The following is a 144,179-nucleotide window of genomic DNA, read 5'->3' on the forward strand; positions in this document are numbered from 1 at the left end:
AGAGAAGCATCCCCTCTTCTTAGTCTTGTGCTGCCACGTGTACTGGTTGCTGCAGGAGGATTGGTGGCTGCTGGCTCCAGGGCAGTAATGGAAGGTGGAGGTGTGGGCTGGAGCATGATCCTGTGCTGGGAGTGTTGTGCGCCAGTACCAGGGCTGGTGGGAACACATCCTGTGCCTTTTCAGCTGGTGAGAAGGCAAGCAGAGGAATGAGAATGGGTTTTATCGTGGCCCTGACTGGCAGAAACTGGTGAAATGGTAGTGAGGGCTAGAAGTAGAAACAAGTACTCAACTCTACAAACTGTTGTTAACCCCTGACCAAAACACTATTTCCTGCAAGGCAGTGAGGAATAAGGCTGTGGATGCCGTGGGACAGAGAGAGAGAAATGGCAAGCGTTTCGCAAAGCAGCTTGTGAGAAATTTTAGGGAGCTGGAAAGATGTGATAACCTGTTGACTATAAACAATTTGCAGGTGCTGTTTTTCTACTTTATTTTTCTGTTCCTCTCAAGGACAGTGCACGAGAAAGATGCTTCTGTTAGTTAACCAGTAGAATAGAATCTATCATACCACTCTATAAAAACCGTGTGGTTCTTTTGAATGAAGCCTTCTTGGCCTTTGCTACGGCCCTGCCTCTCGCTGTTCCTGCCCCGACCCCGGCACACGAGTGACATAAGGCTAGAGGGCCAGAGGTCTGTTCATGATCAGAAGGGATCAGTTCCATCAGCTGCTGTTTCCATACTGTTTGGAAATGGCCTATCTCATGGATTCCCATGTTTTGAGGGGATTTTTGTCTGGTTCCATGCATGCACCCATTGTACAGGCATATGTGTGCACATGTGTGTATGGAATGAAACACAGGAGAGCAACTGTGTGGGGGTGTGTGGGTGTGTGAAAAGAAGTTTGGGACTGTGCAAGTGTGGAAATGAAGCAGGCCCAGAGAGACAGCTGCATGACTCCTTCCCCTCCCAGGCAGATCTGTCATTTCTGGCTCTCGGATTGGTTTGTTTATTCTGTTTAATGATGCTGACCTTTGTGTTGGATAAGTTGGCCTGTTGCAAGGCTAGGATTTGTGGCCTTTTGGGACTTCAGTTGTTTGGAAGACTAAGGATATTTTTTACTACATCGGGTCCTAAGAGAATGAATTCTGATGACCCAGCTGCCCTGATAACTCATTTGCCCTTTACCTTTTGACAGACAAAGTGACTTCAGACTTAGTCATATGTTAGAGACTGTCTAAATTTGAAGAACATCCTTGTAATAAATGATGTCCTATGGCAAAGAAAAATTCCGAGTTCTTTTGAGAGTTCCTATTTTTACAATATATTGATATGCTTTCTTGGGGAATACTAATCTTGAATTTTCAGTGTGAGTTTTAGAAAGTACTTATCTGGAAAAGTAGGAAAAGAATTTGGATACACTGTGGGGAATACTGCCTCAGAATGTATTGTCTTCCTAGAGAGATCTTATGCCAATGTTACTTTACTGGTCTCTGTATGAACAACCAGTTTATTCAGAAATTGTCCCCAAATCTTACTTGATTTTGGGCCCCCCCAATCTGATTCCATAATCTATTTTAGCTAAACAAATTCCTCAGGATTAGTACAGAAGTGTTCACACATGAGATGTTTTACAGCACATCAACCAACAGCTTCTTCTGTTTTCCCAGTCCCTAGAATTTTAGTGGTCATCGTCCTGCAATCCTTATGCCTAAGATTAATTTTAAACACATGACTGTCTGTCTCTGTTGAGCCGAGCACATCAGCTGGAAGTGGGAAATCATGTTGTTTTCACTTGCCATCAGTGGCATCAGCTCTGCAAGCTCTGCTGGCGGCTACAGCTTCACTGCCAGCAGCAGGAGGGTCATGCTGGTCACAGCCCAGAGACCCCCAGGCTGCCCAGGTGGCCCTGGAGCTTGGTTGGCTGTCACATAAATGAAAGAGCCAAAAATCCTGACCCGTTTGCTTCCCCCTGGCTCCACTGGTCCTTTTGGGAGGAAAGCAGGGAAGGGGCAAAGAGAGATTGTAGTACTTTTCATGGTAAGTTAAGCAGCACTCTTTCTGACTTCTCACAGGAAAGGGTTCTGCTGAGTAAGAAAGTGCTAATTTCACATCGTTGTTTCTCGCAGTAGAGCTATGCTGTAAGTACCAAGCCCGAGAGGAACAAGAGCATAGTCAAATTAATGAAAAATAGGTTATGATGATAAATTATTCAAGTGGATAAAATTACTTTGGATGTGGAAGACACTGAAACTTAAGGGCCAGGTCCTTTTCTGGTATAAAAAGATTCAGCTTCATCACTTTCAGGGAAACGGAGGAAATTTACATGATTCAGTTCAGGATCTGACTGTGACTGGCAGCATAAGCAGTCATTTAAAACTCAATGGCATATATTTCATCTACTTTGGGTGACAGCCATAAGGTGAATGTTTTAAATTCTGAAATGGCATAGCCTTTCTTTTGAGATCAGTGGTGTGATTTTAAAAGGGATGAGATAAAAGCTGTGCCTCTCCAAAGGCACATTTTCTCTGATGTTAAAGGAAACAATGTAGAAATATTCCCACTAAATAAATCATCAGGGACTTTCAGAATAGATCACATCCTTATGTCTTAAAACTTGTAATACAACTGAAGTTGTTCACCTTAACTCAGTTTCTTTTGTTCAGCAATTTTTCTGTACAAGAAGGCATGTGTAGAGAAGGCAGGTCTGAAGGAGACGCCCCTTCAGAAGAGGTTCCAGTGAACAGAGACAAAGGAGCTCCTCTTTTGGCTTCCGGCATGGCTCTGTCAGAAGTTTAATCTTTCTTAATCCCAGCCAAATTTCTGAGGAGGTGATATTGGAGAACAGATGGAAGGCTGTTATTCTGCTAAAGGTGAACACCAGCAAGCTGTGAGTGTACCTGGCTCTTCAGAATGGCCTCTGTTTTTTTAAGTGCTTTAGCCACTTAAAAAATGTGCTGATTTGGGTTCTACTGCTCTAGGCAGAATTTTCAGTGGCATTTTCCCTCAGTTTACATGCATGTATGCACACAGAGGGGTGGAGAGCACAACCAGCTGTTAGAGGCCATGTCTGAACTTGCAGTCGCTTGCACCTGTAGAAAAAACAGGATGCTCCAAAATCAAGAACTTCTAGTAAGTTCTTTTATCACACTAAACTCGGAGGCTGAATCACATCCTACCAAGCAGCAGACACTGAAGTCATAGCCACGGCCCCCCTAGGCCCCTGCTGTGATAAGTGCAGAGAGAAAGCCACGTCTCCAGAGACTAGTTCATGGCTTAGGCAGGATGAATCACCCCCTCTTGTCTGAGAAGCAAAGGGTGACACCTCTTTTATCTTTCTGAACAGTCTAACGCCCATAGTTATATGAGCTGAGTCTAGGTTTTAAGCATTTGTGGCATATAGCTATAAGACACAAGTGCTCACATTAAGCCAGCATGGCATGGCCTTCTTAACACTTTGCATAGCCATTGCTGTGAGGAGAACGCTTCCTTATCCCCAGATGACTCTTTCAACCATCCCCTTATGTGCAGATGTGAAGAGGACTGACAGTTTCTCCAAAGTGAGAGTATTTTCAAATGTCAAGAAGCTTTATTTTTTAATGTGTTAAACCATATAAATTCCCCAGCTAATATAACTCATAAATGAAATGAGACTAATTAGTAGGAAAGTAATGAGAGAGCATTTACAGAGGTCACATTCTGAGGTCCAGTCACAGCGATGGAAAATGTGGGAAAGGGGTAAAAACTGCAATCTAGTTTGTTCCTGTAGCACTGGCATTCATAGTTGTTAATTAACCCCAGCAAGGGCAACTTTAGAATGGCAAAATAAGGAGGAAAATGTTAAGGGATTATGAACTTTGTCTTTCTCTCCCTTTTGTCTTCTGTCAGTGTCCCTGGGCAGGCACAAGCTCCTTGCTGCCTAGCCAGCCTGCCCTTGCATCCATAGCAGGCCTATGGCTCTGTCCTTCTTTCTCTTTGCTACAGCCACGCTGTAGGAAACTCTGGTTCAAGTGCCTTTTCCAGGAAAAACTCAAGAGCTTCTAGGACACCACAAAGTTCTTTTGGCACAGGTCACCAAAGTCATGTGGCTGCCCAACTCCTTTTTTAAATGAGAGTCTATCACCCATCTGGAAAGGCAGAAAGAAGCACTTCTTGACTTTGGGAATTGGAAGGGTAAGTCTGTTATGGGTGTTTGAGCACACGCATACAAAGGTATGGAGAGTTGTGTGAGGACTTAAAGCAGACCGTGGGATTGGAATACCATCTGTGACAGCAGAAGTGGAAGCTGTTGTACTGACTGCACAGTGAAGGATCCAAATGGCAAATTTATGTTCAGGGTTACTTAAGCTTGAATAGAAGTATAAGGTCTTTTTCTTAACAAATCTGAATCAGTAGGGTCCTTCCCTTGACTTTAATGAGCATCTGTATTGAGCTGAAAGTCGAACCTTGAAATGAAACCTTGGGTTTCTGGTAAACCTTGGGTTTCTGAGATTTTAAAAGCACGAATTTACAGTTTGACAAAACATCAAGGAGATACTGCTGAGGAAACAGCATCTATACTACATGATAAATCATAATGTGCTTAGCAAAACACAGAGGTCTCTAGGAGGAAAACGCCTGTTGAGAGCCATGTTGAATTAGGGTCATCCATTTGCACAGCTTTTAACAGTCACCCACACCTGAACAGCTACAGGCTCTCTCAGAACAAGCCAGAATTCAAAACATTTGAGGCAAGTGCAACTGAAGGAGCAAGCATTCAGTGCTCACTGCAAAAGCAACATCTGTGTCAGCAGAATGATTGAAGGAGCTGGATGGAAAGGGAACAAAATGATGAGAGGAGGAGATGCCATGGCTGAATTAAAACTGCTGAGAAGTCAAAAAAGAAAAAAAAAAAAAAAGAATAGCACTGATGTCAGCTGTCACAAAAAAAAAAAAAAAAAAGAAAATATGAAATAATGAACAAGCAGGCACCATGACAAAACAGGTATGCTGCAAGCAACACAATTTAATCACTGTGCCAATCTGAAGTTTACCAGGTCATTGTGGAGAAAAATCACTCACAGAGTGCCAGAGAGCACTTTCTTCTTTGTTTCCTCTCAAAACTTAAATTTGTTTCCTCTCAACTTTAATGGATGTGTTCTCTTCATCTTTTTATTTTTAGTCCAGCCTTCTTGGATATGTGCATTAATTGCACCTCAGCTACCTTTGAATTTTTCACTAGCCTAATTACTCTTAGAGCTTTGCTCATGTTTAGGCTGAACTTTTTCTTTCTTTGCTTATGGCCATTACTTCTTTTTCTGTTGTCTTCTGAGACTTGGTGTAATTTCCTTCCTTCATTTACATTGTTACCTTGAAGATATTTACAGGGAATGTTCATTTTCTTCTTTAGGTTTCTCTTTTCCCCTGTGTCGATCCCCTCAGTTCCTTTCTTCTTCCTTCTCTCTCCCTAATTTGTATGCTCTCCACCTCTTATTACCAGTACAGCTAACATTTTGACTAATTTTTCATGTGATTTTTTTTTTCTTCATGTATTTAAGATTAATAGCTAAGTAGCAGAACTGACCTTAAAAATCTGTGAGGGACATTTCCATAAAATATACTGGATAGTGTCTCTTCTTCACGCTGCTTCTTTCAATGTCCATCAGCGGCAAGCTTGAATTGTTAAGCCACAGTTACACACACATACACAAATAAATATCTTTAGCCTTCATTTTTTGCAAGTAGGACTTTCTGTTCCCATTTCTTTAACAGTCACTGGTGCATATCTTATATTCAAGCTGCCCAGACCTGCATGAGTTCTGCATAACTCACGTACAAATGTGAGACCGGTGCGTGCATTTGAACAAGCAGAGTCTGTGCTCAGCTAGGAAAGACTGGAATGGCATTCAGTGGGACTGTCCTCCTTCAGATGCTTCTGGGATGCCAGTCCAGCTTTACAGGTTTGCATACTTTCAGTATGTAAGTGTATATAAGACCAGCATGTACACGTCTAACAGGGTTTTCAGAAGTGACTAGGGAGGTTGAGCTCCTCATTTCCTGATTTTACTAGTTTACACCTGAATTCTTTCATATGTTTGCTACCTATAGTTTGCTTAGGGGTGGGAACTGCCATTTTCTCCATGCAGTACTGGGAACAGCAGAGCCCTGTTGCGAGCAGTTCCTCAGCAGCACCAACATGACTGTACCGAACAGCAGCAAAGCAAAACCAAAGCAGGGCCCAGGGTACGTGCAGGGGGAATTAGCATGAACTAGAAGGAGCCAGGTAAAAACACACCACAGAACAGGTTCATCCGATGATGAGAGAGTGAAGAAATGAGGATCAGAAATATCTTAGCACTCTAAGATGAGGTACTGTCTTTCTGTTCTTTGCAAACAAACATTAAAAATACTTCAAACAAAGAAAGGGGTTGGATGCATAAAAAATGTTGGAATGTATTTTTCCTTGAAATCTTTGGCCTCACATTTGTGTATAAAAAATATCTAATAGACAGAGAGATGCAACCTGAGAATGTGTCTGTGCAGGTAATATGGTGCCAAGGAACGGGAATCTCGAGTCTGTCAGAAAAAGAAGTGTGTTTAACAAGGCACAAGCTCAAGAAGATACAGTGAACCCTGTATACCTTTGCCCTGAAGCCCCTGCTGTCACTGGCTGCTGTCAACTGGAGGGTTTGATTTCAATGTTGTAAGAAACCTTAGGCAATCTCACACAGTGCAAGTGAGAAAATGACAGTCCTGTGATGATGCAGCCAGTTTTCCTGATCAGCATGATTGTATGAGAGTGCTGTACTTAGTTATATCGATTTGTCTCTGAGAGCTCTTTCTGCCACATAAATCTCATCGAAAATCTTTAAAGATCTTGCCCCAGAAGGCCACTATGTTATTTTTCTCTGTAAAAAGAAGCAGAGCCAGGAATTCATTTCTCAAAGTTTTAACTAGAGCAGCCCATTTATGAGGAAGGTGTGAATTCATCTGTTTTACATTTTGAAACATCTAAAAACAGCTCTGCATTTCATGATTAACCTTTACTTCTAAGCAATACTACAAAGAGCTGTATTTATCTCCTCTCCCTTTCTTTCTTGGATCAAGAGGTTTGAATAAAAAAAATCACCTTTCTTTTAGATGGGGAATTGGAAAGAGCATTGTGCTTATTGTAGCTCAAGCCTTAAGTACAATAGGCACCACATTAAAAAGATACTATTTGTGCCACTTTAGTTAAAAAGACTGATAGCGCTTCCCTTATGGAAGTTTTCTTTAGAGTGACTAAAATGATTTTGAAAATAAATAACCACTTTAAATAAGGACCAAGTCTTTCAACTCAGCCAGAGCTAAATAAGCTCAAAATACAAATTCACATTAAGTCTCAACAGCATTATCAATATGTCTCAGACATAAAGTGTGTCTTTATGCCTGGCAGACTCATTTCTTCTAATATATATATACAAGTGAATATGAGAAAATATAAGAAGTTTGACCTTTTTTTAACTTGACAAAACCATTTTTTTAAGGAAGTCACTCTTGAGTTTGAATTGTCTGTAACACAGAAAGAACCTGAACACCTACAGGTATGTGAGTTTTAGGCTGTTCAGGTACAGAATAGATTGCATGAAAGGGCTATAAATGTTTCATTAACACTAAATATTTGGTAAAATCAACTTCTCTTTTTTTCTCTTTGAGAGCATATTAAATTATTCCTTGGCTTGTTCTGTTGTTCGGCACAGATGTAGCGATCTGTGCACATACTGTAATAGGAGACCGAGGACTTAATTTCCTTCTTCTCTTTTCTTCTAAATAAACTAACTCCAAGAACTTTTACAGTTCAGATGTGCCGAAGTGTCATTTATTCATTTAAACTGTGCAGCCTAGTGCAACTTAAATATAATTACTGTACATCAGAACAAAGCTAACTTCATAAAGACATGACACGGCAAGTAACATCTGATTAGACAAGCATCCTCCTACAAGTGCAGAATCATTGGCAGCAAAGGATGGCACTGCATTAATCCAGGACAATAATGGCAATTAATGCCATATTTACAAACTTGCTCCATTGGAGGGGACAGCTACAGGGCTCATTTCATTGAAACTGGCTTAATACAAAGTACTGGTGTACCACTCTGCATAAATTACAAAATTATGTTCTTCTTAATTTCCTATTATGTCCTAGAGCATATTCATATTTGTGAGTTCTCTCCAAATCTTTTTGCTCTAGGTATTCTTATTCTGACTTTATAGTAAATGACTTGAAGTTGCTACAGCAAAGAGATGAGAAGTCTGATGCAGTAAAGCAGCAGGGTTTCTGAGGCCTGAAACCAGCAGTGTCTAACAGTACATTTATTACAAGTGTGCATTTAGTCACAAGTACAACTCTCATACCTGAAGCGTATCAGCATATCTTCGCCAGTGTGGAAGTGCTTTTTAAAGTGACAGACTGATTAGAGTTTGAATCCATGTTCCAGACTGGAAGAAAGCAGTGCATGAATCTTGCCCAGACTGATGTACCTTTCTCACTTTATGCACCAGGACTAGTGCCCTTAGTTTCCCTGAACAGACAGACTAAATAATCACCATATGCAAAGAAATTTGAAGTCAGTTTCTGAGCCTCCAGGTTATAGAAGCCAACATCATGTTTTTTGGAGCAGTCTTTAAATCTCTGAGCTCCCCTTGATCCTCCCTTCCCCTGATACTAATGGTTTGGGTTTACGGGAGAGATGTAAATATGGCCACTAACACTTTATGACAATCCAAGTTCTATTTCTGTCAGGAACAGTGTTTCTCTAGCTGCCCCTCAACACTCCTTTAAATTTCCTTCAGGGGCAGCCCTCTTTGTACTTAAGTAAGACGAACAAAGACTTTTGTGTCCCTCTTCCATGGCAGATAGTAAGGGAATGGAGGGATAGGAAGAAAACACTAGCCGGCTGCTGTGTGCATAGGAAAAGGTTTTCATAAAGCTACTTTTTGGGTCTTCCTTTCAGTGTTGGAGGAATGATATTTGTGTCTTTATTTCCTAAATTCAACACCCCTTACACCAAAAAAAAAAATGTGCCCTATTTGCCAAGGAGCATAGAAAGTGTTCTGGTGGCCCCTAACTCACTGCTGTCCCAAAGAGATTGGGCAATGGGAAGGCAGCCTAAATGGGGAAGTGGTTTTTTTCCCTTGAGTAATCAAAACATCATCTGGAGTTAGCATTTTCTCACTTCATCACAATATTAGCACCAGCAATGACAGGAGCAAATCACGCTGACAGTACTGGACATACAGAAAAGGGCTTTTGGAGTTTACCAGTTATTAAAAAGTACTTAGTGAGTGCCCAGAACTGTCTGCATCAATGAAATGTGAATAGTTTATTCACACTTGCAGGGGTAAATCAGAGCATGGGCAAAGAAGCTGTCAGGATTTCAAAAGACAGAGGAAAGTAAGATAAGACAGTGCAACCATTAGCATAACAGATATACATCTATATATATAATATTTATGGTGTAAATGTTTATGGAAGTATGTAGGTTACCCAGAGGATAAAAGAAAGGAGATGCAAGACCAAGAGCTCAGTGAAATAAAAGTTTGAAGTTCAGCTTTGGTCCAGTTGGTCTGGAGGCTGGGTATGCAGGAGGGGTGACCAGAGCTGGCACAAAGCAAGCCCTGCCTCCAGGAAAGACATGACCTTGCAGTGGAGAAGAATTGAGAGAGGAAAGCAGACAGCTGACAGGGTTTGATGATGTTTTAGCTGACAAACAAGGAGAGCTTTGTTTTGGTTTTGCAAGGTAGTGGTTAATGGGCAGTAATAATGGAATTCTGAATGTTTGGCACAATGTTATATATGTCATGACCTTCCTGCCACAGATCTTTGTTCACACATATTTCTTTTATTTCACACTCCTCAGGAACAACATGTATCATCTGAGTCCCCTTTTGTCCTCTGCTGCACTTCGTGCTGGTCATCAAACAGTTAATCTGCATTGCCTTTCAGGAGTCCCATCTCCCTTCTGCCAGGATCAATGATAAAATTTTGACTGTGAAAGTGAGAGAGCCCATGGGCCAGATGGATATTTGGTAGCAAAACATTTGAAAGGCTCTTTTTGCAATAAAGAGCTACACAAAGTACTTTCTCTAAAGACGAACACCAATATCTTGTCTCCACAGTGTTTGTAATCAATATTATATTACAGGTTGATTAAATACCAAGATATTAGAGCAGTGAATCTCAAAAGTATGTTTTTGATTTTTCCTTGTTTCTCAAAAACAACTTTAGAAATTATTTAGAGAAATGTTGACAATACCAGAAAACAACAAAATCAAAATAGCATCATAATCAATATCTCTGAACAGGCAATCTTGGCAGGGGGGAAACACTCATCACTGAATGAGTACCTGGCAGATGCTGTAGGTGGGCAAGAATATTACAACTTCATGGCCTAAATGTTTGGCCCATTTATCCTGTGCTAATAAATAGTATAACATGTGGAATGATTTCTACACATAGGTTCTTAAACTAGTATCCAGTGTGTGCATAAAAGGTAGATGCCACTCAAAAAGGTGATGACATCCCAGGGAAGCCAAATAGTACTGTTTTAATCTGTTGTCCTCACAGATGTGTAATAAAGGATATGTCTGGTGTGCATTTGACACTGGAACATAAAAATGGGCAAGCAATAGAATGAAGGCTGTGTGAAGAGCCATGGCTAACCAAGCCATAACTCATAGCAGGAGCAGGTGGCTTGGCCCTCTTGTCTCTGGATGACTTTTCTCTTTAGGCTGTTTGTCTTTGGCAACAGCCATTGAATCGATGTCTGTTTGAACACGAGTGATAAAGTCTGGGAGCAGTGTGAGGAGGAGGAGGCAGAGAGAGCCTGGCTCTGTACTCAAACAGTTCAAACAAGTGGGAAAATAGAGATGCACCTGCCTCTATTTTTTTGTTCTGACAGCTCCACCTTGGTATGTGGAGATAAAAGTGGGTATAAAAGTCTGTGAAGCAGTGCCAGGCTGAGGAGCGCTCCCTCTGAGAGCTTGCAGAGAACAGAATTAGGGGAATGCTGTGTTGCAGACCAAGCCAGTGAGACCCACACCATCTCCTTACATTCCAGCTTACTCACTTCTTGCTTACCAGAGCTCTTTTATTCAGACCTGTCTTCAATGTTTTGTTACCAAAGTTTAGGTTTGTTCTTCGGGGGCATTTTTTGGGTTTATTTTATTAGAGGAGGTTTGAGAGTTTGTTTGTTCTAATAAGCTGGAGCTGTAATTGGGAAATGGGTTAATCTTGCTTCCAATTAAGATAATTGACATGAAATACCCAATTGCACTCTGAGAGAGAGAGAAATAAGTTCCCCAGCTGAGCTGTAGAAGAGAGCAGCTTTGCTAACAATGAAGGTAGAAGCAGATGTTTAGAAAAACATGTAAAAGCAATCAGTAGGGGATTTATACATTTGGTTATTAATTAAGATGCATGCATGAGCAGCCAGCCAGACGAAGTTCTGAGTTAAGAAAGGCAAAATTCCAACAAGGGTGCAGGGAAAGCCGTATTTAGAAGATTCCTGGATTTTTAGGATTTTTTTATTTGATTAGGTGTGGGGAGGATGTTGGCTTGTGTTTTTTGCGTTTTGGGTGTTTGTTTGTTCTTACCTTCTGTAGAGGAGGAGCAGCCCCAAAGGTTTTTGGAATTTTCAGACTGGCACGTGCCCTTGCATACAGTCTTCCTGACTCTGTTCTCTTGATCATGATAAGTTTGTTTCTCTTTTGCTTAAATAAAGTAGGATATGATTATAAGGCCCTATCAGGCCATAACTGTCTCCACAACTAGTAAAAATATAAATGGTTTTGTGCACTCTGTGGTTTGCCAAGGTCAAAAAATGTGTCATGAATATTGGAGCAATTAGAAATAGAGAGTGACTGAGGATTCTGATGATGCTTATGTTTGCTTCTGTGTGGGGAATAAAGGAAGTGGAATCAGCCTTTCTTGTGGAGATAGACAGCTGCTGAAAAACTGTTGTTGTAGCAGTTTGGAGAAAAACTGAAACAGTCTGGAAAGGGTATTTGCTGGTAACTGTACCACAATCAGGGAAAGATGTACTAGTGTTGGCAAGAAAGAGGAAAAGCTTCTAAGATTTTGGATAAGAATATGTTGTTGTTGTTTTTTTTTTAAATTGTGCCTTATCCAACAAACTCAAATTTCCTTCACAGCATCAAAAAGAATGCTATATGAGAGTAAGATTGGAAGAATCAACTCTGAATTCACTTGGCTGCTTATTTAAGTAATCATTCCTGCAATTTTTATGCAAGATTTAAAGCATCCTAAATGTTTGCTCTTTTCTTGGGTTCTCTTGTTCGAGCTGTCCTTGAAACTTATAGAATCACAGAATAGCGTGGATTGGAAGGGACCTCAAAGATCATCTTTAATGATCTTTAGTTCCAATCCCCTTGCCATGGGCAGGGGGGACACCTTCCACGAGACCAGGTTCTCAGAGCTCTATCCAGCCTGGCCTTGAACACTTCCAGGGAAGGGGCATCACAACTTCTCTGGGACACCAGTGCCAGTTCCCCACCACCCTCACAGTAAAGAATTTCTTCCCAACATTGAACCTAAACCTGCTTTCTTTCAGTTTGAAGCCATTCCCCCTTGTGCTGTCACCAGCTGCTCTTGTAAAAAAAATAATTTTCCATCTTTCTTGCCCTCCAGCTCCCTTCAGGTACTGGAAGGTGGCAATTAGGGGATGTCTTCTCTGTTCCAGGCTGAACAATCCCAATTCTGTCAGCCTTCCCTCCCAGGAGAGAAAGTCCATCCCTCTGGTCATCTTGATGTCCCTTCTCTGAACTCACTCCAAGAGGTCAATGTCCTTCCTGTCCTGGGGATCCCAGAGCTGGATGCAGTGCTCCAGATGGGGTCTCACAAGACTGGAGCAGAGAGCAGGAGGAGGAGGAGACAAATTCAACAAGAACTTTAAAAAAGTAAAAAGGCTGTTGGCTTTAATGGTTTGGCTAGCTGACTTATCTCTGTGATGACTTTGGTAGTATTATTGAATGATGAGTATTTGCAGAGGGTTGTGGTTGGTGTGTTGCTTGTTGTGGGGGGAGTAATTTTACATAGATAAACCTGGTAAATTAATGTTAGAAAACCAAATACATTTTTTTCTGGCTGAAATGCTACCCTTTAGTAGAATTTTCTTTATGACTGAAGTGGTCTTTGATAGAGTAAATCAAAGAAGACAAGAAATATCACAGATTTCTCTATCATGTAGATAAAACAGTTCTGCTCTCAGCACATGTGAGAGTCTGGACCACCTTTCAGCAGGTGGACAGCCAGGATGTCTTTTGCTGTTACTGCCATTATTTAGAAGATGAAAAGCTCAATCTGAGGTTTTGTGAATCCTGCAGGGCTGCTCTGATGCACAAAGTAACACAGGTGGAGTCACTGCAGCCTCTCTGTGCTTGCACCTGCAGATGTGTGTGTGCGTGTGCCCCTGTTGAAGGGAGTGGGTGGGCAGTAGATGCATCCTCCCGTACAGTGCCATGCTTGGCTTCCCTGCTTTGGTGTTCAGACTATGAGGTAATAAAAACTGTGTAGACTTTTGTGTTTATATCCTTGTGATCTCCTATTGTTTTTAAAAGCTGAGGGTTTTTTGGCCATTCATACAGAGGCTTTCTTCTGGAGCATCACCAAAGATTGCAGTTGGATATCTGGGTAATTTCTCATCAGTTACAGAACTTAGTCCTTCCATAAACCCTATATGGGTTTCAGTGCTAAACTGTTTGATTTTGTGGTTCACTCTAATGCTTTTAATGAAATATTACTTTTCTGTGACCTTTCCCACTCTTTCTTTGTCCTTGTCCTTTAAATATGATGGAATTTCTGGAGATATAGACAGCTCTTTTATTAAGGGAGTATTAAAATGAAGAATTTTCTCTGGAGGTTGTTCTTCTTGTGTAAAAAGATACTGCAAATGACATTTGGACTCTCCATAACTGCAATGAGACTAAATTTTTTTAATCTCACATGATGAAAGACAAATAACTGAGCAGTGCTATTATAAATTATGTGATCTTTATATGCTTAAATAAAGGCATTTTACACGCTTTACCTTGACAAAGCTTCTGCTGCTCTCCTGGGGAACCTTAACTAGTCAAAATTAGGATTGTGATCACAGGCTAATATCCTCCTTGTGGATGATTCCTTCTGGAATTACACCACTCTTGGGAGGCCTCAATGATCACAGAATAGTGATCCTACTGCTTTTATAGAATGGTGCACACCAGACACTAAGAATGGAATTTCAAAGACTGAGTCAATTTCGCCCTTTGTCTTAAAGTGATTGGAGAATCTTTTCAAAGGTTCATCTTTATGATAGTGTTGTAAATACATAACATAGATTGAGAGAATTAGAAAAAAAAAAAAAAACAAGTTAGAAAAAACAATTTATTAAGTAATATCATATAAATAACTTGTTACAAAAATCAATTTGCAAAAAGGCAAATTCACTCTGTCTGTGAGAAATTGTTGTTCAAATTGGTTTCTCATCAAATCCTTAAATTTCATCTCCCCCTGCCCTCCCCAACCCCAAAAAAAGAAGCCAGTACAGTGAACAGGAAATATAAGGGAGAGAGTGCACACTTTCCATCTGACAAAAACAAATTACCCATCCACGCTGCAGAAGAGATAATCATTCCAGCATGGGTCCCTCTGCAACACAGGGAAGTTCTAGGTGCAAACCTCTTGGGTGACAAGATTGTCACCCACAAATGTCTCATTGCCCTCTGCTGAGCAATGACAGATCCATCCAATGCTGAGGCTCCCTTGGCAGAACCAGGGGATGACATCATGAGAGACTGTGTGGCTGGAGTGTGCCGGCAAGCAAAGCTTCCCAGGTGCAGGCATCATTTTCAATTTATGCTTGGAAGTATTTTTAATTAAAAGAAATCAATACCAAAAAGCATTTATTTTAAAGGGTTTAAAAAAACCCACAAATCGCAATAGGAGTTTGCCAGATTGATTTCGCTCAGTAACACAGTTAAGATGCACATAGCATTTATTATAAGGCCTTTCTTTAAAGTTTAATTTTTTCAAAGCAATGAAAGTAATCACAGAATTAAAACAGTACAGTGATTCTGAAGTTTTTTATGTGTCAAAATCCAGAACGATTTTGTGTTTGCAATGTTTTTTCTTTGTTGTGTTCACCTGAATGCTTAATAGTTCTATAAGTTTTCATCTTTAACAAACACTAAAGTAATAGATCATAGAAAACTAAAAGCTTATAGAAAGTGTCTCCAAGTATATTTACATAAATAGTGCAGTCTCATAGGAAAAGTCAAAAGCCCATGGGAATGGAAAGGATTTCTCTATATGCTGGACTAATGCCTTATTTGTCAAATCGACTTTGTGGTAGGAGAAATTTAAACATAGCAGCTCCTTTTAATTTTTTCTTTTTTTTTTTCTTTTAAAATTTATTTTTGAAGAAAGCCAAAGATACATGAAGAAAAAAGGATAAGGGCAGGTTCTGTAAAAACTCCTTTGAGATCCAGTAACTTTACACACAAGACGATTTCTTTGTGGCTTTTGAGTGCCATGGGCCTGCCATGCATATGACTGACTGCCTCCCCTCACCCCCCATGCAATCCACCTCCTGCTCTTCTTCCTGAAATGTTCAGTTCTCTGACACTTGTACTTCTTACAACCCCAGCCACAACTCTTGGATACCTACCGCTGAATTTTATGAACTCTTCAGGAAACTGTTTTAGTGTATGACAAACACAAGTCTGGGCTCAAAAGTGTAATATTGCAAAATGATGGGCAGGACCAAGATTGTTTCAGCTGGCTTAAATAAAACTGCTGAGGGCTGAGACTGGTATTAAAGCATTGTGTTGCAGTTCTGTATTTTTCTCTCCTTCTGGAGCAACACATGAGTCTGTGGACATTAAATATGCTTTTGTTCCTCTTTAAGTACAGAAACAATCTCTGAGAAAAGAGCTCTTTCTAAAGACTGAACTGAAAGCAAAAAATATTGTGGATTTGACATTTATTGGATGAGGCTGCTGTTTCAGAGGTGTAGATGGGTTGGAAAAATCCTGCCTTTCACAGCTTATGACACTTCATACTCACTGGAAGCAGCATAATTGTTACTTTGTCAGCTCTCATTTGATGAGGCAGCTCAGACTGCAGAGTTAATTGAAATGCAAATGGGCAGGGATGGCAGCATCCATTTGGGACAGTGGTCTTCTGAAACACTTCAATGCTTCTCATAGCCAAAGGAAACGTGGAGACATCTTTCTAACAGATGGTGGCAGGTAGAACTAACACAGTGGTGCTTGCAGAGAGTTACCTGCTCAAAATCACTGTCAGGAACCACCCTGCAGAAGACCATGAAGATAGTTCTGCTGCAGAAATTTAACATGTGCCTTTCTTTCCAAGAGATCTACAGCCTGGATGGAAACAGCCTGGATTCACATTGTTTGGTGTAAAAGAGATGTCTTTCTCCCTATCCATGCAGATCTCTCTCTGGTGTGTCAGGAAACCTGAAAGTGTTGGAAGTCCACTGCTGGTCCTGCTCAAAATGCATAATTCTGGTTTTCAAACTGTACCTGTGTAGACATACATTTTTAAAGCCATTTCTCTCTGCTATACTTCTCTATGACTGTTCTGGGTTTTATGGTACTGCAGATATTCATTCTCTTGGTTTTGTAGAATTTTTTTGTTGTTGTTTTCATAACAGAGAAATGGAAAAGCTGTAACTTGTAATGTAGACTACTGCTTCCTAAAGCGGATTATTTGAAGGTTGCCTCTTCCATTCACATTTAACAGTAAAGAAACACCTGAAGCAAGACCAGACAAATATCTTTCTTAGGAAAAATTTAGAAAACATTTCTGTTGGTACAGGTGACATATTCTTCTACAACCTATCTTTTCCAGCAGATTTTAAACAGATATAATTGAAAAATACAGACAATTTGGTTTTCTCATGGTTAGACACAATTCCATCTCTGTCAGGTTTGGGAACACATCTCAGACCTGTGGTACTGCTGGTAGTGTCTTGTGCAGAGCTCTCTGCAAGTCTTTGCCTCAGCTCCTTTCCAAGCACAGAGAGATGTCCTGAAACAGCTGCACTGGAGGCACAGGCTGCTGTGTCTCCCTACACTGGTGCTGCTGTGGGATAGAATTGGGTTTAACCTGAAGTAGTTCTCCTGGGGTAAAAACCACCCCAGCGAACACAAAACAAAAACAACTCACCACCAGTTTTCTGGGGTAAAATGACTCTCTTGGGAGCTGAGATGAAATAGTTGCTGGAGAAACCTTATTCTATTTCAAGTGTAGAGATGTTATTGTTCTGGAGTAGCACGGCTGGCATAGCCTACCAGGTCCCTGTTTCATGTTGACTCCACTGAATTCCTTGGCATCTTTTAATATGTTTCCTGTTGTTAGGTCAGATGCTTTCCCAAATTAAAAGCCAACTGCATTTTTATCTCTCTACCTGGCTTAGCTAAGCTGCCTAATAATATTTCTTCTTCTGAAGTAGGTGTGGTTGTAAGAAGAGCAGGCTTAAAACAGCCTTGAAAGCCACTTCAAAGCCTGTAGTCCAACAACTGGTTATCTACAAATGACAATTGTAGCACTGTGTGAAAGCATTGATAAATAGTCATTTCTATCATCTAGCACGCCACCATGCAACAAAGTGCAAAGAAATACTACTGCAAAGGTTTGTATTCACTGCAATATGGCACTTTCAATATTTAGAATGCAGTACTGATTTTATAAATTGCACTTTGTGGTACTGCCAAGCAAGAAGAAAAGAAAGAACTGAACTCTCCTTGCTGTGTGAGAGATGCTAAATCTGTTTAATTTGCAGGAAAAAAAATAGACCTTAAAACCTAGATGCATAAATAATTTGGATGCAAGTTTGCCTCAAATTTTCTTAGAAGAATGCATTTGCTATTCAGGCACCATATTTGTGGTGACATAACATAATTTTTATATATATAATATATTTACATAACAGGCACGAGTAGCCACTCTCTATTATTTACTGTCACTCAATGGACAAGATAAAACCAGCTTTGAATTAAAAGGAAAAAAAAAAAAACCCAAACCAATCTAAAACTTGCGCTTGGACTGCTACTAACAACGACTAAATCACTGTACAAACATAGGAAAATAGTTACAAGGAGTTCGCTGGTCCTGCTGTCTCATTATCCCACCCAAGAAGTGACTAATGCAGGCTGCTAACTTGCAGAGGGGCCCAGCCCCTTCAGGGCACTTCAGCCAAGTGCCACCAACTCCCTCTTCCCAGAGAGCTGGAGGTGGCTGGCAGGGCTGAACACATCACAGCCAGCTCTGCCATCCCCTCCACACACCAATCTGTTTCCTTGAGGCTTAAGGAAGGGAAGGGACAGTTCACTGGGTAACTTTGGGCATCCAGCTGGATTCTGTGCTTGGGGATATTTGCTGGAGGCAACCCCAGAGTGAAGGGAGAGAGAGGGATGTGTTAGGAAGCCACTAGGGAGAGAGATCCCTGGAGGGATGTGCTGGCCCCACTGACACTGTGCGAGGGGAGCAGCCCAAGGTGAGGGACCTGGGGCAGGTGGTGCTGAGCATCTGCTGCTCCACGTGTCTGAAATCCATAAGGTCTCTCCTGTCTGCCAGAGCCAGCTTTCGGACAGATTGCTTCCTAGAAGTTCCAATTTCAAGAAAGTCATGAAGAGCTAGGCTTGTAGCATCTTAAATCACTTAGGGGCCCTGAAGAGGACATAATAAGGCTCTAGCCATGCCATTGCCATCATGATGGGCGCAGCAGCTCAGCATCCCACCAAGTGATGGAGTAGGGAACCATACTCTGTTGCACTTAAACACTCTGAGAGGCTTCCACCAGGGAGGTCTAGGGCTCTGGACCCTTGGAAACTCTGGGCCCCTCTGCTCTGAAAGCATCCAATCTATAGTGCTGGGCATCTGCCAGCCACGATCTGCTGTGCCCTACACCTACAGATGTGCAGTGCTCAATGAGTCCTTTCCTGCCCAGCCAGGGACAGCATCATCCTCTGACTCATCCTCTTCACTCTGAGCTGGTCCACAAAATCTAAAATTCTGGTATTGTGGTTGTAAAAGTCTTATACTTGGGGCTCTTACTGCTCTCTTTAACTCACAAGGAATAATGAATTCCAGGGATTAATTTTTATTTGCCCTTAGTTTTCTGTTTATTAACTTTTTTCTCATCTCTCTTTATTTCTGGGATAAATTGTAACTGTTTAATTTTCAAATTTATTCACTTAAAATTTGGGGGAGGAGGAAAATAGATCCATTCCTGTAATTCTGGTATTAAATATTGTTTCATGAAATGAATTAGAACAGTTACAGGTGAGGTATTTTAAAAATAGTAATTCCTTCTTTCCTTGGCACAGTGCTATGGGCTGGTTCCCTACTTTGGGACACAGGGCAGCGTTTAACTCCTGGAATGGGATATGCCCATGGCAGACCCTTAGGGTTTTCTCCAGAGAGCCTCTCCTAGATGTCTGGGTTTGAAGAGCAGCCACTAAATGTTTGAAAAACCAACTGAAATACTGAGTGGTATGCAAGCTATAAAGAAAACTGTTTTGGCCCAAGATTATGGCAACTTCCCCCACTCCACACCTGGACAAAAATTACTTAGCTTGGCAAACCAGATAAACACACACAGAGAAAACTGTGGTTAAAATTTTACCTTCCATCGAAGTCTTTATCAACCCTTACTGAGTAGTTTATTTAAAAAAAATGAGTTATAATTATAAACCTCCCTTTCAGGCCACTGGAATGACCATTATTTGTTTCTTCAGGGCTTGAGTCTGGAAAAAAATAAAAAGAAACAACTACCCAAAAGCATGAAAAGTTACTTCCTCTGGCAGAATGCCAGTGTTTCCAATTTCTAAAGCATTTTCCAAATGTCTCACATAGTTCTTGCAACATCCTGATGAGGTAGGCATTATTTCCCCATTTGACAGATAGCAAAACTGGGCAGAGAGTCAGTCAGGAATCCACCCCAGACGTCCAGGCAGAGAAGGTGAGGACAAAAAAAAAGCACTTTCCCCCTCTGCAGTTGCTCCTTTTGCCCCAGAGGGTTGCAGTCACCTTGAGGTCACTCCTCCCCACCTGCACATGAGAACAGGCAGGAGTAGCTGGGTATGAACACCCTGACGAAAACGTCCCCAGGACAATGGCCATCACTGAACTGATGTGCAGGTGGAGGCTGACTGAGGAAGTGCAAGCAAAAGCCCAGTTATGATCTGTTCCTTCCTCCAAGTCATGACCTAATCTGGAGCTGGATTGGATGACTTCCCTGTATCACAAAGCAAGCCTGGCTTAGAATGAGGAAACCATCTAAGAATTATATACTGGGGCTACTGACCACACACACGTGCACACACACACATCTCTCCAGCAATGCTAGGTCCAAAGAGTATATACAGAGCAGTCAATGAACTATATATATATGTGTGTGTTAGTATGATTCAGTGCAATGGGGAAATGGTGAGTTCTAGAGAAACACTCAGGTTTAAATGACCATTAAGCCTCTCTACCCTCCTCATGAGTAAAATGCGTGCTTGATGTTCTTTTCTCAGCTTACTCTACTTGTATAATAAACCTTCATTCCATCACCACTACTTTTGACTATAATACATAGGGTAAACTAGGGTACCTCATTACATTGGGATGTGCAATACACAATTGACAGAGCAGTCGTCTGAGCTGAATAGTCTGAATACAAGTAAAAAGCAAGTGAGCTTAAACAGTAATATACTCCAATTTACAATATAAGCAGAACAAGTAAAAATATTGCTCCCCATCTGATCCTTTTTTTCCCTTCACTACTGCTGTGCCTGTAAGATTGGCTTGGTAAACTGGATGCACTCAAAAAATAAGAATTTTGCCTCTTGGAAGCTCATAAAAGGATACTAGAGAATGTTTACTGATGGCTAACCCACACAGACTGCAGTCATTAGACAATTCAAATGGGTAGAATAGAGAACCCTTTCAAACAGCTGTGGAGAAACAGAAAGAAATAGCCACTTCACATATCCCAACGCTGTTTCTGGGAATGAGGAACAGAAAAAGAAGAGAAAAAAAAAAAAAAAAAGACAACATATTAAGAGTCTTTGTCACTGTCCATTGAGCCATACATATCTGCCAGCTTTTTAAACCGAGGTCCCCAGTCACTGAGGTAATCGTAGTCCTGATCTCCGTCTGTAGTCACCGACTCCAAGGAGCTGAGGGACTCGGCCACAGAACCATTACCTTCGTACGCGTAGGTTGCTAATGAGTCATACGGGGGTGCTGTTGGATCTGTATCATTTTCCTTTAACCTTTGGGTAATGAAATCTCTGACATCCGTGTTATCTCGTGCTGCTGCAGTCCGCCGCGGCAGAAAAAGCGTTTCTGGCACAATGTCTCTGCGTAATTTATTATCATCTATGGCTTCGGGATTCCTCAGCGTGCCAATATCAAACGCCTGGGTGTCTTCCTCTCCGCCACCTTCATCATTATAACTGACAATGTTGTCTCTGATGTCTTCTTTGGAAATTATCAAAGGCTCTTTTTTCCGCTGCCGTCTCAGTGCTGCAAACAGCACCACAGTAACTGCAAACAAAAACAACAGCGAAAGAGAAAGGGAAAAAAGGTTAATCCCCAACTCCATTAAAGCCCAGAAGAAATGCTGCGCCTCTGCTTGAGCTTGAAGTTTGAGAAGATGTTTTGAAAAACTGAAAATTTGCACATCAGATTTTCAAGCTGTGCTTGCTCTGCCTTGAGTTCCTTGGGAGATGAAATGGCATGGATGCACAGAAGAAAGGAGATCTCAAGATTGTAGGAAGCCAAGCAGAGTGTCTTTTTGCTGGTAGGCACTTTGTTACCCAGAGCCATATCCTAATTTTGTCACCTTGAGAACAGAACTAGTTTCATGACAGCTGGGAAAGAGGAAACACTTTCTCCAGAATAAGTAGAATCAGATGTTATTTATGATGAACCCCTTGGACAATATACAACTTCTGCTATGGACAAGGATGGCATCTACTGATGTTAGCAAAGCAGAATTTCAAGATAAGTAAATCCATGCTCCTCTGGGAAAAAAGCTTGGAATATGGAACAGATTTTCAGCCAGCACAAAGTCTGAGTTTTATTAACTTCCCTGGAATGTTTTTACAGTGTACATCACCTTGAAAAGTATACAAATTAAATAAGGGACTGATGGGATGTGATAAAAGTATTTTTCAATCTGACAAAGGCAGATTTCTAGAAGATATTTTATGCCTTTCACTTTAAAGTGTGAGTTTGCGTACACATATTTTTCATTTATTTGGAGGGAAGGAATTCTTTCCATGATAGAATTCCATGATCTTGATGCAAATTTTAATGTTTTTATTCAATAATGATTTTCAGTAGTGACAGAGAAGTGGACACAGGGCGTGGAAAGGTATATGGCCAACACTTTCCTGTAGAAGCTAGTTTCCCATTTCTTAGCTGGATTCTACATTAAGATGTAAATGGCTGAATATTGACAAATGAACAGTAGCAAGGAGCAGGGAGGTATTTCTGCTGTCAGTGTTGCTTTGGTAGTCTGAGGTCTGCAGTGCCAAGCACTTCAGCTCTGCTTTGCAAACTCCAAGGAAGGACACATCTTGCTGTCTTTACAGTTTTTTCATAGCAAAGCAAAGCAAAAATGCCTAAACTCATTGATGTGAGATGATAAGGTGGATCACAATGATCCTTCATGTCAGCTTTGCTTCTAAAATGGCGTGTGAGTCAAGCACAGTAACTGTTAAACATTTTTTTTTTCAGTCCTTTCCTCAGTTGTAACCTTTTAAGGCCAACATCGAAGACTAAGGGTGTCCGCAGCCCAAAACTTTATTCCATTGAACCTTATAATTCTTAGTTTCCTTTGACAGACAAATTCTGGAGAGTTTTTTCTTTTGGTCAGGGAAAGTGGTTGTTTTTTGTTTCTTTTTGTTTGTTTGTTTTGGTTGGATTTTTGGTGGGGTTTTTTTGGTCTGGATTTTTTTACTTTGTTTTATGTGATTGCTTGGTTTTTTTAATAATGAGTTCCCCTGCAGGACTGCTTATAGCAAAATGCTGTCTCTAAGTGTGCCCAAGCACCTTGTAGATTGACTGTAGAAGGTCACCATAAATACAGGATAAAGTAGGAAAATGCTGTGTTTTACCACAGGAATACTGTGAATAAGGAAGAACATCTGCAAGTATGAGTTGAAAGGAAATGGATGGCGAAGTTGAAGGATTAGGAGAGGTGGTTTAGATTGCATTAGGACCTCAGCCTAATGATGAGAATTTACTTATGGTGTCAGAGAAGGGTCCTAGTTTGAGTGATGCTTCTTCGTGCTGCTCTGCAAAAATGCAGTGAGAGATGATTGTCTTCCTCAAGAGCAAAAAGCCATGGCACTGTGTGGGAGGACTGGTGAGAGGTGTGTATGAAAGAAGAGAGATATCTGGAGAACATTTTGGGAAAGTGAAAAACACAACATCAGTTTGGAATGGGCTTCTGGAACAGTGACTGGTAGAATGGTCTGAGAAAGCACAGGAATGATAGATTTTACATCAAAGAGTAGCTGAAGTACCACATTACAAAAGCAGTGTTACACAGAACATGCAAGGATGAGACTTTGATAAATACATCACATGTCTTATATGTGGATTTTACTGCTTTGTGCTGAACTTGCAGGGAAAAGACCCCATCATAAGCTACATGTTGAAGTGCATCACCTTTATTTGCATGTCTGTGTTCAGCAGTATCTAAAACCTCCTGATAAGATGATAAACTTACTCAAATTGCATATAAACCTAGCAATTTATAGGCCCTTTTTGTTGCTGCTAAACTTTGAGTTGTGGTTCAGGTCTGCCCAGAGTATTGTTTTTCACTCAGTAGTGGTTGCACATTCAAACCCTGCAACCAACCTGAAAATAGAAAATTATATAGGTGAGTTAATTGAAAATCTGCTTATGGTGCATGGTGGCATGAGCAGTAATTGACATAAAGTGCTGCTTAGCACACAGAATCAATTATTTTCGATTGACATAAAACAGGAAATCGTTTAATGTCAGATTGATATTAATGAGCACAGTTGTACTAACGAGTGCAAGACTACCTACAGCATTACATTACTTTTTCTGGTAAGGAACTTAATACAAAGTGAGCTCAGCCCTTAGGGGCAATGATACCATGTTTTGAAAAATGAATTTAATGGTGAATTAAAGATCAGATTGTTATTGTGGGAATCTTTTCTGAAAATGGGATAGAGCTTATTTGAGCAAGCCATGACTACATTGTTAGAGTCTGAGAACCACAACCTCATCTTAGACTCATTACTGGAGAAGGAAATTTTGTTAAAAGACCAGGATGACTCTGCAGTGGTGAGAAGCATGTCCAAGGAAGATAGGGATATGGTAAAAAGAAGTAGAATCATAAAGGAAACATTCTGTCCCCTGCATGACCCTACTGCTGTAAAATTGGTCTGACTGCCTCCTTTTCTCCTAAGATCCTAATGAAATCTCCCAGAGAACAGCCTATGTTGTATTGTACAGTTGTCCCCAGACGAACAGGTACAGATAATGGCTGAGTGACCAACTACTTCTGTTTGCAGTACAAGAGGGGTGGAACCTGGCAGAGAGATGTTGCAAACTGTCTTTATATATCTCTATATCTATATCTATATCTATATCATCTATATCTATATCTATATCATCTATATCTATCTATATCTATATCTATATCTATATCTATATCTATATCTATATCTATATCTATATCTATATCTCTATATATCTATATCCATCTATGTATCTATATATCTATATTTATTTTGATTTTAATTTTTATATTTATATTTAAAGTTGACCACCTGTAAGTGTCATAGCCAGAGCCCTCTGCACATCCTCAACACTCAGGGTCCAACCTCTTTCTAATGGCGGCTGAAATGGAGGACCCTGCAGCCCTTGAGAGAGTCCCTCAGTCCATATCACTCAGCATCCTTTTCCAACAGAAAAAAAACCACTGAGACTTTTTTCTCCTCAGTTAAGAAATGGAAAGTTAATTCTTCAAAACTAAGTTATCTGCCCTCTTTCTATGGGCAACAGAAAGGGATGGACACCTGCAGAGGGTTATGAGTAATGTGTCTGGTTCTCCTCAGATACCAATAAAGGATGGGATGGGATGGGATAGGATGGGATGGGATGGGATGGGATGGGATGGGATGGGATGGGATGGGATGGGATGGGATGGATGTCTCTCTACAGGTGTCTCTCTCTATTGAACACAGTGTGGAGCCCAGCTATCTCCTCTCCCTAATATATTGCCAACTTTCAGATAACTAAGGTTAGATTGGTTGTGCCCTATGCACCCCATCTGTAGCAGCCTTCAAAAGAAGAAATACAGTAACATATGTACAGGATAATACAATGATGTCTTTACTTTTCCTTTTTCCTAGTCTTGGAATAATGACCATGAAAGGAACAAAATGTCCCTGAGTTTCTTACCAAGTAATATAATGATGCAGAGAAGAATGGCAATGAGAGCCCCAGTGCTAAGACCAGTAGGATGAATCAAGGCTTCTGCATTACAGGACAGCATCTTCCCTCGATGGTCACAAGCACACACTCGAATGGTCACCGTTTCAGTGCTGCTCTGGATGGGATAATCATTGTCTGATATTACCACTGGCAGGAAGTAGGTACTTGTTTCATGCCGGTTATATCTGGTTTTCCGAGTGAAAATCCCTGCTGTGTTGTCTGGAAACACAAAGCATGCATTAAATCTTCGTCTGAAGACTGAAAGCAAGGATAAGATAATAAAGAAAAGTCTTCCTAGAAATTCACCTCTGTTGTCCTGTAGTGTAAAGTTTGAGCTGCTGGCTGCCTCAGGAGCTAAGGAGAATGAAAACTGATGTCCATTGTAAGAGTCATCTTTATCAACAGCACTTAATGTTTGTATCAGCTGAAACAATAAGAACAAAATTATCTCCTAAGTCAGTGAACTTTATATTCATTTACATACTCTAAAAAAAACTGTAAAAGCAATCTTTTGTATTAATTTTTTTATTCTGCTTCAAGGCAGATGATGTTGCTATGGTGAGCTCAAGAAAAGATATCCATATGCTGCTGATGCTGTTTGGGGTCACCATACTATTATATCCTATACCATCAGGGAGTGACATAATGACTTTGAAAGCTGGCAGGAAAATCATGTTGATTTCACCAGAAGGCTTGGGTTAATGCCACTGCAGATGGGTAGGAAACCTTTGCATGAGACAAGAAATAGAGATGAAAGGTGAGACAGTTGAAGCTAAATTTATGTTTATCTACCCAAATCTCATGTCACAGAAATAGTTTGGCTGAATCTTCCAAATCATCTGCAACTTTGAGCTACTTCACAATAGGAGTGGTAGGCGAGAGCTATCTAGCAGGATACTGTTGTATCACAGACAGAACCTGTAACATTTACAGACATGAAATTGTTTTGGAAGGAGACAGTGGAGGTGCCTGGATAAAGCAAAGGATGAAAGAATGAAAATAAATCAGGGGCAACAAGGTGCAGTACAGAAAATAACATTCAAAAACATACCATCATGTCAGCTGGAAAAATACTGAGTGAAATCAGATAATGTGCAGTCACTGTTTAATTTTTCAATTAAGTTTGATGCAATGCAAAGTACACCGCTTGATGAGGTAATGCAAGAGTAGCAGCAAAACTCATTTAAATTGGAATATTTTCTGAGTAGGAGCAGGCAACACACCTGTTCTGCCTTTGCGTTTTCGCAGACGAAGGTCTCGTAAAACATGGCAAACTCCGGAGCGTTGTCATTTACATCCAAGACCTTAATGAACACGGGGACACGGCTGCTTTGTTTGGGGTTGTCTGAAATGGCAAAACCAGAATGGAGATTTTATTTAGCCCAGTTACTAACTCAGTGCAGTGGAAGAAAAGGACAGACTTGGTGGTTCAATTCTTCTCACTCAGAGCACTTCGCTTACATTCTCTTGATTTCTGGTGAGTGTTATGGGATGAATGTAGTATCATTACTCTAATTCTGCGTATAGAGTTATGATGGAGTAGGAGTCCAGGATTTATAAATTCCTTTGATCGTTCCAAGTGTGATTATGAATGTATGTGTGATATATGTAAATATAATACTGGAACTAAATTAAATCTATTTATTAGCCTGATTGATACTGTTTGGTGGCAGTGAAGTATCTAGAACATATTCCCTTCCTTAGCTCTCTAACAGGAAAAGTCATGAGGATGAGATTGAGCGGGTTTTTTCTCCTCCACTTGTTAAATATGATACTCTGTGCCCTACAAATCTTGTGGCACAGTTCCTCAAGCTACCATGATAATCATTATTTTATAGAAATAATATAATAACTGCGGCTGTGATCACAGATGCTTTCTAACCTGTTGTGAATTGTTTTGTCTGATGTTCTAGAGTAAATACTGAAGTGGAACAGCTGAAAAACATAAGCTCTATACAGAACCTGCAGACCCCCCTATGTAAACAATCTGTTTTTAACCTATAAGGACTGCATAGTGCCAAGAGATTGAAATTGACAAAGATATTCCTGAGCACAGAATATTAGTGAAAATACTTTCATCTTTCTGGATAAAAATAAAAACACCAAATAAAGCAAACCATACTATTTAGACCATTCCTTTTCCTGCTGGGAGGAGACAAGCTTAAGTCAAAACGATACACAGAATAAGGAAGAAAAGCAGCGGCAGTAACCTTGCCTAGGGCCATGCATGGTGAAATAGGCAGGATTCTAAGGCAAAAAGTCACACCATAACAACCACTGACTCCTAAAATGTACAAGATCTGGTCCCAAAGAAATTTGTCATCCCTAATTGAAAGAAATCCAAGAGACACTGCCATTGATCTGCATTGTGCTGCATATCACACAACATCCACCTAGGATTATGTGGGTATGGGAATGTGAGAGAGAGAAATATGAGGCAAAGAGTGTGATTGAGATAATTTATTTTAAAATAAATATCTTCCCCTCTCCTACATGAGGGTTCATACTGAATTTCCAATGTTGATCTTCTACCCACATTAATATGGTTTATCAATGCATTTTAACCTATCATTCAAATGAAAAAATAGTGCAATAAAATATAGCAGGTCTAAGACTCTATATTCTTCTACAAGCATTCATTATAGTAGCTTGCTGGTTTTATTATTATATTTATTCATTATAGCAGCTTCTATTTATTCATTATAGTAGCTTGTTGACTTTAATAAAAGTCCTATTAATGTGTTTATCATCCTTTCACAAATGTGAAAATGCCTTCTCCAAAATTGGCATTGCTTATTTGTATTACAGAGCTCAGTCATTTGGACAAAATATTGTGCTTTAAGGCTCCACAGTCCCATTGAAGTTAATATGATTCCATTAGGCATAAACCTCTTTCTAATATCAGCCATTGGGCTAAATTCATTCGATGTATAAAATAACAGTTTATGTATAATATGGAGTGAGCTGAATTCTTTGCTAAAATACATCAATAAAAGAGTTGAATTTTTATAACAGGCAAAAATCAAAGGCATTCATTTGAAGTCACAGGACTATTGGCAAGACTATTTTGTAGGGCACACTTTGCAAACAAATACATTCAAATATATTGATAAACATGTTTCTTTTCCTCTAAAGAAGGAGAATTGTTTTCTTTCCTGCTTTTTAAATCTAAACATACATATTTTCATTTTACTTCTAGGTGCTTAAGGTTCTCACAATTAAAAATCATATTGTAATAAACAGAAGCTTGATATTAACTCTAGGCTCTATTAACATACTCCTCTAATTTAATGGAAAATCTATATACATCTTCAAGTCTTTTTTTTTTTTGATATTTTGTGTCATCATCTTTCAAATTATTTGTGCAAATTAATTAATGTAGGTTCATTTGTTAGCATTATGCCTTAATTACTGCTGGGCTCTATCTCCACAGACTCTACAAACTGCTTAAATCTATTTCTTTGCATAGGGATATGTTTTCTGCTGTGCCAGCAATAAAACTGTTACAGAGGTGATTTTTTTTTTCAGAATACAGCCTCATAGTCCTGCCAATGTTTGACTTACCCATAAGTGTTAAGTAGCAAATATTTAAAAACACTCTGGGAATTGTCTTTGGTAAATCAGCTGTAATTTTGCAGCTGTGGCTCACTAGCCCTGTGTCCCCTGTTTTAATGCCAGTTTGCTGTCTGGCTGTGGCAGACGTACTGACCTGGGATTTCACCAACTATTTATGTGCAGCAGTCACAGCATGATTGATTCTCTGGGCTGCTGAGCAATTGCAGCTCATGCTGGTGAAAAAGGAGAACATTTAGAACTGGAGCAATCTACACTTACTGACAGTTCTAGACAAAGGCAAAACAACTTCTGTGGGTTTTTTTTTTAACTGTAAAATCAAATCAAGAGCAGTCATCACTGAAAGGTGTTTCTCTTTATGACTTTATAATTATTTTTTTCCTATATGAAAGGGAGCACCCACTCATTTGAAGGCATATCCTGCCTGTAAGCTGACTGGATATTTTTTTCGATTACTTCAGTGAAATATACTTGGAGCTTGATGAGATAATGTCACTGAGAGTAATATGTGATTCTGTGGAATTTAGTGAAATAGGACTTTAGGTAGCCCTGCTAGAAATGTTTGGGTTTGCCAGGAACAATAAGCAGTGGTACTTTCCAGTCTAGTCTCTTGAGACTAAAATTAGTGAAGTGTTCCTGGATCAGAAAAGTACATTTCAACAACAACAACAACAAAAAAAAGCCTATGGAAGACATATACCCTAGTTATTCCAAATTTTGTCTAGGCTTAGTAAAGCACACCCTGGGAAGCAGGTTTGTTGCAACCTGAAAGGATTCAGGCTAAAAAGGAATGGTAATTAAGACAGGAGCCTGTGTCTTAGACACAAGAGGTTAAGTTGGGAAGGTTTGGTGCAGTAGAAGGTCTGTGCTTAGGGGCGGAAGCAAGAAACCAAATGAGTACTTCCTATCGATGCTAAGCTGGTTTTTGGACAGTTTTCTATACTGCATGTTATTTCAGCCCAGCTGGGTCAATGCAAGTGTTCTTGCTATTGTCAATGCTAAATGTTCTTGCTATTCTTTCCTTTTTAGGCATTTCTTTTTCCCTTCTGCCCTACCCAGGAGCTGCCTATAGTGTACAAATTTTGACCTTAGAACCCACCTTCAAGAAGTTAACAGAAACACAGCCACATTACTAACATTCAGTGTTTGGTGTGCTGAAATCCCATACCTAGCATTAGAAGGTGCAAACTTTCAGGACAGGAAGAAAATTATTAATGTCCTGTCATTCCTATAAGCTCATACCCACTACTTCTTCATATAACCCCATTTGCTTGCCTCAATAACATCCTTTTATATTGGTTTTCAGTTTTAAAAAAGACTTACACAATAAAGAATGTTGAATCAAGTAATTTCAAGCTTTTTATACTCATCTCACCGTTAAGCAGGTAAGCCATACACACATACAAAAAAGAAAGTAGAGCTTATATTGTCTCAGAAAAATCAAAAGCTTTTTAGCTTTTGGGTTGCAGAAAGGCATTGTAACAGTCACAGAACTGATGTTTGCATTAAACTTATCTACCATTCCACCATAAACATAGGCACTGTGACTCTGCAAAAGCAAATAGAATTGCATTCTCTGATATTCGAGCATGTGATGTACTTATAGATAATGAATTAAAACAAAGCAGATTATCTATTAAGGCCATCTCAAACATATGTCCTTATCTTAGACCCCTGGCATTTCGACTTCTAAAATCAGCATGTCTAGTGTTATCACAAGATTGATACTTTGGAACAATCCTAAACTAAGTGACAGACTGATTTGTAGCTGCAGCTTGTAATTTCAAAAGATGTGCACAAAGTAAAAAATGGAGATTCATAAAGGGCTTAGATCTGGGCACCCAGCTTAGCCCAGCTACTTTAGCCTTATCTGAAAACATCCAGCCTGAATGAGACTGAATTCAGCCAAGGAATGCAGTTTAGCTTTAAATCACCTGTTTTGCTGCATACCAGTTTCAGAATTCAACGACCATGTTCAAAATGTAAAGTGGATATAATGATCAGAGAACACAGAACTGCCACCTTTTCTCCCTGCTCCGTTACCTCTTCATGAACTGTGTCCCTAATAAACACAAAACTGCAGACGACCTCTTGCAGAGTTACTGCTTCTTCATTAGCATTGAGTGGGCTATCCATAAACCTGACATGTGCCCAGCTGCGCTTTCCACACACTCAGCTAGAAGGCTAAATTCATTACATCAGGGACAGGAGTCATATTTAGGTTTAACTTACTGATCTCTGCTGCTATTACTGTAATGTTGTGCCACAGCAGTGTTTCCCGGTCAAGGGGTTTGGAAGTGAATATCGAACCATTTCCTGAATTGATGTTGAATACTCTGTCCATATCAGTGTGACGATCTACAGAGTACCTGCAAATACAGAGACTGGGGTTAGAGGAATGCTTTCCTTTTAATTTCTATGTTCTAAAACCATTTTCTAAGACTAGACATCAAAAGCTAGTAAATGGGGTTTCCTTTTGTTTTCAGCACAGGCTTCAGAGTCTTTATGTATTCACACAAAGAGCTAGTTCTGAACTACTGGATAATGACACATTGGAGGTTTGATTTAGAAGGTGGAGTATTGTCACTGAATAAATGAATTGCTGTGGAATTTACATACCTCTGAGAATCATCAAAGCTTTGTTTTTACTGAAAAATGTGAAGTCTGTGCCCTGAAAGATGTGAAGTTTATTTTAAGGCTGAGTTGGCTTTTCCTTTATAAAACCCTCTTTTCATGGATTGATATCTCAACTGTTCCAAATAATTTCTGATACCAAATGTGACAGATGGGGTGCGTTTGTACTTTTCACTTCTCAGCATTTAAAAAGATTGCCCTCCCAAACCAAGTCAGCAGAGAACAGAGATTCATTATTCCACATATCACAAAAAGGTTTGTTGTAACTCATTAAAACTAACATTCTCAGCCCTGCTTGATGGTATCTATATGTGAAAAGGAATGCTAACAAGCTCTGGATGAGCTCAGAGTCCAAATACAGATTCAAACTTTCGATCTGATCTTTTGCTTTTTCAGCTGAACTAAATCCAAGTTTAAAAGTAGAACTCTCCAATTCCCAGGAGAGAGCACTACTACCTTGATCCAAATGCTGTGACTTGGTTTCATCTCTCCTGAAGGGAAAATTCTTGCATAAATTATGGAGGGTTTTGACAGAAATATGCCTGTGATGTTGCCAAAGCAAGAACGCAATTGCATTATTCTGCTCTTGTTTCCAGCCCAACTGAGTGCTCATGTACAATGCAGGACAGATCCTCTGGAAGCCCAGTGCGCTCCCAGGGTCTCCTTGCACGCCACATCGATGGAGACGAGGCAGCTACTGCTGTCCCTTGTGTCCACACAAGGGTAAGGACAACAGCTGAGCTGTGAGCAGTCAGATGAAAACTGGGCCAGGGAACGGCTGGCAGAGTTCATTGCCACCACAGAATTCAGGGGAATGCAGAGGCTGAAGAAGAATTTCTCTCCTCTGTTCTGCCCTAGAAGCAGATGCAAGACATGTCCTCCATTCTGCACAGATTTCCTAGTGCCTGTGCAGTGTCTCTTAAATTCTGAGAAACACCTTGCATGAAAGAAGGAAGGAATAGAAGAAGCTAGTTGAAATGTGGTTCTGCCAAAATTTTAAAATTAACTAACTTGTTCATTATCTTGTAACTTTATTATTTGCAAATAAAATGTGGGATATAATGCCTACAGTAAATTAGAGTTATTACATCTTATTCCGAAATAAGAATTTAAGTGAAGCCTACCTTTCTAAACAAAACAATGGCAAGTATTACTTATTTGCACTAACCTGTTTTTCTTTTTCCATGATAATTCCTAGGGAATCACTCAAATGACATTCAAAGGTACTAGCACAAAAAGCTAACATATTTTGGCAGGACTTGCATGGGCACACTTTGCTAATTCTTCAGGAGTTCAGATTTAGTTTTCATTCATTGCTGTCACTTCACTGACAGCTAACTGCAATTCTGGCTGCAGGAAGTCAGCTGTGGTGTCACTAACTTAGTTCCTTTATGTAGCAGTGTGACGCTACCATCAGCTTGAAAAGTGCTGCTTTGTCTAAATCTAAACAGCACGTGTGAAATTGTTGACTTGGCTGAAATGTGTAACGGGAATGAGTTTATACAAACTGGTCTGACTCTTTTATATTTTGACTAAGTATTTGATATGGTAAACATTTCATTTTAACTTTCATTCATTCCGGATTTTATATAATATTATGTTGGTATCTTGCGAATTCAATTATTTTCAGATATTCTGTAGCTCATTTCCACACCTTTCAGCTGAAATACTTTGGTATTTCCATTTTGCAGTTAAATCTAGATTCTGTATTCTTCTTTGAAATGAAATATCAGGATTTTCCACAGTTTAGCTGTTCCAGCTAACTGTAATACTATGTTTCAAACTCTTATTCAGCAAGACATTTAAATAAGCAACTAGCTTTAGGCATGAGCTGTCTGTTCATTGGGGGTTTTTGCTTCAATTTTACTTTCACTCCAGCTTCATATTTTGAATGCACTTAAAATATCTTACTGTCTTAGCAGCACATTTTAATGCCTTGGTATATTGCAATCACTATCTTTGAAAGATTTCCCAAATTCAGTCTGTGGTACAGTATCTGGAAGAAAAAAAATGGTTCTGGACTTTTTCTAAGATTATCAGAGTTGTAACATTCTTCTTCTTCTGAAGAGGGATTCTTCTTCTTCGAGATATTAAGGATTTTAAACTACAAGTATTTATAAAGCCATATGTATATTCAGTCATTTGTAAAGTGGAAGCTCAAACTCACAAAAAAAAAAACCCAGCAGAGACAGTTTCTTAATGGAATGTTAATTTTATTTCTTCATATCCCAAAGAAAATACATACAAGGTCAGTGCATTTAAAGTATATTCCAATTATACCATTAAATCTGCTCTAGAAGGATGATTTTAATAAGCTAGACTGTCACTTCTGTTTCTCAGTTTGCATAATCCAGTCTCTTTTGATCAAGGATTTTTAATTATCTTGAATTGGTGCTGATTCTGACTTCTGGATCACAACCTAGTAAGAATTAAGTAGACAACATCAAACTAATTTTTACATTTATTTAATGAAATTAGGGGTGTGTATTTGCCAGACTTCAGGACTTCATCTCTTTCAAGCTCTGAGGAATTGACAAGCTAGGAAGTTAAAAAGTGTCTGTGAAGACTCCAGTCTCTCCTTGTACGCAACAGGAAGAAGGGAAGGGTAAAAGAAAGAATCTAACACATGCAAATATGTTGTCAGTAAAATACACAAACAAAATTTAGCCTTACATTTGTTTGCAGATCATTCTCATCTGGGGTACTTTAGTAAATCAAATCACAGCGGGAAGACAGTTCCAGTGACTGATGAACTTCATTATGCCTCTGAGGAGTTACTACAGCAAAAAAACTCAGCTAGCAATTTAAAAAGATCTGATGTACAATACAGTAGTGCCAGTTTCAGCATTGTTTTTTTTTTTTTTAATCAGTATGCAGAGGTTCATATTATTTATGTGTAGATCAAACACACGTAGAATGCAAAACTTTTTTTTTACACTGGACTGTAGAGTGCTACTCAGGAGCATCTTACTGTTACTATACTTGGACACATATTCAAATATAGCAGACATGTACTGGTGTATTTTTGTATTTTCTCAATGTCATATCAGAGCAAAACTTAGAAGACTTAGCTTGATGCAATTTAGCTCTGCCAATACACAGGTCACAAATAGTTCTGCAGCCTTACAACCAGGGCAGACATCCACTTCATATTTTGCTATCGCTTCATTGTCTTCTGATGCTCAGCAGCTTGCTGCCTAATGCAACCACAAGTCAGGAAGATTTGTGGGTCAGGAAAGAATGTGTGTGTGAATTTTTCATAATGCATTTTCATAATGATATTGTGAAGGTTCCCTTTAATGGAAGATCAAAGGGGCTTTCATCTAACGGAGTTAGGGCTCAGTTTGTTTAAGAAGAGAAATCTTCACTCGAGTAGAGGAGAAAATGGAAGGTTTTCATTGTAATATCAAGTGTCTAAAGATTTTATTTTTAACTGTCAAGAAAAATTGACAAGCGACAAGTCATATATATACAGTCTAATTGCATCTTCCCCGAAGCTCAGAGTGAAAATCGGATTTCGCATCTCTATTGAATGATAGAAAAAAAAAATTACCCTGTCAAAAAGATGCAGACTCAACCCATGCCCCTAAATTCTAGCAGATACCCAAGATATTAGCACCATAAAATTACATTTATTGCAAATTAACATCTCTCAGGCTACTGCTCTCCACTGATTTCCTTTCTCTCTTACTGATTTTCATGTTTTTTCTTGCTATGTTTATTTCTATTACTGTAACCTCTTTCTGATTTTTATTTTTCTTATACTTGCATTTGGCTGTTGCATGCTATTAAGGTAAAAAGAAGACAAGCTTTCTGCTGCACTGCATCAGTTTTGACACTTCTGCTAAATTTTGCTCAATAACTATCGGATACTAAAATATGCAAAGTACTTACACGGTATTAAAGAAGTGCCCTTTGAAAGTTAGGTAAGTTTTAGCACACACATTCAATTAATAGCAAAGAGCCGGTAGGCAGTACTCAACAATGAACAGCATAGTCCCTAACCACTGTAAATCACTTATAATTAGGAGTTGGTGCTGGTGTGAAATGCAAATGGTCGTAGTTATCACCACAGGGAAGGAGGGAAGCACTCCCCTTTCTCTCTTGTGCCATTCGATATAAAAAAGCAGGTTCCTGTGAAGACTGCAAGGGGCCTGGGTGTCACCCCAATCAATTTTTGATCTTCATGCTAGCATGCCCATGCCCATGAAAATGTGCTACAGAAGATGCTCATTCTGTCCTGGGGCTTCACCAAAGTCAGCAAAACATTATGCTGCTCTTTAAGTGACTATGCTCTGCTGGCCCAGAATGCCAGAGAATTGCTGCATGTCATGATAGAAATTTAAGAAAACTTTAATTAAAGTTAGAAGGCGTAGTCTTGAAGAAAAATTCATGTATAGGTCATGCTATGCAAACTGAAGATAGTTTCTGCCAGAAACATTTTAGATTTAGCTTGTTCATCTAGGAAATTAACATTAAAATATTTACTGCTCTCACAAGATGAGCTAAGAGCTTAAAACTTACTCATTACTGTAAAAAATCTTGATGAAAGATAATTGTTTGCACAACTGTAAAGTATTGATGGACTAGATTTTTATTAAACCTCCACTGTTCTATTTTGATCAAAGGCTACTATTGAATTTCCAAGGTGTCCAACTCGGAAACCTGCTGAAAATTGACCTGGATTTAATACTGCTGCACTTTTTGATTCCTCCTCTTGCTAACTTGTCAGTAGAATTGAACTTTAATTAAAGAACACAAATATTTAAAAGTTCTTTAATACTCTATCCAGCATGACTTAAGTACTCCAGTATGCACTGAAACAACACACAATTCACAAAAAAAGAAGACTTAGGTATAGCTACTCCAACCTTAACATTTCCTCCACTTCCTCTAAGAACAGTTTATTGATTCATGGCAAGTTTAATTTATGAAGCTCATGAGACTGACTCTCCTCTTACAAGCCTTGCACTGATACAGGTGAGATCAGAGCCTGGGTGTGCACATGAGCTGATTTTGAGGCATTTCTATTTGTAATTTAGAAAAGATGACTGTGGCCTCTGTTAAGCTGTCTGGACAGAAGACAGAAGAAGAAAAGGATGGTGGATCAGCCTCCTGTCATATGGCCAAGAGGATGCACTGCATTGCACTGGAAAATGTTAAAGGTGGAAGGAAAACACTAAGATTTTCTCAGTGGTCTCTCTGCAGTAAATTTTTTCATGGTAGAAATAACCACATAAATTAGTTAGTAAAGAGATTAGGATATAATTCAAGGTGCAAAGGCCATGCAAACACATTCACACATATCTAAATATGTTCAAGCAGGAGAGATCATTTACCATGTACAATACCCCATATTCAAGCATACCCTACAATTCACATTGTTACAAGTGACGCTTTTTTTGTGTGTGCTGACATGACAAAAGCAAAATCAAGGCTGTCAAAAATTTACAGGCAAGTTGAAGTAGTGTATGCTTACTTGACAGGATTCTTGGCAGCATCTGGATCCTGAGCAGTTACTGTTCCTATTACACTGTTTAATGGAACATCTTCTTTCACTTCCATTATGTATGCTGGTCTGCTGAACATGGGGGGTTCATCTACATCCTCCACTTGAATTCTGACTGTAGCTGAGTCCTTGAATGGCCCCAGGTACAGGAATCGAGGGTCCACATGAGTGTTGGTAGCTTCCACTTTAAGAATATACAAGTTTTTGCTTTCGAAATCCAGTGCCTGGGAAGGAAAAAAGAAGTTTAGGAAGTCTGTACAAATTGCTGTGATTCTCAGCCAGATGAGCAGGGTGAATGGTGGCAAGTCATGGAGAGGCCTGTGCTAGATAACAGGAGTCTGAACTGGAGTTAAAATGCCAGAGAAAGGGCTATATTCCCAGATAATACATGAGGAAGAAAACCATTTTTTCAAGGAATTCTATGCCTTGAACTCCTAAACATCAAGCAGTTTTCTTATCCAGCTTTAACTCTTCATGCCGGTTATTCTGTCATTTTTGGCATTTTGATTATTTATTATCTATTTCCTGCCCATAGACACCACACACTAAAGGAGGGAAGATTTTCTAGGTGTTGCTTGTTTACATACTGGCATTCCATCACAGAAATGAAACACTGTGGCATCTAGTGTCTGGATATGCAGGACCACTCACAAAGCCAAACATGATTTTATGACAGGCTATGACTATAGCACACAACCTTAAAACTACAAAGAAACAGCGTTTAGAGACTCTATTTGGTACTACTTGGAGAAATGTGGGGAGAGAGTAGTCACCCCGTTTTTTCATTACATTGTAGAAAATTCACAGCTTCTGTCAGCAACAGACAGAAATACAAACAGAGTTTGACTGATATCATAATCAGGCCCTGGAAGGCATCTCCTAAAAAACAAGTAATGACAGGTGTCGTACTGATATCAACAAGCAAGTGCATGTTTGGAAAATCTACACAATGTCTATCTAGTGGTGACTGAACTTGAATTGATGAAGGATGATATTTGTAACCTTATCAAATTTGCCTGATAACCCACTGTAAACAATATTTCTCAAACCTTTTTTGACAACCAATATGCAACCCAGTAGATGATGTCCACTGTGATCTCGCAAGGCACTGATTTTTTTTTTCTAAAGCAAAAGCACACTGATAGATATATTAAATTTTACAAAATGTGAGTCAAAAGAAATTTGTCTAAGTACTTTAATATATTATAGCTGCTGAATCAACATCCTCTTATAAGGAAGAATAGGCAATGTGATACTTATTATTTCTGTGGTCTTAACACAGTATCTTCTACTAAGTGAGCAAAACCTGTAAGCATCATAGGGAGAAAATCACAGTTGGATGGTGGAGCTTCCTTGAGTTTTTCTGTGAGTATATTCAGGTTGCAGAATTTTTTCTCAGTTGTACCCCACTCCTTAAGTAATTTACTCTCTCACATCCTCCAAAGTTTGTGTATTGCTTCAGTAAAGAAGGTGTAAGAGGAAGGATACCAATTGCTTGCATAAAAGAAACTTTACATATGTAGAGGCTGGGATAAAGTGTGTCAAGATTTGTACCTTTTTCACGGTTATAATTCCTTCCTGTGTGTCCTTGTCTGTGGTAATTCCAAACATGTCGTATCCGTCCCCCTCAGTGATGCTGTACTCAATCTCTGCATTTTCATCCACGTCAGCATCATTAGCTTTTATCCTGCCGACCGGGGAGTCGAGCGGCGTTGACTCAGGAGCTCTGAACTGGTATGTGCCTACAGCAGACAGACAGGGATATCTGGTTAGGCAGTTTCCAGGTGCTTTGGACACCATCTCTCAGCCCACTGTCCATGCTGGGCATGTGCAGGTGAGTTAGGAAGTCACTGGGTCTTCCTGGGCCCTTTTCATGGGGGTAAAAGTTACTTGTTTTACTACCTGTTTGCTCATGCAGAGGATGGGCAATTTGCTTTGCTATAAACATGTAACTTTAGCAACAGATGACCCTTTCTGGGTGCTCCCATGGTCTCTGTTGGCTGTATCAGAAATGTGTATGAAAAATGTCTTGAGGCCAAAGGGCAAATATTAAGAATTGTCAGAAGCTAGTGCAGCTTAGTATCACTAAAACTGAATCCAGCTCAAATACCCATTAAAAATGTACCACATTGAATTTTTGTCAGGAAAAACCTCTGCTTTTGGAGTGTTGACATTGTGAAGCTGTATCTTTGCTTTTTACATTGAAGACACTCATGTCCAGAGATGTATAATTAACTCATGGGGTGCAGAGTGTTATATTTCTTCTTAAGTTGCTCTAATTTAAATGGAAACTCTTTGCCCACAGCTAAGAACAGACTTTGAACCTAAATGACAAGTTGCTTCCAATAACTTTCCCAGTGACTTAACTGCCAAAGCTCACTGATTTGTCTGATAGTATCTGCAATTATTTTCTGTAACAGCTGCTCTTGAATTTGACACACACTGACACTGCAATACACACACATCATACAGAGTGCAGTGGTTAGACAAAGTAAAAAATGAAAAAAAAATAGAGAGAGAAAGAAGGAAGTAGAGAGAGAGGGAAAGAGAAGAGGATGAAAGCTGAATCACTTTGAATCCCTTACAGCAATGAACGGTCATTAATAGAAGTTACTCTCTAAGAGAGCTTGTGCAATTGATTCCTATAAGCATCACACAGATGTCTACTGAATTATTTGAGAGAGGGGAAGTAAATAGGCAGAAACACCTGGTGTATTTAAGTATGTGGTTTTGGTTCTGTATGCAAAGAATATAGCAAGGTTCATTGTAGCAAATGCTTTCTTGTTTTAAATACTCCTTTCTATAGAATTGTTCTTCGGATATTTTTGCATACTTTAATAAATTTGTTTCAAAGCTTCAATATATTAGATTACAACAGATACCTTAAAATGCAATTAATCACAAAGTCTGAAAGAAATAGTAGTGAACAAGAAATAGAGATTATGTTGATCAGTTATCTAAAAAGTAGGAAAAGCAGAAGTTGCTTCTGAACAATAATTCACCTCTCAGACTGTCAATTGCAACTGGAGTAAAAAATATTAAATATTCATTTCCCAGTTATTGCAATTAATCTTGGCATGATGCTATTGCTTAGTTATGTGCTCTCTTTTGCTTTCCTAAAGGAAGTTTGATACTCAGTAAAGTCACAATAGAAGAAACAATATCTAAGGTGAACAAAAAACAAAATAAGAACCGTTTTTGTCCATTTTAGTGTTAGAACACAGAATGTAAATATTACATACTCTGGGGGAAGCGAGGTGGATTGTCGTTGACGTCAGTCAGGGTGATGTTCACGGTGGTGGTCCCTGATAATCCTCCCATCTGGCCTCCCATGTCTTTAGCTTGGATGACCACTTGGTACTGCTCCCTGTTTTCACGGTCCATGTTCAGTAAAGCAGTCTTAATAATGCCTGTAAACATGAAAATTAAAGAGTGGGGAGTTCACAGGTAGTGACTTTGATGGAAATTCTTATTAAAAGAACAAAAAAGAATCTCTGCGTAGTAAGTAAAATTTGCCCAGTACAAATATTTACTGTTATGAGATGGCTCATTAAATTACAGATTTGTCCTGTCACATCTCAGGCTCCTGCCTATGTGACAGACACAGTATAAGTGGTCTGTCACCCACAGAAAAATGTTCCACTTATTTGTGAGCTATGTTATTTTACATAACTATTTACCCTCTTCCAGTTCCATGCTAAAATCTCTCACTGAACTGGAAAAAGGCTGTTTGTTCATTATTTTGACAGATGTGGTAAAAAAAATGAAAGTAAAGCTAACTTCAGCAAAGCACCAATAAAGAGTGCAGCAACAGTAAATGGAAGAATAGAAATTAATTAAGAAAATTATGAGCATTCAAACATGCCTGAGTATATATACTTCTATTTATACATTGATTGAAATGATTTGCCAGTTACATCCTTCTTCAAAGGCACAAAGAACAGTTATAAGGCCAACTACTACTGAAATTCAATCCTTCCGATTTACCATGAAGCAAAGTGTTTGCATTCTCACTGGGTCTCTCAAGGTAAGAACTGGCTCCTTTGTAGGCAAAAGGGGTGAAATTCAAGTACTGAAATCCATGAAAAAATTCACAGCGGCTTTGAAAGAGACATGTTTCACTCTAAGAGTTCTGCAATTGATTTCCATGGCAGGAAGATCAAGAATGTGGTTTACTTAACTTCCCATCCCCCACACAAACCTCATGATAGAAGTTTCTTACTGGTGAACTCCCAGCAACTCTATCCTTGTTATAACTCTAGAGGAGTACACACTGCACTGTCCATGTCAGAAAGAGTGCATCAGTGCAAAAAGCCTGGCTTCTGTTATCTAATACCTTATGCTTGAAGGGAAGCTCCCTTTGATCTTGGCTCTCCCTCTTCTCAGAACTGTGTACACCCTTTCAACTCAGGTTTCACTTTGAGACATATAGTCTCTCCTTCTTTTTCCCTGCCCGAGTCTCTACGATTTATCTAAGAAACAATCCTAAGCCTGATGAATTGTCTGGGATAATCTATTTCTTTCCTGTAAGGATGCTGTGGAGAACCGATTTCCCTAGCTTCTAGCAATACAACACAGTGGATGTTCCACTGAAGGAGTTTATTGAGATAGTTTGATTGTTCTTGAAAAACTTAGTCAAAAAGCTCGGGAAGAGAATATCTATGTAGTCAGGTAGTCAATGGTACATCAGATTCAGTCAGACAGGATATATATGCACAGGTTCCAAAGCTGTCTGTTAGTCAGACCATTAAAAATTCCAGTCACTGTGTATAATTTAACCATCTTCCAAAAACAGAACTCAGAACTTTGGGATTCTATTTGTGATCTTCTACTTTAGCGCAACAGTCAATTTTACCTCTTCTATCATTACTCTTAATTAAGATTTCTTTCATAAAATTAGCATTAAAGTGATATGTTGCAGATGCAAGAAATTATAATTACTTTAAACAAGTTTTGAAGAAGCAGACGGAGAAAGAAAACTCACCTGAACAAACCCTCAGTCTTAATTTAGCTATTATGAAGATCTATGAGGATTAAGCACTTTTTTCCACACCCACCTGTTTCTTTCATCTAAAAGCCAACCTATTTGGTTTAATTTAAGCATCCACTGCAGTTTCTGTACCCACTGCTTGTTAAAAATGATTAAAAACTGGTTCACAACTGTACTAATAGTATTTATTAGACTTTGCTGGTAAGATTAAAATAATGTAGGTGTCATGTTTACAGATGTATCGCTCTATTAAATTTGTCAGATTTTGCACTGAGTAAGATGTAATCTCTTCAAAGTTTGTTTAGCAATATATCCTAGCTTGGCTTAGCATGTCATTTTGAATTACAGACATTGTCACAGAATGACAGATAAGGTCCCCTGACCTGTCTCAGATTCGACGGAGAAATATGGTTGTCCCTGGAGAATGCTGTAGACAACTTTAGCACTGTTCCCATATGTAGGATCATCAGCATCAGTTGCAGTGACTTGCACAACAAAGGTACCTGCAATGAAAAATCAAAGAAAACAAAAATTATTAGGTTTTATTCACGGTCAAGACAGTTTATGATGTAGAGAAAAAAACAATTCATGTTCAGGTCAGACTTGTGTCAGGAAGTTAGTGGCAGAAATATTTGTATTTTGTAGAATTTTCTCTGCTCATGAAGGACATAAACTCAAAATAATACCTGTCTTATTCTCAACTCATTAAAAAACAGTTATTGATTGGGTATGTGGATCCCTCCTTCACGAAGGAAGCAGAAATGCACCCCTCTGCAGATACTGTAAGCATTCAGAACTTGAATCTAGGCCAAGAATATACTTTTGCAAATCTACTCATACTTGTAAAGTATTTGACGTGAGAATGTAACTATGGTTCTTCAGGCGTTTTCTAGAGAAAGAAATGGTATTGAATCATAGGCAAGGTGCTAAGAAACATAAAAAATAGCTTAGAGTTTTAGCATTTAAAATAATTTGTGAATAAAGTGTTCAAATATTAAAATGTGAATATTAGGTTCTCACTTCATCAGATGAGTTTTCATCCATGTGACAAGTCCCATGAATGAGGGGAGAGCGTATGCCCCAAAGTCTTTATTTTCATATTGCTTGAGCTTTATTTTAATTTCACTCTTGATCATGATTAATTAATGCTTCTCTCCCTGGACATTACCTCAAATTAGAAATGTGCTTCTTGGAATTTAACCATCCATTGCTCTCTGACAAAGAAATCAAAATGACCCCTCCTAAGAATCAAAACCTGTCAACTTCTCAGGAAAAGATCTCATCTTAAAATAATTTTCCAAAGAAGTTGGTTTTTTTTCTTGTCTTGATTGATTTCTACAGCTCAATATATTTTAAATCAATAGAAAAATTTCAGCGGACTTCAAGTGACTTGGAAGCTCTTTTCTTTTGCATGGAAAGAACAACAGAGGTCATAGGAAGTTAACGGCATATCTCAGAACGAATGGGTGACAGAAATGTGTACAACCCCTTCTGTACCCCCTTTTCCATTTTGTTTACCTTCCTGAACTAAATAAGGGTTGCTGAACAGATCTAGGAGTGGTATTGACACAATTGATCTTGAAATACCATATTACTAATATGTATTAAACCCAGGTATCACATAACAGAGCTTGACTCAATTTAATTGACATTAAACCAGATGGTATTAACTTGCATTTTTTTTGTGGCAAACAGAGGGAGCATGTTTCACCCAGCAGACACCTCTGATTCCAGCAAACTGTTGCCACCATTTTCCTGGATTTTAATTGTTTTTTAATGTCTCAGGTGCCTTTAGTCCAGACTCAAACAGCAGATGTCTCTATTCAACACCTGTAAAGTCTGGGTCCTTCAATAACTCCACGGAAAGAAGCCAGACCAGCCACTGAAACCAGTTATTAGTTAGCACCTACCAACATCTGACATTTCGGGAATGCTGGCATTGTAAACGTCCTTTGTGAACATTGGCTCATTGTCATTGATATCATGGATCTTAATGATGAACTCAGATTCTGGTTCCACTGGTCTTCCAGTCCTTCTGTTTATAGCCTGGGCACGGAGTATGTATACAGGCTTTTCTTCCCTGTCTAGTCTCTTTGTGGCCTGGATGTCACCAGTGTTTTCATTGATAATGAAGAGGTCTCCTGCTCCATCTCCAGAAAGGATGTATTTAAGTGATCCATCTCCTTTATCCTGGTCTGAATGCAGCTGGTGGTGAAATGGGAATAAAAAAAAAAAAAAAAAAGAAAGGAAAATAAATAATTGGGACACAATTCTAGATACTTTAACCGATATCATGATATATGCTTTCCTATCAGTAACACTCAGCCAGAAGGCTGCACACTGCTTTTAGGAAATGAGCTGATACTACAGTAGAAGCAGTGAATAGATTGAGTTGTGTGTTGATGTCAGAATTGAAATGGTCAGCAATATTATAAGAAGTTGCCTGAGGATAGCCATAAACTAAAGCTGCAGACCACTTTCCCAAGCTACACATACATCAATCAAATCCAAATTCTAGTAACTTAGGTGGAATCCTAGGAATATATAGGGCAATGATATCCTACAGTGAAAAAACAGTGTGTTTGGGAATTGCAGTAAGCACAGAATTAAAAAGTGGCCAGTCAAGACATTTCTTAAGTTTAAATTCTGAGTGCTTGGCTCTTATGTCCCATGGGCATTATGTAATATATCATATAATACACAATAAAATAACCTACCAAATACATACACAAACAGCAGATAAATACATGCATTCACAGTTCTGGCAAACTAAGGCCAGAGCCAGGCAGGTGTAACAGACCATTACAGCACTGGAAGTGAAGACATCAGTTGCCTTATCCAAAGGGGCATAGATGAAGGTGAAACATGGTGGGGGAAAGGGAAAGAAAAGAATGATGGCAATTAGCATACAAGGCATGCACTGCCTGAACCATCATCTTTTATTTCCCCAGATGATTTCCACATCTCTTGGAATTCTGTTGAGTGACTCAAAAGGGGTAACTGATTAAATCATATCCTTATGAGTATTCCTTAAAAAAGCCTTATTTACTCCCCTAGCCTTAAAATCCAGGCTACTCAACTGCAACTTATTTTATTGTTACATTAGCAAAACTAAAAATTGTAAGAATGAAACATTACAATGGCTTCCAATGTGAGAGCATAGGTCATGAAGACAATGGGGAAAAAATCTGTTAGGTAGCAGATTCCTGGAAATTGTTTCTTTCATAGACAAAACCTGTTTAAGAGTCAGGAGAGCTGGATTTTCTCAACCATCTCTTTGCTTATCTTTTCCTGAATAAGAGTTAAGAAAAAAATCCCTGGTTGAGTGTTTTGCAAAGCACTTAGCATTGCTGGATAGCATGCAGAAGACAGAAAAATTTGTAGATTTAAAGAATCTTGGCATAGATGCCAGCTGTGCCTGGCTATGCCCTATGCTGAAAGGGCAGCCTACAGCATGACCATATGGTCAATGTTTTCAGCTTCCTCCAAGTTTCTGCTCAAATCAGAAATCCACAGACACCACACTTGGTGGCACAGTGCTCCACTGTGTGTGCATATGCCAATGATCCCCAGAGAAAGCATGTTCCGAGCAAAAAGTCTGCCTTTAAGGGCAAAACTCTCCATCACCACACATTCCAAGACTGTCCAATAATACAAAATATCATAACTGTGGCATGGCTAATCATTAGTACACATGCTGAAGCACTCTTCTTAATTTTCTCCTTCAGGGAGAAAATGGGCATTCTGTGTAATTTTGCACGGAGCCCTTTCTCTTGATAGTAGGAATAGCAATAATTAGGTTCTGTGCAGAATTTTTCCTAAACAGTTTTCACATCCCTTCACAAAACCAGTCAATACCATTTGCTCTGTTTTCTGGATAACAAAGTTTCCTAGAAGGGTAGTCTTGAAATTTGGAATAGAATTGAAGTCTCTTGAGTCTCATTCAGTTGGCAAATTTCCTTGGCCAGGGGGCCTAGAGGAATTATATTATTTACTAGACATAAGTTCAGACTCTAAAAAGCATCCATCAGACCAGCTTATTAAGAAGTCAGACGAGAAGTCTACTGCAGGAAGTAATTTCAATTAGTTATTTGAATAGAACTCTCCTCAAAGGCAACCTGTAACAGAAAAGGCATGAAAATAATTTTAAAATTGTCTATTTTTATGATTGTTTCACATCAAAAATTCAACTTCTGTTCGCCTTGAAAGCCTGTTTAACTTTGTCTGTTTCAGAACAGGACAAAAACAGCCCTCAGTAACAGACTATCATTAATTCGTATGAGTCATGGAATGTGCTGTTTTGAGACTTGATAAAGGCTGAACTCTCAAGCTCATTTTTATCATAATTTTAATTAAACTTGGTTTCAATGAACAAAGTAGCAAAAAAGGTCAAGATAGAAAAGGTGTTGGAACCATTGGGAATAGTTTTCCATAATATTCTTTAACTAGCCCAGACTACTTAAAGAACTAAAAATGGAAACATTTATGGTTTTTTCGTATCAATTGTTTATTAAATGTTCACTTCTTCTCCAAAATTAACCCACTTGTGTAAGACCCACTGTGACTCCGGATAGTAAGACAAAATACATCTCGGTGTCATCAACAGTGAGGATGAGGTGATCCTCATCCATGGTTCAATCTTTAGACCTCCATCTAAATCACTATCTTTAAAAAAAGATTCTCCGTTGGATAAAATATTTTCCAATATCTTTAGTCTGACAACTTTCCTAAGACATGACAGAGCAAACTACGTGCTCAGCTAGCCAGGCTGTATGTGGGTTATTTACTGTGAGAGTCTGACCTGCGGGAGGTCATGTCCTGCGTGTGTGTTACAGAGAGCTCAGGCTGGCTCAATGCTGGCTCTTCAAACCAGCAACGAATGTGCAGCATATCATCATGTGTGGCCTCATCAACCTGGTTCACAAAGGGCCTCCAAAAGTATGACCGAAATCTATTTGATTTCAGTAAGGGAGGATAAGTCTCGCCATAAGGTTTTTGTGGGATAGACCTGTATCACACCGCCTGCTTAATTGCTGGAACAATAACTTTATTATCAAAATAGTTTGGATTTTGTTCCCTTCTATTCAGAAAAAAAAAATATATATACATATTAAACAAATTAAAAGCCAAGCAGATCTCAAGAAGAGTTTCTCACAGATGAAAAATTTGCAACATCCCCTAGTGAGGAAAGTATATACATATATATAAAAAAAGATTTATTATTTTAGATTAGTTTATCTATCCTTGACTGTTTATTTGGTAGAAAAGACCTACCCAGGCAAAGACAATATTGTTTTTTCATTTTTTAAGTGTCAGTTTATCTTGGAAGAAATATTTTGTTTGCGTGACCTATATGAAGAGGGAAATTGCTACTACTACCAAGTTAAAAAAATAAATTTGCAAATAACATCAAACAACAAAAAAATGGTGCAAATTGAGTCTGGAAGAAAGGCCTGGCGGTGAGATGTACTTAAAAATACAGTTGATGGTTTTTGCATATAAAACTTAACACCATTGTGAGGTTATGAGGATGAAATAAATGGTAATAACAACACTATTTTCTTTTAAAGTTGAAGTTATTTTTCACTACCCCGACATCTCATTGTGAAGAAAGCTTGCTGTAATGAAGTATGTGCATAAATTATACTGCAGATGCTTTTAGCAGGACTGTCACTAGCCAATACATGACATTATAGCTTCACTCTCTTTACTCATTTGTATTGCAAAAAGGTGTCCATTATCCTCTGCATAAAGTTAGACCAAAAAAAGGGCCGTAGCAGATAGCCATGGAATAGAACAAAATGTTTGGGACACAACCCTCATGTAATCTGGGCTGCACCATATAACCATTCCTCAAGAAAAAGTTAGTGCAGCCAATTTTTTAAGTACTCCACTTTAGGACAGATTTTTTACTTCTGCTGGAACTCAGCGTTACTCACTGGTCTTCATTTCAGTTGGTGGCTGAACTGAGCAATACCCCAAAGGTAAGCAAAATGGTGAAGAGCTAAGTCTGTGCAATAAAAAGTAAATGTATCAGCAATTGCACTGTACTAATATTACAATAAATTGATTCCCTCAGAATCTAATCTGGACACTCTTCTGACATTGTCCATCAATCACTGGCTAAAGTTGAGGATGAATGACAAATTAAAGATTTTACTATGCCCTAGGCATAGTTTTACTCATTTTACTTTAATACCACTGTAAAGTGAGCCATCTGGTTTGCTTTTAATGACTTACAGTCAGAAAAGTACTCTCCAGCCTCTATCTTTCTTCTGCTCCTCCCAAATGTCCTGGGCCAAACCATTCAAATACATTTGCCTGGGCATGGGGAAGGCTGCATTCCCCCTGAAGGAAGAGTTTAAAGTGCACTCAGGACTGGAGCAATAGCTCCCTGGATTGGACATTCTGCTTGTTGTCATATACATAATTATTTTAAAGTGAGAGCTGTTTGTTTTCTGGTTTTTTTCCCCTTAAAATTAGCCACAATCTAAGTAGCCTTGTTCTCCACAGTATCTCTGGCAGAGCCGTCCAAAATCTCCAAGGGTAGTAGCAATGGACTGTCTTTGGCACAACATCAAAGAAAAGGGAAGTGAAATCTCTGCTCAAAGTATTTTTACACAAGCTTGTTTTTAAAAAATTATTTCTGGACTGAATATATTGACAGCATTTGTGTTCATCTCACATCATATCAACAGACAGCACTGCTTCATTTAAAAAGCAATACTACAGGAAAATTTGACCGGGATTTTAAGAATTAAGTTGGATCCATTCTACACACTCAGGAATTCCTTCAGCAAAGATATGGGAAGAATTTAAGGGTTTTTCCAAGTGCTTTTGCAGCTAGACTCTAAACTGCTGTGGTGCAGGGAATAGCATCTCCCAGGAGGACAGTGGCAGGGCCTGGCAGCCATGGTCTGTCCCACCACCCCAGGCAGGAGCAGGGCACCCACAGGTGACCAGGACAGCCCTGGTGCTGGGGACTGGGAGTGGAGACGGCTGGGCAGGGCTGTCAGGAGCTGGAGACTGGCCCCGCTGTGGTGTTTCTGGGGCAGGGCCATGTGGCTGACCTGGAGTCCTGGGCTCTGGGCAGGGGGACAGGGACAGTCAGGCCTGGGCAGTGAACTCGGGACACTTTTCTCAACATGCTATATTCACCTTGATGTGAAACTTTATGAAATATCAGGACCAAAACCAAATAATTGAAGTGAAATCCCCTTTGTTTTAAAAGGTTAAGACCAACCACTAACTTATTTTGTGTGTTTAAATGGAATACACCAGAGAGAAGTGGCTTTCTAGCACGGATATTTGTAACAAGGTTGTACTGAAAATGTACTTTTACAGCTGTGGTAATTAAATTCCAAAAAATTGAAATTGCAGGCCATGACTATTCTCCAGACTTAAATAACACCCCTCCTTTACCTCATTCTGTAACACTAATTTAAACAGCATAGTTAATCTCATTTGTGAAGTGGCTTTAGGTTATGAAAGACAGCTGTAAATTGCAGTTTAGCTCCCACTAATGTCATATTGCTGGTTAGGATACCTGGCAATTCAGTGGGTAAAATGGTTTTCTATTCACCCTACAGACCAAGCTCCTTTCCCTTCTGTGAATATTACATGCTGCTGCTGAATTTCAGAGCAGTTACTGAATCTCTGCAAAGATCAAAGTCAATTGACCTTGGGATGTATACACTGAACCATCAACCTGCAATTATACACAAATAAGCTGCCTGTTGTGTCTTATTATTCATTTGTGGTTTTAAGAGTGACTTGATATTCTGGGGTTGGTGTGGTCCCATTTTTGTCTCCTAACACATTAATGAAATAGAGACCAACTATTAAAATAGTAAGCAAGCAGTTGGTAGGTAGCTAGTGAAGGGAATAATGGTTTTACTCCTGGGAATATTCATAGCATACGATTTCGCTCCAAATTTACTATATCCAAACACCAAAGTACAATCTAGAAACAAACAAATTCAATCAAATGTATTGCTTGAGGTTACAGAGTGCAATACTGAAGCATTTAGAGAAAACAAGGCATGCAAAAAACTGCTAATGCCGTAATAATAAAAGCAGGAACAACCCTGCACTCCTCCTTGGCTCTCCTGGTGCTCTTTACCCCTACATCACCAACAAAATCCCTCAATTACTATAATAACCAACTCCTTTAGTAATATCAAATAATCAGCACCAAACTTTTCACTCTATTAGGTGATTGTGTTAAAAGGAAAATGTCACTGGCTCTGCACATTAGGTAATAAGTATTTATATGTATTTTAGTGAAGTTTAAGTACACACTTGTTTCTAACTCACAAAAAATAACCCCAAAATACAACATACAGGTTCCATATACACAAAAAATATCCCATATCATCAGGGCAAACACCCACACAAATAATTTATTTCAAGACATAAAAGATGCTTTCTTCCAGAGGATATTCCAGAAGAGTTCCAGCATCACCAGAAATTTCAGATTTCCAATGGATGAGTGTGCCATGTTTTTTGGGTCTCAACCATGCTAAGCTCTGGATCCTTCCATACACCACATAAGCTACATAACTCAGCCCTAAGCCAAAATCTCTTGTCTCTCTCATATCACTCACGTCACTGCATGGTTCTGGATACTTCCTACTCTGGCCCTTGTCCTTAAATCCTCTAGAAACTGCAAAATGGTGCTGCTTCTCATGTTCCTTACATACTTTCTGGAGAAGAACCACCACGGGCCACAGTGGATGTTAGTTTATTTGCGCATCTATGGAAAAGCCAGCTGAACAGCCAGTCAAGGCTAAAAGTAGGTTTGTTTGCTTGATGTAGCAACTGTTCTTCAAACTGTATGTGAGATTAATGATTTTGACACCTTTATTGTTCTACAAAATTAAACTCCAATGAGTTAATGGACTAGAGAGCTATTTAGAGGAGGCCAATGGGCAGAGATAGAGCTAGACTACTGAACCTGATTATTAGATAGCTAGATGATTAAAAATAATTTTGAAGACAATGGGAGAAAGATGCTACAGTGATTCTAAATCTTCTTGGTGCTTACAGAAACTAGAAGGGATGGTTCCTTTCCATTCTTATATAAAGCAATTTGAAGATTATAATAAGAATTATATTCTATAGCATCAAAAATCAAGAGGCAGACTTTGAAGTATGATTCAAACACTGCCATTTTCAAAGAAAATAAAACAATATAAAAAAAAGGACAAGATTAAAAAGAAAGGCAAATAGACCTGTGCTAGCAGATCACAGCACCATGATGCCTCATGCACAGCTGTCAGGAACAGTGCTTTCACACAGGGGCTGTGTTTAAACTGTTACCATATGTGCTTAAAGCAGATTCACACTCTTTTGTATCTCCTTACTAACCTGAGATTTGCTGTCCAAAGCCACCAGCAGTCTTGATTTTTAATCACTTTCTTGCCCTTACAGATGTCACAGTTTATGAAGTAACTGAATGGGTTAACTATAGCAAGTGATTGGTTTAGTAAGGTAAGTACAGCTCCTATACCATAGTTAATACAGTAAACCCAAATATGGTTCAGAGTGACTGATTCCTGAGTGTTTGAATTTATTAATATAGTTTTATCTTGCTTGGCTCTTACCATATCTAGCAAAGAAAAAGCTGTAACAGGTTCACAGCTCCTGTTCAAAGAAATAGCTGCTCTCGAGGGTAGAAAAGATCTTGTTTCCCAAACTAGATGTGTTGTTCTTGTGCCAGCATTGTGTTTCTGTTTTTAAGAGCCTCCTCCCATATACATACATTCTTCCTCATCCTGCATTTACAGATAATAATTACATATGCTTTTGGTTTGTTTGTTTTGCTTTGTTTTTGTTATTGTTTTTTTATTTAGTTTTTTTTATAGACTCCCAGCCTATATACGGCTTTTGCTTACAAAATAGGCACTTCTGAGTCCTCAACTGAAAACCTGTTTACAACCTCAGTATCTTGTTTTCAAGTCAAGTGGATTCCAAAAAGAGCCAGTGAAGAAAAGGCCAGATATGGAGGGCTGATGTTCCTAGCTGGTTTTCTGTAATTGCTGCATTTCAATTGGCCTTTCTTCTGTACAAATGGACATAGACTTTGGAATGTTAATGTTTTCCTACCTGCATTAGAAATGAGTACAAAGGTTTGCCATTTTCATTGCTATATCAAAATAGTTCTTCTAGACTGAAACACTCAGTTTTTTTCTCCTTCTTCTGTTCCTTCTCCTTCCATTTTATGACCATACATTGTCTATTAGATTTTCTTTCTTAATGACTCCTATTTCATGAACATTGCATTTTTTCCTGTTTCTATTCCTTCAATTTTTAATAGCTCTCTTTTTCTACTGTAGTATGTTCTCCTAATAAAGGGTAAAATGAAATCAAGAATCATTGAAACACTGAGTTGGAAGGGATTGAACAGGATCATCGAGTAATCCAAATCTTGATTGAAAACATTAAATCTATAAAAATTGATGAAATAGAGCACTGAAGAATTACTGAGGTTATAGGAGGTTCCTGCATTTTAGTGTCTTGGTTTTTTGGAGTTATTTAAAAATATACTATGTCTATTTGATCGTGCTTACATTTTTGATCCATAAGAGTTAGTATAGCAAACCCAAGAATACCTCAAAACCCATCTCATTCAGCTGTGGAATCCTATTAATATAATAATACATAGCAGGCTGTGTTTTTGTAAAAAGAACATATCTGCAAGATACCTTGTTTATAAAAAGCATAGCAACCCTGGTTGCATTCAAACAGGCAAATTAGCAGAAAAATTGATATTGAAATAATAATAAGAAAAATGTAAAGGATATAGGAATTCAATACTTGAAGTATTAAACAAAAGTCAAATGTTTTATTAAGATAACAATCTTGGTGCAGAACGTGCAAAGGGTAAAACAAAAATATCCTCTAAGGGTAACCTTCAACTTAGGTACTGGCTTTTTAAAAGAAAACAAAAAAAAAAGGCAGCCATGAGATTCAAGAACAACAAAAAAGGTAAAATTGCACCCACTGCAAACAGCAAAAAAAGCTACATGCATTCCGCAATAGCACTATCATCTGCAAAACATATTGTCCTGATATTAAGAATTGCGGGAGAATTAAAAAAAAAAAAATCATGAGGATGCTGTCTTTCTGCTTCTTGAGAGTACCAAAATGTCAGTGAACTTTCTCATTCATTCGCAAAAGTAGCAGTGACAATTTGTTCCTGTAAATGAATGACACCAAAAGAGGCTAAAACCAGTTTCATAGAGATGAAAAAATTCAGTAAATGAACAGATTAAAAAGCACTAAGCATATTTCAAGATTCAGAAGCAACCAGGTACTCAAAAGGCAAACTGAGTATAAAAGATGGTGGCATTTGATTTCAAAACAAATACAACACAGAAAGGTCAATGTAATAAGAACAGAGGGTGCTTGAGTGAAAAAAAAAATAAAAATAATAAGAAATATAAAAGGCAGTGGAATAAGAATTTGTCATTAGATCAGAGACAAGATGTAAGGTGTTCTCTCACTTTGGAACCACAGGCTCACACCCTTCAGGCAGGCTGGAAGTCTCTTTCTGTGAGGGCCATATGGGAGGCCACATGGCCTGAGACAGACAGGGACCACAGTTTGGCTGATGTTGGGATCCTTGGTTTAAGGAACAGGCTGCCCAAAGTGTAATTGGGAACCTGGTGTTCTGTTTTAAATGTATGGAGCTAAGAATAAGCATCCATACTCTGGTGACTCACACCTTTATTACACACCCTTCAAAACCACAAATGGGTTTTCTAACTTGAAGTGCAAACATGCAGCCACAGCTAATCAGCTTTGCAGAAAATCAACTGGTATGTCAATCCTTTCAACATTGCCTGGGACCTCTCGAGGCTTCTCCCTCTTGGATTCCCCAGCTGCCTCTGCTCTTCGCTGTGATTAAACAGAGCCAGTGGCACAAGAGCTTTTTTCCTGCACTGCAGTACACCAAACTAGCAAGGTACCTTCTGCTGACAGCCCTTGTCTCCAGGGGCAACTGATTATCAGATCTTAATGAATATCTGGCAAAGCTGCAAACTAGGTAAAGGTATTTTCATGTTCTCTTGAGCTGAGTGCTGTTAAGCACTTCTGTGGTAATGCACTTTATTTGCTCCTCTTCCTATTATCTCTAAGTCAAATTATAGCGGGAATTTACAAAGTTTGCCCTTACAAAGACAAATAGATCTTTAATTTGTAAGGACCAAGAGACCATGGTGTCAAGTCTTATCTCTAGACATATGGGCTCTTGAATTTCATGTCCTTTTATCAAACTTCTTGCTTTTCTTTGAACTACTGTATAACACTAGAAAGAAGCAGTCTTCCTTTCAGACACTAAGGAACTCAAAACAATTCTGACTCTGAGTAATAACTGACCTCTTACTTAAAAAAAAAAAAAAATCATGGTTGCATACTGAATTTTCCCAGTTTTACTTAGAGCAGTTGGGTTTCATTATGCCTTTGAAAGATCAAAGAGCTCTCTTCAGCTAAACAGTAGTGATGGTAACAATAGAGCATTATACAGACTTCTGCAATTACCTTCACAAAAGCGTGAAGATCTTGTTCTTCTCTCCAGGCAGGCCAAGGCAGTATAAAATCCCTGTTTTATGCTTTTGGTACATCTATTTAGACATCTGGATTTCTTTGTCAAAGCAAGAATTATTTCTTCTTGCCAGTGTTTTCAAAATGTGGGGTAGCAAAAGAACCTGGTAGATATGAGGATTAGCTTTAGTTGAGACATCGGCATTAACTTACTAAAAAGTATAAATGGATGAGCCCACTCCAGACTTCTCACAACCTAGCTCAGGTACTAAGAAAACTCTCTTGAATAGCTGAGCAAAATAGTAGGATAGATTAAAAAAAAATATTTTATCTAGTGTATACAAATCAGTTATCAGGAATGATAAATCAAGCCTCTGAATTCTTGAAAAAGCTGTACAAGTCATTTTAAGAGACAGACATTGCTAGCATTGCAAATCTGCCACATTAACTGAATAGTCAGTCATTGGCTTCAAGTTTTAATATGGCTTTTGTCACAGTCTTCCTGTCTGATCTTAGACAGATCACTATTTGATGCTTCTACATTCTCCCTGCAGCAAAATGTTAACAATGTCCAGCTCTGTATGTAACGATTACAACATGATTTGAGAACCTTGGGTATAATTTGTTCCGTGTTTATGTAAAGACTGGGTATGATTTAACTGGAATCAAGAATAGCAACATTGTGGTTTTGCCATAGCTTGCTGTATTTAGAAGGTGGGGCAGATGGCCTCTCCTTAATGCAGCTGCAATGGTAGAAAACTGAATTGTTTTCAGGTTTTTGTCATTATCCCACAGCTGAAGGTTACCATCACTAAAGGTTTGCATGGGTAGGTGGAGAAGTTTCTGAATTCCCAGGTTGGCTATATTAGTTAAAGTAGCATTTTGAGGTATCTTAAAAATTCCTCGAAAAGGAGTATGTGTGCTCTCATATGAGAAGTTAAAGAAAATTAGGGGCCTGACTTGTAATGACATTCGATGGGAATACAAAGAGTTTATAAAGGATGCATGCTTAAACCCCATTATTCAATTAGAACTGTGCCTACAATTCAAGAGCACCAAATTTCTTTTCAGCTTTTTCCTAAGTCAGAGGAAATTAATTCAAATATCCTGATATCCTTCCACTGAATATAATGGGACTTCTGTCCTATACTGCATTAGTCAATTAGAAAAGGGAATTCAGATAGTAGAAGATGGCAGCAGGTATTCTGTTGTGATTAGGAGAAAATATTTTTTTAAAAAGAGTACATTCAGCAAACATGCACTTCAATAATAATTTTAGTGTATGTGCTTTAGTCTTTAAATTATGTGATGTGTATAGTTAGTGAAATAGGTCTGTATTATATGTCCAGATTTATTTACCTTTGATTTCTCTGGGAATTTACCCAGAGATGGTTGATCACTCTTTATCAGTGGTCAGAATTATCTGCTTAATCACTGACAAAATATTTTCTTGAGAATCATGAACTTTCAAAAATGCTTCATAATTAAACTGTAAGCAAATACAGCACCTTAATTAAGCTATATGAGCACATACATTTCTCATTCCATGAAAACCTCTATTCTCCTGTGGTAGTACAGGAGAATCTGTCTGAAAGATGAACAGCAAAACAAAATTAAAAAAAACCCCAAAACCTTGGCCTAATATCCAGAAATGTTTTTACTGGGATACAGTTGAATAAAACATCAGGCTTCTTCAGCAAGTAACAGCTTCTGACTACTCCCTGATGGATGCGCTTGAAAGCAAATGCTCATCCTTTGCTTACTGACAAAGGTGAACCTTTGATATTCTGAGTGCTTGATGCTGACAATCAAACCCTGAAATGTGTGTATGAATTTTACATGCTGTATAAAAGTGTGTGTATCAGGGAGGAAGAAGCAGGATGGAGAAGGGAGGATACAAACACTAAAATAAATGAAAACCCACATTCTGATTTAAATGAAGAATTAACAAAAAGGATACTAATTCATATCTACAAGTTTAATTGAGTCTTTAACCTGTTTTCATGCTACTGTCATTTAGTTCTATAGGTCAGAAGCTGGGAAAATGAGATATATTTCCATTCTGTTATGTTCTCCAACTTTGTTTCTAAACATAAATATGTGTTATATAACCAGATAATAAAAGGTTTGTGAGGCAGTAGATACAACACAAAAGGCCATATATTTATCTCTCAACACGACCCTTTTGATGAAGACTCCTCAACATGGAAAAACGTTTTTGGGAAGTGTTAGGCAAGTCTGGCATTGAGTAGATTCTTCTTTCAAATAAGTATTCCTCAAAGTGCCATTAGTGAGGCTGTGAAGGGACAGCTCAAGTGACCTGAATGCTGCAGCAGAATGTAGATCCTTACAGAGGCCAGGTCAGGAAGGCAAGGAGGTGGATTAGCAAATAATCAGCCACATGTAGGTGGAGCTTTGCTGTGAAACAGGTGACAAATCAGTCGAGATCTTGAAGATAAGAGGATAAGCCAACACAAGACATCACATTAGGTTTCTGCCACAGACTGTTTGCTCAAAGAGATGAAGCAGATGCAGCCTTCTTTAGACAGATGGAGGAAACCCCTGTGCTCTTGGGGGACTTAATTATTCTTATGTTTGCTGGAAGGGCAATATGTCTGTGTGCAGACAACCCAGGTTTCTGCACAATGTCCTAAGACAACTTCTTCACCCAGGTGATTAATGAGCTGACCAGAGGGTGTGTTATCCTGGGCCAATTCATCATGAATAAAGGAGAAGTGCTCAGGGATATGGAACTGCACTTTGCCCACAGACCCCAAAGAGCCTTGAGTCAGGCAGAAAATTCTGGTAGAGTGAAGCATTATCCACAGCAGAGAAAACCCAATAAATCAGGAGCCTTTTAAGTAAATTGGACACAGTTCCATAAAAAAAAAAAAAAATTGATGCATCTAAGGACAGTGACAGGGATGAAATATTTCTTTCTATAATGTCTGGAAAGCCATGGTCTTTGGGGATGGTTCTTAAATTCTGAAAATAGGGAAAGTAACACCAATTCAGATTCAAGATCCAGGATGGCCTATCTAGGAATGAATTTTAATTTTGACTGGAGAACCTGGAATTCCTTTGGTGAAAATACTTGTATCTATGCTCTCCTAATTATATAATATCTAGTATTCATGAAAGGAAAGAATTCTCTCTGAAGCACATATAATTGCTGTGATACTATCAGTCTAAAAATTCTAAAGGAAATTGTTCATAAAATATTTCTGTAGGTAAAATAACAGATATTTATAAGGTGAATGGTGTAAATCCTGACAAGATCTACCTGCAAGTAGCTGAGGGTCAAGCTCACCTGAGTTTACAAATACCACAAATATACATGCAAGGGTTTTCTTCCACAGGCATTGACTCTTTGCCTGCAACCCCCTTGGCAGTTGTTATTCCCAAGATGTGGGAATTATGTTATTCCCATTCTTGGAGCAATTTTAGACGTTGTAAGCAGCATTAACTAGGTTTTAAGCAACTGACCTGAAAAGTGCAAAACTACCTGAAGTGGAAAGGAACTATGAATGAATGCTCTGACACCTCAGTTTGCATGTCCTTTATATCCTCTGCCAGCGCCCTGATCAGCTTGATTGCAAGGGCTGTTAGGCACAAGGAAATATGTCAAAGAGCCAAAGGTACACATATGTTGTTTGGTTCTGTCTCTTGGGGAGAACTTTCCACTAATGACAACATGATGCTAAACACAAAAGTCAAACAAATGACTTTGTTGCCTTCCAACATGAATATATAGAATGGGTAGAGATGACCAATATGCTAAAGATGACTAAATGATCATTATGTGAGCCTCTGCAATGCATTAAAACCTCCTTTGTTCCATCAGACATCTAATGTGAAACATCACTTAATGTTTCATAGAGACAAACTATGAAATAAAGCCAGAGGTATGATATTCCTATAAAGAGAGACCATTTCAGCTGAGCTCTCCAGGAGCCCTGCCCTGTACCACATGGCATAAGCAAGCTGGGGATAGAAGAACTGCAATCATCATCAGATATGACTCCAAAATAAACAACTCTGGTGAGAAAACAGTGGGAATTAGAATTCTAACATAAACATTTGCTAATGTCTCCCCCTTGTCCTTTAATGTAAATTTTTAAACTTCAAGCTCCCTCAGCAATTTATTTCTTTACAAACTGTGTTTTTCTGTTTTGAGGTGGATTTTTTATGAAATTAGAAGACAGAAGAGAAAGGACTGATTTTTTTCCTTCTCTTTCCCTCCTCTGAAATTTCAGAGGACAATTCTTTCCTTTCCTTCATCTGCCACCTCAGACTTTCATGACAACTACAAGCTTCACTGCATCCTGAAGTACTTGCAAGCGCATGCTGAGGTTTCTTTCACCCCATTAATGGTGAAAGCAAGCCACAGTCTGCATTAGTGCATACGGATCAACAGCAGACATTCACATCACAACACATTTTCAGTTTGTGTTTTGAAATGTTACACTGACTGGCCACAGCTCTCAACCTGCTGCTGCCCCACTGTGAACTGATGTTCACCAGAGAGAGAAATGGCAGCAAAAGAAAAGGGAGGCACAGACAATATATTTAATTTAATAAAGAGATTTCTCTAAGCTTTATGGTTTACTACATTTGGTAAGTCAACTGTAAATAACAAATGGTGGAGTAACAACGGTTGTCTTAGGCCTGAAGGAGGGATTTTATTTTTCAGCTATCCCTAGCCTTCATAATTTATATTCATGATGTTGCAGCTTCATAGCAGGAACACTGTTGTACTATACAAACAAACAAAAAAATAATAATGCAGCTCCACATAACAGCAATCTAAATAATCCATAATCAAGCGTGAACTTCACATGTAGTCTCTCCCTAGAGAGGAAGATTAAGATGTTCAGCTGTTTTTCTATAGCTGGAAGACTAGGGACACACAGTTCAGGACTTTGTGCAGACTGCTAACAAGAGTAGAACAGGATGATCTGGGAAAAGACGTGATCCAAAATATAAGCACCGGTATGAGTAGGTAATTAGCATGTGGAAAACAAAATTGTTTTGTTTGGGACACAAAAATGAAAAACAAGAATTAACAGAAATATTGCCTTGAGGGTCCCAGGATTTGTTTTTTCTGCAGGCATAATGGGAAGAAGGGGAGGAGGTTCTGTATAGTTACACTGTAAGTACCATCATGTGCCATCATGTAGGAAATGTGGTTTGTTTGAAACAGATGGTTGTAAGGCTCTTATATTGTGCAATATATTTGGATACAAGGATGATGCCAAGTAGATTCACAATTATGATGATCGTAAACATTAACCATGCTGTATTTCCTGCCTTTTCATTTTCTGAATAATATCCTTGCCCATCCCACCCATTGCTCATTATCTCCTTTCTTAGCCTCCGTGTGATGGTTTAAAACCTGCAAGCTGTTTCTGGATTGTCGTCGTGGGCCCCTAACCTCTCAGCTGTCCCTCATTACGGATTTATCTCTATTCCGCAGGGACCGACAGCACACAGAACTTCCACCAGCGCCCGTAAATCTTTCACAGAGGAATACAAGACCAGTGTGTGTATGTGTGTGCAATGCAATACAGAAATGAAGGGCACTTGGGAAAGTCAAGTGCTGGAACATAAAATATGACTGATGGATGAGGAATAATGGAAGCGCAGATGTGCCACAGCATTTGTTCTGCTTCTTAGGAGAATGACAAGTACTAGCCTACTGAAGAGGGAGGCAGGTGACCTAATCATACAAACTGGGGGGGGGGGGGGGGTAGGGAAGGGGCTAAGAACTCTGATTTTCTTTTGTTTTCCAACCTCTGCTGTGAAATTTCTGACTTTTAGCTGTGTGGAAGGCCACTTAACCTCCCTGTACATCTGTTTTGTCACACGCAAAAGGCTGGTCTGCATTGCCTCTGGATGCAGAAGCAAAATCTTGACCCCAAGAGAGCCTATTTTAATAATCAGAAATGAATAGAAAATCCCTTTGTGATACTTTCGGAATAAACAGAAGTTACAAAGGTAACTTTTAACTTTAGGCATTGTAAAAATAACAAATAGTCTGTGCTTGGAACAGGAAATTGAAGGCATCAAGTATACATCAGTGCAAGTTACAAGGCTAGGTAAAAAAAATACTGAACAAGTGCCAATGAAGCTGCATAAAGAATGTCAGAAGTGCAGGTGGGGGAGTCATTTTAGTTTGACTTTTCCCATCTTGCTTTTTTGGGGTACAAAAATTTTAAAGGTAAGTACAGAACACTAGTGCAGTAAAATCTGAGAGAAATTGAAGATTTCTCTTGCTAGTTATCATGCCATCCAATTAAGATATGATACCTTTTAACCATTGGAGTAATGTTACCCATTACTACCTAAAATGCTGGAAAGGCATGGACTGTATTACATGACAGTAATTTTTGTTGTTTAAATAGCCCCTTGTGTGTGCTCACAGCCAGATAATTTTCCCTCAGTATGTTGTTTAGTCCCTCTACTTGCAATGGCTTGGAAGAGATTCTGCCTTTTGTTTCATTTGCTTCTGCTGAAATACACTGCTGTGCTTGCCTTCAGAATGGTTGTAGCCAGAAGTAAAATCATACAACAAAAAAAGAAAAACACTGCTGAAACGACACTGTGATAAAATTTAATTCATCCCCTCCTCAAAAGCAGGGTCAACAGTACCTTAAATCATTTCTTGACAGAGGGGAATTCATCTTTCCAAGAGGTTCTTTCAACACCAAACAAAAAGATTCTGGGTTTGCCTACAGTAACACAGAATCCCTTTTGCTTTGCCAAGCCACATACCAGCAGGAGTTTGACTTTATCTTCCCGGGAAAATGGAGTTGTCAGCAGAGGTTGATTGTTTATGATGGGTTGTACAGGTAGTAACATCAGATAGCTTCCAGGCGAGCATACTGCTTGAACTATATGAACATCAATAAGACACAGCAAAAATGAAAAGGATGTCTGGAAGTTTCCTTTTAGTGCCAGCCATCCAGAGCAATTACAAAACCATTCCACAGTTGTGCCTCTTGTTACCAGGAAAGCAGGTTGGTCCTTCCCACTGCAGACTGCCAAAAGATGTTCTTGGGTTAACAAGCAAGATTTAAGACTTGTTCAGATCTATCTTTAGTCTTAAAGAAAGTGGAATCTCATCCCTTTATGTAAGGATAATTCTAGGTTTGTGCTCTAAACTCTGTGATGGATGCCAGTACATGGATTTTATGTAGCCAGTGGGACTGCCATGTCAAAGCTGTCAAATGCATACAAAGAGTAATTGTACCTATGAGTATGATCTTGGAACAGGGCAGATTTTTTTTCTTTTCTTTTTTTTTTTTTTTTTTTTACCCCTGGAGTATCCAAAGATCTCTAGGAAACACAGCATATATTTTTAGATATAGTTGTACTATCACTTCATTGTTTACCTGTGATTTAAAGCTGCATTCACCACAGCCCTTTCAAATTGTACTAAGCAGCCATGTGTACAACTAGATCTCTTTTAAAACCCAACTCAGGTGTTGCAAATTTTGGTTAGGTAGTACTTCTAGACACGTCTCTACTTTGATGCTCATGTAATTCTTTTATTTCATTTTTGGATTGAGTCCCTGCCAAGTGCTACAATTTCTGAACCAGAAGAAAAGATATCTTCAGGTTAAAATGTGACTGTGCCCATCAGTCACACTTCAATGCATAACCATAGTTCACAAGTTATTCAGCAGTGCATTGAATAAATCTAGTCTAGAACTTTTCCTCAAGTTCCTTCAGGTCTGTGACTACAGTGACTGGGGGCGTGAATTTCATCTCTTTTTAAAAAGACTTTATTTCACAAATACACAGGAATGAAATTCAGGAATAGAAGGATGGGCAATAAAGCGATCGATCTGGTGTCAGCACCCCAGCAAAATCAACTTGTGTTTGTAACACTGTGAGCATCTCGTTGGCAGCTGCACCTCCTTGTCCAGTGAGATACAGCTGCATGTTTGGGCTGACAATGAAGTGTGAGGCATACCAAAACGGGGAGCACTTTTTAACAGCTGGCAGTACCCACCGCTATCAAAAAAAAAGGTTTCAAATGTACTTGGACAATTAATTCCTAAAGCATGGAATGCTCTGGGTTCAATGAATAGAAGAGTATGCAGGGTATAGACAACAACAGTGCTCTGGTCTGTGACTCAGATGATGCTACAGCATTTTCTGCAATACTGCCTTGAGCTCTTTCTTCAGAGATACTACTTTTCTCTTTTATTATCCCAAACTGAATGCATCCCCTTTCACTGTTCTTTTCCTATGCTCTAAAACTACTACGAAGCAAATCTGTTTTTTGTTTTTTGAAACAGTTACAGGATTTCACAACTGTAATTTGGGCATCTCATACAAATAGAGCTGTTTTTTAGAATCTTTCACAACAGACTTCTTACATCTCAAATTTTGATGTAGATGTTTGGATTAAACAGATGTTAAAAAAATGAAGAGGAAAAAGTGAAACCAGCATGAGTAAAAGATTTTTTTTTTGTAGCTCATATAGAATCTTTTCTTTTTATGGTTATGACGTTAATGCCCACCTAGCTTTAACCACAAACACAAAAACCCCAGAAGATTAATGTCTATCTGTTTATACAGTAAGGCATAAGCACAATTCCCTTTTACATACATGTATTACTATTGTTTTAAAAGATTTTGCTGTTCAAATTTCATCTTTATATTCCTACCATTTTTAAATCTATATTTAAGGTTAACATTTAATCCTCTGAGAAAAAAAAATATGCTTCATAAAAATGTTCATAATCCTCATTTGCCCACATCAATCAAGTGTAATTGCTCAGTTAAATTGCCTAGTTACCTCAATTTAGAGACATTTAGATGTTTTTATCATTTCCCCTCACACCAATCCTCAACTTTAATAATAAAAGGCTGCTCTTTCATGCCTCTTGGCTAATTGTTCAGTTAAAAGAGTGTGAGTGGTTCTGGCATTTGAAAGATGTGTGAAAGGCCACTTGTGAATGGCTTAGGAACACAAAATCAATGACATTTATACATTATGTGTTGTTTCTATGCTTTACAACAGAAAGTGTAATAAAGTACAAATAGGTGGAAGAACAACTTTTAAAAATAACATACTTTTTTTAATCTTTCTGACTCCTTTTGAAACTGTCTTGGTTTTCTGGTCCAACTAGACCATTTTTAAACAGTCTCAGCAAATTTGTTCTGCAGGAATATTCATTTCCCCATCAGTCTCTATGAAGTCAATAGATAGTACTCTAATTCTGCAGTAGAAAAAATGCGGGGCTGATGAAATTTAATGTCAAAATTCACAGTGACAATGACAGACTGTAGGATCACCTCAGGACCATATGCTTTATCTTTGAACAAAAAGATCCCCATTACCCTGACTACCCTCAGCAGACTGTGAAACAGAAGAGTGTGTGGAGGACTGCTGTCATTCAATTTGTTGTCTTTTTTTTCATCCTTGACTCCGTGTTTCATACCTGTTTGGTTTTTTTTTTTTTTTTCACTGTCTCATTCATCTTCTGGTTTTGTTTTTGCTCTCTTTAGGTAAATTTTCTCCCAACTCTTATCGTCTGCCCCCATTTAATGCCATTTCCCTCTCCATTCCATCTTGATTCCTCTTTATAAAGCTTCCGTTCCTTCCATCTCTGTCTTTCTAGTTCTTTCCTGTTACTCTCTTCTGTTTTGATATCTTTTCTGACCCTCTTATCTTCCTTCTCTATTTCTCCTCTCTGAGGACTCTCTGCCTTTGGCCTTTTCCTGTAGATTGGGCTCAATGGTACCTTTCATGAATGCTGATTATCCTGGCTGGAGTTCTATGAGTATTACACCAGATGAGTAGCTCTTCATTTGAATCATGCCTTGCAGCCATTTAGCAGGAAAGGAATGCTGCATCCAACTTTGACTGACAGCTGACTGGCAGGCAAGAAAAGCAGCCACCATCTCTCGTGGGAACGCTCAGAAGCTTGCAGAGGGAGATAAAATGTCAAATCACTGTGATCTGCAGCCTTTGCTAAGAGGCTTGAGAGATCAAATTAGATCAGATACAACCCCATTTTTGTTTGGAAAACCAGGCTGTATTGTTTCTGCTTTGAATGTCATCATCAGTAGCATAATTTCTGCATTCTGCAAGACATATTCCTATAGACTGTGGCACCTTGGGCAGTATAGACTCTCTTTAGGCTCTTGACACAGGTGCATTGCTCTGCAGATTACATGAAGTCTGTCACGTGCATGTGAATCTGCTGCTCAGGGAGGTGGATGTTCTCAGAGTAAAGCTGTCACTTTTCTTTTAAAATTTTTTTTTTACCCTTTCCCAGCTAACAGTATGCTTTGAGATCAGAAATTTTCAGCTGCCTGTTGCTTCTTAGTGTACATGCACAGTGTGCTTCAACCATGCTTTGTAGTAGCATGGCTGGTGGTGTGAAGGTCATTTCACACAGATCAGTGGCACCACAAAACCTCATCAGAAAATGGCTGTAGCATTGCTGTGTGCAGTGGGTAATAAAAAGGAAAACAATTACCTTTAGCTGGGTAGAGAGAATCCTCACCAAAAATGTAAGTACTGTGAATCCCAACTTAGCTCTAAACCTCTCCTGGTTTAAATAGTTTGACTACAGCAAAATTAGTAAGCACACGGGAAAACACATATCCCAGTTTAAAGCTAAAAATCTAGCCTATAATTAAGCTGCATTATTTCCAGACACAAAACAAAATACAAAATCTTTAATAGAATTGCCAGTGATTTGCCATGGGACTTCCTGGTTAAATGAAGACTTGTTGATTGCATTCTGAAACTGAAGTGCACAGACCTTTCCACTGAATTACTCCTCAGCAGAGGCTGGGCACACAGAACACAAACTAAAAGTTGTAGCAGGCATTGTTCTTCCCTACTTGGTAATGCTGGCTTTCCAGTGCTTCTAAAATCAAAACATAGATGCATATGAAAGTTACTTACCTTGCCAACATACTGGTAGTCAGTTCCTGTGTATTCCTCCAATAAAAAGAACTGATTCCACATCCAGCTCCTTTTGGAACGATGGAGGTCTTGCCTGCTGTTTCCAGACAACACCAAAACCTTTTCCTTTTCTGGAAAGCCGCTAGTCCTTTTGGATAATGGAGTTAAGAAACTTTGGTGGGGCTGACCAGCCCAAAACAGCAGCCAGAAGCAATGGTAAGTTCTCATCACGGCAACACCAGTAGTTCTAAATAATGATTTTTTTGTGTTGTCCTCAAATTAACCTACTTTACTGCACTAAATCCAATCTCATGCCGTCTTCCTTCTTTAAATAGTCTTTGCAGTCTCAAAGGATCTCTGAAAAGAAAAATAGCAACTCTTTTAGCATTTCCAAAGGTACTTAACTGTCATCACTGAAGCAATAAGTCCACAAGGTGAATGAGTAATAATGATTGCTGAAAACCTGGGCTGTTTCTGATTCAAAAATGTTGCAAATGGTCCTATAAATGATCTGAGTGGATCCATATCAAGTATGGGGCAGGAATCATGATGCTGGGATTCAGGGTATGTGTGGGTCCCCTTTAATCCCATTTGCTTCCCTTCATTTATAACGGCAAGCCAAGTATTTCTCTTTTTACTGTCTGAACTTTGGGATGCAACTAATTACTTTCTTACTGGGGATCTTGATGGAGTTACCATATTACATTAAAGAAGTGCTAGCAAAACTGCACACTGTCTTCCCAGGAGCATTCTGTTGCTATAGTTATGGACTGAAAAGACTGGACTTAACTCCAAGATTTTTCCATCACATTTAAGGAGTTTTGCCTTTGACTCCATTTAGAAAGGAATCAACCTGGCTTAACAGCTTAGTGAAATAAATGTGTGTATTTATCAATATCTCACACATAATAACACCTGCTTGTTATTGCATAGGACATGAAGTGGACATTTTAGTTTTCTCATCATCTATGGCCAGAGTTTTGAATCTTTAAATACATAGTTATGAATGTAAATGCTTTTATGAATAACTTCTAAAAATAGAAAACAAACTGCAGCTAGTTCATTGCTATGTGTGGGTTTTTACTATCTACTGCTTCCTACTGTTACAATACTAAATATCAGTGCACCTACAAAATAATTACAAAAATTATCTCTGTCTCTGAATACTGCATAATTTTCAACATGCAAAAAGCTTGTACTACAGATACAGTGCCCCAGAGTAATGTGAACAGCTCTTCTGTTTTTGAAAAAGCTGAAAGCTTCTATTCAAAAGGAAGAAAATATACCATGTGTCTCAGGTAAGCAGTGCCTAATGAACAGCTTTGGAACATTTTAGAATGTGAAGAAATCTGAATTAGTTGACAGAAACATTCCACAACATATATTTTTGTTGTAAACACTTCATTGAATTTTTAGTTCAAACAGATCTATAACCTCAGAGAAAGATAATTTGATTAATTTTTATTTTCTTTCTCACTGATGCTCTTTGAAAAAAAGTTAGGGTTTTTTTTTTTTCACCATTCCGATCAAAACCCAACAAATCATTCTGAACCAACTCAAGATTCAATACAGCATCTCGCAGTATTTGGACTGTGGAATGACAATCTGACTATACGAAATTGAAAATAAATTTTTCGTCTGTTTCATTGTGCTTCATAAAACACTACATCGATCATATTCTACATCAAAGACGATTTTTTTCACCTATAGTATGTTTTTGTCTATTTAAAGGTGTACATTAGACAGAATTTAGCCTTTGAGCTATGCTGAAGGAGTTACAGCACCTGCAATGCCTCGGATTAACTATTCTTCTCTCTCTGTCGTTGTTCTTGGTAATAAATTGTATGAAATAACCTTAAGTCTCTTAGAGTTCCTGTTAGTAAATAATTTTCTATAAAGAAATAGCACTTAGCTTTTATATTAATAGTAAGTAATAGAACGGGACTGTTCCAACAATATCATTTTACTGTTTCAAAAGGTAAAATAAGTTAAGAGGTAACTTCTGTGCGAGAAGGAGTAAGATTTTTAGCATTAAGAGGAAGAATGTAAATAATACAATTAATTCTGACACAGTGTAATTTCTTCTGGAGAAGAGGGAAGGGTTGTAGCTAGCTTTCTTATTAGCCAGGGAAAGACAACTTTGTCCTGCAGGTCATGGGAGTTGTGTCCACACACAGCTTTGAGAGTTTGTGAGAGAGACACAGACCCCTGGGTGTATTCACACATGCACGTAACCATAGACACAGAGAGAGAACAGCAAGAACAGAGCTGCATTCACAACAAGACCTTCCCAGAGGAGGAACAGGGAAAGCTGGCATAACTAAGCTTTACAATGTGTTCAACAATTGCTTTCAGTTCAACTGATGGAGCAGCAGCAAACCAGAGTGCAGGTTGCTAGAGCAGGACACAAGCAGCTGGTTCAGCAGATTCAGACACCAGGATAGGGAGAGCTGAGGTGGCTTTAACCCTCTCCATGTCTATAGTCTCTTTTCTCCTCCTGTACCCTTCTGACCGGTGTAAGGTCCTGTCCTTTATGGCTCTGCCAACATCGATTATTACCCTGGCTCCCACTGGACTCTATTCAAGTGGACATCCTCCTTCATGTGGTATGGAAGAGGAAATTGTGTCTCACACAGCATTTCTGACTTCCATTTTCTTGCCAGGTTGCTGTGGGGGGTTGTTGGGACCTGCCCAGGTGAGTTAAGTACTGCCCCAAGCAGGGGCAGACCTGGTGAGCTGCCAGGTACCAGGATGGACATATCAGGATCATCTGTGTTTGGAGGGCAGATGTGGAAAGATGTAGGGAGTACAGCACATGAGCAAACCTACTACTTTGCTATTAGGGAGGTCTGCCTGTATTTTTGAAGCATAAGGAAGTGAAAATCATCACCTGACAGGCTCCTCTATGGCCAGATCCTGTGGTGGGGCTCCAAACCTCTGCTCCCGCACATAACATTTCCAGAGAAGTGCTGCCTGGACCAGCATTACCTAGATGGGATTTGTGCCAGCCTTTTAAAGGATCAGTCCTTCAAATACCAATTGCCAGGAAACAATTATTCCTGTGGGGGAATTTTCTGCACTTGAAGTCAGCTATATTTCACAGCTCTGATGTCATGGGAAAGGTTTTATAGTGGCTCATGCTGAATTATAGCTTACAGGAATGATATCATAGCTGTGAAATACAGCCCTTTACTCTCCCCTGCAGAGATGTGTCCAAAATGCTGAAATAAGGGCATGATCTGTAATGTCCTTCTTGACTGCACAGCCCTCATGATGCAGCAGAGCAGCTAAGCCCCAGCAGCTTCCCTGGGAGAGGCAGGAGAGGAGACACACCTGTACAGACCCTGGCTAAAGCGTGCAACTGGGGTAAGTACCAGCTGAATCCAGGGTGTCTCTGCCCTATGGGTGCTGATTACTCTTTTATGGTCATAGTGACAAATTTAGTAGAGTGAATAAAAAAGACAGAGCACTACACTCTGAGCTGAGCCTTTAGTAGGGTGAGCTCTTGTGGCTCTTAAATGCCATTCTGTGCTCCAGTCCCAGTGTCTCATGCTCCAGAGAGGAGGTCTCTGCAATGGAATAGTTTTTCTTGTGCAATCTCTCTTTAGTTTGAAAACAAGTCATTCACCAGGGAGATTTTCTTTTCTTTAAGTGTAGATGTGCAAATATAACTGATGGGACCCAGGGATGGGGGCTGAAATTTTTTCTTCACATTGCACAAAGTCCGGTAAAAACAGGCACTTTAAACATGGCATTTCTCTCAACCATCAGCTGGTTAGGTGGCTGGGGAACTTGCTGTGTAATCAACTGTCAAGAGTGAAAAACAATTTTAGTGTACAACAGCCTCAGACAACTGGCTTAGCTCTGCCAGCTCAAATGTATAGCAAATATGGGCTTTTTTACAAGAAAAGAAGGAATGTGCACATACAAGCTTAAAAAAAAAAAATCCCAGCCTAACTTTAGCTATGGTCATAGTTAGGATAAAAGCAATGTCACTTGCAGCTACAGAACTTTCTTCAGTGTGTGACAAGTTGCAGATCTGAAGTTTATGTTCATGCCTCTTTGAAAGATTTAAACCTCAGACAATTGCTTAATCACTATAAGTATCAATTTCAAAATTATTTCCCCCAGGTGATAGTAGTCATAGTCAGCCTCTCTATTCACCCTCTCCAACACTTCATTAATGTAATGTCTTAATGTGAGAACTCAGTGCAAATTTACATCCTTTCAGAGCAATATCCAAGTATTTAAAATATAAATCAAAAAGGAAATGCATCCATTGGAGTTACTTCTATGAATCAGGGAGCCCTGCCCTGGAGATGCCTTTCTGGCATAGTGACAGGCATCAGGAACAGATTCCTGACATGAGGAGCCCCAAAGAGGTTCCACCTCTGCTCCTGCTCAGCTCTGTGCATTGTAATGGTCTTCCCAGCTGGTTGTTAAATAAACCAGACTAGCAAAGACCCTTCCCATGAGGGGCATCAGCAAGGAGAGGGAAAACAGCTTTTCCTCATTCCTTCACTATGTTCAACCCCATAGTGGTCACTCTATCAGCAGATTCTCAAAGAAATATTCTTTATAAAGCATACTAGAGTCAGGACTTTAGGAAAATTTCTTTTCTCAACCCAAGCATTCAAATATGCTACTGTATGAATTTATACATCCTGGATGTTATGGGCTGCTGATAATTAGATTTTAAATAGCTTCTAAATAGGCTAGCAACCATCGGCGTCTCTAAAGTTTTTGATACAACCTTTAATCAAACAGAACTGGCAGTTTAATAGATCCTTTATTCCCTGGCCATTGAGGTACAGTTTCATTGTTTGAGCTCTGCATACAAAGCTTCACAGGTTTGGATTAAGGTCCATTAGCACACTGAATGAACATCAGCTGTGTTTTGAAGCACTGATAATGTCTCGCTATTCTCTCACAGAAACTGAATGAGCAGGTGAAAGTTAATATTCGCTTTGTCATTGCATATAGGAAACTGAGCATGGGAGATGTTTTAGGGCTTGAGGCATGTTTATTTATTTACATATTTATTTATGTGACACAACAAATTGCCCCTATCCTTATGGAGTTTGCTTAAGTTCTTAGAGAAAGATGCACAAAGATGAAGAATAGACCCTACTCTCTCAATCTAGCAGATTACACTACGAATGCACAAGTGTATGTACCTTTACTGCCCCCAAATCAGGTCTAATTTAGAGTTGTTGATAGAAAGATACAAACTACTCCCTGGCTTCATCATCATATGAAGTGTTTACCAGCAGTATCTTCGGAAGAAAAGAAGGATTCTACTCTGAAAGCTCTAATTTATATTTAATTTTGTAGTTTACGTGAGAACACATTAAAAATATTCTGACATCATTATCTAGATGCTTACCCAATCAGCACCAATTAAGTCTGTCAGGCTGAGTCTGCTTAAAGCCCAAACAATTCTACAGAGCCAACTGGCAGTGGCAGTACCTGGACTGCAGGCTCTGGATTCACAGCTTCCCTACGCAGGAGAGTCACTTCCCAGTCCCCCAGCGAGACCCTGCAGTGAGAGGAACCCTCTGTACTCACGTAGTCTTGCTGGAAGGACTCTCCCCTGGCTCAAACATCATGTGCAAGTGTTAAATCTGTCAGGTCTGTGACAGGGCAAGACATCAACAACTCATTGTCAAAGCCTGAGGAACCAAAGGTGAGGAAAGCATTAACGGGGGAGGAGAAAAATGGCTAAATAGTGATTTCTGCATTTACTGCATCAGATGTGAGAGTCTGGGGTATGGAATGAGGCATTCTAGGTAATGATCTGGTGATCTGTTGCTTGGATTTTACCTTACTGCAAAGCCAAAGGAGCAATGTCCAAGTCCCTAGGAGAATTTGAATTAGTCAGAGAAGCCAGGACCCTAGGGTGTCCTTGGGGCCATCCTATCTAATGTGAAGAATGTGATTCTGCTAGCCTGGAGGCAGACTGCAAGGAAATTATTAAGTCTCTGAGGAAAATCTGAAAAAAAATTACTTTCTTACCATGGAAGGGGAAAGGTTAAAGTGACATTAGTTGCTCAGAGAAAAAAAAAAAAGTATTCCAGCTAACTTCAAAAAATAGAAGCTTCCAAATTTATCATATTCACTTATTCTCAGTATCATATTAATACATTTTAATAAATCATATTAATACATTTTCACATATAGCAAAGAATTTCTTGCTGGATATTTTCAGTAATAGCTAAGTTTCATGTGCTCAGAAGCTGTAACACTGCAGACTTGTCCATAATTGACTTGGACTTAAAACGCCATTGTTAAGTTTGAGATTACTTTACAATTATTTCTCTCTTATGAACATTGAGATCTGAAAGTCTTCATCTAATAGTCTTAAGTGTGAATAAGCTTTTACAGCGCTGAAACCCAAATGCTTTTTTTTCTTTATTGTCCACAAGGCTTGCCTTTGTAAATATCAGTCATAAATGGAACAAAATGCCACTTTTCCAGTGTAAAGATAGCTGATGAAATTTTAATCTTCTGATAACTTTTTTTATATCTTTGTTATATAAACCCATGTACTCTAGCGATCATTCCTGTAAATACACCACTGAAATAACAAAACAGAACAGAGCCAAGAGAGAATTCAAACTGAAAGATTTGTGGGTTTAAACTAGAGGTACTTTATGAAGACATCAAGTACACAATGTAATTGCAGCCAGCAGCCGTTGATTATAATGTCTTTCAAAGTAATTTTTTTATTCAGTTCTCTCAGCAGGAAAAAAGGTGCAGCACTATAAAAATAACTAAATGCAGTAGAAATACTAAGATAACTACTACCTCCATCCTGCACTGGGAACTATTAACATGGTGGTTTTGTACAATACAACTGATTTAATCCTAGTGGACCTAGTGAGAGTACCAGGCCTCACAGAAGCACACACTGACAAAAGAGGGGAAGTGAGAAGTGTATCTCCTTCTTAAGGTCATGAATGGCCATGCCAAAAGATGACTGTGAGAATTTATTCAATAGGTGTTGTGTGAAATGATGATGGTATTTGTCTGTTCTCAGAGATTTTGATTTTTTTTTCCACCTGGCATTTGGAAAGATCCTTAGTGTCATCTTGTTCCAGAGATGCCCACTCTCAGTCTCTGTAGTTAGCCACACTGGGAGTGTATCTTTTACCCACTGTGCAAAAACAGTCTCAACACGCAAGACAGAAGAATGGCACAGAAAAGGAAATCTTGTTTTCATTGTATGGCTGCATTAAGTGACATTTCTGTGGTCATTCAAGAATACCTGTGGAAGATATTCTGTGGAAGGGCTGGAATCTGGATGTGGATTCTTGAGGTTTACAGCAGTATTGTAACCTGAGGATATTATTCTTCCTTTCTGATGGAACTCCAAGTCATCCTATCTGTGCTTTAAGCAGCACAAGCAGCTTTGCACCTTTTGCACAGTGCTGGACATTGGTAATGAGCTGGGGGGTGTATGAACACTGTAGCTGGAGCACCTGGAAAAGGATCTGGCATTCCCTGGGTGTGAAAGCAGAAGCAGCAACCTTAGGTAGGTATCACAGGCTGGTCACCTCTGCAAGGAGTGATATGGGAGAGGAAGGACAGACACAGCCCTAGCTGATCCTGTCCTCTTTGTGAGCTGCCTCTGGGTGGCATTAACACCGAGCAGGAGCTGGTCTTGCAAAGGGCTTCCAGCTTCTTCTGCCTTTGCAGGTGATGTGGGGACAGGCCTCCGCAGCATTTCCATGTCCCCTTGCAGCAGGACGCACCTGCTAATGCTGCGTTCTAATCTAAACCAGGGACAGGTATGTGACTAGCAGATAGTACAGACTAATACTGTAAATTACATTAAGTTGTTCCTTGATAGAAGACTAAAACAGCCAAGCAATCAACTACGTTTAGTAGAAGAACAAATCAGTAGAGCTCCTACTGCTATGCATATTTGATATGCATATTTTTTATTCCTGATGAGTACCTTAATGGCAGAGAGGTAGCAGATGTGCATGGAACTACAGCCAGAGTTTCCAGCAGCACTCCAAGTAACCCTGAAGCCATGAAAATGTAGGAAAATCTTATTTCCTGTTGCAGTTCTTGATGTAAGTCTGCAGCATTATCATCTCGTTGTGTAAGTTACTGTTTTTCTCAGACAGGCACTAAGCTGCTATCAAATTATAAAGCTGTGGTTTTCCCTAACCCTTTGCAGGTTCTTCAAAACAGGTGTGTCATCAAAAAGAAATTCAGTCTATGCTATGCATCAAAATTTGATGTCTGAAAAGGAGCCTGGCCTTCCTATCCAGATAATAGAAAGACTCTTATGTGACCATCAAGTGTCTAACATAAAGTTCTTTGTCTCCCACTGAAAAAGCTGCATGGTCTGAATATCTGCTGTTGTATTTCTGTTTGGACACTGGAATTTGGAAGTCTCCTAGACATGCTCTCAGAAGTGATCAGTGACATTTTAGGCTCTTCATTGTTAAAAAAAAAAAAAATAGAGCTATTTTACACAAGACTCCATTCTGAGAATGGTATGGGATGCCACCACTCAAAAATATCTGGTAAGGAAACTATTAAAAATTTTTGGACACATTAAAGAAAAAATAAGAAAAATGGTCAGCTTTTCCCTTAAAACTGTTTCTCTCGCTCTAGGGGAGATACCCTGTTTAGCTTCATTCCACGCACACTCAGCCTACCATTTATTAGGTATCTACCCTCATGCCATCTGAGGAAAATTATCCACAAACTCCCATAAGTAAGACAGAACCACAGGCAACAGATCCTTTCTGTGCTGATCAGCAATTACTCAAAGCCAAAGTGTCAGCGATACTCTCCAAACACAGGAGAAAAATCTGGGCTTGCAGATGCTTTAGTGGCATTGCAGTTCTCCCTGAAGTATTGTAGAGTGATAATGAAGGCACAGGCTACACTGCCACATGCACAGCCAGGAATAAAATAAAGGGGGAGGCAAGGCGTCTTTTTCAATAGGCACAGGCATATCTTCTCATCAAAGACTGACTATTTTTCACAGTAGCAATTAGGCAGTTCAATAACAGACACAAGTAAAAGAAAATTCTTTGACAGGGGTGTTTTGGGCAGAGCGTGAAATATGATATTAATTGCTAAAATCCTGATTTATTCCCTTCCAAAGAAACCCAGATACTCTAACAAGAGAATCATTTTAGCAAGTGAGGGCAAACAGGTAAGCAGAACTCCCACAATTCTAATTTAGGCATTTTAGAACTTATGCACTTTTCCTGTGTACAAAGGAGATTATTCTTTTATATTATTCTTTTATACTATTCTTTTGTATATTTTATTTACAGCTGTCCGTAAACTCACATTTCTAGGATAGCCACAATGCCAAATACGATGGCTGCTGTATCTCTTTTTTTTTATTATTTTCTTTTAGTGACTGTAATCTTTCCTGCCTATGTTTCACAGCTCGCTGCTACAGGGACTCTCCTCGCTACCCCTGCTCCCAGTGAGCCCCATTTCATCTGTGGCACAGCAAAGCAGTTGTCTTTCTCAAGCAGTTTCCCATTCACCAGCTGCTGCTTGCATCTTCCTCTCTGCTAGAGGCTCAGTGCTCAGTTCATTTTTCCTGGCTTCTTGACAGAAACATATGCTAATTTCCCACTCTGAAGTTAGGGGAAAACAAACGAGGTGGGACATAAGGTACTGGAACCTGGGCATGATAGAAACAGCTAAACTTTGACTTTGCATTTGATTGTAAGGAGCTTTCTTCTCTCTCTCATAGACTTTCATGGCCATTTACCAATATGAAATGGGTGCAGAGTGCTACCAAATCAGAAATGCCTGCAATGCTCAGCTCATTGTGGGCAAGCAAACTCCATCTGTGCAGACATACTCCAATGGGAGAAGTCAACTAGAAAATGCAGAGATGCCCATTAAGACTAATTTCATTATGAATGTGCTATTAAAAGAACTGCAGATTAGGAGGTCATGCCTCTTTTTTGATGAAAGGTCTGTTATTTCTTTGATCATGATAGTAACTGGCTACACTAAAACACTATAGAATCTATAAAAGCTTCCTAATGTTACCCTTATTAATTACACAGCTTAAGAAGCTGTAGCAAGAGAGGAGAGCTAATGAAGACGGGCTGGTCTCCCTTCTTAGATCTTTTGATCCTACTTGTGATCTTGTTAAGGATCTAGGAACTCTCAAGCAGGGCTAGACTGGATGGCAGAGGGTGGAGATAGCCAGGATAGCCCAGGAGGACTAGCATGAGGAAGCAGCTGCAGCAGTGAGAGGGACTGACCATTTCTGAGCGACTTCAGAGTTATTAGGACTGAATGATGGGTATTAAAATAGGAAGAAGGCATGCTTATGGTTCACTCAGGGTGAATAAATACCATGCTATGCTGGCAGGGATGTTCTAGCAATTTGACAAGTAGCACATTCTATTTCCAGAAGGATGATATTTATTCATTGTTCAAGTGCATGGCAGAAGCAGCTACATTCAACCTGTGACTACAGGTGAGGCAATAAACTTTACCACTTCAGTGTGTATTTCCAGCCATGATGACTCATTATTTAACTGAGGTTTTGTGAACAGTGAGTGATGTTTCTGAAACTCTTGAAGTTTCTTGAATAGGAAACATGCATACTTGCTTTTCAAATCACTAATCTGAGAGGTGGATTTCTTCTTTGAGAAGGGCTTTTTAATATATTTTTGCTAGTAATTTTATGTTTCTCAGAATATGAAAATGTATAAAAGAATAATGTTACTTGTGACTGAATAGCTTCTGAAGCATTTAATAATACCACTTACATCAATATTTCTTTGAAAAAATCTTAATGAGTTGCTTAATTAGAAATACTGAAGAAATTTGAATTGCACAATTTTATTTTTTTTTTCTCCTGGTTCATACAGCTCTATATAAATACATTGTGAAAATCAAATACTATACAGGTGGCTAACCCCTTTGCTTGTTTTGTTAAAGCATACTTCTCTGGTGAGGAGCTTTCTCTGGGCATTGAAACCAATAAAATGTATGTGATCAAATCCCTGTGAAAATGTTTTCTTCTTAGGCATGGGAGAAAAAAAAGTAAAAGAACATCAACAAAAGTCAGGAAAGACTACAATCTGACTTAGAGCATTTGGAGTTTCTGGTATCGCTAAATTCTTTGCAATTATTTGTGGAATCTCTTTGGTGTATACAGAGTTTGGTTTTTTTGGAAGTGGAGTTTATAATGGAATTACTGAAATCTTCCCCTTGTGTAATGGAGACTTGAATATGGTGCTTTATTTTTAAAATCTGTTCCAGACAGACTCTTTTCTATTGTTTTCCATGTAAGGGAACTGGAGCCATCCTGCAACTCTTAACTATATTGTTAACGCTAAATAACTATGTGATCATCATATGCAGCAAATTGGGGATTAGAAGCTTCTGGGACAGCTCTGCTTTTACGTTTTAGACAACTGAAGGAGCTAATCCTAAAAATACAGAATATATGATTCAAGTGGTTGTTCTCAGTCCAGGATTCAGTAGAACATTGCTCTGTGCAAGCCAATGAAGACAGCAAAATTGGCCTTTGCTCACTGGAGTTTTTGGTTTTGATTCTGAATAAATTCTATGGAGTTGCCGGGATTGATAGCCAAGATCAAAAACACTGGAGAAGTAGTCTCGGAGGAGCAGAATTAAAAGAAATAATTTCTGTATAATTTTAGCTTTTTGCCTATAAACAGATGTCCCTGTTTAAAAAAAAAAACCCGAGGAGATACCAATCTGGACAAGAGAGACTTTTGTTTCAGAAAATCCTTTTCATCAGGCATTCCTCTGAAATAAGAAAATTATTTCCAGTAAGAAACGAAACGCGACCACCTGAGGTGCCAGTATAATCTCTGATGTTTCCCTTCACATCAGAGAGGGCTAAATCATCTATTTTTCCATTAATGGAAAGACTCCATGTGTCTTAAGTATTTTCTTGAGACAAGCTCTTTTCTTAGCTCTACTGTAGCTTCTTTCAATTTTTGTTACTCTTACTGGCAAAATTTCTGTTAGCCTGGTTTTTATGACAGGAGATTAAATGACCTGAACTTAAATACAATTTGAAGTGATCAAATGTTTCTTTACTATATCCAGAGAAATCCATGCTTTTGCAACAAAGAATGCAATTAATTAAATCTCATACATTTCTAAAAATTGGACTTATTTGCACTCATAACGTTCCACTTCGGTATCTTAAATATTGCATGCACTTCTAGTGCATTTTGACTGTCATCAGCTTGGGCTGCTTCCTTCTGGACAGATAAAAGCCTTCTTCCTGTCAAGGTCACTTAGCTTTGATCCCAAGGTCCTCCCAGTTTCTGCTTTCCTGTTTCCTTCTCACCTCTAGTTATGGGCAAACCGATGTAAGCCAAAAATTGTCACACTGTCCTGCAAACTGTGAGTGTTTATTCATCTAAGGTACCCACATAGCCTCTATTACCAAGGAATTTGATCACTTAATAATCTTCACTGTATTTATTCTCAGTGTAGTTCTGTGAGAATTGTAAAGAACAATTTCTGAACATACAAAGTGAATGTAAAGACCAGAACTTCAAAGGCATTTAAAAACCTAACTCTTACTGCAATCAAATCAATGACATTTAAGCCTCTTATACTGTGACATTTTAGACCTAATGCAGAAACAGAAGACAATATGGACACCAAAAAAATCTGAGAAATTATTATAAATTGAACATGGATATACTCATAAACACATACATGTTTCTTTTTCATTACTCTGTAAGATTTAAACTTTTTCTACATAAGGCTTGTCAACTTTCCTTTTAATGATTTCTTCTTAAAGAAGCTGTAAGACATTTACAGTTTTATAATGTTTCTTGCCTGCTGGATTGAAGACAAGTTTAAAAACAAATTGAGGTTACACCAGCAGTTTATTAGCTCTATCTACACATTATCTATTGAATTGTATTGCGACGAAATGTTGTTTCTTCGGTTACATAAAAAATCCATTATTTTTCTGTTTTAAAGCAGAAATGAGATTCTTTCCTATTCAAAACCCTTCCAACTTAGCCACCACACACATGTTGGGTACACACAGGTAATGTGAGGGGAATTCTTCCCCAGTATTATGTGCCTCTTCTGCCTTCTCATAATCACTAACCAATACCCCTATTTTCTGATTTACTGCAATTTGTTTTAGCTTGTAGGTGGTAATATGACTGTTTTCCAAGTATGGGTACTTGTAAAGCAGTAGGGATTACCCAAGATTCAGTCTATCTATGGAAAAACAAGATCCAATCTACTCCAGTCTAAGATCTATGGTTTTAGATGGTCATTCCTTTCCATTTATCTGTGCCTGAAGTTTTTCAGAAATGTGATACATGGTCACTTAGTACCATATTCTAAGTGTTGAGTTTACATGTGCATGTATTTAAATATATATATACATATACACACACACACACACACACACACACACACACACACACACACACACACACACTCTCTTATGCCTGTACCTGTGTGCTATACACTAGTAACTAAACAAATAATGGCTATTGCAATCTTTCTATTGTCACTAGGAAATGAACTTTAATTTCAGTGCTGAATAGCTCAAGTGATTCGTTGGATTCAGTGGATTCAGTGGATGTTAGCATCCAGAATAGGATGGAGGCTTCAAATCACAAGCCACTGTTCCTCAGAATGGAAGTGTGACTCTATCAGATGTGAACAGCTTGAATGAAAACCTCAGGTGTTTGGGGGAGTGACATGGAACACTTGGACTGAAGTTTATTTGGCTGTAGCTGGAAAAAGAACAGACAAGAAGAGTTTTACTGACACCAGCACTGATGTAATTGGCACGTACAAGGCTGCATCAGCAGTACCAGCGTGAGCACAGCTTTTATAGCCCTGCACCTTAGGAAATAAGATCTTACCATTGCTACTGAAAAATTGCAGATTTTGTTTTACCTGAACATAGGCCACTTCAGTCTTTGCCTGGTCCTGAGCTTACATTAGCTTGTTTTGTCTGAATCAGCAATTGCCCAACAGATAACTAATATCCAACTTATTTTTGGTGTTATCTTCACTCTGTAAAATGTCATAGTTTTACCCTAATGAAATTACAGCATGCATGTTTTTCCAACACCTCTTAAGTGAGTAACTGGTTACTAAAGTTGCACACCAATTAAAAAAGTGGTATTAACAAACTGCATAAAAATCTCAAGCAGCCGTGTGACTCAAGATATTCCTCCCAGTGAAGATTTTAAGGTGCTAATTATTTGCTGTTTCTACTCGTAAGAAAGGTGAGTATGATATAACAAAGGAGGTAAATACCAGGAAGTTGATGAGTAACAAATTGGGTTGTACTGTTAATGGGAATTAGCAATAATTAGATAATACGAACTGTAAATATTAGCCTCATTGTAGCTGGACTTGGAGTAACTGTTTGATTAATTTTGATTTTACTGTTGAAATAATAATTAGACTAACAATAAACTCTAATTGTCGGCTCTGCATAAAAGGTGTGTCCTCCTGTGCCCATAATAAGATTTTGACTGTAATACTCTTTGTCAGATGGGCAATTTTTACGCAGCAGAAGTGTGGGAAAAGGGAAAATAATAAGTATCAGCAAGGAGAGAGAGGAGTGGCAGCAAAGAGGCTTCTAGCTTGGCAGCGCTTCAGAGCTGGGAACACAGCTGGTTATCCAGCTGTGATCCTGGGATGCAGCCAGACAAGGAAGACTCAGGGCACACCCCTCAGATGTACCTTTTCATGCATTTATATTAATCTCATGCCAGCAGCACTCTGACACGCCGACCATCAGTGCAGGGGCTGGGTTCCAGCCCAGCAATGATCTGAGTGGGTGCCCGTCCCCTGTGCCGTCCTCTCGGAGCAGCACTGAAGGAAGGGCACTGTGCGCGTCACCAGGGCTGCGATTGCTCTCTGGGTCACGAGACAATTTTTGCTCTGGAAGCAGCCCCTATTCTCAGCAGTTTTGCACTGCAGGGACAAGCTCCATGCCAAAACAGACAGCGTCAATTCATTAGTCAAGGCAGATTGAAATTCGGAGCCACATCTCAGAGGTGCAGCCCGTATGGATGCCTGAGGGAAATGTGGATGAGGGTGACTTTAGGCAGCCTTGCTTTCTGCCATACTCTGAGGCCTGAAGTGGCCTCTGACAAAGCCTAGGCTGTCCTGAGTAGCTCTGTAATCAACACACCAGCCTGGGTTTTGCAATTTAACCTCCATCTCTCCAAATCTAAGAACATCTTTGGACATGCACCCATGGCTGACAAAATATGTGAGCAGAGCTGCTGAAATTCAGCTCCTGTGCAATGAAGTCTGAGAGAATGTGTCCTTCCTTATGGTGTCTGGGGCTTCCTTTATCAGCTCTTTAAATAGACCCTCTGGTGAATACAGGGAATCTGGGAGTGATGGCTGGGTCCCTATTCATATCCAATTGCAGCAAAAGGTGTGACAGACAAGTTGGTTTCCTCATAAAAAAAGAAAAAAAAATAACATGCCTCACTGCTCTTGAAAGCTAAACAGGGAAAGAGAGCCTTTCACTTCAGTGGAGTTGCATACCCATTGAACTGACATGGTGGGGAAAGGCCAAGATGCAGTTCCTGTGGGGACTCCCACTTAAAAGGCACTCAAGTCTTGAGTCCTGAATAAGCATATGAAAGAGAATGAGTTGTCTTCAAGGAAAAAATGGCCATGTCTGTCTTGCCTTGCCATTCCTTCTCAAATGGGAGAGTACAATATATCATTTCTTCTTAAACTCTGCATAATTTTTTAAGCCTAACATTTGGATTTATTAATAGTCCAACTTCCCTCCTCCATTCCCCCAAGATAAGAATTCAATCTTTTTTTTTTTTTTTCCCAGAAGCTGCATTTTTATGCATACTTATGGGCAGGCAAGGTTTGCAGAAGGTGACTCCCTACAGAAAATGTGTGGCTTCTTAATGTCAATTTGTTTCTGCATTTGCTGGAGGACCCTGTAGTAATCTGGATGAATACTTGCTGTAAATTGATAACAAGATATGATGTCCTAGAAAGTATATGCTAGCATAAAACATGAGGGAAATAGAATCCTCATTCCATTTTAAATTAGCCAATCTGTTACAAAATGGAGAGATTTCCCTTTGTGTTCTGAAGTAATTTATAAGGTGGGATTTTTTTATTACAGCTGTTTGGTGAGTGAGACGAGAAAGAGACAGATAATGGATGAATGTGCTTTTTCTGACGTGGAGGGATGTAAGCACAGCTTGTGGCTGGGGGTGAAAGGAAGATTAATTGTCGGCTGGTCTATTGTGCAAAATTTTGACAGACTTCTATGTAGTGTAGTGTAGGATCTATACTTTTTAAATGTCTTTTTCTTTCCCCATATATATGTGAACATAATACGTGTAGTGCTAGGTGTAGCGAGAATTATATTAAAATGCAAAACTGCAGTAAGAAAATCAGAAGCAGAACGGGTCACTATTTTGCTTCTGAACATTTCAGAGCCTGTGAGGGATGGGAAAGAAATGGTAGACAACTTTGGTTTGGTCAAACAGAACTTCCTTCTGGGTTTAAAAGGGAGTGTGTACTTCCACTGCATCTCTTTCACCCACTCTGGGGGACAGTATGCCACAAACACTCCAGGTATCTAACCCTACTCCTAATCCGCTTGGCTGGGTAAAATCAACCTTGTGGCTGTGGGTTAGTCCTTCTCTGCCTTTTGCCTGCAGCTGCACTTGTTTAGTCATGATGAGCTTTTTATCCTGAATTGCTTCTAATTGCACTTTAAAGCTGCTTTATCCTACTTTATTTTCATCCTAATAGTAGAAGAGAAAAATCCATAAATTCTATTTTAGACAAGAAAAAAAGATCTGAACAAAATTTTAAACTGTTTTTTGTACTTACTGTTATTTATAGGCTTGATCTCCAACCCCATGCCCCAGCTCACCTCTGTTCCAAATCACATTAAGCCTTAACATGAAAATCTTTAGGGTGAGATCATAACAAATAAATAGCTGTTTACCCATGAGTCCTTTCTATTGTTTCTTTTTTTTGTGTGTGTGTGTATGTGTGTGTGTTATAGTATCTCTGTGGTTTAATAGGATCAAAGTAATCTGACTTTTGTATTCTCATAGCTGGTCACAGGCTATATGAACATTTCTCAAATTCAGCCTTCCACCCAGGACATGTACTAGCTCTCAAGGAGGCATAAAGGAAACATCCCAATCCAATGACTGCTGCAGATGTGTTCAATAAAAGCAGAGCTGTAACTACACAAATTACCTTTGCTAAGCTGCAGGGTGCTGCAGAACTGCTGGAATGAGTTTCTCCCTGCCACACTTTTCATTCTCCCTGCTGGTTGCGAATGAATACAAATTAAGAAGAAATCCCCAAAAGAGGTTATAGGCCTATACAAATTACAAGAGAATTGGGCTGCTCATTCGGTCATTTTTTACATTGCAGAAAGTTTTAGGAAGAAAGGATGTCACCTTAGAAGCTTGAGTAGGGCAGGAATGCGAGATGATCAGACTCCCAATTTCATTACAAGTCTTGCAGTAATTGTTATTTTAATTAAAGTCCCAACTCTTGGAGATGGGTTAATGTTGGAGAAATTCCATTTTCTTTTAGGAAAGCATGTTTCTAGTCTGATGTTTGCCAAACAATATTTGGAAATATAACCTATGTCCTAGCCGGTTATCTGGGCTCAAATGCAATGAAGGCTAATCTGAATGTACAATATGTTTTCATTGTTTGAGACAAAACACCTCGAGTGGAAAGCCAAACTAATACACATTGGGGCTGTGCCCCAGACTTTCAAATCTGGTAGAGTTAATTCTGGATGTTCAAATTCAAGACCTGAATCCTGCTGAGATTGAGAACGGCAGACGGAAGAGGCTGTAATGGGAAGGAGGATGTGGCAGGGGTGCAAAATACCTGTTGTGACCAGGAGCAACACAGCAGTCGTAGCAAACTCAATCTGCTAGGTGTACATCCAGGACACAGAGCAAAAAGCATGCTTTCTGCCAGGGAGTGAAACACTATCAGAAAAAAATTGCTTTGTTGCCTTCTACTGAAGAATCCAGTTTCTCGCAGAGACTGATTTACTTGATCTTTTGGCACCAAAATGCCATTAAACAGTACATTCAAAACTGTATAAAATGAACTAGGCCCTGGTTTCAGTCCATAGCCAAGCTGTATTCTCCCCAGCCCTCTATATCTGGCTGAGGCTCAGGCAAGTTCTTTCACCGCTGGCACTCTCAGCTCTGAAGGGTTCTGAGAAATCCACCTGCTTCCCCTTCTCTGGTAGTGGTACAGGGAGGAACTGGTTATATTTCTGCCTTGTGGAAGCAGGATTTTTACCATTCTTCCATACTTACAGGTTTATTTTTCCTAGCAACTATTTTGTAGAGTCTCTCCTGCTGCAGAAACCTGGGAAACCAGGAGTTCATGTACATGAGAGAAATATGCTGCCATAGTTTGTTTGTGGGTTTCAGGTTTTTTTCCCCTCTTATAAATTTGCTATGCACAATCAATTTCAAAATGCCATAAAAAGAGCCAACATGAAAGAAATTCAAAACCCTTAGTTGAGTGTTGCCTTTAAAAATAACAAGATTGTGGCTTCAGGCCAACCATGCTGAGAACAAATGGAAGAAAAATTCTCTTAAAATATTTAATATTATACAGTGGATTATACTGGATTACAAATAATCAAACATGTCTGTTTATTTTTAAAAAGACATTCATGTCAAGAGCAGTTCTGTGGCTTTCATGTTTGTTTTTTACTACTCAGTAATGTTTTAATAAAAACCTCTTACTGGCCAGAAAATAATTTTTATTACTCATTGTATTTTGTCTTTTTTTTATGCCTACTCAAATTCATAGGATTTCTTACATTGACTTCAAGAGGAGTAGGACAGAATCCGTTTCCAACTAGCAAATTGTACCTTCTTCCTTCCCTACCTCATGAAACCTGTCACAATCCCAAGGGAGACAGTCATGAAGTGACCTAGTTTGTTGGATAGAATCATTGGTTGGAACACCCCGATTTTGCATACTATCTGCCCAGGCATTAGGCAATTTGATGCCTTTTTTCTCCCAAATATGGCTGATAACAGTTGCCACTTATATAATTGGCAGAGTTTTAAGAACAAGCTTTAATAATTTGTCCACTTTTAAAAGGATGAGCCCATCAGGAAGAATGGGATAAAGGAATGGAATAAGAGTGGCTATTATGTGGGATTTTTAATGGATTGGTGACATTCAAGGAAAAAAGAGGGTTCCTCAAAGTGCAAAAGCAACTTTCATATAATAGAAGTAATACTTGTCTAATCATTGAAATGAAACAGCCCATATGATCAGTGTTCCTGGACAGAGAATTTGGACCCTGAGGCTCAGTATTTAGAGCCTTTGAACCTCTTCTCAGCTGCCAGCTGACCCTGGTGGTGCCAGAATTCCCCAGGCACTTGTACTTCTGTCATCAAAGCCCTCCAGGTGCGCGCACTTCTGCTATTGAGAAAGGGCAAAATTATGCAAATCTGATGCAGGCAGGCAATGCGGCAGGCAGCTAACACTTGGCATGATTCACAAGCTAGACCCTCATTTTCCTATTCCCCCTCAGGAGCCTCAGCTGGGACATCAAGCTGTGTCTACCAAATTGGAATGGCATGCAAGTCCATTTCCCACCTCCAGCCACTGTGATCTGGTGGGGCTCTCGGAGGAAAATCCTTTCCGACCAGATTGTGCTAAAGCTGAGTACCACACTCTAATATTTATAGCACCCAAGCTGCCCATCTGACTGCACAACCACCACATCTGAGACTCTTCTCCTGCCTTTCTTTGGCGTGGTAGCAAAGGGAAAGCTTTGGCTCAAGTTCTGTCTCCTGTTTATTTTCCTTTTCCCTGCTCCTGCCTAAGTGGATGGAGCATAAAGAGTGCTGCAGCTCTACCTTACACAACTGAATGGGCTCAGATGGAGGAGCAAAGTCTTGTCCACATGTTCTCTCTCAGCTGCAGCTGTGTTGGCTTAGTTTTTGTCACCAAATGCTCATCTGTACACCCTGCCAGGAAGGGAGGTTGTTAAGCTGCACAATGCCTTAACCAATCTCAGTTGAAATAAGCTCATTTTAGCTTGCAGATCTCAAAGCAAACATTCGACACAAAGGAGGTGGGGAGGGGTCCCAGGGGTCCATGTGAACAGTTCTGGGAAGGTGACCTGCAGGTGGAGAGTGAGGAGGTCTCCTTCACCACCACAGCATAGGCAGAAGAGGATATAGGAACAAGACTTCAGCAACATGGGAAAATGGGGGCTAATGCAGCTTCTGAGGAGAACTGATGAAGGGACTGAATTGTGCCTGAACTCCTGTGCTTGCTTGTATTTCCTGGCCTAGTCTGCAAGATGCCAATTTAGCTATTAAGGTCTAATAACAAAATGGAAAACTTAATTATAAATGATGAAATGTTGCATTAGAGGTTAACAGAATGGTCTGATAAATAAATCTGTGGTTGCATTTCATCTCCCTGTTAACAAATTACTGGTTTGTCAGTTGTCTGCTTCCACCCTTCCCTACATTCTTCCTGTGTCTTTTGTTTGTAATGCAGGTGGCTGTATATTATCCGTTTTTTCTTTGAAGATGACAAAGTATAACTAAGCCTTAGCTACACAGCTTTAGCTAAAATATCTCCTGTTATGTTGTTGCTAAAACCACATCTCCCGCTTCAGTCATGCAGAAATGGATGAAATGGGAATCAGACTTAGGGGATTTAATTGCAGTGCCAAAAGGCAGGGAGAGCCCTGGGGAATCAGCACCATCTTTCAGCCTTCTGACGCTGACACCTGGGAAATTTGAGATGAATGTATCGGATAGAACAGAGCTTGCACATCATCTCCATAAAAATCCCCACTGTTTCCAGTTTCACTGAACACTGTACACTTAGGCACTTCTGCCAGAGTTTAAAAGCACTTTATAGGCACTGAGACGAGCCTTGCAACACATCTTTATGCTAAGTGCTATCTTTATTTAAAAGATTGAAGGGGGAAGGAGAAGAGGGAAGGGAAGCCAAGAGGGAATAGTGCCGAGAGGGACTTATAAAAATACTCGTGCAACTTAATGGGAATTAGGCACCCATCTGACTTCAATGCATCCCATGAAGGAATCTAACTCCTGTGGATGAACTCCCTCAGGGACTTTTGCAAGTCTCTTGAAGTAACATTAAATCTTTGCAAAGCTCATACAGAAGAGTATGTCAAGTCTGAGCCAACTATGATTATGGGTGAATGTTTCTACCTCTCACTGCAGTAAGTGGGACTTGTGGCTATACAAGAGGTCAGCCTATCCAGTTCTAAGGAGATGACAGTGAGCCTGGGTAATCCAGAAGCCTGCCACACTAGCTGGCCAAGTGTGCTCAGACATGAAAGGCTCCACAGGTTCTGACTGTGTGTTCAGGATCAACATTTACTTGGCACTGAAGGTGGCCCTGGGTAGCCCACAAAAGACTAAATCACCTCTGGGGTGACTTGCACATGCCACTCTGTAATGGAGCAGGAAGTACAATCTAGCTCATCTTACACCAGTAAAGAAGGTAGTGTGGCTTCTTGGGGTAGGTTGTGGCAGGGCAGGGAAGGCACTGAGACAGCGAAGACTACAATAAAGCAACCTGCTTCCTCTGGTCTTGAGATACCTGGGAGATTTTTTGTGCCTGACTTCAGAAATGTTCGATCTTTGTGATGCTAAGTTTCTTTCTTCTTCTGGTCTCTATGATTATACATCACTTAGTGGTTTAGTCTCTAAACCATGTCTTTCAAATTACAGGATATATTTTAAAATTTCCTCGTCACCTCAAAAATCAAGCAACATCTCCTTTCCTCCAAGATCTCAGCAAGACAGCTGGCAAATCCACACCCACAGGCAAAAATTACAGAAAACACAAAAAGTACACGGACAACAAAAAATAAGGTAGGAATTCAATGTAGCATACTGCACTCCCTGAGCACAACTATAAAGCTAGCTCAGTATAGATGAGACCCTGTCAGAGCTTTTGAGACCTCTTCATACATTTTACAGTGTGCTGCAAAACTAGCAGACTTGGCTCCACTGCTTCTCTGATCACAAAGCCAAGAGAAAAGCAATAGCAGAAATGAGAGCTGTGTCTGCTGATACAGTGAATGCTGTAGAACCTGCTGGAGCATTGCTGCTGCATGTACGAGTGTGTCTGTTTGCTCAGGTGTGAATATATGTATTACCTCCCTTTGTTTACATGGAGGCTTTGGTTGCCTGTGTTTATACAAGCTGGTTCTAAAGGCTGGCACATCTCATTTTTGAAGCTGTGAATCCTGCAAATTCTATCCAAGCACACTGCCAGCAATCCACAGCTGTACACAGCAAGAGCAAGTGAATAAACCAAGTGTGACTGGAAGGAAAGCAAAGCTGCTTTGCTCTTGTGTGAGCTTTCTCTTTAGTTCCGTGAAAGACCCAATTTAGCAGAGCACTTTACTTTCAAACTGTATGCTTTTACCGAAGGCTGCTAGAGGACCTACAGATAAAGATGTACCTGAACGCTTTGCTGGATCGGGGCCTAAGAAGGAGAGCAAAACAGAGAAAATGTTGATCATTATCTAAGAAATGATGGGCTGGCATCATGCTGATAGAAGTACTTTTTCAGTGCACATAAAAACAGTAGGGATTACAGGTGAGGAATGGATTTCTGCATCTTATCTCTCACTCATTGAAACAAATGGTTTTATGTTTCCAGTAAGTTTATTTAACTTATTCTTTCCAAACAGGCATTTTGTTTTTGAGTCAGGTAGTCTGATTGTCCTGCAAGTTCAGAGCAGCCTTAGTTTTTCTCCAGTAACACATTTTGTTCTACATGTTTGCAAACCAGGAGTAGGATGTCTGTTTATCCTCGGTGCTGGAGACCAGCACACCATTTGCTAAGTACAGCAGCATTTATGAAACTAGGAAAAGCAAACAATGTTCTGGGAACATAAATGTCTTCCCTGGTTAACAATTTCCCTTACAGAGAAAAAGAAGGGAGAGGAGAATTTGAATTTGAATGTGCCCCCCTCTACACACATGCTTATACACCTCCTGCCAAAAGATGCATCTGGTACTATAAAAATCCCAGATCCTCTTGCATGAATGCAATCTGAAGTCACAGGTTTGCATAAGAACCAAATCCTCAGCCAGAGGGCTGTGAAGTATCTGTCAGCTCATCAGCTGGATACATACAGAGAGAGCTATTTAGAGCTGATGTTGCTGCTTGGAAGACAGGGACTTGGTTATCTTTTTACTTCTGTGCACCTGTGGCCTGTCTTGCCTATTTCATAATGCTTCTACTCACTTTTACATCCCCTTGTTTGAGCTAAGGGCAGATTCAAAACAAGTGGCTGATGTTTGGGTGCTCTGACCCTTGGACAGGGCAAACCTTTACCCAGGGGCAGTGAGGCAGTGGTGTGTGGAGGTGCTGCCTCATGCAATGGGGAGGAAAGGCCCTCCATGGAAGGAGCGTTCAGTCAATGTCTGGGAGAGAGGTAGTCAGCAAAACCTATGGGAGTGCATTTAACCCTTTGTTTTTACAGGGAGGTAGCTTGGGAAGGTTTGCTTTTATGAAGGAAGCAACTGCAGCACAAAAAGCACCATATGAAATAGTGTAAGGCAAGATTCACAAGAACCTCCTCCCCTTGTCTCAAGTGATGCATGCTTTGATTTCATTTCTGCTTCAAACAAACTACAGGCTTTGAACAAAGATTCAGCTAAAAGAATGCAGGTTAAGCCAAGAGGCTTTCAGAAATAGCGCATCATTGACCGCACCATCCTGCAAATAACCAGCTTTGAAACAGAGGGAAATAAAAACAATTACTCTCTACCCTTTTAAAAATAAAAGAAAAAAAATTGATTTTGGTCCCATTGTCTCTACACGTCAGCTACAGGTCCCTACAAACTATCAGGGTGTTACTCAGAGGAGACGCTACAATGCCTGTAATGCTGGTGCCATCAGAATCACTTTCCAGATTCAGGTGCTGGCCAGCAAACTTGAAATTGCATCCCACTGCGCTGCTCTTTTCCTTATTCCACTGAAACAAATGGGGTACTGGTTCGCTGCTGACTCTTTCTCAAAGCGTGGTGTGTGGCAGTGATCTTGGAAACTGGTCTGCAAGACAAGCTCTTCTATTCCTGCTCTGAAGTGCTCTAGCAGATTAAAAACAGTGGGATGGAGAAAGAAAGGTTGCTGAGCAGTTAATGGCACTAGAATGGAGAAATTGCATGTTGCGATGAGCATTGCCAAAGTTTGTGACCTTGCCTAGTGCATGTGGTGCTGATTATACTGAAGTCTGAAGCAGATGTGAGCGAAAATTGAGTTTCATTTCCTCCCAGTTACCCCAGGCCCTCTTTGGTTAAGTGGAGAATTATGATGCTTTAGGAAAATAATGTATATATCTCTGTGTGGCTGTAATAATGATGTATGTTTTCCCCCAACCCAAGTAACTGTGATAGATGCAGCTGGCTGCAACCTATGATGAACACTAAGGTTAATTGGAAACAAGGGCACAGTGGTCCCTAAGTAATATTATTCTGTGGTATACTCACATGTTGTCATTAGTTTTCCTATTTGTTTGACTTTACAAAAACACATAGCAACAAAATCTGTAAAGAACAGAAATAAGAGCCCTATTATACCTCTTACCAAGGTAGTACTGAGTATGAGGAGGAGCTGAATTAGCCAAGTGCTTGCTGACATTTTGTTTCTGTACAGCCTAACGCCTCCAGGTAACAGGAGAGCACACTGTGCAGTGGCATTTGCTATGTCTCTGCTCTTCTGTCTCTTCTACCTGGTTTGTTAAAAGATTGATTATCATAACACTTCCAGGCAATGGCTATTTTATTATAGCAGAGTTCAACAGGAGCTAGAATTTGAACTCTTGAAGCATTGGGGAAAGAAATAAAAAAGGAACATAGGACTAGAGCTGTTGAGCAGTGTGAGAGTGAGCACATGGCAGATGGAGTCTGATGCCTCTTCTCTGAAGGTGGCCAGTATCTGGTGGATGACCTGCATTTAGAGGAATGGTCAAAGATCTCAGCAATAGGCTATTATGGGGATAATCTGCTTTCCACATGGGGAGCCTCATCTGCTAGAGTTATAGACTTCTTTCAGCTTGAAAAATCTGAGGTATTATGGACTTTCCAAAAGTAGTTATGGGGATCCTGAGGAATTCTCATTCCCAGTTTACTGTTTGTCCACACACACACCCCTCTTCAGACACTAGTAAAATTTGGTTTAGCAGGATTCTGTGTAGCAGCAGTTCCTGCAGTACATAATCCTGTTAGATGAGAAACCCCACATTTCCTATACCCTGAATTTATACATTTAGGGATGGGGCCATAAAGCTTAGAGCAGTGGAAGGTTCTGCAAAGCAGCTGTAAGAGTAGAGCACAGCAAAAATTACAACAGCAATGGGAATGAGAACCAATGAAACACAGATACCTGACAATGCTTGTCTCTGCTGATCCCACAGAGTTGCACAAACATGCAAGACAAGCCGAGCCCAGACAACATGTGGAACAATATGCACCTGTCAAACAAAACCCTACCAAACTACCCACTCCCTGTCCACCAAACAAAGCAGTATAAGACCTTTTGCTTTATTATAAAAGTCAAAAAATCCATATCAATATGGAAATTATCCATATACTTATATAAAACTGATTTTTACAAGGTTTTATTTGAGTCAATGGTGACAGTACATGAGTATATTAGTATGTGTATAAGGAGGACTTTCGGTGTAAAGTATATTCAGATTACAGGGAAAATTAGGTCCCAGTGATCCATCTCAGATGAGACCATAACTTCTAATACCTTTGTAAGATTTCAGGGAAGAAAAAGTGTCAGATGCAAACTCCATTGCCCAACTAACTCAATGAAAATGGCCAAATATGATGTTTGGCTATCAAAAATAAACACACACACCAAGAAAAGCTACAAGTGTCTCTGCACTGCCTACAAGTAGCTCTGTATGTGTTCATTTTCACACTTGCACCCTTACAACATATTGCAAGCACATGAGGGAGAGAAGGGAATGGAAGCGGGGGCAGGATTCCTGCATGTTACAGATACTGCTAACAGGTTGGTTTTTTTTTTTTTTAGTCCTTCCTCAAGACCTTCTGGTTGCTGTATTTCATATAGAAGAAAATTTCAGGATCCTTCCCTTGTTATCACTGATTCTAACAGCTATGTGTGCCCTGATGAGACTATTTTTTTAGGCATATTCCTATTAGTGCTCTTAAACATGTCTTTCTATATGCCTCTTTTGGCTCCACTGCAACACAAAGCTGTAGGCATACTGCTAAATGAGGACATAAACTTTTCCAGACTTTTGCAAACACCAAACCTTCTGAAGAAGATAAATTGTTATTGCTTTTGCACTGCTCCTTTCTTGGGGAAAATGAAAAATGAAAAAAACACTGCCACTGTGTCAGTATTGCATACAAGTTTATTGGGTGAGCAATAACATGTCATTGTCAATCGAACTAATAAGCAGCAGAAAAGCTGGCAAGTAAAATTCAAGCTCCTGAAAATAATTTCTGAATCCATTTCACATTCATATATTTAATTATTCATTAAAAGAAACCAGAAAGACTGAAAGGATCACAATCCTTCTCAGTGGGCTCTAAAAATTAATCAGATATTAACTATGCCTATGGTGGTGGTTTTTTAGTGGAAATGTAGCGAGGAAGTAGGAAAAGTATAGGTACAGTTTGAGGGAATGCACTCCTAAGTCATTATTGTCATGTCAAAGATTTTAGAACAATGTATTTCCTGTATTTCAGAAGGGAAATGTAAGACTTGGACATGCATCACCATGGTGAGGAAGATCTTGCTTTTGGCCAGTATCAAACCAACCTATTTTATTATGCATTTTTCAGCTCACCAGTATAATGTTACATGATTCAGCAGAAACCACACGGCACAAACTCCTACATGGCTGTAAAGCACTCCAACTTTAAAATGAGTTCCACAGATCTTTTTGTCAGTGCCTCGGACTTCTAGAAAGGATTACAGAGTTGACACTGCACAAAAGCAGCATAGGGGAGCCTGACTCATGCTAAATTGTGGCTTAAGAGCAGCATGGGGAGCAAAGGTAAGGTTAAAGGTGGCTTTATGACATCCTTATATATTACTAGTTCTCTGTCAGTTTCTGCCAGGTCATAGCCTTGATCACTTCCTTTCCTTTACTGCCATGTTTCTGCCATTTTTAAACTGCTTCTGCATCTTATACTTCAGGTCTCAGGTGGGTTACAGGATAAGGTGAAGGGTGAACTGTGCTCTCCCACAAACTAGATGTGTAATACAGGGAGACTTATTCTTACGGAAGAGCTGGACTCAGTGTCCCAAATGATTTCCTCTAGTGCTATGGGAACATAGCACTAGAAAGTACACCAGAAATTCAGCAATATTTAGTGTAGTCTGAAGGCTATTTTAAGTTGTGCCAGCTGCCAAACACAGCAGGGATTCAACAGGGTGATAAAGGACATTTTAGATGAAGTCCTGACTTACACTCTCTGCAGGGAGGTAATACAAAAATTGCTAGGAATGCTCTGCTCAGTCTGTGAATTCACCTATTTTGGAATAAGCTTTCCAGGGCTGAGTGAGGGCAGATTTATACTAGATGAATAGCACAAATCTACAATAATGCAAACAGAGTCTAAATGTGGAAAGGGAGTAACAATAGAAGAACCATTTAAAGCCAAGGATTGATATTTCAGACCTGGTTGGCTGGAAGCTGGGCTTTTTTTTTTTTTTTTGGTATTTGATTTTTTATTCATTAAACTGTTAACCCATTTTCAGTCCCTGTTAATGCAACTCAATTGGATCAGTGCTTTAACAAGCTGTTAAAGAAACCATCATATAGAAAAGGATAGGCAAAATTGTGTCCATATTACTGCACTTTTACTCTAAACATGGGCATAATGTACTGAGCATGATATACTGCTCCTTCAATACTCTCACTATGGGTAGTAAAAAGTAAAGAAAGGTTGGGATGTTTGAGGGAAAATCTCTAAGCTCTGAGCTTTATGTGTGATTCAACAGCCAGGATTTTGAAATGACACTAGGCAGCTGTAAATTGAAGCTGTGAGAAGCAGCAGTGCATCCTTGTTATGTGTATTGAAAGAATAACACTGAAAAACTTGATGAAGGGTTTGATGGTGTCAGCTCTTGTGACTACTTGTGCTCGGGAGCTAGCTCAGGCAAGGGCTGTAGTCAGATGGTGGAGGCACCTTTGCAGGGCTCAGACCAGGTCAGTTACAGGACTTCAGATGGAAAAGTCTTTGTCCCCACACTCGAACACAGCGAGGTCTGCACAGGTGCTGCTGATCCACAAAGCACACTTCATTTACTTGTCAGTAGAGAATAGTTTGAGTTTGTCCAGGCACCAAACTTAATACTGTGCTCTATCAATTGCAATTGCTGGTAGCAGCATGATGACATTCAGCTGGTGTCAAAAACCTTTCAAGCCACTTCCACGGTGCTCTCCTGTCCCATGGCTGAATGCCTCCCCTGTTCATGCTCAATAGAACGAGGGGGTATTTTCAGCCCCCCACTACCTGCCTGTGCTGTGTTTGCTCTGTCAGCTCTCCCTGCATGGAGGCTCCTCTCCTGTGAGGGGATGTTACCTTACAATTACCATGGCATTGGCATCCCCTGGATCACACCCACAGGCTGTGGCACCCGGGCCCTCCGGGGCTGGAGCCGAGGCACAGCCCAAGGGGGAGCTCAGGCCTCCCCAATGTGACTGCACTACGCTCTGGACTAGCTCCCCTTCCTCACTGCTCTGGGGGGAAACCTTGCAAAACCACGCACGGCAGAATAGATGAAAAGAGAAGTTTCTTCCAATTAAAAAAAAAAAAAAAATTGAAAACGGTGCTTCGGTGCACGTTTAACTACCGATGTTCGCAGGGATGAAATTCCGGCGGGCTCGTGCAGCATTATTCCCGGGCGGGAGGTGCGGGACCCGGCCCCCCTCCGGCCCCGCTCCGGCCGCGGCCGCCACGCGGGGGAGCTCCAGGCCTGGCAGCGGCCCGGGACTCACCCGGCCTCAGGCCCGGCCCGCCGACACTTGGGGAAAAAATAATTAAATCGGTGCTCTGATGGGATATCGGCAAACAATTTAAGAGCGAAAGGACAAGGATGGCCAGTGTTAAAAAAACCCCAGACCCAAAACAAACAAACAAGCCCCCTATCTCCTTCACTGATACACATTTTAAACTACAAACAGCTAATCCTTACTCAATTTCCTAGGAAATTATTTAACTGAGAGAAAAAAGGGTGGGGTTTTTTTTAGCGTTTTAAACACCTCAGCTGGAAGCAAGGAATTTAGCATGAGGTGAAATATTTGTGGGAGCTTAATACAGTTAAAATATTGTTATTTTCCCTGACATAAGAACTGAGGACAATTAACCATTTCTAATTAAGCAGCCTAAAACAGATAGCACACAGCAAGAAGTAGTGCCCAAACAGTGATGGCCAAACTGTGATGACCAAACTGTGGAAGGGAGACCGGCCGTGAACATGAGGTAAATAAATTTCCAATACAAAACCATAAAACTACTACAGCATGGAAAGTCAACAACTGGATGAACGAATTAGAAGGGAGAATTACGCTCAGAACTGACATTACTAAATGCTGTTCTCTCCAAACCCTACCCATTAAATGTGAAGCTTTTGTTCATCTAGATGTTCATCATATTGCATCACATAGCTCTGCTACACTAATGTGTAGTGGAATGCATTATTTTCTACTCATCTGCCAAACTCGAAACTTCTGTCATTTTTGTTGAGATTTCTATACAAAAGAAAGCTAAATACAATATACAGTAAGAAACATTTATTTAGTTTTGTCTTTGACTCAAAAAGTGCCTAATCAGAGTGTCACCAGACTGTGGTTACGTGCATTTTTATTACTCTGGAATTTTTACAGTTGGTTTTTGTAATGTTTAAAGTTGTTGTTCTCTAAACATTGACACTGGAGTGGGCAGTTTGTAAGTCACTGTCCGGAGTGGGGAAGAGAGTTAAAATTTCTCTGAAATGGATGAGGTAATGTTTACAGAGTCATAACCAGGCTGTTGCTGGTGCTGTTGTTTGCTCTTCAAGGTTGGGTTAACAGTGTGACTGCCATGGTGACTCTCTGGAAACCTGGAAATGCAGAACAGCACTTTAGCAACTAAAAAAGACTGAAACCTAGTGCTAGCTTACTGTTCTCCTCATAGCTAGAAGTAAAATTTGGAAGAAATCCTGCAACTCCCGAGGCTGTCTCTATTTTCACATTGATGATTTATGATGACAATTTTCTCACGCTTTGTAATGACACCTCAGGTAAACTGTATGGCTCACAACACAGAGCTTGGCCACAATGGGGAAAAAAGTGCATTGCAGCCTCACACACAGAACTTGACAAAACCTTAAGATACTCTGATACTTCTGGGTGCTAAAAAAGCAAGCTCAGAGTGGCTTTCCAAATGACAAATGTTTTCCTTCGAGCCTAGGATGAATATATACATCAGCAGCTATTTTTCAACTGCTATTTTTTCACAGTTCAGACAGCTTTGAATTATTTGTGTTGGAAAAATATCTTAAAGAGTCATAAGAAGGTGTGGGTTTAAGCTACACTGTCATGATCTTCCTTGAGATCATTGCATGTAATGATTAGATCTTCCCTAAATCTCTGAAGGATAAGCAACTGGCTATATATGTAAGGGCTTCAGACTGTCTCTCTAAAATTATCTATGTGTGTAACTATTTGCAAGATTGGGCTTGTCCAGGCTAACTTGAGGGAACTAGAATTAATTCTCACTCTAGCTTAAAATAATTTTTTTTTTTTTTTTTGCACTCGTCCGGTACCTTCATAGCTTTGTCTTGCCAGTACAAAAAGAAGCAGCGACTTGAACTGCAACGCAGTTGGGGAGAAATTCCAGACTCCTGGGAGGAGAGAGATTTGCATTGACCTGGCATCCACACCTCCCAGCTCCAGGGAGGTCAGGCATTCCTGCTCCGCTCCCAGCCCGGCACCAGGCGCTGCGCAGCACTCGCTGCCTGCCATCCCCAGGAGCCGTGTTCTTTGTCCGCAGCTCCGCAGGGCAGCGCAGCCAAGGGCGCCGAGCAGAGCCCCAGCCCCGCCGGAGCAGCCCCTCATCCATCCTGCTGACGGGCTGCTGCTGAGGGATCTCTGCCTGGCGCCGGGCCTGGCGCTCGCACAGGTACCAGCCAGCGCCGGGACCTGCAGCACAGCACTGAGCCCCTCCGCAGAGATGGTCTTATCACCTCGGCATCAAAATCAACACTGCCGCCGTCAAACACTGCCTGGGAAAGACATCTGCTATTTAAATGTATTCCAGCAGATGAAAGGAATGGAAACATAAAACCCAAACACTTCCCTTTTTTCCTAATGTAATCAGTATTTTTAAGCAGTTTATCTGCTTATTAATAGGAAGGTTTTAAAACATTTTGCTTGAGCTGACATTCTTTAATTATAATATTCACACTGCTGAATATGCAGTCACACCAGCAGAAGCTCTATTGTGAAAGAACACGCAGATTCAATCTGTTTCTTTCTCTGAATTTTTCTGACTTGGTCTTATTTTTCCATTCATCATTATATTTTTGTTTGCTCCTCACATTTCTTTCTAAATGTGTGGGTTTTTTCCTCTTACTCTGTTGTTCCACTTGAAAACACCAGGATTAGCATGCAGATGTTTTTTTTGATCAGAGACTTTTTTTAATCATTTCCATTTTCCACAGTCTATTTGGGTAGCTAGGGATATTTTTTGTTTGTTTGCTTTTGACCCTGCTTTGTTGGTTTTTTTCTTTTTAATGTATTACCCTCATCTGAATGTAAACACCTTCTGTTTGTTATTGTTTTTGTAAATCAGCATTTTAGAAAATTAACTTATTCTAGTTAAATAGATCATGAGCTATGCTAACCCTGCCAATAATCTAAGAACTTCCATGTTTTTAGTGCTTTGATAACTGTGAAAGCTTAGGTCAAATAGATACTGGTTTAGGAAGGTTTTGAAAAAAAAATAAAAAAGAAAAAGAAGGATAAGGTTTTACATTATTTGTGAAAAAATTGTGCTGTAATACCTTCAAAAATGACTTTTAGAATTCACGTAGTTATGGAATTTACTGAACACAGATCAATGAGTAAAGAATTCATACTCCTTGACAATCAGAAAGGACCAACTTCTATTTTTTTATTTAATTAAAAGGAATAATGACCTCTTTAAATGAGCTCCAGTTGGAATTTTGGCTAGGTCGTTATCTGCAGGCTATCGTTCACAGGAGTTGAATTACACTTAATTTTTAGAAAGCTGAGAAGAGAAAAAGACATTCAGCATCTTAGCCCAGGGAAACTGCCATCAAATGCTGCTTTAAGAACAAGAAGCAGAAAGAAAACAACCCAAGCTGTTACCACCCATGAAACTTGCAACATCCACCTTCACTAAATCTATATTATAAACACTGAAGAGGTTCAGGAATGCCTTATCTCTTGCATTAGAAGGACTGATCAATGGATTTTACAGGGCTGGTATTTCAAGATCAATTTTTAATGCCAAGAAACTAAAGTTGAGGGTGGGTGGTCTTCCATAACCATGAACATTTCCTGTAACTAAGATATCCACCACTGCTCTTTAGTGGCTGTATATTTTTTAAAGAACATTCATGCCTGAAACATCTATGGATAAGAAGCTCATCTCCACACTATCCCTTACAAGGAAAGGCAAAATTGCCTGCAGTGACATGTGCTGGGCAAGCTCAGGGATGCCATGAACATGTTGTCTGGGGGCATGGCCAAGACAACAGAAACTCCTGTTCATTTCCAAAGTTCGTTTAATGCCTAACACTTTCTAGGATCCCTCTTATCCAAAATGCCTTAGTTCCCTGAGGGGCCACAGCAATTGCATCACCGTGTCCTGGCACCCCCAAGGAGCAGCTCCAGGGCAGCTTCACAGCCTGGAGTTCAGTACTGAGAAAGCCAACATGCACCATTTAGTTACCTCTTAGAAAGCATCTGCCACCACCTCTCTCATGCAGAGCCTTCCTGGAAAGGCTTACTGGCTAAAGTTAAAAAAATATTATATTAAAATGTGAATTGTCCCTTGAAGGTTTCTTACAAGTAAGCAAATGCAAAACAAACAAACAAAAACAACAAAAAACCCAAAACAAAGCAAAAAGGAGGATGCTTTTTACTTTGTTTCTAAATACTTCATTAAAAATGTGTAATTTTTTAGGTGTTTAGAAAAGCTATCTTTTTTCCCCACAAAATAAAGCATGAGGTTATCTATTACCTGAAGCTATAATCAGGTTAATATAACAAATCTGTTTTTTCCCTGCAATCCTATTTCTTTTTACCCAAGTAATCAATTTTTGGTGACATCACATACTTCAAGGAGAAAACACAGGATGACTCTGCTACAGCAGTACAGCAGAGCAGCAAGAGATTTTTTTTTTTGTCTTGCTCTGCAGTATGTAACTGAAAATGCTTTAGGGGTTTGTCAGCTTTCTTTAAAGCCATGGCCATTAAAAAATGTTTTCTCAGTGCTGTTTCTGTGTCCTATCACAAACAGACAAAGGCAGAAGTTCCTGTAGCCCTGCAGCCCCCTTGCACCAACAAAGCTGAAGCAAAGGCAACAAAGGCAAGGTACAAACCTCTCTCAAGCAGGTGTTAGTGGGAAAATGTGGATGTGTGCCATCTCATGGGAGGGACCTGGGTGCATGAGGTTACAGAGGGATTATCCTAAAGATGCTGCCTTCTATCTTGTAATTTAGTGATTTCCTTTCCCAGCACAGCAGTTTATTTCAAGAAGAGCACAGTTTAACAACTCTTTGAACATACCATTATTACTGAATGTATGGTAATTAGTTCCTGCTTATGAAGCACTTGGACACAGAGGAACGTGCAAGTGTTAAGTGTTACAGTCATTATCATTCACCTTTACTTAATACATTTCTGTTTTATTTAGCTACTTGTGACCAAGGCATCCACGTGTCTTTGGCCAGGCTGCACATGGGTGAACCAGTGAGACCACAGGAATGGAAAAGTGGAGTCCTGAAATATGCTTAGCTCCAGAAAGCTATAAGTTCAGTTCGCTGGTAATAAGCAACTAGTTAGCAAGAAATTATAAAAGTTTTTGATTAAATTTACTATATTGCGAACCCCAAGTCTCCAAATTAATCGTAAGCTGAGCTGACTTAAAAATATCTTGAGACTGTTCTTTTATATTTTTTTCCTTTGGTAGGCTTCATGTTTTCAAGGCCTTCACATGCATGAGCTAAGGATTTAACTTTTTTAGTAAAATCCATGTTTAATAACATTCTTACCTTAACAGGTCAGAGCTTTAAGGAAATAAATTCTAAGAGTAGACAAGGAGTGATATACACAACAAATTTTCAGAAGAAACAAACACCACCCAAACCCTAAAATATTAAATATTCATTAATTCTAGTCACATAAGCTGACAATTTCCTTAAAATCTATGAGTTAAAATCTCAGCCTTGCAAACTCATAGAAGTCCACTGAAAATGTCACCAGGATCTCCTGGTGGAGAGTGGGGGACCAATAATTCAATTTAACTAAGAGTGATTGTAGGTTCTGTCATTTGGCCAGACAATCTAAATGACAGAAAACAGGATCATGTCCTTTTATAAATTTCATTGGGTTTGGCTTTTCTTTTTCCTTGGAAGAATACTGATGTGCTTGTCTGATTAACTGAAACTTAAGGCTGAGTTATAGATCTGACTTGGATTTAAGTGGAAGAAAAAGATGTCTGTGTAGGAAGAACAGATACATGCATTCTAGATGCATATACATCTATTTGTGTGAGGGCAAAAATCAGTTCTACTTACAATTACATGCCATAGTCTTTTTTTGTATATGCCTGTGCTTCTGTTGGGGTGCATATCTAAAAAGCTTGTACACTCAGACAATCTTCAAACCCCAGTGTCCAGGTCTGCAAATACCTATTCCAGTGAGTCATCACCAGCTTCATGAAATAATTTTCCATTGTAAACTTGCAAGTGATCTGCTCTGGGGTATAAAGACCTTAAAAGGCAGTGATAAAATGCACTTTAGGGAAAAAAAATTGAACTCAGCATGAGCTCACTCATGAAAGGAAGGGCACTGACACTCAAGCCTCAAGTTATCCAATTCCTTCTTTAAAAAGTGGTCTCTAATGGGTGGTTGCAAAACTGTATTTTTTGTGCTCCTTTCCTGTTCCTCCTCCATCAGAGGAGATATCACGACTCAAAGTTCTACACTCAGATTTAAGAATGTAGCCTAAATACATCAGGTACATATTTATATACTGCAGGTCTTTCACTGTATGACTAGAATGTGAGACAAGTGAATTCCACCCTGAGATTAGAGACTTCCCTGTAGTTCTCTGCAGATATGAGAAAACACAGGCCACAGGCTCTTTGAGCAACTCAGGGGCCCAAAAGTACAGGACATTTTCCCATGATAAATCAGCTATCTCAGAATGTCCTTTTTCTTTTTCCCTTTAAAATTTTTTTATTGGTGCAATGCTTCTGCAGTATAGACACTGTCAGAGCTTGAAGGTTTATTTGTCCACAGAACAGATAATGGATGAACAGCAGCAATGAGAGTTTATTCAGCCCACCTCACCCAGGAGCCTAAATATCACTTGGCAGTGCCATCCTCCACGCCACTTCTGCTTCTGGTTCATGGGCCAGCGCTACTGAAGTTCTCAACAGATGATGCTATTAGTACAACCCACTACTATTTATCTTTTTTTTTCTGTATGAAAGGGAATAAAATACTTGTTTTGCTTACACAGTCCTGTGAAGAGCCATTAGGTGGTACTAATGGTGCTTCTGACTGCTGGCATCTGCTCTAGATAGGGTTGGAGTAGGGGCCTTGAAGGTAGAGGGCTTTCAAACATCCTTTTGCTTGCCAATCCCCTGAGGAATAACAACTACACTGGTATCAATGTACTGAAAGATGTGTGACACCAGCCAGCAAGCCAGGTACCTCAATGGCAGAGTAACACTTTATTGAAAGAGACAGGCAAGCGAGGGCAAGCTGTGAAATAAGATGCACAATTTCTTGTGAGGCCCTTTAAAACACTCTTACTGAACTACCTTGTCCAGGTAGCACTATTTAAAAACTTTTGGAGAGTATTTTATTCTGTCCAAAAATATCACTCTCCCAGAGTGATTTATCAATCCCTCATACTGTGTGTGTGTGTGGGGGGGGGGGGGGGGGAAATTCTAGGAGTCCCTCTTTTTCTTTTTAAAGATAGACAGAATTTTAGATGTAAAATACAATCATTTCCTCTAAGAATTCTTACCCTTCTACATTTCTTGTGTTGACATTTTGTAATTTTTTTCCAGTGCCAGTGGCCTGAACAGTAATGGTATAGGACAAACCAGACAGTCACACAGTACTTGTCCTGAGCAGGACTCTGGGTAAAATGTTCATTCCTGTGTCTACAAGAACTGTTATAATTACAATCTTTTATTTTATTTGTGGCTTTTTCCCCTGATAGAAGAAAAACCAAAATATCCTTTACGGTGTGAGATGGTTGCAGATCATTTTCCCTCTTTGCTTGTGGCTTTTAAAGAGATCATTTCTGCAAAGAACTAGGATTCAGCATCCTATTTCTGGCACAGTGTCCACGCTTCTGACTTTGCATGGGAAGGGTTAGAGCTGAGAAAGCAAAGCTGAGTATTTATATCACATAGGTATGTGAGCTGTGCCTAGAGCCAAGCAGTACAGAAGACTTGCACTGTATAGGCACACACCTCATTCTGCAGAGAGGACAACAACCAAAAAACTGCCTCTGTGAAAACGTATTCTGTCTTTTTGGCATTCTTTCAGGCAGGCAGAAACAATACATAGCACAAATGCTCCAAAGCATCATCTACTTTGCAGTCACAGAGGCCTGTTCTCTAGCTGGTAAAGGCAATGACAGTTCCTTAAAGTTACTAGAGTTAGACATGGATTTACTCCAAATTAAGGACTTGGCCGAGATATTTTTTTTCTTTTTTTAATGCATTAGCAGATGGCAAATATGCATTGAGCACAGAAAAACTTCTGGTTTTTGAGGGCAATGGTTGCTTGCAATGCTAATTTGGGGCTTTATGTTTATGCAAGCTAACCTGGAGGGACACATTTCAGAGCTGGGTTGAAGCTGCAGAAAGACTCAAGCAGCAAAGTGCAGAATACCAGTAACCCATTTAAAGCTGGCAGTGTGAATGCAGGGTTGGGTGTCTGCTCATTCTGAAGAGATTCAGAAAATAAGGCAGGAGCAGATGTTAGATCACAACTTTATATATTTCCCTTATTCAGTCGTGTCAAGATGAGACCATTTGCAAAACTTTCAAAATGGGAAGGTACTTGGCTTTATGTTTGGATTCCGGCTAGCTGACACACCGCTGCAAGCTGATGTCCACATGAGAACATTTTAGAGCACTGTTGTGTGGTGGAAATCAACTCATAAGGAGCATCCAAAAGCAGATGTTGAGAGATGTTTACAAACCAGGTGCTGACAGACTGTTTTCATCTAGTAGTTCTTTTGACGGATATACCATACCCGTATCTGCAAACTGTGATGACACAGACAACCTTTCCCTCCAAACTCTGTTAACCTTGCTGCAGAAAGCAACCTGGGATAACAACAAAGTAGCTATTGACCAAGGTTGAACAGCTTATGTAGTTCCGAGAGTGTAGTCACAGAATAGGAATAAAATGAAAATTAAAGCTCAGAGAAGAGGTCATTTTCCTGGCAACAATCCTACCCACAAATACAGAGGAAAGATATGTCATTCTCAGAGCAAAATTTATCCTGAAGACAATGGAAGTCACATAGTATGGTCTCCTGTGACTCCCAGCAAACATTCTGTACCTCACTTTTTATTTCTTACTTCTTTCTGTTATTTTCTTTAAAGAACTGTGACATTCTGTGTTATGCCTGATACCATGCTGTTCCTACACATAAGACATTCTTGTGTCTGTCTTACAGTCTGTTTTTGTGTTGGGTTTTTTTTCTATTTCTGATTCATTCAAGGGAACCAGGGAGCCATTTTTGTGAGTGAAAAATCACAGACCTCACCTGCAAATTCTGTGCACAGAAGACTTTAAAACCATTTCAGTGGCTACAGAATGAATCACAATACTGCAGGTGTTCAGCCATCTTTTTTAATAAATATGCTTTAATTGGACAAAAGTGTAGCTGACATGTTTAACTTACACATCTATTATAAGGTAGAACTCACTTAACCACTCTCTTCTAATATGATTTCCTGTGAAGTTAGCCATATTTTGGTCAAATAATCCTGCAGCTAAGACTGATTTCTCTGAACATATTTGCCAGCTGGGACTCTATTAGGTTAAAGCACTGTTTCCCACAATTAGGACCCATGGACATTAATGTCATACAAATAAATATGTGTTGCTGTAGAATATATTTGATAACTAATTCACCACACAGATTAAGTATAAACTATCCACTTGCACAGTTGATTTCTGTGTCTCTGGCCACAGAAGTCCCATGATATTGCTCCTGCTCTCCGGATATGTGGCTGAGGATTTTTTAATAGGAGAGAGAGAAGAGAAAGTGGGGAGAGCTGACTGCTCTAAGTTCCTGGGCATGTCCACTGTTGATAATTTATTCATGCATTTTCTTCTGCTTCCTTGGTCTGGTTTCTCAGCTCATATTTATCATTACAGCTCCTTGGAAGTCAATGGAATAATATTCGTTTGTCCTCTTTTGACTGAGAATATGACTGGATAAAATTTTAGCCAGAACTGAAGAATAAGCTAGAAACCTTGAGTGTTGTTAATCCAGCATCTAAGGGGCTTATTCCTCTCAGGTACTGCTCCCTGATTCAGCACAATCTTTTGAGTATTTGTTTAAATCCCTCTGTCAGTAATGACCCACAAGCACAGGCCGAAGGCAAGTGTCACAAGAAAATATTCTGACTGCAGTTCTTGGAGTCTTTCTAACAGCAGATTATTGAAATGTGAATGCAGCCCTAAAACTTAAATTCAGTTTAGCACATCCTGAGAAGCCAGGAAAATGAGAAATCTTTCTCTGAATGTAGTAATGCTTGTTTTTGCTCTGAAGAACCAGCAGTTTTCAGATTATGGCTCTAGTATTTTAAAACTTAAGAGCCCTTAAGACTGAGACAAAAACCATGCTATTGGTCATAAGGAAAACCACGGATATGCTGAGAGTTCTAATAAAGTAAAGAAGATCCTTAAATATCAACATTTCTTCAGAACCTTTTAGTGTCTTATGACTAGAGAAGCTCAGGAAAACCAAAATACCATCTCCCTTGCTGTGAGCCAGTGGAGCTCATAGCCCCTAGCTGATAATCTTTTCCCTTAGCTCTACATGCTATGACCACCACATCCAGCCCTTGGCGAAATGAGTGTTAAATTCACTGAAGAGTATCAGAAATGGAAATACACAGGGGGAAAAAAAAGGCCACACAATTTTCTAAAGCAGCTGAACTTGGAAAAGACAGTCAATGAGGGAATTAGGACAGTTTGAAAAGAGGTAACAGAACAGGCCATTGTTACTGCTTTCTATTTGAACATTAAAATAAAAATAATAAAAAAGCATCTTGGCCAGAAGTAGAATAAATTCCACTCTGCTCCACTAAGCTGCATGTCTTTGGCCTGATTACCTGTACAGGAAAGTGAGCAAAGTTTGGCCAGCAGATTTAGGTATCTGCTCCTCACCCCTTTCCCACCTGGTAGCATGCTTCTTTCTGGGCTGCCTCTGTAAGAGCAGAGAGCAACAAGAGAGCTCCTGCTCTGTTGCATCCCAGAACATAGCAGCAGAATAACCCTCTGCTCCTCTCCTAGCAGAGGTGGCCCAGAAGCAGCCTCATAAGCAGGACTGTGAGTCTTATAAAAAACTGAGACACTGGGATGGAGTTGCTACTGGTTGCACAAAGTGAATGTCAAACAGGAAAATTCCCCTCCGGGAAGGTATGTCAGGCGAGCCTTGATCCTGTACATCTGGATTTTACTCCCCAAAGTAATGTTAGCTGGACAACATTCAGCTCCTGGTCTTGCAGATCTCAGCCTGACTGCCAACTGCAGATCACCCTGTCCCAATGGACTTCAGGGACAGTGAAGAGCAACTGAGCCCAGCATGAGACAAAAGCCATCGCTTTGCAGGATCAAGCCCATCCCAGGATGCAAGAAGCAACTTATCCCTCTGACATGTGTGGGGATGAGGTACCAACAGATCAGCACAACAAACTGGTGCCTGGAATATTCACAAAAGTAACATTGCAGAGGCAGAAATAATAATAATGATATTAAAAATAATAAATAATGAAAATATAAACCTGGGTATGATTTCTCTTAGATGCAAATCAAGATTTAAATATAAAAATGATAGGCCTCTGTTAATCCTTCTTAGGAAGTCATAAATTGTTAATCAGACCTTAGGCAGTGTTGTTTAATACCAACTTTAATAAAATAGCTGCCTGAAGCAGAAAGACAGTTGGGATCCTGACTCTAAAACTTTGGTAACCTCATCCACTTTTTTGTAGCCTGAGGCTCTTACACTACCATTGATACCAACTCCTTTGAAATATGCTCATTTTTTAGGTTGCTAAATTATTAAACACCTTATTAGTTGAAAGATTAGATGGAAAAAAGTCATCTCTGTATGACGGAAAATGGATTGGAAGAAGAAGAAAAAGTTGAGGGAATATTTACATAAAAGATACAGCTCTGTTGTTGATATACAGAGGTAATCCATAATCCATAATTCATTTAAGAAATGAACCCATCAAATTACATAACTACGCATGACAAATTGCTACTGTTGAGCTATCCTACAATAAATTACAAGGAATCATTCCTGTCAAGAGTGTATTTTGTTTGAGACTAAAAAAAGCAATGTCGCTACAAGGTTGTTTTCCCTCTTGTTCCATAGGATTTGTCTATCACATACAATCTCTCACACTTCCACCATATAATTTGATTGGGGTAGAAAAAGCTCCTTTGTGTGGAGTAACCACAAAGTCTTCAAAATTAAAACTGCTTTGAAAATTCCAAGAAAAGAGGAAAGGACGAAAAGGAAGAATGCTTCTTTCTCATTATTTCTTAATGCTATTTGTCAGTCAGGTGAGCAGATCCTTAGAGTAAAAAATAAGAAACAATCATTTCCTGAACTGTGATGTCTTTTTTAGTGTATGTCCAGAGCAGCTTGTTAGCATACTGATTGTTTCATTTAATATGCAATACAGAGCATACTTACTACTTTGAAGTGCTTATTCATGATGTCATGGATATTAGTGTATATTTCTTAATTACACAACAGAACAATCTTTCCTCTTTCAACTTACACTTTCTGCTGCTCTGATTGGTTTCTCTAACTAGCCAGAATAATCATTTTGCCACACAGAAAAAGAAAAGGGAAAAAAAAAGTAAACAATTTTAAAAGCCATTTTAATTTAATAACAAATTGGAAGCTGTATTCTGTGTTAAATTAGCACTGCAAGCCTCATATCAATTCAAGGCAAGGTTCCCTGTTCGTTACTGCTTAATTAATCAGTCCTGTTTCCATCTAAATTAAAAGTTTTCTCTCCTCCCTATCATCTCTAACATCTCATTTCAGGCAGCATATCAAGTTAATCTTGCTTGCATTAGCAACTTATTTCTAATGGCTTGGTTCAATTATTTGGTTTGAGCATGGTGTTAATAATGCCAAGGTTGTGAGTTCAATCCCTGTATAGGCCATCCACTTAAGAGCTGGACTTCAAGATCCTTATGGATCCCTTCCAGCTCAGAATATTCTGTGATAATTCATCCTATCCCAGTTTGCAGATGAATTCTGATTGGTCTCTGCTTTGTTTTGGGCATCTTGGAGTCAATGGTAAAACAGCAATCGCAAGAGCGAGCTCATCCAGTCTCATGATGAACCCACAATGCGACAACAAACACGTACTTCCAACACACTGAAGTCTTTTGAACTTTTGGCTTCCTGGTGTGCCTTGTCCTTCCTGAGGAAACATGGCACTTAGAGACAGGTTTAGTGATAGACTTGATGGTGCTGGGTTAACTCTTGGACTTAGTGATCTTAGTGGTTTTTTCTAACCTAAAACGTTCTGTGATTAGAACATGCACAGGACTGAGCAAAGAATTAGTATCTTATAAAACAACAGAAAAGTATATAACATTCCCATGGAAGAAGAGAAATCTGTAAAGGAAGGAGAACACAGGAAGCTGGGTGGTATCTGAAATGAATGTCCTCATTAACCTTTAGGCAACATATCCTGGAAATAAAGCTTCAGTGAGCTTGAGTCCTGCACTACCAGCAGTAGTGTATATAAAAAAGTATCAAACATTGCACCATGTCACCTTTGGAGACTCCCAAAGGTGGAAGGATGTGAAAAACAGGACTTGAACACCACCTGGTTGAATATCTCCTGCTTATGTTGACCCCACCATTCCTAGAGTTGGAAACTGCTGCTGCTGCCATAATCTGGTAATTTACAGCACCAGCAGCAAAGCACACTAACTGTGGAATTTAGCAAAAGACCTCTGGTGTTTCGGATTGCACCAATCTGGCCCCAGTCAAACACTGACTGAAGCTGCAGCTGCTCATACGTGCCAGTCTTTCCATTTGCCTTGCTCAGCTCAACCTTCAGAAGTAAGTTTCCTGGCTGCTCCTAGTGCTGGGATTCCTGCTTGCCCATGCCAGGATGTTTGTTGTTAACACTGCGACCCCCCAGGCACCACCCCAGCTCCAGCAGCTCCCTCCACAGAGACCCACAGCCTCCGAGACGTAACAGATACCTCCTCCTGCTTGGGTCAGGGCTCGAAACTAAATCTGAGCCCCAGGTGTCTGCATCACACAGAGGCTTGCTTTAATGCCAGCTTGACGAATACAAATACTTCTGCAATAGACACAAAACACACAATATTAAGTGACCATTCCAAGAGGATGAAACTTGTTCTGAATAATTCTAGTATTTACTTTTACTCATCCAGGACTCAGGATGTTATTGCAACAGGGAAGAAAGATGTGCAGCATATTTTAACCTTCTAGATTTGCAGCAACAAGCCTCTGACCTCACATTTACCAGCCTGGTTGAAATTACAACCTGCTGCCAAGGAAAACTCTGTCATACATTAAAGTAACTCCACTATCAAGTAGCTTTGAGATATCTGACAAATGAACTACGGTGGATTAATGAGAAGCTGCTTCAGAAATCCTGCAAAAGAGACCCTTACGATGTTACAATATGGTAATGCATTTCATTTAATAGCAATATAAATTATGTGCTGAGAAAAGTGGGAGCCTCTTGTGTTGTTTTGTTGTGTTTGTTTTTTTTTCCAAGAGGAACAGAAATCCTTCCTATAAATCAGAGTGCACACTTCTGTTTCTGATGGGAAACACTGCTCTGAAAAGCACTGAATTTCAAAGCTGCTTGAGATTAGATTTTCTGCAGAATTGTGCTGATGGCTGTAAATATTAATAAATATGATACACTGGGCCAGCTTTTTTTTTTCAGATGCTTATGCTCTGCTTCCTCTTAAGTGCAGATGACCTGAAGACACAGGCACCAGGAGGAAGATTCTGAGCTAAGAATTGGTTTTAGAGATGCAATACGCAGTGACACTTGCACAAAGGAAGGATGTTCCCATTACATGCCAGCAGAAACAGCCAGGAAGTGAAAATCTCAGTCCAGTCCTCTCTATGCCCCCTGCAACTGCTGATGGGAGCTGACAGAGACTGCAGAGAATCCTTCTCCATGCTGCACAGATGATCCAGGGATCATTTGTTGGCATCAATGGGATGCCAATGGTGGTTATTCCTTACACAGGTTTTCTTTCCATCCCCATTTAGTATAGTCTATTATTTAGGGATACAAATTATACAAACATTTGGCAGTTGTGTTGTGGTCACTATGAAAGTAATTGCAAAGTTGTAAACACCTAATTACAAACCCTGACGTCTTGATCCAGAAGAATACTCAAATATTCAAACAACCTTGTAGACTTCAGTGCAGTTTATTGGTACTTTTAAAAGCAAGCTGCTCTGGGACCAGGTATGATAAGTCAGAGAGAAGAGCATGCTTTGTTTATGGCAGAAATAACTCGGTAATTATCGGCAGTGAGAAGGGAAATACCATAGCAGAGCATTCATACTATTTAGACTTAAATGGAGTTTAGATGAAATACAGGGTTTTATAAAACTGGTTGGCACAGCATGAATTGCTTAAAGGGATGTGGCTGGTGGACTTAAGAGTTGCTTCTGCATCTTTTTCCCTTTCAGCCCTGACAGCTAAATTGAGCACCAATTTCACAAAAGAAATTTGCTCCCTGAAAGAGATTCTACCTCTATATATTCCTGCTCTGTGATCTGCCAGGGCACTCTTCACACTATGAAAGTGAGGAAATAGGCTCTCTTGAATTCTTGTAGAGCTTGATCAGTTTGTCAGGCCAGCTCCAAAAGCATTAGGTCATAGTAGGTGGCACAGAGCTCAGGACCTGGTACTGCTTCGATCTAAACTGGCCACATAACTTTTAAATTTAATGTGTCTTTTTTATGTGTCTTTTTCTACTTCTCCCTCTATTTTATTTACACTAAGATCAATACCCGTGTCAGGGGTATTGGTGTACACCATGTCCTCATTCAAGTAGCTTCCCTTTGACTCACCTTCATATCTATGTGCTAGGAATACTACTCCTTAGATATTTACAAAGCAGGGGTGCTTTGAAATGAATTCATGCAGGCATGGACATGAACAAGAGATAGTGTGGTATGACCTCTGGCTGCCCCAAACCACAGGGAGCAGCATGCAGAATAGGCAGCCTTTTATGAGATTTCTTTTTTATCCCCTTCTCTCCCACAGGCATAAGTAGGTGGGAATGTATGAGGCAGGGAATGGTAAAGAAACTCTGTGGCCAGTCCAACTCAGCCAATGCAGAGAGTAAGGTCATTGCCACCTTGCTTGGGGACAGCTCAGATTACTTTCTCCTGGGAATAAGATACCCAGCCTTGTCTCAGACAGCTCTGGAGCTACTCAGCTTCCCCCCCTTCCCCACCACAGAAAACATGGCTGAACAAACAAGTGAAAAATAACCAGAAAATCCTTTGGGGAGAGAGTGTCAAAGCAGATGCAAGGAGTCCTTGAGAAAAATAATTGGCTTTCTTTTGGATGAAAAAAAGAGAGCCAAATCTGACTTTTTTCCCCCCATCCATTCTTTGATCAGCTACAGCAGCTGAAGAGAGCAGGAGAGAGGCAGGCGGGTTGACTGCAAGCTGTACTTGCTAGAAGAGCCTGGTTCAGCATCCCTGCTGTGTTATGATCTCCTCCTGTGACCTTGGGCAAGTCACTCACCTTCGTGGTGATTCGCTTCCCCCACTGTAAAACACAGCCAATTATACAGGCCAGCCTCACAGTGGGGCCATGTGGTGAAAATGTGGAATTCTGGAACACTTGAACAGCTTTTGAGTGAAGGCCTCACGTCAATGAACTACACCTTGTCCCTTACTTGAAGTGAGACTCCCAAATATGCACAGAGTATCTGTGGGTTCTTGGGGGGAGTTTGGCAGACTACAATAAGCTATATAATGTTCTTTTTGTCCACAAAGATACTTATGTCAAACAATGATTGCCAGACTAATGACACCCTAAAGTTACAAATCATCAGGCACTCAAAGTGAATCAATTCAGTGAGGAAACAGATTTCACCTGAGTCCTCTGGGCAAAACTAAAAGGAACCATGTTTTTAATTATTTTTGCTGCGGTATTGGATCTAAGAGGATGAGGGAGGAGGAGACATCTTTCTGAGAGAGAGTTTTCCCTGGAGTGAGCCTGTCAGTACCAAGGATGGCCCCAGTGCCGCAGTGCCAGCACCCCAGCTGGGGCCCTCGGGAACAAGTGCTTCTCCCACCACTCCAGGGCCTCTCACGCAAGTCTGGATCACCATGACCTTCAATGCTAAGTGGAGTTACCATCAGAGGCAAGTATTCTCTTTGAGTTTGGTGTTACCTTCACAACAAAGCAGAGCTACATGGTAATGATCGTGTTGATTAAGCAGCCTTTGTGCTTATAGAAGCAATTAGTTGACAATTGTAATGAGGGAACAGGCAGCTCTGCTTTCCACCAGACAGGCATGAACCTGCAGTACCTGGGGAAACTTGACTGGTGTTTAATTTTTGTGCTAATTTTCAATTCCTGCTGACCCTTCTCCTAGGTCCTCCTGCTCTGACTCTGATTAGATGCAGAAGCAGGAATGCTGGAAAGATACACCACCTATTATCTCAGAGGCAGCTGTAAACATTACAGCATGATAATGAAATTAGTTTAGCTGAGAGGAATTACGGTACCCAGTTAGTACAGGACGGATCTCATTCATAAAGTGCTCTCTTCTGTGCATTGTGGTGTGTCACTGGGGAAGAGCTGAGGGGCTATGATGGGTATTTATGTTGCAAATGAAATCCAACAGTCATATTCTGGCTAGAATTTTCTGACTATATATAAATATATATGCATATCCTGACAAGACAGGCTAATTAACCCATAAATTATTTGCCCACAATGCCAGAATAAAGCCATTATTGAACAGGTTACTTAAAGCATAGCAAGGCTGGCAGTGTTCTCGAATGAGACCAGATGGAAATGTATATGCACTTTTTGTCTACGTGCCTGGTGCAGAGGAGGGTATGGAGAGGTGTCTTGTGGCTGGGTGTGAAGAAAGATAATGCAGTATCACTCTATCTTGGATGTTTCAGCATGGTGTTATCAAGTGCTCTGGCACCATCACAGTTAAGCAATCACTTCTTTGCTTAAAGATTTTTTCTGGAGATCCAACATCCAGACTCAGAAAGGACACCATGCCAGTTGAGTGTTTTTCATCCTGACAGGGCTCACAGGCTTCCCTCACCCTTCCCCATCAGCACTGATCCTCCATGTGCTCAGAGGGTTGCAGCTCCAGAAGAAACTATCCTCTCTGTTTTGTTTTGAGAGAGAAAAATACTCAAGGAGCAGGCAGCTCCACAAGACTGGATGTACCGACCAATAACATTAATTCACACCACTCTATAAACACTCCTGAAATTCAGTTATCCTATTTTCTTCTGGGAATGCTCTTGCTAACAAACAAACAAAAGCATAAACTCAAATATTTACAGTCTTTGTTTGGGCCTTTCAGTGCCAAATGCACAACAGGAAAATAAAGTGGAATACAATGGTAGCAGCCAGCCCCATCTGGAATAGGGAGATGGTCAGGGATACAAAGAGGGATAAACCTGCCTGAAATGGGATGGGGAAGTTGATGATGGGTGATCAGGATCAGGACACACAGCAGTGCCCTAGAGAAGCTTAGGACTGAACCTGGATGGACTCCCAACACATACCAGCTAGTCATTGGGGAAGAACCAAAAAGAGATTCTTAGGCTGAGATTTATGGCATAGAAAGCACAACTGGATATGAAGTACTCACAGTCAAACTTTAAAAATGCTTTTATCCACCACTTTCCCCACCTAATTCCACTGCAGCAACACTCACAGCACAACCCAGAGAGGATGATTTTTCTGCTGATGTTTTGTATTAATTATGCATTCTTCAAGGGTGTTTTTAAAACGGGGACTAATAATCTACCCTGTACCTTTTGTTAAGCAATAAAGACAACTAAAAGCTGCATTTAAAACTAAACGTTCATCTCTCCCCATCCCAAATGAAACAAGGCAAGATGCCATACCTTTCTCCTCACACAGCATAGTTTTTTCAGACCCCTTGGAAAGGTCTGCCATGACTAAGCATGCAGCATGAGCAAACCAGCTGCTACTGGATTTTTATCTCAACCAGAACACATTTAAACTTGAGAACGGTGTTTATACTGCAAACTGAATTCTGCATAGAGTCAGCAGAAGAGATTTGATCTGTGTGCCACAGAACTCTTCATTTTGCGCACACGATGGGAGACTCACTTTAAAGACTCACATTGAAAAGATCCTGCATTTGGCCCCACCATGGCAGTCAGGATAACCACAACTGAGTTTATCAGCCCTGTTTCTAAGAGCTATAAACCCAAGAAATTATATAAGGAAAAGAAAAAGGAAAAACGAAGCAAACCCCAAATGATGCAAAGCCTTTGAAGACACAGGAACAGTTACTGCAGCTAACTAGGTCTTCAAGGGGTTAATGAGAAAGTCTCCTTAACACCCAGCTTCCAAGGCAAAGCCTTTCCCACATGCTTATGATAATCAAAAGATACTGAAAACCAATTCTACTTCATTCTGGTATAATTGCAGCAGAGCCACTAGAGGAATTGTAACCATTATGTAAGATGAGGCACCATCACAGTGGGGCCTGCTGCTTCAAATGCATTCTACCCACTCTTTTTTATAGATTTCAGCTACCTTTTATTTTAGTAATTAGCCACCATTTCCAAGATCCATAAGTAATTTCCTGCACATCTTGAGCCATAATGCTGCAAGATTGCACTAGAAAGGTAACAGAATTTAAAAGTAGTCAACAAAGGGAAGGCGACACACTGAAAAGTTCAGTTAAGCATACGACAGTGACCATCATTTCATTTAACAAGAGATAAATGTTGCTTGACCCCTACACGGCACACAGGCAACCACCAGAAAACCCAACAGTGGTTCCTTCCAAACCCCAAAATACGGCAGTAGTCCATTAATGAGCAGCATATCAGCTTGCTGAAAACTTCTTCAGTCAAAGCAAAAATGATGCAGCACACTCGAGGTGACAGTGGACTGGAGGGAGGCTCCTGCCCAGAGGAATCCAGTATGCCCTTGAGAAGAGGGCGGCTCATTTAGAGAAGGATCTCAGCTGGTGAGAACACAGGCACATTCATAACTTCTATCAAGTTCACATTAGTTTAGAGATCTTCTGCAGAAAGCAGTGGGAAAAAACCCCACACTTCTTAACATGTGTATGTTTTGCTTTGAAGGAAGTCTCTCAACTAAATATTATTGAAACAGCAGATGGCAAAATGCAAACTTTATGAAAGGGAAGGCTGCCTTGAGTGGCAGGTTACTGCTTGCATGGAAGAGCTGCGCAAGGGAAGAAGGGAGGAATGAAGGGAGAGAAGAGTCAGAAGTTAAGATGCACATTTCTAGCCGAACAACTTGGTTAGAAAATGATGACTGTGTCTATAAATATAATCTTTAGAGTGCTGGCATGGAGATATGCAAGAGCTGTGAACTGGTGTGAAAATTAAAATATCTAGAGAGACTAATAAGTCCCTTCGGGGACCCCAGTTACTTAAATGGCTGCAAAGGATAATTGCAGAGAGCTACAACAGGACTGAATCAATGCCATTTTCCAGGGGAAAAAAAAAAAAAAAAAAAAAAAGTATTACTGCTCTGATTATGTTATTCTGAAAAGACTGGCTGCTTTCCTCTTCCCTCCCTCAGCTCAAAAGTCAACTGCAAACCACCAGAAATATGTCCAGAAAGATTATGGTGCAGCTGAAAGCCAGAAGCATGGGATTATATATTTACTGGTGCTGTGTCAGATAACATCTGAGAGAAGAGGAAAAAGAGATTCAGCTTTGCAGGCTTTATTAGCATGTTTGGGCTCTTTAAAGGAGCTATCCAATTGTGTCATTGCTGCCAGGCCTTTAAAACTGTATATATCCATGATAAAGGAATCTACTTAATCTTGATCACAAGCCTCCGAGCTCTACCCGACTCCCCTGTGACATGCAAACTTATTGCCTTTAAACAGGAATTAGAAAAAAAAGAAATGAACAGGGATGCACCATTACCCATAGCATTATATTGCTCAGGAACAGATGTTAATCAATTTTATGGAATGTTTTAAGTAACATGCTAGTACTTTTGTAAAGAACTGTCTGCATAATAGAGATTTCAGCCCAGCAAATACAGGAGATAAGCCTTTATCTTGACTGGGAGAGTTATGTCTATTTTGATTAAAACCAAAGAGGTCTGCACAATCAAGCAATTTTATTCCCTTGGAATTATGTCATTTCCAGAATGCTACTACACATGGTCCTGTGACAAAAGGGAGTGGAAATAACCTTGCTCTTGATTGAAATGTTCTCCTTGCATAAATGCTCATCCATGTAGCTCATGAGGTACACATGTAGGATGTACATTCCATCCTCAGAGATTCCTGAACAGACAAGAACTGTACTTTTATTCCAGCTGTGCTAGAAGAACAGTAAATGTGGAGAAAGGACTGACCTTACACTCTGTAAGTAATCTGTGCTACTCAATCTCTCATGCACAGCTAACAGAACTTTAAAATCCCAAAACACACACAAGTAAAAGGGAAAAGGTGCCCTATCTTCTCGATTTGTATAAAAGTAGTAGCTGTGCCATCGTGCTAGGAGTAATTTTGGTCATTAAACTTCTCGAACCTTGAATGTCATCAGGAGTTACTTAGGTGACCATCCACTTGCACTTAAAAAGTGCTGCATTTAACTCTCCGTAAAATATGGATTTTATTGCAGCAGTGACAGGACTCCTTTCCACAGCCACTGACCTCTACTGCTATTGCTTATCTCTTGACTCGACCTTCTGCATAAGAATACACAGATGTAGTATGCAAACTGTATTCCCTGTGCGTGCATGTAAGTAGGTGTTACTTACATATGAATACATAAATAGTTCAACCTAGCTGACACAGAAAGTATGTTACCAGCTCCTTAGAAACATTTACTACACCACCAATTCAGCGCTCGCTTTCCGCAATTTCCCAACTTCTTTCCTGTAAAAATGCCTATACGCCTACCCTCTTACTTCCACCTCCTCCAGCACTCCTCAACCCGTTCTTTTATCAAATAAAAGACTTCACATTTGTCAATTCCTGTAACGTCCCCCGATCTGCTCGCTCTGCCCCCTTCTTTTCACTGAGGGAGCGCCTCAATTCAACTGTGCTCTACATTCAGTTCTGCACTTTGCCTCGGATTTCGCTCATGATTCGAAGGGCTTTGCCCTGTATTCATTTCAAAGCAACTAGGCAGTATCAAGAAACAGAGACAGACTTTAAATATTATTATGTTCTAGTTACTCATCCTTTTGCTGTTGTTATTACTAATTATTACTGTTATTCTCTTCCAAGCACACACGACCCCTTCTCCCGCTCTCACCACCTCTCCTCGCCCGAAGTGTCTTGCCGGCGATGACAATCCCCAGGAAAACGCCGCATCCCTTCGCTTCACTGGCAGCGCCAGCAAACGCGGTCCCCGCACGCCCCTGAGCATCGGGCAGGGCGCGGAGCCCCGGGGGGGTGACCCCGGCGCGGCGGCGGGGCCAGAGCCCTCCGCAAGAGCAAGACAGCTGCCAACTTTGCAAAATAAGTGCTGTCCCCCTCCTCGTCACCCCCCCTAATTAGCATTCCCAATAAGCACCGCAGAAATAATAAGAAAGAAAGGGAAAAAAAAAAAAAAAAAAAAAGAGCAGAAGGCGGCTCGTTGGTGAGAGCCAGAACTTGCCCCTCCAGAGGTGCAGAGCCGCATCTCCTTACCGGCACGCAGGGACGACGCGGCCGAGCCTCGCCCGGGTCGGCGCAGCTCCCCGGCCCCTTCTCCCGCCGCTCAGCTTCCCCGCCTCGCACTAGGGCTCCCGCTCGGCCAGCAGCACTTTTTAACTCCGGCATGCAGGCAGCCCGAGCCGAGGGGGCTCTCTATCTGATTGGTTTCCATTCACTGCTCCTGATTAATAAAAAAAAAAAAAAAAAAAAAAAAAAAAAAAAAAAAAAAAAAGGAAAGGAGGAGGGGGAGGGAAGAAAAAAAAAAAAAAAAAAGAGAAAAGCTAAACTCCTCCCTCTCGGCTGGGCTCCCTGGCAGGCGCGCACACACACCCGCACATACGCGCACCCGCACCCCTGGCGCCGGCGCTGCGGCTGCCGGGGCTGCCGCACTGGGGCCGGGGGGGCGCGGAGCGGGCGCGGAGCCGATTCCTCCGGGCGGGCAGGGATTTGCAACTGAATGCGGTGGGAGGGCAGAGGGGGAGGGTTGTGCCAGCGAGCCCCCCTTCCCCCCCGAGAGCCGCTCCGTGCTTGAGGTGGAGAGCAGCCAGCTTCTTCCCAATCGTTTGGTAGCGATAGCTAAAGCGGAATAAAATCGGGGGAGAGGGGATAAAGAGGAGGCAGAGGCACGCTCCTCTGTTGTGAACTGTGTGTTTGTGCTGTGCGGCTTCTCATCCTCCGAGCTGGTCTTAAGTCCTTCTCTCGACATCTGAGATGCCCCGCTGGTCTTTTCCCACACTTCCCAGGAAGTTCCTGGACTTGATGAACCAAGATATATCGGTGAATTATTGATGGAGATGACACTTCGTGGTCGCATGTGCCGGTTTCTATGTGAATGGAAAGCAGCGGAGGGGGATTTTCCAGGTGCCTGCCTTCGCTTGGTCCCTCTCTCCCCTGAGGGCTCCCCACTCAGGAGGTTATGACTAATCTTAATGCAGAACAAACTGAAATCTCAGCTTTTGCTTGCGGGACTCGTGGAGCCCTCTGCACATATGCTTTTTGTACAGTCTCGCCCCCCCACAACCCCCAAACGCCTAAATAGAGTCTGAAATAAGGCTTTGCATTTACTTAATCTATATTTTAAATTACAAGATGGAAATTGCCAGCCGGTTTATTATTTACCTGACAAGAGTCCACTCCAATTCAGCTGCATGGTGTCCCCTTAAGATTCATGGGAAATGTTGCAAGAACTGAAGCTTTCTGCCATTTGCCTCTCGCATCTCCACTGTCTTAGGTTTGACCTTTATGATTTTTTTTCCCTGCCAGTAAATCTAAAGTCATCCTGTTTTTCTTCATTTTTCTCTTCCTTTTTTCTTCCCTTGCTCCTATCCACCTTTCACAATTTTTTCATGCTGTGTATCTTAAGGATGGGTCTATGCTGGCTCTAAGCCATCTTTATGTCCTGTTTTTGGACTATTTCAAGGCTTTTAGTTTAATTTAAATACCCTGAGCACCAAGAATTCAGGTAGCAATCTTGCTGCTTGTGCTCAGTGCTGCAGCACCATCTTCACAGCACAGCTGAAACTGGTGCTGGGCTTGTTGTAAAATGTGGAATATGTAAAAATTTTTAAGGAAAGATGTTTTTTAATATTTGATCTTCGTGTACTTTCAAGACTAGTCAACAAGAAGGGAGATTTAATCCATGAAATACAGCTAACAGTCATGCTCTAAGTGATGTCCAAGTGTTAGAAAAACAAATTACTTGTTGGTAGAATTGCCTTGTTAAGGGTTAGGGCCTGACATGCTTCAGCAATCTTGCACCAAGGGAAGGTTACCAGAGCTTGGGAGGAAGGATGTTCCATTAGTGGACACAAAGAATGCAGAATTTGCCGGCCACAAGGACAACTGGCAGAACTCCCAAGGTAAGGAAGAAACTAATAAAGATAACTCAGCAATTGTGCTGAAATCAGCTCCAGCTGGGTAAAAGGTAATTCTGGCAGGGAGAGATCATGACCGCCGACTCATGGATCATCGACCCAAGAAACCCAACAACTCAAGAGAAAGATTGAGCATAAAGATTAATTAGCATGAGAAGCAAGAGAATCATTAACCAATAGAAGATAGGATAGTAACTAATAGAGAACTATGTAACTTGTCACCAATGAACACTAACTCCTTTGTTTGCTGAAATGTACAAATAGTGAAAATTTGATAGCTGGTGTGCTTGGTTTATGGAATACCACCAAGCACCCAGGCTTGTGCAACTGTGAAATAAATAATCAATGTCTCTCTTGAGTGTATAATTATTGGCTTGTTGCACACCAGGTAACAAGTCTGATTTTTGTGGACAACAGGCTCCTTAAGAAAGCCTTCAAGCTATTTCCCACAGCCACTGTGTTGGCAAAATTAATTATTTTAAGGACTCTGTATGATACTGCAAAAGCCAAAGCAGTGTAAAGAAGCTGCATTCTGCTTTGCATACATTTGTGAACTCAAGCAAATCACCCTGAAAACCCACTTAGGTACCACTGTCACCATCTGGCTATTTTAGTCTTTCCATGGCTGAGTTTTTCCAGCCTGGAGATCATTCTGGTTGCTCTTTGAACTTCCCCTGGTTCCCTCATTATTTTCTTTTTTTTTTCAGCAATGACAGGTCAGGAACCGAGTGAATATTTGCAGAGCATTCCCACGGGACCTTTCTGGACACAGTCTATCTCTCTTTATGACAGACCACATTTGCAGGCTTTCTTGTTCCCTGCCATATTGCATTGTCGATTCACTGCCCACTCTAACCCTGAGGTCTCCTTGGGCGTTATTCATTCCTAGATGCGTCATATTCTGATTAGCCTTGGTAAGGCTGCTTTTATTATTTTATTTTAATTTAATTTAATTTTTATTTTCTCAGACAGAGTGAAATTAATAATATCCAAGAAGGTCTTCTGTATTTTTGTTAAAAAGGAAAAGTTAGTGCAGGAACTGTTGTGTTCTCCATAACATGTGCGTAAGATATTTATCTTTGAATCAATTATATAAATTTGTGGTTCACAATTTGAAGTCCATAGCTGTGTGAAGAAAACTTCTTTCATTTTTGAGAGATATTTTCAGGATGATGCTTTTCTTCCTCAGCCCTCTTCTATTGACAGCTATAATGATAATAGAATTAGCAGATTAGATCACATCATTAGCCAGTGAAGAGTCCTGTATGCCTGATATATTAGCTGAGTGAAAGGCTCAGCTAGGATTGTGAAAATTGATCAAGATTGGCTGAAAACAACTTCCCTGTCATGAGGTGGAGAATATAGGATGGTTCAAAGAAGAACTGAGTGTTCATGAGTCTAAGAACTCCAAGACTGGAAAGGAGACAAACATTGTTTGCAGCTCTTGAACCAATCTTGTATGTGGAAATCAGAATGAGTACTCAAGGTAAAACGTACTGTCTCAATGCCTGTCTAGGCTGTGGCTGTTCTCTTAAGCAAGCCTTCCTGCCCATGGACTGGCAAGAATTAGCCAGAACAAAGACTTCAGGTGGCAACTTCTGCCTCTGCAGCCTCTGTGGAATATCCAAACCCTTCTGACTGTGACCATAATGTCCACGGGTCTCCATCACCAGCGCAAAAAGGAGATGCAGCAGTGTGAGCTAGGAATATGTGGCAATATTCTCTAAGCTATTTAGATGAAATGCTAGTTCCAAACAATAGAAGATGTCTGTCTGGGATTTGAAGAGTAAACAGCCACTTATGGTTCACTACAAGCTGCAGTATCTACAAAACAATCTGAATGTCTAACTCCACACTTCAGAGTTTGCCCCGACTCTTCCAAAAATAAAGAGGGACCTTATTCTGAATTTATAAAGGGGAAACCTCAGTCTAAGAAAATGTTTCTTCCCTCTTTTCTGCTTTATTTTTTTTTCCTAGGGGTGGGGAGCCTTGCTTTCTCAAGCTTGAATTACACATCTTTCAAGTGTTTAAGCCCAGTCCTGTAGATATATATGCAGTGATGAAGGATTATCCAGGCAATTGTAAGGGTTGAGATAATGTCACATTTTGCCATTCTTCAAGCAAGGTGTGCTTCTCACAGCACTGAAGCAGCCCTGCTGTCTTCCTAGTCCTAGTTTGTTCCAGATACCTAAGAAACAGGATAGCACAAACCACTTTCCCATTTTATGTCAATTCATCCTGATCTGCTTGGCCACTGGCAGAGTAATGGTTTGCCCAAAGGATCCCAGTGATTGCATGCAGCATTGCATAGCACATTTGTTCTCAATTTCGGAATAGTTTTGTTCTTTGTCAATGTCCTTCTTCCAGTGAGGCCCCCAAAATTGTAGGAGGAGATTATTCCAATGAATCTGAATGCCTTGTTCTAATTTGAGTTAGTTACATGTTTTAGCCCCTTCTAGAAGTGATGAAGAAAAGCAGCAGATGGTTTGATTGGTTCCTTCATAAGCCACATGAGGAAGGAACTACTCCATTTCTGCCTACTCCATAGATATTTTAGGGTGAAAAAGATTCCCACTGAGAGATACAAAAGAACAAAGAAGCAAAATGTGAATCAGAGCTTGCTGATTTTGTGGAAACATTATAAAATCTGCCTGTTTTTTCTTAGCTTGCTGTCTGAACCTCTCAGCTGCTTCCCAAGTAGGGAACCTGATACTGCAAATTCTTGCAGTTTTATGGTTTCTTGAGTGCCTGTCTTTCCCCATTTCAGTGGTGATAGTATGGAAATGGTAGTAATTAGAAAGTAGTAATAGCATTTTTGGTTTATCCTTGAAGTAGTTGTATTTATTCGTTAATTGTGCAGTTCCTCTGAGCTAACTGGAACTTCTGTCTTTTTGTCAAGGGTGAAGATGAAAATTTATTTTCAAAACTAATCTGGAAATTTGATTTTCCAGAATGGTAGCTATTCCTATCATTCTCTGGGTACTGTTTCAAATAAACACAGATTTTCTTTAAGGAATAGCTTTACTTCTAAGTTGAATAAACCTGACCATCATGGCCCCTCACCATTTTTTTCTTCAGTGTTTAGTCCATGCCTTTTTTTGCCTAGGGATGGCAAAACCAATTTCATTTTGGAATAAACTCATACTGAAACAGATATTTTCAAAACTGTCATATACCTCTGGATTTCTTAGCTCTCCTAATTCCAGTGGTATTAAAATATCACAAGAACAGCTGTTGTTGTGTTGCTTGTGGAATCAGTAATTACACTATTTTGTAGTGAAAGTAACGAGCTGAAGGGTGGCAGGTAAGTTTCACATACAGATAGTTTAAATAGCTTCAGCTGAACCAAACCTTTATGTTTCAGGGTTCACCCCTCACTCATGGCAAGCAACCAAGAAACTCTGCTCTTAAAAGTGATACAACAGCATCCTTCACCTTTTGCATTCCCAGTATGTCGGATTGATCATTCCTGACCGAAGCATAAAAATGTCAGTGTAACAAATAAGATGGGTAAATAGCAGCTAATGCCTGGAGAGTTCCATTGCCTCAACAGGTACATGAAGTTATAATTGCACTAATCAGCATTCCTACAAGCAACCAGCCCTTCAACTTGCCTTAGAAAAGGCCTGAAAGGACAGAGACTTCTTCCATGCAAAACACCATGGAGATCAACTAAACCTCAACTGGTATGGTCTTTAAAAATGAAAGCTTACATCGTTAGGATAAATGAGAAGCCAGCACACATCTACGTGCAAGGGATGGCAGCACATGAAAAATCAGATTCTGTCCCTCTAGCTGAATAACCATTATACAATAGAATCAGTTCATGACCAAATTTCACTGAACATCATCGAGCTGCAGTCAGACTCTTGATAGCTTTCCTGGAACTGATACAAAAGGTTATCAGCAATAATCTGGTGCTGCTGTTGTAGGAGCTGTTAGTCATGGACACTATCAGAATCTGGAGATACTGCCTTTTTCCACATGCTATGTTGTTGAAGCAAAATTAGAAGGCAATGCATTTTTCCACATCGTCAAAGTTTTGGATGCTTTGGGAATATTTTACAAGATACATATAAACATTTTTCAAGAAATACTTAATTTTCTGTAAAAAATATCCCTTAATTTATTGTGCAGACTGCAGAACTCTTCTACATTATTGCATTTGTTGTCACAAAGCCGCAGTTTGGCCAAGGAACTTATTATTTATTTGTGTGAATCTAACGTTCTTACCAGTCCCCTGTCTGTTTGTATCCATCATTCTCTCTTCTCTAAGGGCTCAGAGATTCTGTGTAATTTACCATGGTTTAACCAGTTACTTCTCACTGCCTGAGCCACAGTGACTGTCTGTATGCACTGTCAGATGGTAGAAAACACCATGTAATTTGATTTTGTCAATCCCTTTTCACTGTGGACTGGGCTAAAAAGAATTATCTTCCATGTGTTCCTGACTAAGAGTACCTCTATGAACAGGTACTATGCCTCAGCTGATGTAGTAATAACTTGCTTGTGAGTCTGACATGAACATACTTTGTATTTTAATAACCTCTTGAGAAATAACTGTCTTTTCTACCTCAGCTTGCACAGTACCTAGTATAACGGGAGAAAAAGCACTAAAAAAGTCATGCAGATAATTATTACGTCAAAATCACAGTGTATTTTTCGGTAGTGCACACATATACACATCCATTGCAGATTTCCTGGCCCAAAGGATTTGTCACCTAAATAGACATTAAAGGCAAATGCTAAAAAGGAAAATGAAGAGATGAAGTGAGTTCAGATTCATCCCGTAGGTCAGTTTAGATCTGGAGATAAAATTCAAACCTGGCTACTACTCTGCTCTAGCTCAAAACAGTATTTTATCCTCTTATTCAGAGTGCCTGTCATGGCTGGTCCCTACCAAAGGTTTCAATCCAGGTGTATCTTTCTCATTTCTCAGATAAGTATTGCTGAGAACCACAGGTCACTCTTTTCCCCCAGGCTGATCAGTTCCACCTTCTCAGGATTAGGATTTAGCCCAAATCTTCATCTTGCCTGATAACAGTGTTGACACATAGAGACTTTTCTGTCTATTCGGCTGGGTGGTTTACATTATGAATAGCAGATAATTTTTGAGTAGTTTTCTAAAAAGTGGTGCTTTGCTTTCCTCCATCTCCTCCCCTTTTTGATTCATATAATCCCAAGGATGTTCCTTGCGTGGCTGCAGTGACCTGTGGGGTTTTACTAGCACTGAATTCTGCAACACACCCACTCACCCACAAACCTTCCTTTCACTAAGGCTGCAAATGCACATTGCATTTTTCTTGACAAAGCAGTTTAAGTCATTTCCCCTTTCTCTACCTGTGGGCTCATCATTCCTGCCTCTGCCCCTGCTCACCTCTCTCCAGTTTTGTCATCAAAACCATCAATGGGATGTGCTGTAACCTGGGCACAGAAATCAATATGGTTAGAAATGATTCTTGACAAAGTTTTTTACTTTTTTTAATTTGAGTGGATTGTGAACTACTGCACCTTTGTGTATGTGCAGGAGAGTGGTGGTTGGGGGAAATTTCTTAAAGACTGTGTCACTGGAAAAAATGTAGTGTTATATTACACATTAAGAGATACATTCCCTTTTCAGGAGAAGTTGTGTAGCTGCATAGTAATAAAAATGATGAAAAATCCCCAGGACACTTGTGAAAGATTGTTCTCTAGCTATATACAGAATTTGAAGGGACCTAGAGTTTTGTATTAGCATTCACTTGAGCTAATCACTGGATCTACTGCTGCCTTTCTACTTAACAACTGATATTGTCATCCCACAAGAAACAAACACCCTTGGCACCACATCTTTGTGGGTTCTTTGTATGCTATTTTCTTTATCTAAGAACACAATTTGCTGTTTCTGATGTTTGACTGAAGGCAAGGGCCTAGCAAATTTCTCTTTATGACATTTCACATGGGCTATTTTATTGTTCCCTACAATAGGCGTTTTTTCTCCCACTCTTTCTTTTTGGAATTCCTCTCATCTGGTTTGTCACAAAAGTCTTCATCTGAAGAGTGGAAATTGCAGCTCCTTCTGCCTTTCTTTGAAGCCACCAGGCAAACTTTGTGATTCTAGTTTATGAAGTCCAGTGACCAGGACATTTTCATAACTTTTTTGTCCCTATCTCTTGTGACTGTAACACATGTTACTATAGGAGACAGGCATTAATCTCAGTTTGCATCATAAGAAGGCAGGGGTATTTTGGATTTAAGTGGATGTCTGAATATCAAATAATAGTGTGATTGAAGCTGAAAGTGTAAAAATGTCCATGCAGTGTTTATAAATACATATACTTTTCTTAGAAGGCTGCAAAATTTAAAATATTTCCACCTCATCTGCTTCCATGCTGGTAACTTGTAACCCCTCATCCTAATCCTCCAGGGTTACATGGTTGCCCAGTCATCCTGTATCCTGCATCCTCAAGCCCTGGCACTTTGAAGGAACTTGTAGAAACCAGGAGCCAAACTCTTAGCAGAATATTTTATGGCTCCCTTCAAATGGAGTTGCACAACTATGTGTGACATTAGAAGTAAAGTCCCTAAGGATGAGGCAGCTCACTAATGGTTGCTATGAAATGCAAAGGAAATATTGAAACTGCATAATGCAGCTGGCTACCCAGCCTGGTGTTAATATGATTTTAGGCCATTTTTCCTTGAATGAAGAGAAGTATTCTTGCCTCAGAAAGAGATGCAGGAGGAGCCTTTTATTTTGCATTTAATGAGAATAGTCCCCACTAGGAAAGAATGTATTTTCAGGACCTATTTTATTTACATTCTCAGTTAGTAGCAAACTGTGATAGTAATTCACAAGAGAATTAACACACTGCCTTCTGCATTTCACTGTCTCCTTTTCCTGCAGCTATTTCCAGAACTGCAATGCTGTGGGACACACCTAGATCCCATTAATAGGTACTACACTGAAAAGGAAAAAACTAAACATCCTCTATTAGATCCTCCTTCTAACCTTTTATTCATATGGCCTTCTCTTAAGGTAGGAAGTATTTTAACAGGAATTAGAGTGATGCTTGTGGAGTCTTGTAGGAAAACACCATCTCATAGTTGAATGAAAATAAGTATTCTAGCAAGGACTCCATAAAAATGCAGGGGAAGACAGTAGCTGCTTTGGGATTCTTGTTGGAAATGGAAATCCTAGTTTATTGACCTAGGTTGCAGCTCTGCAAGTTAATAGAAACAGACTAAACTTAGGGCACCAGAGTAGTCCACCCAAATCTGGAGTGTTCACTTACATCTTTGTTGAGTCAGGGCTCAAGGTACTATAGGGACTAGCACTACAGTAAAGCTCCACTACAGACTATGAAGAGTTAAAAAATCCTGTTTATATGTTCTCCTTGAATTGGGTGAGGAAATATTTCCTGAACCCACAGGCTTTGTTTCACACTTGAAATACTGTATAGCCTATTTGAATATTTTTGTAGTGCTTAACATTAGCATCTTTCACACAGTTTACATTACTTTGACTTATGGAAGTCCCACTGTGGAGGATTGGGAGAATCTAAAGTTCTGTGTTAGTAAACCCATGACAGAAAAAAGAAGCAATTATCTCTTGTTTTAAAAGCTCCAAAGTGTAATTTTTGCAGTTAATTCCTAAAAGGTTCAGAGAATCTGGGGTGAATTTGGTTTGTGGTAGATATTTACATTCTCTTTGGATCAGCTATATATTATATATAAGAACACTGATTTCAATAACAGTCTTCTATTTAAACTTGCAAATCAAAGAGACCCTATGGGGCATCTGACGTAAATTAGTGAACTGTTGTTCGAGGTCCAGCTGAGTATCTGATGCTATGGATAAAAATAGGTTTCTTGGCATGTCCTTAAAAAAAAATGTTTATAAGGCTTTTTATTACTAGAATTAATTTCCCCTTCTATTTTCTCCCATAAGATTAGTTATACATTAGCTAACCACCACAGCAAGGAAAATGCCCAACAACTATCTGGACACATAAAATCAGCCTAATGTAGCAGACACCCAGTAGGAACATAACTCATAGGAGCTGTTAGGATGGGGCCTTTGGAAAGAGCCATAATTTATAATTGGCCACTGTTCATCTGACAAAAAAGAGAGAAACTGTGAGTTCAAAAGGGACTTCAAAATGTGAACCTGTCAAAGCCTGTGCATTGTATTTGCTCTGGATGGTGCATTAACATCTCTAGCAAAGCTTATGCTATTTTGAATGATGGAGGTCCTACTGTGTAGGGCTGGGGAAAAAGAAATAAAGTTCTGTATTAGTAAGCATGTGACTGGAAAAAAAGGCAATTATCTCTTTCTTTTAGAGCTACAAAGTACGGTGGTGGTAGCTTCTGACAAGAGTAAACTAGATGTGCACAGCTTAAAGGCAAACTGAGGACATGCAGATGAAAAGTTCAGCCCTTTCCTCTTTCCCCCCTCCTTTCTTTACCCACCCTTGTGATCTCTTTACTACAGCTGGAGAGAAAATCTGGGGCACTTGTTTCTTTCATTTCTTCCAGATTGTTATTTTATCCTCATTTTTGGTAGAGTGGTAATGATATCCAGTGGCTGCTTAGATGAATCACTGATAGATATTCCTTAGGGATATTCCAGAAAAATGCATCCCAGCCAGGCCTTATTTCCTAAGTCACAGCATGAATTTGAAACCTATAGAGTCTGCCAACAGTAATCAGCTCCTGTCACTGGTCAGGTTTCCATTATTTTTTCCTTAGTTCTCTTCTTCAACCCTTCTATTTTATCCACCTGCACCAGCAATTAAAGGCTGCAATGAATCTCTAATGCACGTAAGGAGGCAAGAGGACACACAGAATCCTTTCTTACCCATGCATTTCATCTACAGAATATTATGGTTCTTTCTGTCCTTTTTGCACTTACTAGCTTATGCTGGCTTGGTTTGGGATTGACAAGATATTTCCATTTCTTTTCTTGGGTAGTTTGCAAGAGAAAACCTGTCTCTCTGAAATCTGCAAGGAGTAGGGGCATAATCAACAGGAAAAAAAAAAATCTGAAATATTATAGTGAAAAGACAGGTGAGCTTTATTCAGGGATCCAAAATCTTGAAATGAAAAGTGACACATACAAAGGCTCCATATCTGTTAAGGAGGTGAATACTGCTTCTGAAAGTGCAAAGTAGTCTCATCAAAGTATATTTTGTGTCCCAAGATGACCAAAGAGCCTTGGAGAGGGTCCCTGTTATTTCTGAGCCAGTCATCAGAACTTTAGCAGTGTTGTTACCAGGGTTGGTTTGGAACTGGGAACTGATTGTCGCAGAAGCTGCCCTAGACACACTGCAACATCTCCCTGCAAAATCTCCGAGCTGCAGCATTACCTTTTATGGAAAAGTTCCCCCTCCAGTACGGCTTTTGGAATGGCACATCAGCTCTCCCTCCTCAAGAAGGCCTTTCCAGTTGGCCTTCGCCAACTGTGTCAGCTGCCAGGTAGAAAGCAATCCATCACTGCTTTCACTCTCTTACACAGCGGGCAAATTTTTAAAGGAAAACACTGTTAGAGCTGGATGAAAATAATTTCCCAAGCTTGCACGACGATGTATCCATTGCCGTAGCAGCACTGAGAGCTCCTGTGGCCGAGCTGGTGTGATATCAGGTGAAAGCTGCTGGGCCTCCTTGCGTGGGCCCATCCTGCTGGCACAGAGCTGGGGCAAGCCAGGCGTGAGGCGCAGGGGGCGAGTGAGGCCGCCTTCACCCCAGCCTGCCCAGCCTGTAATTCCACACTCCCGAGCAGTGGATCTGGGGGCTGGGTTGCTGCAAAACAGACATCTGGCCTGGATCAAGAACCGGTTCACAGTTGCTTTTTCTTTGGTTGTTGAACAGAGCATAGATTCACAGTAATGAATGATGATGTGTTGGTACAGTGGCTGCATGCTGGCTATAGGGCAACAGACAACTGCTGATACAGCCAACTGGTAAAAATTCACCTGTCACCACTGGCAGAGTGAGTTAATACATTACATCCACGATCTGTGATGAACTCTGAAGCCAAATGTACTATATTGCCAAAGCACAGCCTTTGCTATTTTTGGGATTTTTGGTAAGAGGCATCCAGCTCCTAGGGCTGCAGAGGCTGAGGAGGGTGTAATTACTCGTTACATTTGGGAAGGATGCTTGGGAAATGCTGAAGACTGCATTGCAGATCACCATCCCAACTCCTCCAGCTCTGCTGACACAGCTCGATGAGAGCTGAACCAGTGAGCTCGGTCACTGAAGTTATTTTGCTGTAACTTCTCAGGGTAACTTTTAACCCCAAGCATTTGAGTGATCTGGTTTACAGAGCAGTCAGATAAACAGTTGCTGTGGCTCATCAGGGAGAGCAAGGCTGCAGTGAGAAGTGAGAGGCAGAGCGGGTAGCTGCACTGACCCAGCCACTCTGAGCTCTCTGGCAATCCCTCCGTGTCAGAGTTGAAGAATATGGTGTATATTTTGCAGCACTACTCCCAGAGGTATCATAGGAACAGCCACTTCTCAGTGTACAGTCTTCATCTTAAAATAGAGCAGGCTAAAAGATGTTTGTTTACACTAAAACAAAAGCTCTAGATGGAGCAAATTAGCCCTGTGGTATTTAATTTGTGATTCAGGCTCATCTATGACTCTTCCAGTTTCTCTTCAATTAAAAGAGCATGTAACTGCACATAAACATTTAGCCTCATCAGATTTAGACAACATTAAGACTCAGATGCTAAACTGCTTGTACTTTTCAGTGGCATTTGGGTGGTAAACTCTTTTTTCTTCCTTTAAAATATTGACAGGATTCCAGGCAGTATTTTTTCCCCTTTTATTTTGTGAATGGTTCTTATATTAGAGGGATCAGGTAAATATACAATTCTCCCTCTAGTATTGCAATAGCAATTCCATAAAATATTGGCATTTCTGTAACCAAAAAAGCCACACACATAAAATTTTTACCAAATCCTAGCCAACTAGTACATTTGCAGGGTGCCCTGTCATGATCAAAATCCTCTGTTATCATCTCTATATGATAACCCATGAGGTCACATTACATTACCCCCTGCTGGGGATTTTCTCTCTCATGTCTCCTGCTTGGGGCTAAAAAGACTGTAAAATGGGTGTTCAATGTCCCACTGAATTAGCCAAAATCCCAGATTAGAAAGCAGCAATTTCTACTTATTTTAATCAACTTTGTACCAGTCTTGTTCATCATCCTTTCAACAAAAGAATTGTTTATCCCATTTTTTTCATTAGATCTCAAATTAATATCTTCCAGGGGAGTACAGAAACTAATTGGAATAATAAATGTATTCATATTTGCTGATGTGGTTTAGCATACTATGATCCAGATACAGAGCATATGAATAGTACTTAATAAAAGTTTGCCTGATGGAACACAGGCTAAAAAGATACCTCTTTTTTTCTTTAGATCTGACTGTAGTTATGTGAATTTCTCATGTTATGCTTCCCTCTGCCTTTCCAGGCCTTTGTACTGCTCATGAGCAGAAGGCAGAGGAGGTAAGGTCACTCTTCCTTTCCTGTTTCCCTGTCATCATCATCAACTGATGTAGTTGCAACAGAAATTATACTATTCTTGTTTGTTCTCTCCTCTGAGACCACAGAGAAACTCTTCTGAATGTTAACAAAAGGCTCGAAGTATCTGTCTGGTATGTAGAGAAAGGCCTCTGTCATCCTGTTTCCTGCTCCTTAATATTGAAAGTAGCTGCCAGAATCATAAGCCCAGCATGGTGGCAGTTGCCTCACACAGTAACTCCGTTTATTTTGTCTGCATGAAGCTTTGAAGTTGGATCCTTATGGTCCTTTAATCATGAGAAACTCATTGAGTTTTTAGACTTCATTTTCAAACACTAAGTTGTCCAAGAAGTGGGATGAAAGATATGGTGTGGAGCAGACAAAAGCTGAAACACACAAATGTGATGTTTTGTAATTGTTTACTTGGATGACTACAAAGTTGGGAAGTAGACAAACTTTCTTTATCTCTCATTATTAGTGCTTTGTCCTCTGCTACTATATGCATGGTAGATACATTGCCACCTATCCATGCATAATCTATTGCTGTCACCAAGGTGTTCTTGAGCTACAAGGCACTTTTTTTTGTGTTATTGGCTTTGTAATCACAGAAAACAAAAGCTCATCATGATTACTTTGTAGTGAAGAACAAAATCCTTTTCTGTCTGTCTTTCCATATTACCTTACCATATTCTGTTGGCAGAAATATGTGCATTCTCTGGAATGGACTCACTAATAAGGTGCAAATCCATCTCCCTGCTATGTATCCATTAATTCCTACTGATATTATATAGATGTCTTTAAATCTAAAAAAAACAAAACAAACAAACAAAAAAAAAAATTTAAAAAGACCAAACAAGAAAACATAGCCCAAACCCTATCCTGCTTTTTAAATAGTCACTCTCCTTCCTTTATTAGCAATTTTTATTATAGTTTGAAAGATTATCACTTGCATCAGTCATTACCAATCTCATTTTTGACTCTTATCCATAATATGCTCAATAGAGTCTACCTGTATAGTGTTTCACTTTGCTTTTTTTCATCTCCACCTGTGAATTAAAAGACAATTCAAGTGTACCAATGTGTTTTTCTGGTATTGGTATGAATGAGTGCAAGAGTGGCTGACAGGTCAGAGGGTCATGCTGCCAGTCAGAGGGACCGTGACAGGCTGGAGAAACGGGCTGACAGAAATCTCAGAAAGTTCAACAAGGGGAAGTTTAAAATCCTGGACCTGGGGAGAAACAAACCCATGCACCAATGTACACTGTGTGCCACCCAGCTGGCAGGCAGCTTTGCAGAGAAAGACCTGGAGGTTCTGTTGAAGGCCAAGTTGAACCTGATCCAGCAACATGCCCTAGTAGCTAAGAAGGCTAAGGTTATCCTGGGCTACGTTCAGCAAAGTATTGCCAGCGTGTAGAGGGATGTGATCCTTCCTCTTTATTTAGTGCTTGTGACACCACAACAGGAGTATTGTGGATGTGGCCCTGTACAGCTGTCTCCAGGTGATCCTGCCTAAGCAGGAGGCTTAGACCTCCAGAGATCCTTTCCAGCCTCAACCATTCTATCATTCTGTAATTCTTTGATTTGGTTATTCTCCGATTTAACCAGGCATTAGCAATCTGTAATTATGCAAAGTAACCTATTCCAAAATGTTGCTCCTGAAAGACAATCACCTAAGAGAAGTTTCTGTAATTTGCCAGGACGGCTCTGTTTTCACTCCTCCCCTGCCACTGCATTCAAATCAAGAGCATTCCAACTCTGCAACAAAGTTTAAACACATGTCAAGACTTCTCCAGTTCCATGGGGATTAGTTCCAGTTTAGGCCATTACCAGTAGTCAAGGTGTGTGAACAAAGGGTGAAGTTGCACATTTAGACAACAATATTTATTGTTGAGAATATGCAGTTTTACATACTCCTGCAGAGGGTGGAGTGGCAGCAAGGTTACCCAGGTCCCTTCCCAGCTGACAGTGCAGCTCCACAGTAGGAAAATGAACGAGCAATGCCTCTGTGGCAGGAGTGGCATCTGCCCAAAAAGTGCCGTGCAGAGTACTCCAGCAGATGCCATTATCTTTCTGCTTTTGCCTATTCACAGGAAATTGAGAAACACTTCCCCTGTTCCCCTGTCCAAGAATCTCCGAGGAATCAGGCTGTAGGCTGCCAGTTGAATTATACTGTAGAGTGAGCTGAACAATACAATCTTTTTTCATATAAAGCTCTATAATTTCCAACCATAAATTTAATTGGAAATTTTCAGGATAAGAGAATACTAAAAGCGAAGTGGTTTAAAAGTTATTGACTGAAGTAAAAAAGAATTGTGAGCTAAACAGGGATCTCAATTGCGAAAAAGAAAATTCATCTATCTATTTAATTATTTGCATGGGTAATATCATAATATCTGAGCACTTAAGAGGTATTATGAGTTTTCTCAGTTCACTGTAACTTCATCAGAAAAAGTTCATATTGTGCTCTGAGGTGGGACTCACTGAAGACATGCAGCACTTCTGCCATGGAACTATTTATTTTGGTAACTGTCCCTTGACAGGATAAAATTTACACAAGATTTCCTGTATGTTATTTTGTCTTAGTTTATGTTCTAATCAAAATTAGGTTTAAAGTCTACAGAGCATTTTGATTTTAGAGGGAGTTCTTCAGGTAAAGATGTAGGTAGTGCACCCTGAAATGTCTTGCTCATATGGATTCTCTCCCCTTTTGTCACACTAGAGGTATTTAAAACAAACTCTTCCATGAACTACAGTAGTATGGGAAAGAAAACAGAAGAAAAGAAGAAAATTGAAGGACATTTCATAGGTGTGATACAAGCCCTCCTCTAATGAGAGAAACTGCTTCCAGATAAGCAAATTCACTGATGGCACAAGGCTGGGAGGAGTAGGCCAACCCCAGAGGGCTGTGCAGCCCCTCAGAGGGACCTCGACAGGTTGGAGAGATGGGCAGAGTGGAACCTTCTGAAATTCAATAGAGGCAGGGTCCTGCCCCTGGAGGAGGATAACCCCATGGACCAGCATGATCTGACCTGATGGGGAGCAGCTCTGCAGAGAGTGACCTGAGGCTCCTGGTGGACAACGAGCTGTCCATGAGCCACCAGTGTGTCCTTGTGGCCAAGAAGGACAAAGGCATCCTGCGGTACATTAGGAAGAGCATTGTTGCCAGCAGATTAAGAGAGGTGATGCTGCCCCTCTGCTCAGCCCTGGTGTGTCCAGTTCTGGCCTCCTCAGCACAAGAGAGACAGGGAGCTCCCGGTGTGGGTCCAGAGGAGGGCAAAAAAGGTGATTAAGGAACTGGACCCTCTCTCTTACAAAGGAAGCCTGAGAGAACTGAGCCTGTTCAGTCTTGAGAAGGTAAAAGCGAGAAGAAATCTCATCAGTGTCTATCAGTATCTAAGGGAGGGTGTCCAGGCTCTTCTCGGCAGTGCTGTGCAACAGGTGAAGGGTCAATGGGCAGAAACTGATGTACAGAAAGTTCCACCTGAACACGAGGCAGAACTTCTTTCCTGAGCAGGTGACTGCGCACTGAACAGATTGCCCAGAGGTGTTTTGGTGTCTCCCTCATGGGAGATATTGAAGAAACACCCTGACACAATTCTGTGCTATATGCTCTAGGATGACCCTGCTTAAGCAGAGAGGTTGGACCAGGTGACCCAGTGTGGTTGCTTCCAACTTGACCCATTGTGTGATTCTGTGAAATTATTCCAAGCAAACTGTTCTACTTCATGCCTGTCAGTTTGCAGTCATTCACAAACTGCTGGACTTTTAGCCAAGGACCATTTTCCTTTCTGTTTTTATGCTTTTCCCCCTACATTATGTGTTCAAGTACTCCAAAACAAGCACATTTTGGGTACCAAAATATTATACATTAGAAAGGAGAAAGAGTGAAATGCATTCACACAGTGCGTGGATTCTCAATGCTCCCAGTGATTTCAAATGCAGAAGCAGTTAGCAGTTGAAAGCGAAAGGGAAAAAGAACAGGTGACAGAGATAGAAGGATGCAGTGGATAATCTGGCAGTGACACTGGAGGTTAGAGTGCACATTGCTGTCTCTGAAGTGCTGCTGCAGGTGTTTTTGAGTTTTTTAAGATATGTTTAATACAGAGTGTTGCTACCTGAGGCAAACTATTCCAATCCCAGACAGGTGGGAAGCATGCTTTTCTGAAGCCTTTCGAGGTTATGCTAGCTCATTATGCAGGTTGGCCCATGTGGAGGTGTGTGTGCTGCAGTCGTGCATCTCAGTATTGCCAAACTCTGGGATTAGAGATAATGGATGAGAGAGAGAGAGAGAGAATGAAAGCATGTGGGTTTATATTTAGACTTTATTCAGGACTTCTAGTCTACTGCTTCTGCTGCACTGACTACATCTGAAAAGTTATCATGCAAGGACTAGTGTGGGTTGGAGTCAATTCAGTGTGGGTGAATAACCCACCCTGACCTCTGTGTTGCTGTGTTTATTGTGCCTGATAGTCACACTAATTGGGTGGAAACTTGATTAAGTCTCCACACTGTGCTGAAGCCATGGGTGAAGCTGCAATGTCAAGCCATACCTGGAGATCTGCAAATGCCAATGGGAAGGACTTCAGCGGACCAAGTGCTTGCCATGCAGTGAGCAGTGTCAGGGCCCAACACTCACCATAATGTTTGGCATCTACAAAATTCCAAAGCTTTTGCTTTCAAGGACTTTTTTTGTTTTATTAAGAGTAGTTCAGAAGGCTACGTTTTGAACTAGTTACAAAGGCATCATAATGCTCCCTCAAATCCGGGAGTCTTGGCTACTGATTCTCAGCTGGTACAGTCTCTTTAAAGTAGATATATGAACATTTCTCTCTTCTAGAAGGAAGGTAGCCTATGAGCCTTGGAGGCAAGCCTTCTGTCTTAGAAGTGGGTGATTTGAGGTTGGAGAATTGTATCTTATGTATAGGTCACAGCCTTTCAGTGATCCATTCAGTAGTAAGATCTTCTTACCCTGTCATCTCTTTTCATCAAACTCACAGGAATTTAACTGTTACAGCCTCTGCCCTTTTGTTCAGCTTGTCTAAATCTGGCCAATGAGTTCAAAAGTCATGCTAAGAACAAGCTCTTGGAGGGATGAATATCCACACAAACAGCAGAAGCACTTGGAAAACAGATTTGAAAATAGTATCACACTATAATAGAAAAAGCTGCTTTGCTTTGTGTGGTTTGTGGAGCATAGTAATGGAGTTGTTTGCATGTGATCTGTCTGGGCAACAATTTCACTGAAGCAGGATTTTATGAAATTTTATGGAGATAGAGCTCATTTATTTGTGATTGGTATGATAACTGAAGCATTTGTTTTAAATTTCCAGAAATCGTAATTCCTAGATATATAAATTCACCTGGCAGTCAAAACAGCTATTGGAAATCCCACCAATGTCTTTTTGTTTTTAATCCCATATCCAGGCGAGAAGCCAAACTGTTCAACAGTTTGGGCACTGAGCTTTCTGAGCTCAAGAATTGAGTCTGTGCTGGGTCCAAATAAGCAGTCTGTTGCTGCTGTCATTTTATATGGTCAGTTTTACCCCTACATTGTGCTCTCCAATCCCCACAGCTGCTCATTTTAGTGGTACCAGTGCTGACACAGCCATTGGGATGGAGTGGTCCTGCCTTCATAAAGAGGCAAGGAGGCACACAGGCAGGAGGAGTGGGTGTGAAGCAGCCTAATCCACTCTAATCAACACTGGTCACCAAACTGTAGGCCATTAAGAAATTATGGGGACATCCCAGCCAAATCTAAGGAAAGAATCTAGCAAAAAGGCTCCCAAAGGCTCTTGTGAGTGCTGTGAAATGGTACTTGTTTCAATGAATGGCCTGGGGTGGTGTGTCCAAAGCTGACATGAAATGAATCTGACCTGATTTACGTGAATAATTTGAGTTGTAACTTCTTCCAACTGACGACGAAGGCTCTGGCAAGAATGATCCCGTCATAATTTATCAATGAAATGGGCTTCCAGCATGCAGAGTCAGCAGGATTGCTTCCTTAGCCTGAGTAACACATCATGTTACCTCTTGCTCAGTCAGAGGTGAGATACTGCTCTTTTGGCCTCATTGAGCTCATCGGAGAGCCTGGGGGTTATTTAGTTAGAGTTTGAATAAAACTCCACTGGAAAGCCATTGCTGCTTTGGGACTTACCATTTTTCTCACAGCTAGGTCTATTTCTGTGAAATGCAGTCATGCTCTCAGGTATTCTTTCCAGGCTTTTTATATGGATAGTCATGAAGGATTTAAAGCTGAACATAGGTTTTTGTTTTAGTCTGTGAGTTATCTATCTATAGTTATCTTATACTATGTATACATATACTAAGTTACCTTATACTATGAGTTTATCTATCTGCTTTTTTATGCTTTCTAAAATTTTTGGTTATGCCAAAATGAAATGTAATTTATTAATTTTCTAGCACTTTTTCTAAGCTATTACGTCATTTGATTCACAGTTTTCTCTTCATACTGTTTTGGCATGATCTTGGTATAAATTTAAATGTTTCACATACAGATGCCAACATTTTATTAGCCTTTATGAAGATTTTTTCTCATGCTACTGGAGAGTATGCTATATTTCTGTCATGTAAGCATTTGCAATATCTTAGAATACTACTGTTGTCAAGGAGGAAAAATTATTTATTTCAATAGTCCCTCATTCATCAGTGCTTAAAGTCACAGAGGCCACAACCATCAGGACCTTGGCTTCCGTGACTGCCTGGGAGACTCACCTCCCAAATAAGAGATAGTCACAATACTGTTCTTGAAGTATGGTTCAGAAATTATCTTCATTGCTGCATCATTTGCAATTTCAGTTAACGAGTGATATGTTAGAATCTCTTCTTTCTGAAGAGACTTCCATCTCTTCTCAGAAGTTGAACTGAGCCCCCAGAATGGAGAGGTTTTCCAGCTGCTAGTGGAATGAGTAAGCCTCCTCATGTCCAAAGGCTTTGCTTGTCAGGAACTGTCTATGGCTCTGTTTGGCTCATATAGACCCGTAAATGTTCGAACTAATTTTTGAATTAATTTCTCCCTGGCAAAGCAACAATTTGTGATCCCAAAGACACCTGTTGATACCACAGCACCAAAGATGCAGGGTGATTTGGAGCATTTCTTTTTACTTCAATCCAGCATAAGAACCAAAATGAGAATAATGTACAGTTGAGTATTCTTCTTTTCAAAGCTTCTGTATGCTGGTGGGAATAACTGATCTCCTTCATATTTTCTAAAGCTCTGATAATTGGGACATGATGGGAATGCTGCTGTTAAGCACCATATAAAGCCTAACCACTGGCAGTCTTTAGGACATGCTCAGCAGATGAAAGGAAAACAATGGATGAAAGGAAAACAAACCCAGAGTTACCCAGATGGCATTCAGCTATACACTGAGGACTTTTGCAGGAGAGTATTTTCTTGTGTTCAGCTTGCAAAATGCACGGCCAGAAGAAACACTGTCAGCCACTTCTTCTGACCTAAGTAATCATGCAGGCCACAGGAAATTCCTAATTGACTTATCATCTGAGCTTGTCAGAAAAAAAAAAGACATCCCACCCTTACTCCGAGGCATTTCCAGTGATGGAAATTCCACTCCAGTATTTCTAACACTCTGGTAGTTAATTATCCTTACTGTTAAAAAATTCTGCCTTATGGCTGGCTTGAATTTTGTCTAGCTCTGACTTTCAGACTTTGACTTTTCTTCTGCTTCTCCCCCGTTTCTGATCAAATCATACCTGTATCCCCTTGTCATAAGGCTAAGGCATGTCACTCTAGGGCATGTGATTCAGTGAATATAAACATCCAAGCAGCTCTTCTCATAGCCTTTGTCAATTTAGTGTCATCCCCCTGTGGTGTGGACATTTGAACAGGACAGTATTCTGGCTGTAGTCTCACACAATGCAAAACACCTAAATACCTTAATCTCAGCTGGGATCCTCTTGCTTATTTACCCAACAGCAGCACGAAGAACAGATTTTGTTTAGCAGAGGATTCTGACAGAGCTGAATACTGGAAACTGTTAGTGGCTATCACACAGCTTGAATAGAGTACTTAGTTGTTTCATGAGGCATTTCATGGCTTGTAAAAACGTGTGGCTAGTGCCATGAATAGTGTGTATTTGCTTTTCACACTCTTGGAACAACTCTGTACAGGAATATGTCTTCCCTTTCTAGTTTACCATATATTCCAGCTCTTCTGAGAAATTGGTATACACTTGTCATGCACTTCAGTATGTTAGCTACCCTAGATTAATCACCTTGCAGAAGCTCACTGATGCTCTCCTGCTTCCCCCTCTGTGACATTAATTGCAATGTCTACTTCAGGGCCTTCAAGCTTGAGATGTCTTATGCTTGCTACCCCTCAGGAACACCAACAATCCTAACATTATCTGTTCCTCATTTGTTTTATAACTTTGTCCTAGAAAGTCTTAATTTCTTTTTTCTTCTTTTAAAGAGTTTTTTTTCCTCTTACCAGCTTTTACCTGGAAGTGAGACATTAATTCCTCTGACTCAGTAATTTACTCCTTAAGTCCAAGTTTCTGCATTTGTGTGGTAGAGATTCGGGTCTACAAAGATAGCTCTTATGCATTTAAGCTTTGTTTCGTCAACCACCAGTCATCTCATTCCTTCTCTGAGTTTGTTGAGCTCAAAGACTTGCTCAAATAAGTGCTTGTTTTAAAGAAGAGGGTTTTTATACGGGTGACACCTTCTCTGCCCAGGGAGCCCCTTTTCTTTGGGAGGAGGATCATAAGAGATGTCTTTTCTCTTGCTGTAGGCCTGAGGGTTACATGGCTTGTGGACCTGGGGTCTTTCTGCATCTAGAGGGCTCTGCAGCATCATCTGGGTAGGGATTGTTAACATTGTCTTGATGAAGAAAGATTATGGTGAGGGAAGTTGGGCAGGACAATTACAACACACCAGTAACTTGCCTTTCTTCCTTTGCTTTCCATTACAAATTTTACAAAATTTCTTTGAACCATCATGGTGCCTTTGGGGAGTTGAAAATTAGTCTGAAAATCTCTATGCCTAATTTTATTTTTTTTTTTGAGAGAGAGATTTCTAGGACTTTCTCTTCCAGCTGAGCATAACAACAGCTTTTGTCTTTTTATTTTGGCATCTTCACTTCTACTCCCAGCTGGAAGTGGGAAATACACTAGCAAATGAAATTGAACAATAACAAGGACAAAAAGGAGAAAAAATAATAAAATAAAGAGTCACAAAGGGTTCAAATGTTGTGTTGTGTGTCTTCCTCCTGAGGTAGGTCTTGATCCTGCCAACTGTTCCCCTGTAAGAAGGTTTATGCCTGTGGGTGCTCCTGCTGAGTTCAAAGTTGCTCACATGAATAATTGATTGCAGGGTCTGGGACATAGTTTGCAATTCCTTTTTCAAGAAAAGTTCATTATCATCAGATTTCATCTTGCTCCAAACATTGCTGGGTTAGGGACAAGTAGGTCAAATGGATACTGCTGGGGTTTTTTTGTTGCAGGAAGACCAAGCAACTGGCAACCTGAAACAGTGATTTATTAATAAAGATAACAACAACAACAAAAAGTCACTGTCACTCTGTTGTTGGGGTAGGATTTCCTCAGTGTTGTGAGCTTTGAACAGCTTGTTCAACAAAAGTTCAAGTCTCTGGGGAAGGACAAGAGCTTGGAAAAGCTTTACGTTTTACAAATGTTTAAGTGGTATTATTCATAACGTAACACATTACCCTGGTGTGTGCTTCAGAATTATGCTGTTGCATCTTCTGCCATATAATTTTCCAGAAATCATACATCTCCAAATTTATATTCATGGTAATCAGAGCAACATAGAAAAAGTAGATAATAATTGAAGTAGATTTAAGCTACTTCAGCACAAAGGGCCTTATTCGGATGTATTTTTAGAAGTTAGTGTAGCACATTGATACAAAACACCAACTCACAGAGGGAGAGAGGGGAAAAAAAAGTGTGGAGTTGTAGAGGATGTGAGAAGGAAGAAAAGAACAAAGGACTTCTCTCCAGTTGAATGCAAATGGAAATGACCCTAAAGATTCAGGGAACACAGGCTTTCTTCCTCCAATGAAGATTTTCATGCAGTGAAATTCATTTTTGAGACTCATTAGCAAATGCTGTGATCTTGCTTATTTTCTGTAGCAGTGTTTAGTTGTTGCAGTTTGATTAGGGAACCTCTGATATGAGAGTGAATCAGGAGCTATTCCAGGTATTTCTGTAAGTGGTTATCATGCTTAATTACAAACATTTGAGTACAAATAGTTTGCTCTGGATTTGATTTTTCCTGCCTTTCAGTTGCTGCTTAGTGTATGTGTTAGTTAAAAAAAAAAAAAAAAGAAAAAAAGATAAATTAAACTTCCATAATGCTTTTGTTCTAAAAGAGTTGAAGATTTACAGAATGATGAATCAATTTAAGATGTACTATCAATAATGATTGAAAAACAAAAGAACCAGTCTATCTATCTATTGATCACCTATCCATCTCAAGGTCATCTGTCTCTGTCAGTGTTGCCAGTCTGTTTTGGGTCTAATTACAGTTCCTTCTGCATGGCAACGTCTGTTTGCTGCTTACTGGTTAAGGCCCTGGCTGCTGAGAAAAGGTCCTGGAGCTGTCCAGTGACATGCCAGTTTTGCGCTGCTCTGCGTGCTAAACTTCATAGTACAGAAATGAGAAGATGCAGTAACCTACCATCCTTGTGGGAACTTCATAAAGAAAAGCATTTGTCAGGACCGTAGTAGGTTGGGGAAAAAGTCTGTGTTTTGAAATGAGACATGTGGAGGAAAGTTGGTGTCATTTGGCACAGGCACCTGGTTGGTTTGCAAGACTACAGCAGCCATTGACAGCACTCATAAAAAGAGAACAGGCAACAGAACCCAGACACCAGGACAATAGAGAACACTTCTAGTGACACAAAATCATTGTTTATCACAGGCTGGAGCAAGTTGCTTAATCTAGTTGTTTATATCCCTAATTTGTTGCAATATTCCTATTAACTGGATACAAAGACCCATTTTGGGCTTTTCCTCATCTAGAGGGGACAGCAGGTCAGGGATCTAGCAGTTATGAATTTTCACCTATACCACTGAAATTCTCTGGTTTATGATACAATTAACATTCTAAAGTAAAGGAAAATATATTTATCACTCAACTCTGTCAAGAGACTAAATATTGCTAATGAGGAGACTCTACCAAATGTTCCTTCCAAACCTTAGTTCTGTTTTGCTCAGTCATAGCTTTAGGCATCATCACCTGTTCTGCCAAGCAGGGTAGTGCTGTGCCATAAGAGCTTTTCATTCTCATTTCCATAGCACTGTCTGGTAGGCAGGAAGGATCTCTGAAGAATGAATAAGATTTAATGACTCTACACACAAATGTAGTTAACTTAATCCACAATACCTTGCAGTACCTGCATCACCACAAACACTTCTGTGTGCTTGGATGTCTTCTCATTAAATTAGCCACCTAAGCAAACTCTGTGTATTTGAGTTGTAATCCATTGCTCAAAATTATCTCTTTGAGGCTGTTCTTTGGCAGGGAATGCTCTCCTGCATCTTCTCCTGAAGGCTTCTTCCAAGGGGCCAGAAAAATGACAACCTGATATTGTCCTTCTATGTTGGATCTCTGTCACTTTCAGTAATCTCCCAGACCTCATTTTTAGTTATTTATTTTGGGAGAAGATTATACAAGAAGAATGGCTGAAGTCCAAACTTATCCTTTGTCCTGCATTGAGTGCAACTTGTTCTGCGGTGCTGAGACTTTCTGGTGTAACTTCATAGGAAGATGACTCATTTCTAGCAAACAGTAATCTTGCACATTTACTGTTTCCCAAGTTTGTAAGAATTCAAATGTCACCTAAATCTGAGGAGACACTAAATGTTTTTTCGTTTGATAGTTGGTATTATAGGAAAGGAACATGGGATTTCTGAATTAAAGGGGGAAAAGTCTGTTCTGGTTCAGGCAGGGTTTTTTCATCATTTGTGAATGTGAAGTAGAGAGAAGAAACTATTTGCTTCTTCTTTTGATATTGATGTAGTCACACCAGCTTTCCTTGGTTGCAGACTAGAAAGAACTGTAAAACTTTTAAAAATCAAAACCTTAATTTAAATCTTAGCTAAATGAAAATTCTCATGCATGCTTTTGAAGAAGAAAAGGCAAGCTCTGAAGGCTTTTTCTCTCTGTATGCAACTATCACTTCTTGCTGTCCAAAGTATTCTCTATCAGCACTTCAGTTAAGCCTCTGTGCTTCTGCTGGCACTAACGTTTTTCATTAGATTTCCCAGCGTTTGCACAGCACTGATTCACCTCTCTTGGTGATAACAACAGTTAGAGGGGCTAACTGGGACTAGCTGCTGGCATTTTAATCTTGCTCAGAGCAGGCAAGAGTAAAAATCCTGTCACTGCCTGGCCTGCGCTTATCCTCCCTGTGGTGAAACTCTGCTGTTGGCTGTAGTGCTGCAGAGGTTTTGAGAAACAGCTCATATTGTGAAAGTCTCCTGGCCCCATGACAAAGGAAGAGACCTTCATTTGACAGGTTAAAATGTTTACAAGACAACACAGGTATATATATGAGAAAATAAGCAGACCCCAAAGTAGCCTGAACAGGTATAAAGGAGAGTTTCCTACTTACTCTGGCAAAGAATGAATCTGCAAAGTCTGAACTTTGATATTTGTTTTGAGACTTGAATAGATATTTAAATGAGATAATTTCACTCCCTGGATTTACTGGAGCGTAAGCTAACCGTTCGTCACCTTTCTTATTTAAAAAAATACAATTTCCATAGAGATAAAAAGAAAAAAAAATTTCAGAAGACTTGCATGAGGATACTTTGCTGAGATTAGTGAAGACTAAAGCACACAATGTGATAAGAATAGAATTGCTGGAGTCTGCTCTCTTCTCAGTGGGTGCCCATTCTCTTCTTTCCTCAATATGCATACCCCCCATAAATGTTAATGGCAGCTATTCACAGACAAGAGGAGCCCCACAGACTCCAACATATGCAACTCCCATTCCCCATAATAAGCAGGGAGGTTTGATTCTCTTGGTGCCAGACTCAGGTCTCTCTGAGAACTTGTGCAAATAAGCTGTGGGTAGAGGCACCCAAATAAGTTTCTACAGAGGAAGTGAAGCTGTGAATTTGCAGTGTTTCAGCAGCTCCATGGTAACATTTTTGCATGTATACCCTTGTGCCATGGTAATTGTAAAGTAACCTGAGGTATTTCATCCTTCTGTGAAAGAAGAGAAAGTATAAAACACAATGCATTAATCATAAGTTTAAGAATGTGGAGAAAGGAGGTCGATGTACTGCAAATTTATGCTTTAACTTACCCTGCAAAATTCTCTAGTTGTCTATAGACTGAGAAGAGACCTGGGCAGACTTAGGTATGCAGCTGAGATGGAAGGAGGGCTTGAAAAAGGGGTTGATTATGTGATAGGGAGGCCCATTTTTTGAGGGTGTGAGGTTTCAGCAGCTCATATTGAAATGTGGTTACAAACTATCTACTGACTGGAAAATAAGTGTACTCTCACCACGAAATCATTAAGAAAACTGATGAGGATGCTGTGACTGTAGGATCTTGGAGAACTGAGTTTTTCAATTCAGGTGAACCAGGGGTCCATGGATGCTGTCCAGAA

The 144,179-nt window shown here is 39.9% G+C and overlaps 1 protein-coding gene across 1 annotated transcript; it reads right to left on the reverse strand.

Annotated features, from left to right (window-relative positions):
* Positions 1-20,585: 20,585 nt before the first annotated feature.
* On the reverse strand, positions 20,586-117,283 carry LOC132078271 (cadherin-6). The gene is made up of 12 exons (XM_059480330.1): positions 117,168-117,283; positions 65,693-66,049; positions 44,124-44,418; positions 42,597-42,716; positions 40,466-40,633; positions 38,778-38,965; positions 37,194-37,447; positions 31,313-31,449; positions 26,731-26,852; positions 25,814-25,931; positions 25,475-25,726; positions 20,586-21,571 (listed from the first exon to the last, which is right to left on the reverse strand). The coding sequence occupies exons 2-12, from the start codon at positions 65,918-65,920 to the stop codon at positions 21,081-21,083; spliced, it is 2,373 nt and encodes a 790-aa protein (XP_059336313.1). The 5' UTR covers positions 65,921-66,049; positions 117,168-117,283; the 3' UTR covers positions 20,586-21,080.
* Between the last annotated feature and the right edge of the window lie 26,896 nt (positions 117,284-144,179).

Source organism: Ammospiza nelsoni, chromosome 1 (genome assembly GCF_027579445.1).
Source record: "Ammospiza nelsoni isolate bAmmNel1 chromosome 1, bAmmNel1.pri, whole genome shotgun sequence".
In the NCBI taxonomy this organism is placed as follows: domain Eukaryota; kingdom Metazoa; phylum Chordata; class Aves; order Passeriformes; family Passerellidae; genus Ammospiza; species Ammospiza nelsoni.

What these genes read in the sequence shown, in the direction of transcription:
- LOC132078271 (XM_059480330.1), bottom strand. Translation starts at nt 65,920, where the DNA reads ATGAGAACTTACCATTGCTTCTGGCTGCTGTTTTGGGCTGGTCAGCCC. An exon ending in TCCACCTCGCTTCCCCCAGA is followed by an intron (nt 38,966 to 40,465) that starts GTATGTAATATT and finishes TGTCTGCTGTAG; the next exon opens with GCACATACCAGTTCAGAGCT. An exon ending in GCTGCCAAGAATCCTGTCAA is followed by an intron (nt 31,450 to 37,193) that starts GTAAGCATACAC and finishes CTGTATTTGCAG; the next exon opens with GTACTCTGTAGATCGTCACA.